Raw genomic sequence first — 142,262 nt, forward strand, 5'->3', positions numbered from 1 at the left:
TATACACACAGTCACTGCACTTTACGGTATATCCTGTGAAGCGCTTTGAGACGTCGCGAAGACGTGATGAGGCGCTGCGTCAAATGCGAGGACTATTTTTCTTCTCATTATTAATTGGGGTTGAGATCAGCCATGACCTTATAAAAGGGCGGAACAGGCTCGAGGGGCTGAATGGCCGTACTCCCGTTCCTATGGCCCGAAGATGGTGAAGGAGGGGGCGACGAGGCAGAGGGATTGATGATGATTATAGCTCAAATCCTTCAATGTTGCTTCTCCCAGACCACCCCTTCCCCCCCCCACAACCCCACCCCACCCCCCGCCCCCACTCCAACCCTCAACATCTGACATAAACCAGTTGTTGGGAAGGTGAGTGTTTTCCTGTTGGCTTCCTGCTGTCGGACAGACATCTGCTTGTCTTGTCACTTTCCACTTCATAAATCTTCACGAGGTAAAGGACCTGGAGCCTGTGTTTATAAACGCATCACCTCCACACTTGGTTTCCGCTTTTTAACCCGAGCGGCATTAACCCCTTTCGCTGACTCAGTCCGGCTTTTACCCCTCGCACAAGGATAGGGTCCCAGAGCCAGACAAGCGCTCTGGGACCCTACCCTGGGTGAGGGGGGGGGCGCTATGTAAACGCAAGTCGTTGTTGTTGTTGTTTGAGATTGGATGGAATTACAATCCTTGCATTTCACGTAGCGCCTCATCGCGTCGTCGAGACGTCTCAAAGCGCTTCCACGCCAGTTTCGCCGCGTGTGTTTTGTAGGCGAACACGGCAGCCAATTTGCGCACGGCAAGTTGGAGGTGCCGTACCTTTCGGATGTTAACCCGAGGTCTCGTCTCTGCCTGTTCAGGAGGATGTTAAAGGGTCCCACGGCGCTATTCGAAAAGGGTTAGGGAGCTTTTGTATCCCGGTGTCCTGGCAGCGTTACAGTATGTTCTGTGAAGGGCTTTGAGGCGTGATAAGATGCTTTGTCAATTGCAAGGATTAGTATTTATTTAGTTATTTAGTTATTTAGTTATTTAGTTATTTAGTTATTTAGTTATTTAGTTATTTAGTTATTTAGTTATTTAGTTATTTATTTATTTATTTATTTAGTTATTTATTTAGTTATTTAGTGATTTAGTTATTTAGTTATTTATTTATTATTATATACGCTTACTATCCATAAAAGCGTACTATCCATCCGTGGAAACTCTACTGCAAGTGAGCGAGGAGTAAACTGTGAAGCGCTCTGAGACTCCGTCCGGCGTGGAGGGCGCTATATAATCCAAGTTGTTGTTGTTGTTGTTGCTGTTGTAAACGTGTGGGACAGGCTTCCTCGCGAGACGGACGATGGAAGCAGAAAAAGTCGATTCTTTCAAGCGCAAACGAGATAGATTTCTGCTCGGAATTAGTATCTGGGGGACACAGTAATATAGCGTATTGTGCGAAGCGCTTTGAGAACGTCTCGATGACGTGATAAGGCGCTGTATCAAATGCAAGGATTATTAATATTATTATTGCTGTTGTAGTCTGGGACACGGCATGTCGAGCGACCTGCCAGGACGGTGGAAGGCTAACTTGGTCTTCTTTCGCCTGGCAAATTCTTATGTTTCCTACAACATAATAAAGGTTCAGGCCAGCGTACAGCAATGCATTGATTGGAAGTGACACTGAGTTCTCTGGTGTAATCCTTGCTGCTTGGGAGAGTCCGTGTAATGGGCAGATGGAAGTTTCACGCTGGTTTGATTCTTGCTCTGTCACCCTGGAATCTCTAACCCACAGTCGCTTAGCAACAAAAACACTGACCGCCTAGGAAATGGGGGGTGGGGGTGGAGGGTGGGGTGGGGGGGGTGGTTGTGGGTGGGTGGGTGCTGGGGCCAGCTGCGTCTCTCTTGCTAATGGAGGGCTGGATGTGGGGATGTAGAGTAGCTCCAATTGATTTGATATCTGACTGTATCCAGCGACACGGCTTTTGTTCAATTGGGTGTGGATCCAATCGCAGATCGTAATCCCTTAAAACCCAAAGGTTTTTGCAACTCCTGTTGTACATAGCCATTGGATCCAATAACATCTCCGAACTGAGTCTCTCTCTCCCCCTTTCTCTCTCGCTCTCTCTCTTTCTCTCTCTCTATAGAGGACGTTTTGCTAAGCACGATAAAGAGATTAAGTTTGCTCAAAGCTATGGTCGTTCGACAGATACAGTATACGATTAAAACCCATAATGGGACAACTGCTGTGCCTTTTCCTATCGTGCGTCCACACAATGAGTCGTCTTATGGAGCATGTAGATGGAGCATTAGAATGGGGGGGTGGGGGGGGAGAGAGAAAGAAGTCAGAGTCCCCAAGGGCCTAAGGGTAAATGCATCACTCTGTCAACAGCTTGGGACGCTTAATAAATTCTCCACGTTCAAGTGGTTAAGTAAGGGCTTCCATCCCTCTCTCACTCCCAGCACTCTGCCCCAATCTGCACCTAAAGGGGAGGCTTCTCGTCGTAAAACAAGGAGACTTTCCACCTTGTTAAATAATCTTCTGACCTGCACTCTATTGCTTGGAGGACAAAATATACAAGCGTCTAGTAACATTTACTGCTGGTCAGGTTCTCGCAAGCCCCACCGTAGTGAACTGGTGTGCACATAATAATAATAATATTAACAATAATAATAATCCTCGCATTTGATATTGCGCCTTATCATGCTGTTGAGACGCCTCAAAGCGCTTCACAGGTTATACTGTAAAATGCATCTTGTGGGCGAAACCCAGCAGCCAATTGCGCACAGCAGGTCCCACAAACAATCGTGGATCGAGTGACTACGTTTTTTTTTAAAAAAAATTTTTCGAGGGATTATTATCCTGGGAAAGCAATCCACCAATCGACTAACAACTGGGTTCCTACTTAATGTTAGGTAAACAGAGGCAGGTGGAGTAAGGAAACTGCCTGGGAAACAATACAAACATTGTTCGGTTTATATTGGGGAAAACCCTGGTGTGGCTTTATTTACGCTTTAATCCAACAGCTCGTTTCATTCTGTGTCGAATACAGACCCTCTCGCGGAACAAAACTCTTAGTAAATCCAATGCAGATTGACGTTTGGAAAGTGCAACTGTGACGGCCTGGTTCTTGTCTGTCGCTGTTAAATGTTTTTGGGTGGAGGATTTTTTGAGGTTAGTTGCCCAACGTGAACTCTGTTTGGAGAAGAGCCAGTGTTGTGGCCTGGAACAATATTAACTTAAGAAATGCCAGGAAATCGATTTAAACGGATGATGCAGTCGCCCGCCTGCTTGTTGCAAATTGGATTTGACAGATGCTTTCCATCACATGAGGTTGAGTTCCAAGGAACAGCTACCGCTTGTGTTAACCTATAGAACCTGCAACAGGTAGGAATGGTTTTACAACAGCAATAATAATAATATTAATAATAACAAAAGTGGTCCATGGGAAATAACTAGTGCCCTCTGGAGACTTGTTCTGGAGTGGAGTCTTGTAGCTCAGTGGTGAGAACACTCGCCTCGCAAGCGAGAGGACCCGGGTTCGATTCCCAGCCAAGGCGGAACCTCAGGCCAGTTTCCTTGCTCCACACGCCTCTGTTTACCTGGTGGTAAGTAGGAACCTGGTCGTTAGTCGCTCGGCGGATTGCTAACCTGGGTGAATAATCCCACACACAAAACAAAAATTGGTCACTCAATCCACGACTGTTTGTGGGGGACGCTGCCGTGCGCAATTGGCTGCCGCGTTTCGCCCACAAAATATGCAGTCAATTCACTGTACAGTATATCCTCTGAAGCGCTTTGAGACGTCTCAATGACCCGATAAGGCGCTGTATCAAATGCAAGGATTATTATTGGTAGTAATTATTATGATTAGTGTCAGGGGGACGATAGATACCCCCGACAGAAAGAAAATAGGAATTAAACAGGCAGGAGAAGGGGAGGGAGGGGGAGAGGGAGGAAAAAAAATTGGTAGGGAAAAGAAAATGTGAACCAAGGTATTTTTTTCCCTTAAACTATTCCACATTGTATATGCCCTCAACACACTTACGTGCGGTAACAAAATATTTCTGAGTACATTTCCTTCCAGGTGTCCTTTAATGCAGGCTGCCTTACAGCACTGTTGTTTCAGGGCTGGCAGGATCAAGGTCCTAGAAAGGAATTTCTTTGGCCTTCCCCCCCCCCCCCCCCCCCAACTTCTCTCCATTTATTTTCGCACCAGAGAGAAAAAAAAACCCCACAAAGAGAAGTGGGAACAAAGAGAACCGCAGGCAGAGACCAAACCCAACTTTTATAAAGCTAACCGGTGGAAAGTCAAACCTCGATGCGTTGCGTTTATTTTCTGTCCAAATTTTGTGAACGCGCACACGGCCGCGCAAAATTAGGTATGTAAAGCGCCTTTGGCGTCTGGAGGATGTCCCGAGGCACTGAGCAGCCGGGAATCGGAGCCCGAGCGTGGGGTTGGGAGGGGGCAGAGCCGGGATGAGGGAGGGCAGAGGGGTTCGGAGGGCGGCTGAAGGTCCGATGGAAAAGGAGTCGTGCCTTGAAGGGGGCCAAGGGAAGGAGCGAGGCCAAGGGATTGGGAGATGGGAGTTCCAAAGGCCGGACATCAGAAGCCAAGGAACGCCACTTCTGTTTGTTTTGGAGTTTCTCCTGGTAGTTCCCCAAAACGAAACAATCAGTCGCTCGCTTCCGAGGCCGTTTGTGGGACCTCGATCGCTGCGAGCAAATTGGCTGCAGGATTCATCTGCACGACACACAGTCACTGCACTTTAGAGTAAATTCACAGCCACTACACTTTACAGTCGCTACATTTTAGTTTCGCCCACGAAATATGCAGTCAGAACCATCCTACATTATATCCTGTGAAGCGCTTTGAGACGTCTCGACGACGTGATGAGGCGCTATATCAAATGCAAGGATTATTATTATTATAAATCCCGTGAAGCGCTCTGTTTAAATGTGAGGATTATTCTTATTATAATAACTCTTGTGGGCTGAAACATCTTATAAAAACTGATGAAAAATGGTTGACCGCCAGTTTACCACGGCTTCGCTCGCTCGCTCGCTCGATCTAAACCATCTGTTTCAGAAACTGTTTTCAGACCAGGGTTACAGATGGCTCCCCTCAAATTGATTCTAAAGTACGTTTCACACTGTTTTCTTGCTGCTCTGTTTTTACACACAACTGCCTTGTGGTTTGCTCCCACCGTAAAATAAGGGTCACTTTGATTCCCTTTCCACCCAGAAATTTAGGAACTGGGTCTTGGCGTGCGTCTCATGAGTTGGCACGGTCACGATTTTCTACAGCCGGAGGGAATGATTGAGACAACACGGGACCACAGTAATTACCCGACATTCTGCCTACGGAGACCTTTGCTGGTGCCAGCTTCATCACTGGAACTCACTGTTCCGACGGCAATTGTGACTGAATTGCAATCAGAATAATAAATAATAACTTATAATCCTTGCATTCGACTGAGCGCCATATCCCGATTTAGAGAACGCCTGAAAGCGCTTCACGGAATATACTGTGAAGCGAATTCACTGTGTAGTTTGCGGGCGAAAAGCGGCAGCCGATTGCGCACGGCAGCGTCCCACAAACAGTCGTGGATTGAGTGACCGAATTATTATTTAGAAAACATTTTTTTGAAGGGATTATAAACCCCGGGAAAGCAATCTGCTGATCAGCTAACAAACCAGGTTGCTAGTGGAGCGAGGAAACTTGCCTAAAGTTACGCCTTTCCCGGGAATCGAACCCGGGTCCTATTGCTTGTGAGGGGAGCGCTCTAACCAATATGCTCTACATGGCAGATATCACCTCTACCGGATTGAAACGCCTTCTTCACAGACTCCTTCGCGAAGATGTTTTTTTGACTGTACTCTGGGACAGTTTTGGAGTTGGTGACTCTCGATTGCGTGTTGGAGCTTTCTTGTGTTGACCTCCCGCTGGGGGTTTGGCAGGAGCTCAAGAAAAGAAGAGCCAAAGTTCAGTTGGGGGGAAGTGGAGACATTCCTGCAATTGATTTTCGCTCTATGAGCGCCTCTGCCTTCACCATCAGCAACATCCGTCTTTGACAGCCTGGCGTCTCTATCGTGACAACGTCCAAAAATCTTCATTTATGTAAATTTATGTAAAATGTGGGCAGCCAATTTACACACAGCCAACGTCCCACAAACAGCCACGGAGTGAGTGTGACCCATTTTATCTGGGGGTGGTGGGGGTGGGGTGGGGGAGGGTGTGGAATTGTTGGCAGGGACAGTGGGAGAGAGAAACTCCCTTCTCTTTTTGAATAGCGCCACGGGATCTTTAACGTCCACCTGAACAAGCAGACGGGACCTCAACTTGGCGCTCATTCAACGAACGATCTTGGTTGCTTTAGAGTCCTGGAAGGTGGGCTTGAGTTCAGCACAGACAGACGGGATGAATATCTGCCATCTGGAGCTCTAATTGTAATTTAGTTATAGAGGGCACAATAGCACGTTGCGTGATCAGTCTCCGAGCGCAGTTTCAAAGAGTTGGCGGTGACGTGTTTGGGATTTGCTATTCACAAATCCTTTTTGCTTAGACTCCCAGTGGCATTGACTGGCCAGTGTCCAAGATGAGATAGGACATCAGGATAGGAACTCTCAACAGGCACATCCCCCTGAGGTGTGTTGAGTTAAGAGAATTGGTTGACGTCCAATAATAATAGTAATATAATGATAATAATCCTTGCATTGACGGGAGGGTGGGGTGGGGGGGGGGGAGTGTGGGGGTCAGGGCCAGGTGGAATTTGGGAGCTACCTCGAAACATAACTTTTTAACTTTCATTTAAATGAAAATAAGAATCACACAGAGTTTGTTTGCTCGAAGTTCCAGTATAAACAAACCCCCTGTATCCCATCCCCAAGATCTATGACCCTTCTCGGCTAAAGGATGGCGTGCGATCGATGGAGAATCTTTCTGGGATTCCAGTTCTCTCGTGAGTCTGGTAAAGGCACTCTCCCCTTCCTCCCACTCTCTTACCCTCCCCCACTCCCCCCTCCTCTCTCCCGCTCCATATAATTTCCAGTTTTAGTGTCGGGCCAAGAGGGTCCTGTCCCCACAGATTTCCGTGCAGACGTGTAGTCAATAAATCCGCCTCCTGAGAGTGCGCTGCATAATCTGGTTGCTGTGATAAGCAGACGGAACGGAACAGAAAGACAGTAAATAATTGATGGAGCATAACACTTCACAGGTTTCCTTTGCTTGTTTTCATCAAGCTGACGTGGGCAATACCATACGCTGGAGAGCCGGGAGGGATGGCACAGGTCAGCCTGGCTCAGTCGCCAGCACTCTCTACCCACCTCCCCACCCCATCACAAAGTTGTGGGTTCGAGCCCCACACACGGCCTCGAACAGTGGAGTCTTGTAGCTTAGCCTCGCCTCGCGAGCGAGCGAGAGGAACCGGGTTCGATTCCCGGGCGGGTCAGGGAGAAACAGTAGTCAAGTTTCCTTACTCCACACGCACACACACACACACGCTTCTGTTTAACCCAGCAGTAAGTAGGAACCTGGTTGTTAGTCGATTGGCGGATCGCTTTTCCGGGATTAATAATCCCTTCCAAAAATTCATAAGTAATAATGTGGTCACTCAATCCACGACTGTTTGTGGGACGCTGCTGTGCGCAATTGGCTGCTGCGTTTTGGCCACAAAATACATACAGTCAATTCACTTTACAGTACAGGATATTCTGTGAAGCGCAGTCCATCGGATGAGGTCCCGTCAAGACAGACGTTAAAGATTTCGGCTCACCGTTCGAAAAGAGGAGAGAGTTTCTCTCGCTATCCTTGGCTGACAATCCTTCACAGTAATTGGCCATTCACCGCAATTGGGTGCTTTGCTGTCCCCGTGTTTGTCTGCAAAGTACAATCAGGACACATGACAGCAATTACCGTGAAGTGCTTTGAGGCATTTGGACCTTATAGGCAGCATAAAGAGGAAGCTTTTTCCTCTCTTCATTTTATTGTTGGCGTGAACTCATCTGTGGATCAAACCGAAGGAACGCTGTCTCTTTAAATGTAGGTTGACGTGTGCGCGGGTTTGTACACTGATTAACACCAGGCTTCGCACACACTCACACACACACACACACACGCAAACACACACACACACGCACGCACACACAAAAAGGCTTTACTTCCATTGAGATGCAGACATCTCTGGCCTTCAGCCATTTTGGCATCTACCCGATCCATTGCTATATTATACTGTATCTTTGCCCAGATTTAGCAAGGAGAACTCTGGCCTCTCAGTAACGCTACATATAATAATAATAATAACAAGCCTTGCATTTGATATGGCGCCCTATCACGCTGTCGAGACGTCTCAAAGCCCTTCATAGGATGTACTGTAAAGCGGATTCACTGTGTATTTTGTGGACGAATGCGGCAGCAAAGCAGTGTCCCACAAACAGCCAAGTGCTTCCAGAAAGAACTGTATTTTTATTAACCGAGCAATGCTTTTTGCGTAACCTTTGCTGTTCCCGGGTTCCTGGCCAACAATTCCCCCCCAAATAAAAAAAAATTAATCACTCGCTCCGTGGCTGTTTGTGGGAAATTGCAGCATCCAGTTTTGCGCACAGCAGTGTCCCACAAACAGCTATCATTGTGTATTCTCTCGCCGCCCCCCGCGCTCCTTGCTCACTGTGTGCCAACCCTTCAGTATTATGACATACATATTAATGAGGACCAGAGGCTTACTTTAATCAAGAAGATTTTAGAAAGTCCTTCTGTCAGGAACGTGACCTATTGTTTCACGTCGACGGAGTTGTTGTACGAATGGGTTGTGGTGTTGAGTTGCGTTCGGGCTGCGTTGAGTTGCGTTTGAGTTGTGTTGTGTTCTCCCCCTTTCCGTCTCGTCCCCACCTCTCTGTCTACCTTACAGTCCCGCCTTAAAAACCTACCTCTTTCGACAGTGCCTCTGGTCGCCTCCCACTTCCCATGTCTAGTTCCGGAGAGTAGCAGGCGCAGGTTTGCAAGAGCCGAGGCTTAGGGGACCCCAGAGTTCCAGAGCGTACAACGGGTTTAACTGCTGGAGATAAGCGCTGTCCTGCAAGCTTCCCACCGGTTGTTGAGGTGGTTCTACCTCTCATTGGTATTCCTCCCAAAAACGCTCCATTCCTGGCTGAGAGGGTGGGGGAGTGGACCCCATGATGGGGTAGACCTGAGCTGTTGGGTTCACTCTCACAAGCCAGTAGCTTTACGCTCATTGGTTGCAGTAGTGTCTTTAGCTCAAAATAAAATGAAATGCGAGGCTAATGCATTTTAGGTAACGCAACTTTATGTCAACGGCGACAGCTACAACTGTCATAGCGTGTGATACATCCCCCTTCAAGTAAGATAACATCTCAGAGCACTTTACAAGGATAAGGTCAACCTCTGTGAAAGGCAGGAGACTCTCACACAATGATGGCAGGGTTTGTGCGAGATCAGGTTTCTGCATTGTGACTTGTTGTATAACAATAATAATAATATTTAATTATAATCCTCGCATGTGACATAGCGCCTCATCACGTTAAGACGTCGCAAAGCGCTTTGCAGAATATACTGTAAATAATAATAATAATCCTTACATTTGATATAGCGCTTTTCACGTCTTCTAGAAGTCTCAAAGCGCTTCACAGAATAGACTGTAAAGTGAATTGACCGTATATTTTGTGGGTTAAACACGGCAGCCAACTGTTTGCAGCAACTGAAGGGATTATTACCCTCGGAAAGCGATCCACTGATCGACTAACAACCGGGTTCTTACTTACTGCTAGGTAAACAGAGGCGTGTGCGTGGAGTAAGGAAACTTGCGTACGGTTTTGCCCTGCCTCGGGAATCGAACCCGGGTCCTCTCTCTTGTGAAGCGAGCGCTCTAACCACTGAGCTGCGGGACTCCAGCTGGTATCACTTTTAAGCACTCCAACCGGTCTGCAGAATTCCTCGCTTTCCAATTCAGCCGCAGGATCTTGCGCTACTCCTTGCTGCGGGGGTAGGAAACGAGAACAGATAGCCGTAGTCTGTAGCTGTCATATCTTCCGGACAGCCGTCACACCAACCAGGTGTTCGTTCCTCTTGAGGTGAGTGATGTCTATCATACAGGTGGATCTGCCAGGTCTGGTTTGTTTGACAAGTTCTTGATGAATAATTCACAGCATTTTTTTTTGGGGGGGGCGGGGGGGGGGTGGTTCAAGTCATTGAGTTTGGGCGAGGTGGTTAAATGGGAGTTGAGGGTTAAAAAGAGCGAAAGTTGTGATCGGGGTCTGAAAGGGGGGAGGGTGGCGGTGGGGGGTGTTCAGGAAAGCTGACGAGATGAGGATCGCAAATAAGGGAGTTTACTGTATTTAAGAATAAATAATCCTTGCATTTGAACACGGCGCCTTTTCATGTTGTCGAGATGCCCTCAACGGGTTTCACGGGATTTACGGTGAATTGGTGTGCGCGAGCGAGCGAGCGAGCGTGCTGTGGGCATTTACTTTCTCCTGTTGATGCATTTTATCTAAATGTTGCCTTTTAAGGAAAAAAAAAACCCTCAAATACAAGCTCGAAGCATCTGCCGTTGGCGTTTATCACAGGGGCATCCTTTCCTGAACAAGTCTAGTGTGACTCGATGCCGACAATGGTAAAAGCAAAATAGCGCCCCCCACAGGTACGCAGTGACACCGACGTGCAAACCCCAACAGGCACGGATTGTGCTGAGGCTTAGATACGCTACATGTAATAATAATAATCCTTGCATTTGATGTAGCACCTTATCACGGCTTCCAGGCATCTCAAAGCGCTTCACGGGATATACTGTTAAAATCAGTTTAAACCAGCGTGGGGTAGACCGTCTGGTAAGACAGTAGTAAGACTGGAGTCCTGTAGCTCAGTGGTTAAAGCACTCGCTTTGCAAGAGAGAGACCTGAGTTCAATTCCAGGCAGAGGGCCAAACCTTGGGCAAGTTTCCTTACTCCACACAGAGCCTAATAATAATCCCTCCAAAAACCCAAAACAATAATAAATTGGTCATTTTCAATCCACGACTGTTTGTGGGACATTGCTGTGCGCAATTGGCTGCCGCGTTCGCCCACAAATATACAGTCAATTCACTTTACACTGCGTTCTGTGGAGCGCTTTGGGACGTCCTCCCGACGTGAAAAGCGCTATATCAAATGCGAGGATTATTATTATTATTCTGGGGAGCCAGTGAGTGATAGCTTCCTGGATTTCAGCTCAGTGAAGAATGTCCACGACCCGACCCGACCCAACCCGCAGCTTGTGAACCTTTTTTCCATTGTTATTGATGAACTCTCACCTCTTCGACACCCACTCCAGGCTGACAGCAGCCTCCTTTGTTCAGCCTCTTTTTTTTATATCAAGAACAGCACAGCATCCTCCTCTGACCCGGGCAGGTGGCTGAGGGACTTCCAAATTTTACCAGCGGTCTTGAACGCGGCTTGGGTTGCGATGGGGAAGCACGTTTGCACTCTGCGTCCTTGTAAAGGTTATTCCAGTTTTCACGTGAGTTGCAAAACAACAGGTGCTATCAGACGTGCTTAATATTACAGAACAAAATACAGACAAGTGATAAGGATGGACGTGAGGATGGACGTGAGCTCCGGTTGTGGGTGGCTCAAAGCCTCTTTTTTTTTTCTCTCTCTCTCCTTAGTTGCAGTTGTTGAGCGAGTATAAACTCTTCCCACGTCAGGACTTCCAACTCGTACAGTCCAGGCTGATGTTCCGGTGCATTGCTGGTGGGGGGAGTGTTGCATTGTCGGAGGTGCCCTCCTTCGGGTTAGACCGAGTTCCCGTCTCCCTGTTCAGACGGACGTTAAAGATCTCGTGCCATTGTTGGAAAAGAGAAGCGAGTTTCTCCGAAAAATATTGGTCCTTGACTTCATGGTTGTTTGCAGGACACGTCTGCCTACAAGATACACAGTCACTGCACTCCACAGTGGATCCACAGCGAAGCGCTTAGAGACGTCCTCCCAATGTGAAAGGCGACGTACTGAATGCAAGGATTTCTCTGATGGTTGTATTCCCTCTGTTCCTCTGTGAGACGCTGAAAGGGCAATTTCGAGTCAACGCGCACACATCACCTGAAGTGAAAGGTTCCTTCGAACTCTTTAACCATCGACAAATCTCTAACGATGGCAAAAACTCTGCCAGCTGCGACAGATATCTGTGGGGGAGCCCGATGATATCACTTATCTTTCCTGAGGCTGATAAAATGCGAGTGAGTGACACGTCTGCGTGCCTTCTCCCCCTTTGTACTAATTAGCCGTGCCTTTGAGCGGCTGGATGTGGCACCTTCGTTGTGAGCCCAGCAGTAGCTCCGTCAGTCACCGTCAACAAAGCCACAGGCTCGTCCTAATTAACAGCATCCGCTTGCTTTGCATTTGTCTTCCATTAGTTCAGCCTCACAACTGCTCTCTCTCCAGTCACCTTTGTCCTCGTGCATTGTACGGGGGAATCTCATTATTATCTTATCTTTCGCGGTGACCTGACAGATGTTCCGATGCCCTTGGCTATCGAGCGTTCCCTGAATTCGTTCTGTCAGCGCAGCAGTCAACGATTTCTCCTCTGACTCCTTGGCGCATTTGGTCGAGGCTCCGATCTCTCTCTCTCTCTTTATCGTACAAGCATAGAATCTTACAGCGCGGAAGGGGGCTATTCGGCCCATCGTGCCTGTGCTGGCTCTTTGAAAGAGCTACCAACTAGCCCCACTCGCCCCGCTCTTACCCCAACTAGCCCCACTCCCCCTGCTCTTACCCCAACTAGTCCCACTCCCGCCGCTCTTACCCCATAGCCCCTGCAAATGTTTTCTTTTTGAGGCAATTCCCTCTAATTCCAATTCCCTTTTGAAAGCTGCTCGTCAGTTCTGAAACCTTTAAACTCAATTCCGTTCTCCTCTCACCTTTTTTCAAAGTAAAGCACTTCGAGACGTTAGACTCCGTGAAAGGCACTGCGTATGCGAGCAGGTTGTTATCGTTCAGGAATCCGGTGTGAAAACCGACACGTTTTAGACTCGTCTGATTCCTGAAGCGGACCTCCGCTCGCGGTTGACTTCATTTCTTTTTAACCGGGGGGTGCAATCTACAAAACTATTATTATTCTTAAATCATTAAATGAGTAGTTTTCAATTATTAATTATTATTAAATTGGTGTGTGTGTGTGTTTGTGTGTGTGTCCCGGGTCCCCAACCCACCCTCGCAAGCGGTTTTGCCTGGAGTCCAAATTATGGCTCTGAAATTGACGAGCTGTTTTCACGTCAGTTTCGTCTCTTGGATCAGTGTCTCTTCGCGTTTCCAGATGAGTATTTTCGAGCCCCAGCCTGTCGCCTCCAGGTTTGTGTATGTCGTTATTCGAAGTAATATACTGCCTTGCACACCACCCGTGCGCCACGCAAGTCTGCACAACCTTCCTTTCCTCAGGCATTATCCTCGCTTGTTTTCCCATGGTTTCCAACATTAATATCCCCCTTCATGACTACAAGAAGCTCACACAATGTCAGGCCACCTTATTATCCAGTCTTACAACTTGTGAAATTCCAGAGGCTCCTACTAGTGTTTTGGGGAAATTTGTTTTTAAACGAGGAAAACTCCACCCAATAATTATCTAGCGTCCCTCGTGATATCAACAGATTATTATGTATCCAGATATAATTTTGTTTTTTGTTTCTGGTTAATTGTTTCTATGTTCTCAACCCACCCCATTGTCAACCTGAGGGGAGGATGAGCGGAGGATGAGGTGTGTAACGTGATAAGGTATCAAGGTGGTTCAGTCGGTAGCACTCTCACCTTGGAATCAGAAGGTTGTGGGTTCAAGCCCCACGTCGGGACTTTGAACCCACACTGTCTAGAGTGATGGTACAGCGCTGCAATATTGTCAAAGGTGCCATAAAGATGAGACTTTAAACCGAGGTCCCATCTGTACTTGTTCAAGTGGACATTAAAGATCCCACGGCACTATTAGAAGAGCAAATGGATTTTCTTCCCGGTGTCCTGACCAACAATCCCCCAGATAAAATTAGTCATTAACTTTATGAATGCCTGCAGGGCATTGCTGTCCACAAATTGGCTGCCGCGTTGGCCTACAAGATCCACAGTCACCACACTTCACAGTCAAATCACGTGAAACACTTTGTGACGTCTCGACGACTGTGTCTAACCAGCAATATAAAGTGTTTTGAAACGCCCTCCTGGCGTGAAAGGTGCTGTATACGCATGTAAATTGAATTGTGTTGAGTTTTCTGGCATTTCTGTGTTGAGCTCAAGAGTTTGAGCACTTTTCTAAGGTGTAAAAGAAAGATTTGGGAGTCAGTGAGTGGAGATCTCCAAAGTGCGAAAGTTAGCTCACTGAACTTTTAACACCTTGAGATTAAATGACTTAATAAGCACTTAGCAGCCTGTTTGCTCTTGTGCTTATTTTGCCCGAGGAATGAGAAACCGCTGGTAGACAGACTAGACTGTCACAGGCTGGGCGGGTGCTCCTCAGGGTAGCTCAGCCAGATCCGATGGCTGGGATTCCGACAGCTTTGTGTTCGGAGAAAAACATATGACTCGACTAACTCACTCCCTTGTTTTGTTTCTGAAAGGAGTCGGGTTCTAATCAATAATTTATGGAGCCCCCCCCACCCCATAGTGTAGTGGTTAGGCAAGTTTCCTTAACCCTCACACCTATGTTTACCTGCATTAAGTAGGAACCCGGTGGTTAGTCGATTGGCGGATGCCATTCTGGGGGTAGTAATCCCTCAAAAAAAATTTGGGTCGCTCAATCCACGACTGGGATACCGCTGTGCGCAATTGGCAGCCGTGTTTCGCCCACAAAATACACAGTCAATCCACTATAATATATTTTGAGAAGCGCTTTGAGACGTCTCAACAACACGATAAGGCGCGATATCAAATGCAAGGATTATTATTCATTTATATTATAATCTCCAGTAAAGCAATGAGGTGACCGGCAATGGGCTTTGTTTACGTCAAGTAATACGTAAAAATGTTACGTTGCGCCAACAACATCAATAATTGATGTTGTTGGCAATAATAATTCTTCCGATCCATTAACCATCGCAAGGGAACTGGGGGGTGGGGGCAAAAATTGCCCTACTGTGTGCCCAGAGAATAGCGTTTAGCAAAGTTCCACTGGGTTTATTTAGCCTGAAGATTGTTAATAACGATGGAACGATATATTGATGTTGAATCGGATTGCGTGTCACATGCAATTAGCAGTGTGCCCTTGATCTACTATCTTCTGACAGTCTGTTGTCCTGAAACCACACAGATGTTTTCAGGTGTTAAACATTATAATACCCTGAATTAGGCCGGGTGGTTGAGCACAGGTGATGTTTAAACAAGGCCCTCCGAAAAATCTCATGGGGCTTGTGGCTTGATGCCTGTTCTTCCTCTAATGGGTTCAATCAAAACGTTTGCCAATGATGATGAGCGTTTAATTGGTGTCAGCTCGCGTAAACAGCGAAAGAGCAACACGGCCGCTAATTGCACTTACGAGACAGTAAACCGAGCTCCCGGTCTGCGCCTGTTTAGGTGGACTTTGCGGCCCTATTTGAAAAAGATAAGGGAGTTTCTCTTTCCCGGTGTCCTGGCCAGCAATCTCCCCACAAATAAAATTGATCACTCCCTTCGTGGCCGTTGGTGGGACGTTGCTGTGCTGTGGGCTGCCGCGTTCGTCCACAAATACACAGTCACTACAGTAAAATCGAGGTAAAATCTTGCGAAGCGCTTTGAGACATCTTGACAATGTGATAAGGCCCTGTACCAAATGCAAGGATCGTTATTATTATTATTAGTTGTTGTTTGTTGTTGTTGTGAGAGCCCTGCGCTGTCATTAGATGGCTGCCCCTTAACGGGAACCTCTCCACCAAGTAGGTACTGTAGCTAACAAGAGAGGGATGACAATGACAACAATCATATCTAATGATTTATTGTCAGTTTGACCGAGGATTTGGATACCGAGCGATCAATTATTTCATTCGCCACCATTAGACACTAGAGGCCAATTGTAACACCCTCTGGTCCACCTCTCCGGTGAGTTTTGCCCACAAAATACACAGCCAATCCACTTTGCAATCTATTCAGTGAAGTGCTTCGACAGATTGGAATCTACTATTAGACCAATACATACAACCCATTTCACAATGTTTATAAAAGTATTGCTAACTATGTATGCTTATATTTTGCCAATTCTTCTCGCCTCTGCTTGCCAGCATATATCAAACGCAAGGATTATTATTATTATTAATATTATTATCAGCAGCAGACATAGAGCAGACCAGAGGATTGCAGCTGGGAACCCTCCCTGTTCTGTGTGACTCGGCTCCTTGCTGGTCAAACCCGCTGAGATAGCAGGACAGCTGCAGCCCCACGTTTAATCTAAAACATCATCAGTGTTTCCACATCTGTAAAAGTAGGACTGCAAGTTAAAAAAAAGAACAATTTCACTGAAACCTGATGCGTTTAAGTGTTTTCTCCTCGGGGACCCCTCATTAAGCGGAAATAGATACTGTCCTGATGTTATCTATTGTTCCTTCCTGCCGGTTGTAATATTGGGCTAATAAATTATAATTTATACCAAAATGGCTGAACTGTGATTAAACCAAAGGGAAAGAAAGGACATTGCAATTTGTGAAGTGAGCTGAAAACAGCCCGGAGTCTGTGTCTATTTTAATTTGCTTGCCCGCATTGGCAGTGTCATGTTTTTCCTTTTCCGTTCCATACAATTCCTCTCCAGAGACCTGTAACTGCTCACGGTTTTGGACTCAAGATAAAAATGATAATCCTTGCATTTGATACAGCGCCTTATCACAGCTTCGAGCCGTCTCAAAGCGCTTCACAGAACATAATCTAAAGTGAATTGACTGCATATTTTGTGGGCGATAGCAGGACAGTGTTGGCGGGTGAGATATCAAGTAACTGCGAACCCAAACGAAAGAAACGGAGTCAAATGCTGTGCAAGGAGAGGGGAGGAAAAGGGAGGAGAAATTGGCAAAAATAAAAAAACATACGCAGCTATCGATCCTTTCAAACATTGTAAAATATGTTATGTTGGTCTAATAATAGATTCCATTTAATCATCTTACCAGTGAGTGCCACCTCCTGGTCAAACCCTGTGCACACAGAGTGTGTTTGCTTGGTTGTTCAATTAACTCTTTCCGACAGAAAGCCTTGGCTTTTGCCAACTTGTGCCTCATACTTTCCAGAATTAGGTAAGCAGAATGCGTCCCTCCAGGAAGAGAGCGCGAGAGAGTGCGCGTTCTATTCCAACGATCCCTAATTCCAACAATCCCTAACCCTAATCCAACAACCTATCTCTGGGATTTCCACGTGTGGTGGGATGTGCTGAATTCTCAGTTTGGTTTGGACGGTGAAGGGTTTCCGCATGTGTCAGATACCCGGCTGACCCCAAAAAAATGTTCCCTCCCGAAGGCCGTCAACTCCACTTACGTTTCGTTTTCTTGCAAAAAGAACTTCACAGTCACTACACTTGGTGAAAAAGTGAACAATGCTTTCTCCTCAGTTAAATGGCTCTGCAAACACAACACCGGGGATGAATGGTATCTTGTTCTGGAGGTCTGAAATTGCACCCAGTCTCTACCTTGTAGAGTGGAGTCCTGTAGCTCAGTGGTTAGACCGCTCGCTTTGCAAGTGAGAGACCTGAGTTCAATCCCAGGCAGAGGGCCAAACCTCGGGCAAGTTTCCTTACTCCACACAGAGCCTAATAATAATCCCTCCAAAACCAAAAACAATAATAAATTGGTCATTTTCAATCTACGACTGTTTGTGGGACATTGCTGTGCACAATTGGCTGCCGCGTTCGCCCACAAATATACAGTCAATTCACTTTACAGTATATTCTGTGAAGCTCTTTGGGATGTCTAGAAGACGTGAAAAGCGCTATATCAAATGCAAGGATTATTATTATTATTATTTATTATTGTAAAAGCATTTCATCTTCAGATTACTGAGTTTACTGTGAAGAAAACTCTTAAAGTCAGTCTCAATTTGGAAGTCATTCCTAGTTTGCACGTTACATCGGTTTCCTGTCCAACTGCTTATGTCTTATCGATCAAGGTCCAATTTAAATACCGTAAATTCAAATGTATTTATAAAAAAAACCTTGTCATTAAAAATCAAAAAAAAAGTTAAGTTTGTCGTTTTTACAGGATATACTGTAAGGATTGAAGACGCCAAAATGATTATTCTTCCTGATGAAAGTCAGTCAGCAATTTCCAATTTAGTGGGTAAAAAAAACATCTTCCTTCCACCTCTATCACAGCTGGCAAGAGACAAAAGGCACAGGGGTCAGCTCAGGGCTATCCAGCATCATAACTTTTACAATGATAATGACATTTTGGACATTTATCAGACATACAATCTGGATTGCGGCAGTCAATTATGAAAAAGTTCTTAAAACTTGGGGAGCTTTCTGTGAATCAGTAGTACAGTATATATAAAATAACCCTTGAATTCGATGCAGCACCTTATCACGTCGTTGAGATGTCTCAAAACGCTTCAGGGCATTTACCGCGAAGTACAGTGACCGTGTATTTGAACGCGGCAGCCAATTTGCGCACGGCAAATCCTTCGAGTATTCCAAACACGGCTGAAATCTTTTAATATGTATTTAGATTTAGGTTCGCCCTCCAAAAATACACAGTCAATTCACTTGCAGCGCATTCTGCGAAGCACTTCGAGACGTCTCAACGACACGATAAGGCGCAGGTGCGAGTATTATTATTAATATAAATTATTATTATTACCATTATTATAAACCGAATTTTTTTTTTTTTAGCTGAGCCGGGCGTCCGACACACGCGGAAACCCATCGCCGTGCTTAAGAGTCTCCAAACCAAGATGGGAATCCCCTGCCTCCCCACCCACCCACACACCCACCCACACACCCACACATGGACATCATCACAGCGATGGATGTGTTGGAATGGAAAAGTATTTTTGCATCACTGGTCCAAAGCCCTGTGGGCGCAGTTGCAGGCAGCGCCCGGTAGGGAGGAGTCTGGCGCTGCAGCGAGCGCCGGCGGGTGGGAGGGTGAGCGGCCAAGTGGGTGGGTGCCATCTTGCCGCGCGCGGTGCGGCTCTTCGGTGTCGGGCGCCCTGTGACCCGCGTTCCCCGGGGAGACGGACGGCAGTTGAAGGCCTTGAGAGCGGCGCCGGGACGTCTTCCCGCTCTCTCTCTCTCTCTCCCCTCCTCCCTCCCTCCCCTCCCTCAGGGCTCAAGGTACCTCAGGTACCGGCATTGAGGCCGCAGGCGGCACAGCGGCGGCTGCTGCTGCGGCGGCTTCTCAGGACACCGACACCGGCGGCGGACGGCAGCAGCAGCAGCCACGGGAGGAGGAGGAGGAGGAAGAAGAAGAGGCCGAATGCGGAGAGACGCGGCGCTGCCGAGGGAGGATCAGCGAGCAGCCACCGGCCCGCGGGCCGCGGCCGACGTGAGTACAACCCGCGGCTGTCTTGCCTGCGTCCGGCCCGCGGGCCGCGGCCGACGCGAACGAGCGGTCGGTGACACTGTCCGGCCCGCGGGCCGCAACCGACGCGAGGGCAAAGGCTTTTCTTTCGGTTGGACTCCGTTGCCCGGGCGGTGGTGATGCGGTGGAGGTCAGTTAGTTCTCCTCGCAGTAGCCCGGTGTCCCCACCCCCCCCCCCCAGCCTCTGCCCTCCCCCCCCCAGCCTCTGCCCTCCCCCCACTCTCCGACCCCTGCCCCCCCCACTCTCCGACCCCTGCCCCCACCCCCACTCTCCGACCCCTGCCCCCCCCCCACTCTCCGACCCCTGCCCCCACCCCCACTCTCCGACCCCTGCCCCACCCCCACTCTCCAACCCCTGCCCCCCCACTCTCCAATCCCTGCCCCCCCCACTCTCCAACCCCTGCCCCCCCCACTCTCCAACCCCTGCCCCCCCCTACTCTCCAACCCCTGCCCCCCTACTCTCCAACCCCTGCCCCCCCCACTCCTTGCTAAACCCCTCTGCATTGCAACCTCTCCGCCAATTTCCAGAAACTCTCCTAAAAACATTGGATTATGCTTTCAGTCACCTTCCTCTTCACCAACCCCCCCCCCCCCCCCCCACCCCCCACATCTTGCTCAGCGATCCCTGCCTAGTACTTTGCGTTATGAAAGGTGCGTTTTGTACAACTTGATGCGTAAGTGCAAGTTGTATGGCACTCTCCGACAGATACAGAATGCAGAACTGACCCTTGATGTAGTAAATGTTCACCCTCTTGTGCCTGATGTCAGACAGGTGAGGTGGACTGTCTGGGCTCCAGACGTCTCCACGATCGCTGATAGTGCTGATGTGTAATGCTTGTTTATAATGGGAATGATCTCTCTGTGTCATATCTTGCCCCACCTTGAATGGTAATCCTGAGCGTGATTGCAGTACTTGATTACGAGACACGGTTTGCCCTTATTAAGAATTATCTTTTAAAAATAACTAATTTCAGACAGCAGTTGGTAGATTTGAGCGTTCAGCAGCTCTGGGACTCAACGTTACAGAGTTCTGTGTGTATTGTCTAGTGTTAATTGCCGCATATAGTTCACAATAATATTTTGAAGCGATATTATGAGAATTGAGTGGCTTGAAAGGTGCCAACTAGGCTTGTTTGATTTGGTTTTGGACAAGACTATAGAGTGCATTTACTGTACATTTCCTAAACCTGTGAGGACTATTGCCAACTTGTGAGGCATTCCTGCCTATCCCTATATGAAGGGATAGCCTATAGCACGCTACGTTTTGTTGGGTACTCAACATTTGTTGCCTTAAGCTTGGATTACTACTCAAGTTGCAATGTAAGGCAAGAATTTATGATGATGAACATACATTTAAATCATGGACAAATGTGATGGACATACAAAACGAGAGATTATGTTCTGACATTCAGATGCTCAGGTGGCAGCACATTTGCCAACTTTTGGTACTAAATGTTTTGTTGCATTACTGAACCATGCTGCTGGCACTATGTAGTGTTGCGAATTGCAATTTGTTGGCTTGTCCAATACAGCTTTCTGAGGCTATGGAAGAATTTTATTTTCCAAAGATCTATTTCATCTATGAAACTGAAGTGTTCTGCGCTTGACTGTCCATTTTTGTGGTTGTTAAATACATTTTCATTAATTCTCCACATACCCGATTCGAATCACAGGCAAATGCATCGACTTGTGTGTGCATTTGGCTATGTACAGTGATTGAAATTTGTGTTTCTAAGAATTTAGCAACTTATTGAGTTCTAACCCAAAAAGTTGCTGCATTTTTTAAACAAATCTATCATTTGCTTCCTCATCAAAATTATATTTTCCCATGTTCTGCCTTAGTCTTGAAGTCAATCACTTCAACAATGTGATTTTTTTAAACAAAGTACCAATGCTGTTTTTTTTTAAAAAATTCTGCCATTAATTTAATTTTTTGTTGCCGGAAACTTTTTGAAGTTCAGTGGAAAAGTCATATCAGATGATGGGTCACATCCTGATAAATCTTTGTGGCGAAAATTAAACATGCATTGGTGCATTTATTTGTGTGTTTTGAAGTGTGTTTCTATCTGATACAGTGCTTCATTCGAACAGCATAACAAATGTTGGAAATGTTGATCTAAGATTCTGATGGATGTGTGAGAAGGGGATGAACTAGTATTGCGTGGTCATGAAATTCACTTCAACATAGTGCAAACTCCACACAGCAGACTGTGGGAAAGGAGAAGACTGGCAGAGATTCAAGCGAGGAGATTGAAAACAGATTATATTTAGGTTAAAATGTTATGACAGCACATTATCTTACTGACTGGTCCAAGGCCTCAATGCTGAGGAGTTAGTAATGAGCGAATGGACGAGGGGTTGTCTCTGGCTTGTACTGATTCTGTTTCCTCTGCATCAGTTTTGGCCTCCACTGCACACATCACACATTGGCTGTTATTGTACAATAGCATCACAACAGTAATTCTCAGTGTTAGCAAGTTAAGCTAAGTTACCAAACTTGACCGAAGTCTAAGATGTGTACGTACCATAGGACTTGAGGCCATAAAGTGCTGAAACCGAAAGCTCCCCTTATTACGGTGCTTAAGTCTTAAAATCTCTTCATTTCAGAAAATGTACCGCAAATTAAGGTTACGTTGCGTACATTCAATTTTATTTTTGTGAAAAGCGGCAGAAACCCGCTGAAGCCATTCCGTCAGCTTTTACAAGACGCATATTTTGAAAGCTCTGCAGAAGGCTAAATATGGAATATGTCAAATGCTCATGTTTGACAGTTTTACGTAATTCCCTTTCTCCCAGTTTTTCACTGTGAGGGGAGCATCACAATCACATTCAATGCTACCTTCACACATCCAAGTATGCACATTTCCAGCACATTTCCAACGGGGGCGACTGGATAATACTGAGAACTGTTTTTTCAAGTCCCCACAAGTTTGTAATGACGAGGCTGGACTATACTATAACTGGTTTCTTCAGATTGAACTTTTAACTCCTCAGATTCAATCTTTATTCCCCCCCCCTCCCCCCACTCACCATTGCTTTAACACTTCCAATCATAGGCAGTAGGATCACAGACTGCATCTGTTACTCCATTTACTCTCCCATTCTTTTTCAACAGGTGGGCAGTATCCTAAATGTTCTCGTATTACTTTGATTGGGTCGCTCGCTCATTTTAGGGATGGTTTTAAAAGCCTTTAAATTGTTTTGAGACAGATGGGAAATGGTGCAGCCAGTTGACCACATTTTTTAGTTCAGAGTAGAAAGTTTTATAGTCCTCTGTGTCCATTTGCACATTGACATGTGCCTTATCTCACGCAGTTGCCCCCTGAAGTGACCTTCCCGCACCAGCCCACAAAGCCTGATCGATTTGACTGTGTCTCTGGGATTGACCTCTTGCTATTTACCATCCCAGTCGTACACTTAACATTGTGCTAATGTTCTGTGATCTTCCCTCTCTCACTCCACTGTTGTTTTTCCGACCTCTTTTGCTGGAAACCGAGGAGTGATTTTGTTTGGCCTAAGATGAATTGACTTCATATAGAGTGATCAACAGATGTTTGAAGATCAACTTCAGAGAAGCCCCTTGACCTTCAGGAGTGAAGCACATTAACTATTTCTTCCAGCTTTTGTTGATACTCCCACCAAAAAATGGAAGGTCACCTCCTGCTTAATTCTGTACTGTTCCAGGGCTGAAGTGTTCATTGCAGCCGTATTTGTTTATTGCAGTGGTAACTAATGGAAGCTGAGAAATATAGAACGCTTTAACATTAACAGTGAGATTGATGTAAGCTGCTGTCTTCATTTCTCGTCACAGTGAGGCAGCCCTCGGCTGTTTTACTCGGCTACAGATCCCCAGATATGTAGAGAGGACCAACGTATATAAGTATCTTCACACATTACTCCTGAGTGTCTGCTTTGACAGGCAAGTTGGATACTGTATTAATTTCAGAGCATCTCTGGAAGATGATTTCTCCAAGATGACATAAAACCTCAACGGGGAAGGTAAATTTTTGCATTGAGAATGTGCAACAGGAATTCAATGGAAAATACATTTGAGTCCTCTGTCTTGTGTTACACCACATTGTTAGCTGTTTTCAGGAGTCTCTTTAGATTTTTTTCAAGAAAAATTGAAAGAACTTAATGGCTTCATTCTGTCGGGATTTGCCACAGCAGAAGATGAACCGTGCTCTGTGATATTTGCTATATTGGGCCTCAAGTGACAGTGAATGAATTGGCTGGGTGCATTGGTGATGTGTTTATATGGCTGTCCTATTGTTGCCACTCTATCGCTAAATGTACTGGCCTTCGCTTGTCAGTCTAGTGTTGTGGTGGTGGCTCAGCATTATTTTCTCTTTGTGTAAGAGGTCAATTTGAAGCGTTGGTAGCAGAACCACAACCAGATTTGATGCTGAAGCGATGCAGATAATGGGTCAAAGTTTTAAATCTGCTTCTAAAATATTACAGTTTCTCCATCCGTAGCTCAAAGAAATGCATGATTTATATATTTATAAAATGTGCGGAGAGTAGTTGGAAGCCCATATAATTAGCAGACAAAATAGATGGTGTGACCAGAATTGCCATAGTTTTATAATTGCTTAAGGTTTATATCATCATTTATGATGGTCATGTTCTAGTTTTTTATATACAGGGAGAATGCACTTAAGTATTTTGGAACAGTATTGTATCATATAGCAAGCATTAGTCCAACAGAGTATACAAATTCAGGCTTGATAACAAATGCATTAATGTTAACACTATAGTGTGTGTTAGGCACTGTCAAGAATGGTGTGTTTATAAATGTAGTAATAAGGGGAATACAGGAGAGCGATGAGCTCTCTCTGTAGGCCTTGAGTGCAATATAAAAGTCTTCAGTGATGCTCCCTCACCAGATTGTTGCAGAAATGAGCTGAAGTGTGAGCGCTGACTTTGTTTTTGAGCATCCTGATACTTCAGCTCGGTGGAGGGGGAAGGAAAAGGGTATTTGTTAATGGAATTCTGTCGGAAACACTCGAGCAAGCTGTTCTTTGTAGGTGTTAATAACACTGAGCCACATGATGTGGAACTTTAATAGAAGCCTCTCGCAATGTGAACATTGCAGTTCTAATGTAACTTGTCTAAAACAACGTTTCTACCATAGAAATTAGGTCAGCAGATTTAATTACGCAATGTAATTATCTTTTAATAAGAGTTTTTAATCTAAGATTCATGTGTATATATCATAAAACACTGAAGAGTTTGACAGCACTGTACTAAAAGCAGAGGAGAAAGTATATTGAAACTTGTAGCTTGGTGGAACAAGGTAATTCTCCAGGTAATTGGTTTTGAGGTATTTTATTCAGATACAAAGTGTTAAGTGCTACTGAAGGAGGGGAGTTTACAATCGTATTCAGAAGACATGTTAGTGTTGTAAATCTATTTAGTGTACATCGTAGTCCGAAAGTTGGTATGCAGCCCACTTATCTGGTCTCTGTATGGAGCACTTTACTTATTAGTTATTAGAATTACTGACTTACCTGGAATGATCAAAGGAAAATGCACGAACCAGTACAAGTGTTAAACACATACATGAAAAAAACAACCAAGCCGAGAAAGTAATCGAGAACGAACGGTTTGTGTCTGACTCGTGAACCAGACTTTCAGCCTCTTGTGAAATTGTTCTGTGAATCAATGCGACCAGGATTATTTAATTGCTGTCTAGCACATATAAATGTGGTTATTTGAATTGGGAATTTTTAAAAAAAATCTAAGGGTGTGATTTACTGACTTCACTGCCCACAGAATCATTTAACACATTTGACAGTCAAAAATGATGATGCAAGCATTCCTGAAAATAACTTCTAATGTCTAGCAGCAGCTCACCGGGTCCAGAATTTAATAAAAGACCATCCAGGTTCCAGCGGGAGCCAAGTGTCCTAGAAATAAATAGAATATCTTGAAAGTGATGGTGAGTTTTACATTGACATTCCTAATTTTCTGAGAATTGTCTCTCCGGGAAGAAATGCTCCATATAGTATTTGTATACTACAGACCATGAGTGGGAGCTACTGCATGTAGTAAATGTGCAGTACTCGAATTGTGTGGGAGAGAGAATGAGGTCTTCAGTACGGTTCCTTACTCCACACGCCTCTGTTTACCTAGCAGTAAGTAGGAACCCAGTTGTTAGACAATTGACGGATCGCTTTTCCGGGGGTAATAATTCCTTCAAAAATATAATGATAAATTGATCACTTCAATCCACGACTGTTTGTGGGATGCCGCTGTGCGCATTTGGCTGCCGTGTTTCGCCAACAAAATATACAGTCAATTCACTTTACAATATATTCTGTGAAACGTTTTGAGATGTCTCAAAGACGTGATAAAGCGCTGTATCAAATGCAAGGATTATTATTATTATCTGTGCTTTGGTGGTACTGTGTCTATGGGGATGGGAAGAAAGAGGTGATTGTGTGACTAGTAGCTGTCCATTGGGATGTAGGAAATTTGATTACCTTGATATATTTTGGGAAAATAAGGATCTGAATTAATAATAATAATCCTTGCATTTGACATAGCGCCTTATCACGTCTTCGTCTCAAAGCGCTTCACAGAATAAACTGTAAGGTAAATTGACTGTATATTTTGTGGGCGAAAAGCGGCAGCCAATTGCGCACAGCAGTGTAAAAAGGGACACTATTAAAGGGATATGCGAATATTTTATAAATCTTATCAGCAGCCTTTTTTAATAACGGGCACACCACAATATTTTACAATCCATACAGAAATCTTTTATTGAAGTAAGAACTGGTATTTAGTACGTCTCCTTTGGGAGCGAAGATTAATATCGCTGCCTGCTGCTGATATTAACATCACTTCCCAGAAATTGATTGTGGTCTTTACACACATCTCGGGTTTGGAATAATTGAAACTGGCTTTTGTACAAATATTTGATTATTGATTAACAATTAACCTTTCTTGGTTTAATAACTTTGAGGCTCTTCAGACATTCACTGCAGGTTATCTATAGGTATTCGATGGTGCAATAATTAAACCATTGCTATTCCTGTATTTACTCCTTTGCCTTTATTTATTTATTGGGCCTTTCTCCTCTAAGTGTATGCCCGTAATTCTTTAGAGATTTCGTCTCTTGGTTTATTATCTGACTGTTTCTGTGTCATCTGTAGTCTTCCTCGATCAGTAACCTCTTTCAGTTTATCTGAGTCCCAGATTCAGTATCCTATATTCTTCATTCACTGTTTTAATATAGACTTTGTATGTGGAAAGACATTCCAGTGAATTTATCTTCTGCGAGCATGTTTCATTACATTTAGACCCTTTATTTGCCCAATATATCAGTGACCAGAAGAGTGAAAGATGGGAGTCTTAGGGGAAGGGATATCCAACAAGCAGGTATGTATATAATAATCCTTGCATTTGATTTAGCGTCTTATCACTTCTTCGAGATGCCTCAAGACGTACGTAATGCCGATAGGAATATTACTTTGAATCCTCCTTTGCATGGAACTATAATATAAGTTGTGTAACTGACAAATATATGTTTCACCAATTTTCCCACCACCTCTTGTCAAGGCGAAAGCTTCTACTGTTGTAATGTTCCACAGGCACTGGGTTGGGTACTCCATTTATTCAAGCTGGCTCACATAATTCATGTTGAGTCTTGATGTCGATACTGAGGAGGCATTGAAGTTGAGTCTGATCTTGCCCTCGCCCCAAACTCAACTCGCATACCTTCCAGCAGGGGCTGACTAAATAACTGTCAGAATTGGGAACCTTGGCTGATCTTCTCCACCCCTCCCCCAAACCAAGGGAGTCAGAGGCCAGATGCAGTGTCTCAATTGCCGCCTCAGTATATTTTGTCGGATCTTCTTGAATTGAAAGAGCTAAAGTTGAGAAATCTGCCCCTGGAGATATTTTTTTTTCCCCCTGTGAAAATAATTAGTGTGTTTCAGGCTCGCTCTTTGCTTTGGTTGAAGGCAGACTCCATAAAGCTAATAAATCTGTGTGGGAATCGAGTTTAACTCTTGACCCCAGTAAGAGTATCACAAAAAGTTCATGGTCACCAGCCAAGCTGCATCAAAGAGAAGCCGTGCATAATGGGAGTGCTGGGTTACCAAGGTAATCCAGGCACTCTTAATGAAGATTTAACTGAGACTGGAGTTTGTTATGTATGATAGTGGGTGTCTGGAGCTTGGTGAAGTCGTTCGTCATTGCTGAGCATGTACTGGGAACCGCAAAGAGTGGGTGTATATGTCATCTCTCCAGGTTGAGTTAGTGTGCTTACTGGAATAGACCTGTATTTTCCTATGCGATCTGTTGACCCTGATGGTTGGCTTATACTTGAGGTGAACTCCATGAGGATACACTGCCATTGCGTTCCTGTTCATTTCTGTGTGAACCGTGTGCGTTGGTAGTCAAGATCACTAATAACCTAGTTTACACAATATAACAATTGTCTCTTAACTTCCAATCAGTGACATCTCGTGAAGCACTTTGATGTTTATTTTTACTTGACGCGTTGTATAAATAGAAATGTATTATTTATCGTTGGAATAACATTTTGAACAGCAAAAAGGTTTGGTGTTTTGGGAACTCCATTATTTTGTCCTTCAAACCTGAATTTCGTGCAGATTCTGCTGAGATGGCTGGGCACTATTTTAAAGCTCATTTAAGGTTATATTTTAGACACCTGACATTCTTTCAGGCACCTTGTATTAAGCCTTTATTTGGAATACGTTACTCATTGCTGTGGAGGCAGCAATTAAGCAACCAGTCAGTCAATACTCCACCAATATGGGAAGCAATGGCAGAGGCATCATAAGATCTTATGTCGTCTAAAAATGGTGCAACTGGCTTTCCAAGGAACAATAATAATAATAATAATCCTTGCATTTGATATAGCGCCTTATCAAGTGTGTGAAAAAGCTTTTAGCAATAGATAAACTATTCTATTCCACTCAATTGAATAAGTACCAATATATTTTGGGTTTCATTAATGAAAAGTAACTCTTTCTGCACCTGTTGTATTTGCCTACAAAATACAGTCACTACACTTTACTGTACATCCTTTGAAGTGCTTTAAGATCCTATTGATATATCAAATGTATTGTTATATTGTTTGCAATAGATAGACCAACTATGACTGCATTCTTTTCATGGGAGTTTACCGGATTTTATCAGATTTATAAGGAAGTTTTCTGTAAACTGTTCTCTAGTCAACCACAGAAAGCTTGCATCTACTTGTACGTATTCTTGACGCCAACAGAATTACTCAGCTGTGAGTACAGAATATTTCTCAGTCGAGAAACTGAGGAACAGGCACAGATTTCTCACACCCTGTTCAATGCAATGGGAGATCAGACTTGACTAATGTGTATATTGTCCAGAGTGTAAATCCAGAACTTTATGCGAACTACTTAAATGAGTTGTTAGAATGATCTGTGGAATGATAGGTTGTGTCCCAGTGATAGGTTTTTTCTCTGGGATTCTGCAGGCAGTTTGTCAATCTTAAGATACTTTGAAGAGGTACAGAATAGAAGTCACCTCTCCACAAGGCGGGAAGTGCAGAAATGGAGATTTACCCTGGCTTCTTGTAACCTAGTGGTCAGTTATACGGGAGCATTAGAAAATGCTTGCTCCTCTCTTCAGGCTGGGCTCTAGTGTTGGTATAGAGAGAACAATATCTTCAGTGAGAATGAGCAGTAGCATTTCAATAAACCTGACTAAAGATTGTTTCGCCCAAAGATGCAATCAATCCACTTTACAATATATCCTGTGAAGCCCTTTGAACTGTCTCAACGCCGTGATAATGTGCTATATCAAATGCAAGGATTATTATTATTATTATCTCTTGAATAACCTAATCCATTCATGCTACGGAACTCTAAGAAAGTGTTAAGTTCACCAGACCTCTGTCCCTTATAGATACACACTCAGATGAAAGATAAGTCACTTGCCAAAGCATTCCTTTGAACAATTTGTAACCTGCTTTCTCCATCCATGGAGATGGTGTATAGCAAAAACAATAAGTTGAGTGTTGTTAACAAGTTGATAATTAGTTGTATCATTTCTAGTGTTATCAGTCAGTTACATCGATTCAACTAATATTTCCATGTATATTTAGAAACGATTATTTTGTCTTTTGCCCTATTTTGGTTTTTTTATTTTTGAAATTGGCATCTCATCCTTCTGCCCCCACTTCAATATTTTCCTTGTTTTATTACATAACCTTGGATCCTTGCTGTTTTTCAGCTCCTTCATTGCTCCCACTATCTGTTGCCTGGTTATTTCTGATGTGTTGACATCTGCAATAACTCTCTGTTGGACGATGTCCAACTCTGGTAAACAAAACTCCACCAGATGCAGACCATGACTTAAAGAGTTCTTTAAGATGTTCACCTCCTGTCTCTTGCACGTCTCCATCTTGCGATGCTTATCCCTAATCAAATTAATTGGCTTTAGGGATGTGCTTCCTGTGTCGGTTTCTTTCTTTGGTTGATAAGAGTTTGAGATTTGCGATATGTCCGAGCCCCATTTTATACCGTCACAAATAACTCGTGCTGCTGTTGAGTGCATGTACAGCTACGATGTCAATTATTCTATTATTTACTATAGGAATTTTGCATCTCAGGTTAACGGTCCATTTTTAGCAGATTTGTCACCTTGACAACTACAAAAATTTACCATCAAAAGGAATTTGGAAACCTAAATCAGAGCAACACATCAGCCAAGATGTAAAGTACCGAACACCTTGATATGAGAGACCAACATCCAGTTAGCAGCAAGGTCTACTCCGACAGAAATAGCAGCAACAGGAATCACTTCAAATCCCATACTCTCTTCCCCCCCCAAAATGTAAGCTGTTTGTGGTGGTGGTGCCCACCACATTGGAGTTGCAGGGGAAGAGGCTTCTTTCATTTTAAAAAATTACATTTTGGTTTGGGAGTAAGAGTCGATGACTGCTTTTCACAGTTGCTTACAGTCGCAAGCAAGTTTGTTTTGAGCAGATTTTGTTGCCTTTGGGCTAGAAAGGAACCGGGCCTGAACAAGGAGGTGTAAAAACCACACTTGCAGCATTGGGTGTCTGTGTAAATCGTGTCATAAGCCACGTGAGACACAGCAGATAACATGACTCACGATTGAGTTAGCGTTATCTCGCGAGTGGAAATATTCACCTTATGTCATTGCTGGCCGTGATTTATTCCGCCTTAATGCACTGCTCGGTTCAGAGCTGACAGCGTGCAGACCAGGAGGTTGTGATAGCTTATCTTAGTTGGAGCACTGCATCTCACTTCAGCTCACATCACTGAGTTAGAAATCATTCTGGAGTTCTCTCTCCAGATCACTCTCCAGTTAGAAGGTGTGTGGGTGTGGGATTAGGTTTCACTGTGATATCCTATCAAAATGTATGGATGACTAATAGTTGAGTTACTGGAGGGCACCTATGGAACCGTACCCAGCAGAAGAATGGCATCAAAACCCTTTTAGGAGAAAAGGACAGGATTTGTACCTAGAAAAAAAAATTCCCCCCACAAAATATAATAATAGATAACTACCAAACAGGACTGGGAAAAAATTACGTAATCAACGGAAGATTTGTAAAGCGTAGAACCATTTGAAAGTTCGCATTAATTGCCATTTAGTAATATAATGATCTGTTGGAATGTACATTGTCCCGAAGTCAGTACGTGAATATTTCTCCTTATTCCAAATAGCTTTTAGGTGTTTGTTCATTGAAAGTGTTTCGGCGCTTTAATAAATGTAAATATACAAGATCTTTGCCCTTTCCTTCACCTCTCATTTCTAAATTGCAAAACAGAACACAAAGAATCTTAAACCCGTTCCAAAAGAGTGTCAGTTGTACTAATTGGAAGTTCTTCCTAATCTTCCTTCTAAATTTAACTTTTGCATTTATTTTGAGTCTCCTGTTTATGTTATTTTAAATTCTTCAGTTTGGCATTGCGTAATTGTGTGGGCAGTTTATTTGCCTCACTGCTCTGAAAACACCGATATCTTTGCTGGCACCTGCGGTTGCGATTGTATTTGATGATCAGCACGTAAAAGAATGTTGGATTGGAAAGCCCAACTGCAGAAATCACTCAATTCTATCAGGTCTTTCTGGCACTTCAGTACTAAACACTTCTCTCAGTATTCCTTTGAGGAATTGGTGCACACAAACCTATTCAGTCAAACTTGTAATTTTCCAATCCACTGCTTGAAGCAAGATCATTCGCTTTGCACCCTCTACCCTACCACTAATCCGTCCATCCTTCTTTCTCCCAATATTAACCAGCTTCTTCGGTCATTTATTTAATCAGACTTCCTTTCGGGCTTTAAGCGATTTCCCCTCATTAACTCTGGTTTCATGTCTAAACGGGGTAGGCATGAGAACAGCCCCGGTGGTGTGTGTCGTGCATGGATCAGTAAATGCTGACATGCGACCTCAACGTAAAAAAGCTTTATCAGATTTGGACAAGATTTGATCTGTAACCCGTTCGTCTTATCAGCCTCTGGGTTCCGTTACGAAATTGACTTGCTGGAAATTGATTTCGAGTCTGACCGTGCAACTAAACCCTGAGTCTATTAGTATCAATTTGTCACCTCTGTAAAGCAACCACTTGTTGGATCTTCTCCATATTAATGGGAATGGACCAATTTCCTCATTAGATCCTCCTGTCCTTCTGATAATTGAAATCGTTCATGCTACAAACAAATGTAAACGCTGTTATATATAGAGCTCTTTTGCTGTTCTGCTGTTGCTTTACCTGCCACTGGGAACACTTTGTATTCTACCAACACAGCACTATTGTATAATCAATGTGCTTTAAGTTCTTGACAACTTCATAGCAATTCATGTTTTGTGCCTATAAGCACTTAACGGTTCAGACTGGGTGCTGATGTAGGCAGAATCATATCTTTGATCAGGGCAAGTGGCTAATTTTCAAATGGTTTCTGTGTAATTCCATCGGATAGGCTGTTGTGAACGTATCGAATGCAATGCCCGCTTTTAGGGAACAGAACTCGTTCGTACGAGTGAGTAAGAGTCAAAAGTTTCAGTGAAGTTTGAAGAGTATTTTCTCTTATCTTTTGTGAAGTTTAAGAGCATTTGGGCATTGATTCTGACACAGCTGCAAGAATGCATTTGAGAACAGATTGATGATAGCTCCCTCTGTCATTATTCGATGCTTCCACCAAAGAAGAGTGATTGAGATCAAGAGCTAAAACACTCGAGGACCTCTGGTGTACACTCCACACGTTTTGTCTACCCCTCTCTCCCCCAATTGTTCCCGCACTGTCCCGTTGTACCGAGCTTTTCTGGATGAATTCCTATCTTTCTTCAAAGCAAGGAGGGTAGTTAGAGGTTAATGTCATTGATGCTTTTAGCAAGGCACTGTTCAATTAATCAATTCCTGAAAATGAAGTTCAGTGCTCCAATTGAGGGGTTCAAATGATGCCTGTCCTGTGTTGAGGGAGAAAAGGCTTGAAAGGATTCTACCCTCCTCGTGCCGAGATTGCCTTTAACTCCTTCTTGGGTGCAGTACGTCTCTGTTCATTTTTGGATAACAAAGAAAATGTACTCCTACAGATGTGAGTGACACAACCCAGAAAGTTATGAAAACTGGCTTACAAAGGACTCCAGAATCCTTTGACTCTAAAGCGACGTTGCAAGGTTGCTTTCTTTGTCAGTAGATTGCAGTGATCTTTGTTTTGTTGCATTCTGATTTCTCGCTGATACTGTACATAGCGTGATCCATGAAGATACTACCAAAGCTCACCGACAGCGAAGCTACCAAATTCCTGAGTATTTGGAGATTTGTTATTTTCTTGGGGATGGAGAGGGGGAAGAGAAGGAATATTGTAGGGTTTTGTTTGAACTGTAAATTCAGTGTCCTTGTCTAGAATAATCTGTGGTGATATTAACAGCTTCAAGATGGAAAGTAAATTCTCTGCTCTGTTCTTTTTCCTCAGGTTAAAGGCACAAGTGGTTGATGATGCCTTGAGTTTGTTTATCATGACGCCAAGCAGAGGCATCTTGGACTGAGACTGGGAACTTATCCCACTAATGGCCAGGACTGGGTAAGAATAAAGAGCGGCGCCTGGAAATCCTAAACTTATTTCTCATCTGTCATCGGCTTTCAATGATCTGTTCAGAAATGAGTGATTGGCAACCACACATCTCTGCATGCAAATTTTGATATGAATTCCAATAGAAGTTATGCCCAGAACTCTGTTAGCAGGTTTTTAAAAAATATGATTTAACATATCAAGATTTTAAAACTGGAGGCCCCTGGCCTGGCAGAGAACCTTTTTAAAGGATCATATCTGTGGTGGATCCAGAATCGATTCACACTGCAGTGGAGGGGAATTAGTGTGCTCCTGAAAGCATCTCTTCAAGGTGGCCTGAGCTGCCAGAGTCCATTTACTTCCACATCACACCGCTCAGCACCTATTGATCACTGTGTAAAGCACAGTATAAAGTGGATAATAGGTTGAGATCTTTAAAAGCGTTTTTCTTGTTTGTCAGGGAAATTACATTTTAATACAAATGCAGTAGATCAATTTGGATAATTCCTTAAAATCTTAATCCATTCTAAACCCTCACTAGATTTGGAACGAATCTGCCCTACAATTGCAGTGTCCAGGGTTTCAAAGGTTAATTTTGTTTTCTATTAAAGCGAGGATTAGATGGCCGGGTTAGTGCTCGAGAGCTGAACTGCATGAGCGTTAATTACTTTTTGTCTTATTTAGAGATCAGCCGGTCTGCTGAAGCCATGGGGAGTTGCTGGAGCTGTCTGGATAAAGATATAATCCCAGACAACCACCCAACCAAATTTAAGGTAACATTTCACCTGCAGTGACCTATAGCAACTACTATTGTCAAGAAACAAAAGAGCACATGTATTCACACTTGCTTTTAAATAAGGTATTGGGTGTACATCGGAAACAAATGGAAGCTTTCTGAATGTAGTTGGAAGTGCAAATGCCGACCTGATAAAGCGCAATATAAATGCAAGGAAGGATTACTATTAATAATTGCATATACCTGCAGAAGTCTCCAATCTCTTTCTCTTTCCTCTTCCTCCCCTCGCCCCCCCCTCCCCTCCTGTTTGATGGTTGTATTTAATGTATATACTATGCATACCTTGAAATTCTTCTCCCTCTCTTTCTCACTCTCTCTCTTTCTCTGTATCTCCGCCCTCCAGGTGACCAATGTAGACGATGATGGTAACGAGCTGGGCTCCGGGATCATGGAACTGACCAACTCTGAGCTGATTTTGCACACCAGGAAGCGCGACGCAGTGAGGTGGCCGTACCTTTGCCTGCGGCGTTATGGTTACGACTCCAACCTCTTCTCATTTGAAAGCGGAAGAAGATGCCTGACTGGGCAAGGTGAGCTTGAGAACATCTCTCGTGTCTTGCTTCTGACTGATTTGGCCCGGAGCAATTCATCACTCTTGAGTTTCAGTGGCTTCCTGGCCAAGAGAGTTGCAAAGCGGTTCTGGTACTGGTTTAAGCGCTCCGGGACGCTACCCCACGTGAAGGGCGCTGTATAAATGCAAGTTGTTGTCGTAATGATAATTAGAATAAGCTTTTTTTTAAAAAAAAAATTCCACTTAAGTATTTGTCCTTGCTGGTTCTTGGCAGCCTTTGTTTACCAGTCATTGTAGAAGGCACGTGATTACTATCGTCCGTGTAAGATCCCGATTAAAATTAGTTAGAGATAATTTTAAACTGATTTCTACCATGCCATGGCTTGTAACTAACTGGCTGTAACTGTGATCCGGACTCCTCCTATTCAGATGAGTGAAGATTAAATTCATCAAGTGGCCTTTTGCTGACCCGAGTTGCAGAGTTTAGAAGCTTACTGGTGCCATCTAATGGTAAACTCTAGATACATGAGCTGTATCTGCTTGTTCAGAGGTTAATTGTCCAAGAAAGTTTCTTTGACGAATGGAATCTTTAAAGGGCTTTTGCCCACCATCTACTGCTTGAGGTAGGAACTGCAGGAAAACTGTGACCTGTTTACATGTCTTAGTCAATGTGAGATGTTTTTAAAAGTAGCATTCACTTTATAGACCTATTTCTTTACGCGGCCGACTGGATAGGTGTTAGCACTTGATAATGACTAGGGGAGGGAAACCTATCTCTCATTAAGGATCATTAAAACACCCTAGATTAGCGAGGGGAAAATCAAACAGGGTTCTGATACTGGGTCGTGCTCCTTAAGTGAAAGGCATTATATCAAATGCAGGGATTTGGGTGGATTCCTCGCCAACTGAGGAGAGACGGGCGCTGCTCAGGGAGGGATGCCGAGTCGACGGGTGAGAGGAGAGGTGGCATCTCACTGAACTCCTACTATTATCAGTAGTAGGAGTTCAGTGAGATGCCAGGAGTAATTAATTCCTTAATAACTTTATTAATTAGTTACCTGCAATTATTTTACAGGAATTTTTGCCTTCAAGTGTGCACGGGCAGAGGAAATCTTTAACCTTCTCCAGGAGATCATGCAGTGTAATAGTATTAATGTGGTTGAAGAGCCCATGATGATATCAAGAAACACTCATCCAACAGAACTTGATTTACCGAGGACACCTCAGACTCCAACTAGTAAGTTTTGTTTGGCGGGTTTGTGTGTGCGGGTGGGGAGGTAGATAACAGGCTAGGCTTTTGGAGAGCAAGTTGTGCTGTATTTATGTTGCATTAACTGTCTTGCTAAGAACTAAGTACTGTTCTTTTATAAAACTAATCTAGTACAACAGAGTTTTATTTCTAAAGGCAGAACTGTGTTTCTTTGTAGGCTTGTGGTAAAATAGTTAGGTTCGTTCTTTTCATTTGTTGGGCATACTTGCATGAAGTAAAGTACATTTGGTCAGTTTTTCTCCAGTGGGAAAAATTAGCGGGTGGAATAAAGATAGAAGGCTATTTGTGTGTGCTTATCTTTTGACAGCCCTCGGCCTCCAGTGCCTTATCTATGGAGCCTAAGATCCAAATAGCTGTACAATTATGCTTCCAACTGGTTGAATTATTCAAGCGGAGGGGAAACTGACCAAGTACTTTGTACTTTATTTCACGCAATTGCGAATCCTCACAAAATTACACTGCTGCTAATCCTGAAGGACGAACTGCTAATGCGGGAGAAGGAATATGCAGAGATTTTGGAGTGTGTTTGCTGTGTGACTGTGCTGGTCAATTTGCCAACATGAAAGCTGGGTACAGATGCTCTTTTTTTTGTGTTTAACTTTCAGCCCCAGGGTTTGGCGTGCCTGGATTCCCAAACGGGTTCCCTTGTTACCCTCCACTGGGAGACGGCTCATCTCACCCGTCGACTCGGCATCCCTCCGTGGGCAGTGCCCGCCTCTCCTCGGTTGGCGAGGAATCCACCCACCCTCTCATTGGAGGAGCTGACGATCAGGTGGGTGCGTTTTCGGGCGAATTTAGAGCTGTAGAAACTTGTGGCAGAAAGGAGGAGGCCGTTAGGCCATCGTTTTTTGTTCGTTTAAATTGTGGGTTGAAAGTTCCACCAGGTCGGAAGCGCCAGAACAAATCCAGCAGTCCAACCAGAAGTGCGTGCAAGGCCCTTTCAAAATGTAACTCGCTAAGCCACTTAGTATTGTTGTCGCACTGTTTTCGCCCACAAAATGCGGTCGATCCACTTTTCAGTACATTCTGTAAAACGCTTTTGAGACGTCTCAACGACGTGATAAGGCGCTATATCAAACGCAAGGATTATTGTTAATCTTATTATTTTGCCCCAAAAAAGCATCCTGAATTCCAGAGCTGTACATCTTCGTAGTAATCAAAGCTTCCATCCAGTGGGCTTTGCACAATCCTAGTTAGAAACAATTCAGTAATTTTTTTTAATATATAGATAAGAGTGCAAAAAGTCTGAACCTTACAGTGACCCTAACCAAGTGCCTTCGTTACCCACCCTCTGACCCTGCAGATTCACACGTACGTGAACACTTCCAACGTCGACGAGGACCGGAAGAGAAGACCCTGCGTTCACAGCCTGCAGGAGCCGAGGCCGACCATTTCCGAAATGATCCGGAGTCACAGCAACCATTGTCCCGTGGCTGAGGAGCGGGCGCCTCAGGTCTTCCTGCAGCAGGGGGACATGAAGTTTGTCCTGGGCCCGACCCCTGTTCAAAGGCGGTTGATGGAGCGCGAGAGGATCGAGATACCGATGGACCACAACGATTTCAGCGGCGGCGCGCTGAGCTTCGTGGAGCGAGATGCCAGGTACGAGGGGGATGATCACCGTGAGGCTAACGCCTTCAGCAAGATGACCTACGAGAATGTCAACGGCTTACTGGCGTCTGCCGGCACCGGGCTGCGACGGGGGCGTCTCAAGCTGGTGGGGGACAGCCAGAACATCAACAACTGTGCTCACAGGAAGACAGCCATGCTGAACTACGAAAACCTGCCCTCTCTGCCTCCTGTGTGGGAATGCCAGTCACAGAGGCGGGAGGAGGAGGAGGAGGAGGAAGAGGAGGAAGACTGGAGGGAACAGACGACCCCTCCGCAGAACGGTTACCACAATAACTTTGACCCGTTGCGCAACTATGTCAATACTGAGAATGTAACTCTCCAGCCCGGTTTACACAAGGTGGATTTCACGCGGCGACGGGATTGCACCCCGAACGTCTTCAGCTTTGACTTCAAGCGGCCCTGCCCCGAGCAACGGCAGCTGAACTACATCCAAGTGGAGCTGGAGGGCGGGAGTGACTCTGACAACCCCCAGACGCCCAAAATACCCAGCACTCCAGTCCCGCCAACACCGACACGGAGGACTGAATTTTACGCTGTGATAGACCTTAAAAAGACAGCTGCTATGTCCAGTTTGCAAAAAGCACTACCAAGGGATGACGGGACGTCGAGAAAGACGAGGCACAACAGTACAGATCTGCCGTTGTAAGCTTCAAACATTTTTCTCTTGTCTCTCTTGCCTTGCACTCTGCTTTTAGGGTACTTGTGAGTGAAGTTCATTTCAAAGCTTCTCATGGAGTCTACGCATTGCATTTTCCCCCTCTTCCCCCCCACACACAACTTTCCCCCCTTGCTTAAGTTGCTGATTTGCCCTGGTATAACTTGCACGGTCCTGTCATAAGCTTTCCGTCAACTTTTCAAGCGGCTAATCTTCGCCTGGGTAGAGGTTGGCAGCTCATTTAAGTGTGGCGTGCAACGTTCCTGCTGGTGGGGGTGGGGGGTTGATAATCCCTTCAAAAAATAAATTATAAAAATTATAGTCACTCAATCCACGACTGTTTGTGGAACGCTGCTGTCTCATGTTTCGCCCACAAAACATAGTCAATTCACTTTACGGTGCATTCTGTGAAGCTGCTTTGAGGTGTCTCGAAGACGTATCCAATGCAAGGATTATTATTCATGTTATTAAATATTTTAAGGGACTAAAGTAGACGAGTTGAAAGTCGCACTTGTTTATAAATTTCTCTCTCTCTTTGTTTCAGCTCTTCATTTGTTGGGACCCACTGCTAGCCATACTTGCCATTCAAAAAAAAATCTCGACAGAAAGTGTTCTTCTGAAGTGTCAAACATGGGTACATTTTCCTCTTTAACAAAGTGAAACTTTGCCTTTATTTAAAGAGACAGCCTCTGCCTGAAGGGTCTGCATAAGCAAGTATTTCACTACATTTCAAACATTCCCATCCCTCCTCAATGCCCAGCTACGTTCCTGTCCCTGGGCGTTCTGTGAAATTCAGCAGATGCCAGCCCTCGGGGGAAACAGATGCTGCCCCTTTGGTTTAAAGTGTCAGGAAGCTTGTTTTAAAGTGTTTAGTGACAGTCATTACTATGCATCAGTCAAGCATTGTTTTACTGTTGTCTCGTTGTGGGAAATGTTAACATTAAAAAAAAATTACGGGCTAAATTTACAGCAACAATGCTGGCAGAACGTAAGGATGTTTTGCTACAAATTCCAAATACCGCCTCTGCTCATTGAAACTCTTCTGCTTTAGTTACCAGCAGGCGGGCGTTGAGAATGAAACCAATATACACGGCAGCTTAGTGTGCATGAAATGTGACCAGGATTCTGATGTGCTACCTCCTTGCGGACATATTACAAATTTAAACGACTTGAAAGGCTGGAGTGGTACGAATTCCACGCTAGCAGTAGTAACAGTCTCATGTGCATCTTTCTGGTGATGATTCTCTTAAACTGTACGAATTTGGCTTTAAATTGATATTTCAAGTGGACAAAATATTGTGTTGAATTAATACACGTTCGTGCCAAGACCCACAGCAAAGTTGTCGACCTTAAACCAGTCGCCAGCATGTCTGTTGGGTCCGAAAACGGAAACGGCAGAAGATTCTAACGTGCTGCTGAGTTCCACTAATGCAATTAATCCGGTCGCCAGTCTCAACTCCATCTAGTATTTTGTAAAAATGCATGTTTACCCTTCTATTGAATGCAGGAAATAATTTCCGATCTACACAAAAGCAGAACGGTTTCGTTTGACTGACCCTTTTTTTTTTGCAATTTATACCGAACATCCTTAATGCAATTTCTTGTTCTGTAATCAGCTCTTGACATTTTCAGGATTATAAAACATTAAAAATGTGCCAAAAAAAAAGTGCCAACCCTCCATGCATGGATATAGTGTTTAACAGAATTTCAGGCTTTTTAGTGTTTTTGTTTACACTGAGACTTGCTCACTTTTTCTGATTCTTTAATCGTTAAAAGTTAGTTACTCGTTTGTTGTACTTTTGCCTGTAAAGCTCGTATTTTATACATGTATATTTAAAACCAACCATTCCTTTCTTTTTGTGTCTGTACGTCGCCATTTACTGTAATAACGGGGGTGGGCGGGGAAGAAACAAAAGTCGCCAGGTTCCAAGGTTGTTCTGTGTAGTTGGAAATTACCTCTTTGTCATTTGCCAACTGGAATAAGATGGTAATTTGCAAGCAAGGACACGTGGCCTTTGTTATCCGTGTATCCGTCGTTTCCATGATGTGTAGTTTTACCATTGCTCTTAAGGGAGTTTTGCCCTTTTCAACCAAATTCGAACTACGCCAGTTCTGTGTGCCATGCCTTTAACTCTTCATTCCTTCATTCAGTCATTCGGCCAAATTAACTGGCTTTACAGTATTACTTATTGTGTGTACTCACCAGGATGAGATTTAACAGCTAGAGAATGGAACTTTCTTCCACTTTGTACCCTCTTTTGCACAAATAGATCAGGCCTGGCTCTTCTTATTGTAGTGCTCTGATAATACAACTCAGCTCAGTCTGTGGTGTATTTATTCCTGTCAGCCCATTCCAGTCCTCTGAAGACTTTCTTGCTTTGCGTTAGCTGAAGATTCTGAATAATACCAGATTGTTTTGGGGGAGGGAGGGGGTGGGTGCTGTATTCGACTCAACTCCCTGGAATGCTAGAATTCCTTCCTAAATGGAGACGAGTGGGATTTGAGCCCAGATGTCTTAAGGGTGAGCAAGCTGTGCTCTCGTGCTGTGATACTCTGTTCCACTGACTGCAGGAGAGTTCACAGTTGGAATAATACTCGGATTTACACTCTAATCCTAGTCGCTCAAGTACAGGCTCGCTCCCTCAACTGCTGGAGCCCGCAGGCCTTTTTCCAATACTTTTAATAGGGTTTGTTACTGAAGAAATGAATCTGTTCTGTAACTTGCTATTCATCGAATGCCAACAGCTCTGTGACCCACCAAGTGTCCAGATCAGTACAAACCGATTAACACCAAAAGCTAACGTGGAAAGTTCTTGTGCATCTCCTGATCCTAACTCGTTTTTGCTTCGAATGTAACTTCAGCCTTAAACACGTTTTTTTATTTTAAAAAAAAAACGCACGCACAATTGCTGTGCTGCGCAGGTGGAATGCTGTTTGTTCAGCAGGGCAAGGTATCCGTGTCTGAAGTCGTTTTGCATCGATTTAAACACCTTTTGTTCCGATCATTCAGAAGTGCGCCTTTGCCCCCTTTGTTAAAGACAAACTCTTACCTCTGTTGTCCATCAGGAGCTGGGAGAGTGGATTAAAAGGTTATGTTTACAGATTAGCGCTGCAGGTTCTTTTACAGCTCAAGTGCCTAATGTTGCCATTCAGATTGGCCGGTAGCCAATGAGTTGTTTGAAAGGGGGAGCGGAGAGGGATGGGGAGAGAAACAGATGTTTGTTGGAAAGAGGGAGACTTTAGGGGTGGAGCGCTACCATTGCCAAGACTAACGAATGCCAAGAGTCAAAAGATTACACACATGGTTGGAGTTCAAAAGGCTTTGCCTGATTCAACCTGCGAAGTCCAGAGGTGAGAAGCAAGTGCCTTATCACTGTTAGCAAGATGTCTAGACGGAACCAAGAGTTTTAGCTGCTGTTGCGTTTAGTCCATTTTTTTTCCTTTTTTTTCGCTCTTACCTTTTATCTCTCTCTACTCTAGGGACCAAATGGTTCATGAAATTCGGTACCTTGCCAAGAAGTAGTTTGATCATTATCGTGGGTGTGTGGAAGTGGAAGGTGGTTCCATTCTTTAAGACTGATTCGCCTATGTTTTGTTTTTGCAAAAAAAAAGTTTACGGAAGTATTTTTCTTTTTGTGCGTCTGTTAAAGGGCTTTGTACGATTTCGATTACGTCGCCGCTATTGACCGGTAGCGGTGATGTCTAGAGGCTGACAGGCAGAGCCTGCGATCGGTCGCTAAAGCAAATGTGTAGATTTCAGTGTACAGTCTCTCCAGTTTCAGTGGGGAAATTTCCCGTCGACTCGTGTCGTCCACTCTTTCACAAATACAAACTGCAAGCAGGTTTCAGGCCATCATTCCAGCCGTCCAACGGTATTCATCCCCCCGTGCATGTGCTGATCTGCTGACCATTTCTGTAGCTCTGTGTGTGCTGCACTGCACGCAGGTACTTGCTTAGATGTTCTTGAATGCTGTTACCTTTTCTGCTGTAGATTGTCTTGCTTTTTTGTGAGCCTTGCCTAGGTACGGAAGGAAGTCAGGTAATCGTGGAATTTTCTGAATGCCCTCGGGATTTGATGCACCCCGGGAAATGTAAAATGCTGATGTGTAGCCGTTTGGATAAATTATACAGTTTTAAAAAAAAAATGGGTCAACTTGTTTTTGGTCGACCTTATCAAGCTATAAAACTTTTTTTTTTGAGGTGTGGGGGATGGAGAGCGAGTAAAGGAGTTCAAATGGAACTTAAATTCTAGATGGGAAATGCTATCCTTTATCAGAAAGGCGGCTTGTAAGGTCCAGTTGGACACTTCGCTGTCTGATACTGGATGCAAGAGTATCAAGACCCTTCAACTTGCTCTGAATGTGAACTGTGTGGGTATTTCCTAACCGGATACCTTAATAAGAACCTTCCATTAACTGTGAGTAGGTCACGCTGACCCATGGGAAGATTGCTCCGATCGGAGAAGTGTTTCTGTAGGTTAAGGAATCTTGTTAAAGACAAATTAGACTATTTTCCTTCCTCCCTCCCTCTCCCCTTTTGATTTCAAGTGTGTGAATACATTTCCCGTTCATGTGATAAAAACCGGTGGCCATTCATAAATTCCGAGATTCTCTGGATTTTCCTTGTATTTTCTTCGCTGTGATGTCCATGAGTTTTGTTGGTGGTTGTTTTTAACCCTTTCAACACCCCCCCTTTCCCCCCCCCCCACACACTGTTCTCACACATTTGTGTTCCATCAATTTACAAAGGAAGGATTGCATTACCCCTGGTCCAGACCCATCCATTAGTGCCATAGATTAAATATAACAATAATGATGATAATAATAATATCCTCCTCTCCTGAAGGCACTGACTCCTGCTGGGGAAATGTTTGACAAATATCCTCTGATATCTCGCCTAAAGTGGGCATTCTTCACCAGGGCAGTGAGACACTAATAGACTATCCAACTATGAACTCAGCCAACTTTTCCCGACCCACATTCCACAAGCGCACCCTTTAACAGCAGGGGCCACTGAATCCGATGAGTTGGATGTGCTGGCTGGATAACCGGTTAAATTACCACCTCTCTCCCTCCTCTCCCTCTTTTCCTCACGCCTCCAAAAACCCAGTTTGCTGAAGCCAATTGTAGCAACTCCTATTTGCAGTCCAGCTGAACACCACAGACTGCGATTCAATCCCTGTAGCCATTGGCGTGCATGGCAAGTGCTGTAGCTGGCAGTGCCTTTACCCGCTCGGCTACTGGGAGAGATTGTTAAACCAGTTAACTCGTATATTTTTTTATCGTTTCGTAATCACAGTCCAGGTGCCATTTTACTTTTGTCTCTGTATTCATTTGTATATTTCTTTTTATCTTAAATGCCGGTACGACCTGCACTATGAAAACTGTCCGTGATGCTGGTATCTTAAGAGGACCATTCGGTACTTGTATTGAAAACTTTGGTACTTCTATATAAAAAGAAACGTCTTTTATCGCGCGCACATACACACACACACACACACACACAATTGCTGTTCTAATCCACGTGGGCAAAGAAGGGTTAAATACAACCGGCTGCCTTGTTTTCATTGAGTGAACTGTAGGTACTCTAAAAGCAAACTAATTGTATTGTAATTTCAGTAAAAAGTAATTGTAGTCTGATTCTGAATATTTATGAATTTATTGAAGTGACTACACTAAAAAAAAAAGCAATCCCAGTGAGGGATGTACAATAAGTTGAATGTTTCTGTTTTATGGAAATCAGGTTATGTTTATAAATGCATTGTACTATACTGTATTGCAAATGCTCTGTTCAAACTAGCATCATTTCATACTTTGTTTATATACTGAATGGAAATGTATGAAATATAACAGTTTAAATGTTGTAAGACCAATTCTGTATCATACTTTATTGGCCTCTGAAAAATGGCATATAGAATAAAAAGAAAATGACCAAAATACTGTTTTAATTTGCTTGTTTCCGCCCCCCCCCCCCTCAGAAAAACACCCATGTTTGAATTATGCTTAACCCTACATACAAATTAGATCCCTTTTGAGGGTGGGGGGGGATGAACTGGATCTAATGAAACTCGCGTCACAAAGCTGGGCAAGTCTGCAATGAATCAAATCATTATCGGTTTCATCTATGAAACTTGGGTGTGCCCTAACCCTGAGAGCCGAAGGCTAGGATGAATCCATGCTCGACGAGTACAGTACCTAACAAACTAGAATTGTCTGCATGTGTTGCAACATGAGTTGCCAGTCGTCATTTCTCTAATTTGTGAGAAAAACAACTGATCATGTTTTGACAATTTCCCCCCCAAAAAAAACCCCCACAGCCCTCAGCTTGCAGTTCCTGCTACGTTCAGTGCTGTGTCTCTTCACGAGCATCGCCTTATCGCCTTTAACAACCACCACCACAACAACTTGCACTTATATAGCGCCTTCCACGCAGGGTAACGACTCCCGAGCGCTTAAACTGCTAACCCTTCGACTTCTAACAATAACGCCAACCAGTTGTATTTGTACAGCTCCTTTCACGTCGGGAGGACATCCCAAGATGCTGGACAGTGAAGGGTTTGCGCCTGAGAGGTTTGCACGTGAGTGTCGCAACGCGGTTTTACATGGCGGTAACATTGCGGTGTGTATTTTGTACAAGAGTTTCTCAAACGCGGGGCTCCTTTAAAGCACCGTCAGAAAGGCGGCTTGAGGGTGAAAGCCCTTTACCCACAAGATGTTGAAGTGATTCATCTGTCTCACACACACACACAACACACTGTGTGACTAAACATCAGCTGAGCTTCGCATCGCATCACATCCACATGTCTGCAATGAGTCAGCAGGCGGGCAGTGGTTTAAGTGGTAGAAAGATGGGTAGAAGGTGAGTGCTCATGCTTTTCCTCAGTTTAACGTGTGAATCGGCAGCTAAAATGACAGATCACGCCATTATTTGCGGAGAGTTTCTTCTGATCGCTTGCGTTGCTTGCATTGCACAAAGCTACACACACGCACGCAGCCTGGCTGCCTGGGTTAAACTTGAGGATTTCCCTCTTTACCACGCAACCAGCCCAGCCAGTGCTTAAGACATGTTCCACCCTGTCTGTGTCAGCAACCAGCTGTCTGTTGGGAAACACCTCGTTGCTATGTGAGACGGAGCCGTGTGAATTCTCGCTAGGCTGACTCGGGACCTTTGCTCGTGAGAAGAGTTTTGATCCTGCACAGCACAGGACAGCGTCTGTGCACTCCTGATGAGTTCTGGTGCTCTCGGAACGGAACGGAGCTGCGCAAAGTAGGGCTGAGCATTTGCCTGCAGTCACGTCTTGTTATTAATAGTGCCTGGGCTTGGGCAGTGAGCCAGGCTGAGAGCAATCGCTCAGGAAGTCATTGCTTTCATCCTTACGGCCTATTATTGTGCCTTCCCTGCTACATCTGGGTAAGCAGGCGTTTTATGAATGTCCTCTCTCTCTCTCTCTCTCAATCTGTCTCTCCCTCTGGGATGTATTTCTCTTCGAGAGTTGCGAGCGATGGTTTCCGTGGTACGCGTCATCGCGAAATATCGGTCCCTTCGCTTCGCACGGGTTGCGTGGCCCACAGCTAAAGCGCGGGTCCCGCGGTTGGCGCACGCACCTTTCTTTTGCGCTGAGGCTACAGGCGGTTTGGGCAACTTTGTGTGACTGTTCGACGCTGGGTGTGTCAGCCTGGCTCCAGTGGGCAGCACTCTCGCCCTCGAATCAGAGGGTGGCGGGTTCAAGCCATGTTCAAGAGTCTTCTCAAAGCTGTTAGCAGGACATCGGTACTCACGAATCAGCTGCAACTTCCTGAATAATTTAAAGATGACTCTGGTTTTTGCCACGCAATTGAATGGCTGCGCGACCAATAATCGCCAAATAACTTATCGATCAGCCGCGGTCAATCAAACGATTCTCTTGAATAGATATAGGGAAGGATGCAAAGCAGGGAGAGATTACGAGGCTGTGATGGAATCCAATGGAGGGTTTCGCTGCAGTCGGGAGGTTTGAGAGTAAGGTTGTGGAGGTTGGGAGAAGCCTTAAATCACTGCGGAGGATTATTCATAGGGGGAATAATGTTTCTGAGAAGGAATGTGATTCTTATCGGGGGAGTGTTGAGAGGGATTTTTGTTGTTGTCTCCCAAGAGTGCAATGACCCTTGAAAGGTAAATAAATATATCAGAATATTCATCCGTTCCCCTTATCTTTCCCCCGTTTCAATGTCCTAACCTGGCCGTCTTCTCTCTTTCCCCCGTTTCCTTCACGCCCCTCCCCAATCTCCGCAGTCTGATAGCAGTGACGCCTTACAACTTTCCGCCCACAAAATACACAGTCACTACACTTTACAGTATATCCTGTGAAGCGCTTTGAGACGTCTCGATGACGCGATAAGGCGCTGTATCAAAAAATGCAAAGGATTATTATGATTACGTTAATGCCCGATTTATCTCTGCCCCTTTTTTTCCCCCCCCCTCCCTATTTGTTTTCCTCCACTGGCCTCGCAGTGAACCTTGGGACTGGCTCCCTGCTCACATTTTCGATCATCCTGTTGCTGTTCGTCCCATAAGAGTTAAAAATCCGAACGTGTGTCTTACAAGATCCCCACGTGGGCATGTACAAGGCAGAAGACCTGAAAATAATCATCCTCGGCTCGATCGGGTAAGTGTGAAATACGTTTCTGTGGAGCGTTTGAGACGTCTTCCCCTACTCAAAAAGAAAAGGCAGTTTCTCTCTCCCAGTGTCCCACCGCCCCCCAAATAAAACTCATTCACTTCACGGCTGTGCGTGATTGGCCTTCCACATTCGTCCACAAATACACAGTCGCTTCACTTGGCAGTAAACCCCGTGAAGCGCTTTGGGACGTCCTCCCAACGCGAAAGGCGCTACATCGAATGTGAGGATTATTTATTTATTTATGTCTGTCTGTCTTTAATCAATTAGTCAAATAAGTAATGGAAGTTGGGACCTTCTGCCGTACTCCCTCTTTGTCCACCGTCAAATCACATCTAAAGACCTTCCTCTTTGACGGTCACCTCCTCTCCCTTCCTGACTCAGTGTCATGCTCCGCCACTACTTGGGGGGTGGGGGGGTGTGCTGTGCAAACGCAAGCTGACGCTGTTGTTGTCGAGCGACTCTGTGGTTCCTGATTTCTTTGACGCAGTGTGGGCAAGACCTCGCTGCTGACCCAGTACGTGAAGAACACGTTCACGGAGGACTATCGTACCACGCTGGGAGCAAGCATCCTCACCAAGCAGATCACAGTGGACGACAAAGCGGTCAAACTGCAGGTCAGAAATGTTCGCGCTAACCCGCCCCAGCTGCGGGATCTCTTCCCTCTCTTTGATCAGCACAGAGACACGCGGGTGAACCCTCCGCAAGTTATTTTAGCAGAGCTCTGCGGTGTCCCGATGTACTAGAATTCGGCGTCAATCACAGAGTGACCGCGGCTTGAATTGCCGCGAGAGCTAAACAATCACACGGTAAACTTCTGATAACTCGATGCTCCAAGGGAAGGCGGCCCCTAGCGACGAGTTAACGGGTTCCAGAGCCTCGGGGCTGAGAGGCTGAAGGCCCGGCCACCGATGGTCGGGCGGTTGGGGCGGGGGATGTGGAGCAGACCGGAGCCAGAGGAACGGAGGGTACGGGCAGGTAAGTAGGGGAATAGTAGGTCGGAGAGGTAGGAGGGAGCGAGGCCGTGAATGGCCTTGTAGGTGAGGGTGAGGATCTTGAATTCAGATAGCGGTTTGAGAAGTCGCGATGAAGGCGCCGTGTCAACTAGCAAGGATTATTACTTGCGTTTACACTTCCTTTTTCGTGCGGCGTGTGTGTGTCTGTTTTTTAAAACGGGGCGAGAGGGTGCGTTTATTTTAAAGGTCGTGGCACGGGAACCATGTTAGTATTTTTTTGGGTTTGACGCAGATCTGGGACACTGGAGGCCAGGAACGCTTCAGGGCACTGGTATCCTCTTTCTTCAAAGGCTCGGATGGCTGTATGCTGGCGTTCGATGTCACCGACACGGACTCCTTTTACGCTCTGGAGGACTGGAGGCAAGAGATCCTGAGCCAAACGCGTCCAGGACCCCAGCAGTTCCCGTTCGTAGTCTTAGGCAACAAAATCGACTTGACGAGCAGACAGGTAAGCAGAGGGGGATGTGAGACAGTTAATCTTGTTCTCCTAGGAATGCGTCTCACTCTCGCTTCCCCCCCTCCCAGCCCTGGAGCCCGTGTGCCACATTCACACTGACATCGGGCGCCAACAACGCCACTGCTGCGGAAACGAGACACGAGAAATGTCCTCTCTCGTCACTTTGCGGAATATTTTTAAAGGCTATTTATTTCTCCTGCCTCAGCTTTCCTTTAGTTTCTTTGTGCGCGTGTGTTATTGCGTTATTACCTTCTCCCTCATATTCCTGCTCAGGCTGCAGCTCATTGACCTCCTCCCTTCTTATCCCCCCACCCTCCCCCACCCCCATCTCCCTCACTTCCCACATCTCACCCTCACCCTCAGGTAAACTTATTTGCAGCGCCTCTTCCTGCTCTTCTTGAAGTTACCACTGGGCGTCGCACTCCTCCCAACTCTTGCCTTCCTTTCTCCTCTCCCACGTGTTCCCACGCAACGCTTCTGCCCTGTCGCTTGCTCACGTTAAAAGAACAGGACCTTGCACTTAAATAGTCCCGGACCACCGTCCGTAGAAAGGTTCAACTCCGTCACGTCTGATCGATTCGTGGAGTCCTGCAGCTCAGCGGTTAGCGCACTCGCCTCGCAAGCGAGAGGACCCGGGTTTGGTTCCCAGACAGAGCGAAATGTTGGGCAAGTTTCCTTACTCCACACGCCTCTGTTTACCCAGCAGTAACTGGGAACCCGGTCGTTAGTCGATTGGCGGATCGCTTTCCCGGGGGTAATAAACCCTTCAAAATAAAACAATAATAATAATTTAGTCACTCAATCCACGACTGTTTGTGGGACGCAATTGGCTGCTGCGTTTCGCCCACAAACTAACTATATACAGTCAATTCACTGCACGGTATATTCTGTGAAGCGCTTTGAGACGTCTCTTAAGACGTGATGAGGCGCTAAATCAAGTGCAAGGATTATTACTACTATTATTATTCCTAATTGACAAAAATACAACATTTCTAAATCAATTCTTTAACACCAAAATAGCTCATATGATGTCCCAAAGTTCACAAGGTTGGTTCAGCTGCAGAAAGCCCTTTGGGCCATCTGATCTCATCTTTCCAGAACACCCACCCTAACTTCCTCTTATCACAGCATCAAGTCGCTTTTTAAATGAGTCCCAGTGTCCTCAGCCACCTTTGCTGGTCACTTGTTCCAATTATTAATCACCCTCTGGGTAAAGAAAAACTTCCTCGTGTCTGTCGCGGAATTTCCCTTTGCAATGCGAGACCTCTTGTTTATAACAATCCTTGCATTTTATATTTGGCGTCTTCACAGCGCTTCACAGAATATACTGTAAAGTGAATTGACTGTGCATTTTGTGAGCAAAGCGTGGCAGTCAATCGCGCACAGCAGCGTCCCACAAACAGTCGTGGCCAAATTATTACTATTATTATTATTTTTTTGCAGTGTTTTGAGGAAGGCGAAAGACCACAATAACAAGTACAACTTGATTTTTAGACAGCACCCAACACGTAGGGTAGATTCTCAGAGACCTTGACAGTCACCAAGCCCGAAGGCAGGCTAATTGGAATGAACTGATTGCTCTTTCAAACCACGATGACCCGAATCGNTTTTTTCCTCTGCGCTGTAACTTACTACGGTTCCATTTTTTTTTGCGGTGTTTCAATGTGATGATGATAATAATAATAATAATCTAATAATAATCCTTGGGTTCGATACAGCGCCTTATCACGTCGTCGAAACATCTCAAAAGCGTTTCAAGGAATATACCGTGAAGTGAATTGACTGCGTGTGTTTTGTGGGTGAAACGCGGCAATAGAACTTGTGCACAGTATAAAAACGACAGTCTCTCTGTTAGATGCCCTGTTGTGACTGTTTCTCTCTCTGCCACAGGTCTCCAGCGCTCAGGCTGAAGATTGGTGCCAAGACAAAAACATCCCCTACTTTGAGGTTAGCGCAAAGTGCAACGTCAATGTGGACCAAGCTTTCCGGCGTCTGGTGCGAGATGCTTTGTTACAGGTAAACGCTGAGGTTATTTTGGGCACCCCCACCCCCCACCCCCTCCCCTCCCAGTGTCTCTGGACTCCAACGCTCCAGTTAAAATCGGTCCTTCACTTTGTTGAGGTGTGTGGGACAATGGCTGTTGGGTTCATCTTCAAGTACACTCTACAGAGAGCGAAGAGGGTCTGAAACTTTTTGACGTGAAAAAGCCCTGAATCCAACGGAAGGATTTTTTATAACCCAATGAATCAGAAGCTGCGTTTGCCAGCGGAATCCACGTAATATAATAGTAATAATAATAAAGATCCCTGCATTTGACCTCGCCGCCTCATCACGTCTTCGAGACGTCTCAAAGCGCTTCTCAAACGGATTAGACTGTCAAGTGAGTCGACTGCGTATTTTGTGGGTGTAACCCAGTAATGGGAAGGAAAGTTTCTTTTCAAAGAATTCTGAACCCAACACATTGCCAGGCTGATTACGCCGTGCTTCTAGGTACAGAAGCACCTGTTCGAACCAGCATTGCACATCCTGTACTCAGTGTCCTGAGCCCCAACATTGCAGCTTCACTATAGCACTCTGACAGATCGCTACGAGGTATTGCACTGCTTCACTAACCCTCTCCGGAGCATCTTAAACGTGCGAATTGTAAACGAATGGAGAATTATCCACGTTTGCACTGTGTGTCTTCAAGAAGTTATCTACCTGACTGGAGCAGGGGAGTGAGTAGGGAGGGTTAGTGTTAGCAGCTTGTGTTCCTGGAAATCCCTGGCTTCTGAAAGTACAGCGTTATTTAAAGCACGAGGTCAGGGTTTGTTCAAGCAATGTGAGGGGTGGGTGGGAGGTGGTGGGGTTGGGTGGGGGGCGAACTGGGGGGAGGAAAGGTGCTTTCAAGAGAGACTTAGAAACATAGGAACAGGCTTAGGCCATTCAGCCCCTCGAGCCTGTTCCACCATTCTATAAGATCATAGCTGATCTGTACCTCAAGATCAATTACCCGCCCTTGTCCCATATCCCTTGACACCCTGACCTAACAAATAGCCATCCACCTCAGTCTTGAAGGTGTAAGGGATCCAGCATCCACGTTTTGGAGGGTGGGTGTGGGGGGGTGTGGGAGAGTTCCAGTGTGCTAGTGAAACCGATGGCGTAAGCAAGGGCCCGGTGCGTTCTGTGCACCTTAGGATGGCCAGAGCTCAGAGACTTACTCCAGTGCCTCAAAGCTCTCAGGTTTGAGAGCCCCCTCTATTAAGCAACAAAAACAACAACAAGTTGCATTTGTAGAGCGCCTTTCACGTCAGGAGGACGTCCCAACAAACTGGGCAAACAAAAATCAGCCAGTGGTTCCAATTAACGTCCCACTTCGTATAATAATAATAACAATAATAACCCTTGCATTTGCTCTTGCGTCTCATCACGGTCATTGAGATGTCTCAAAGCTCTTCGCGGGATATACTGCGAAGGGAATTTGACTGTGCGTTTTGTGGGTGAAGCCAATTCCCTGGCACAAGGTCAGCTTTGGCTCGAAGGAGAAAGAGAAGTGAGGGAGGAGATAAGAAAGTGCCAGCGGTGATTGATCTGGGCGAAGTTGTGGGCTGTGCTCCAGCTAGTATCAATGGGTAAACACATTGGCTGAAACCATTCCCGAGCTGAGAAGGGCCTGGTGTACATACGTGTGTGTGTGTGTGTGTGTGTATGATACCAGTGTGGGAGCCGTTATGTTTACTGACCAGTAACTAAAACAGACCTGAGCAGCAACTGCCTTTTTGACTCGATTGTGTCATATTTTCCCCTGTCTATTTAATGACTATTTGCAATTTTTGAGATTTCCCTTTGTGAATCAGAGCTTTCTAAAAAAAAAAACAAGATAAAATAATAGGGATTCGTATAAATAACCCCGAACTCTGCCTGACCCGTACGTCGCTCCGAGCGCCCGCCGATGTTCGCTGGGAGACTCTCTTTATCTCGGCTGCAAATTTCGAAAAGTTTTTAACGGCGTCGAAACGTCAATCCCTGTGGACGTGAGGCCCCGAGCGTTTCGTCCGTTCGGGCGTTCCGTCCCCTTTAACCCTGAGCCCGCTCGATTCTGCTTGTGGAACGCTGTGTGTCTGTGGTGTTATATTATTAATAATAATAATAATACGAATAATCCTTGCATTTGATATCGCGTCTCGTGGCGTCTTCGTGTCGTCCTCAAAGAGCTTCGTAGAATATACTGTAAAGTGATTTGACTGTACGTAGTGTGTGTGCGCGTGTGCGTGTACGTGTGCTGTGTATGATATGGTGTGATGTGTAAATGGCTTGTGTGTACATACGTGTGTGCCCGGTAAGCCCAGATAGAAGCATAACCAGGGGTACCGTCTACTTTCACCTGGAGAATCAAGTCCCATTACCTTGTCCTTGCAAACCATGTATTGAGAGGCTACCAAACACTTGCGGATACTCCAGGGTGTGGAAAAATTGGAATTAAAAGATCTGCCGTGATTAATACAGTAACACTGTCGGAACAGGCTCGACTGGCTGAATGGCCCCCTCCTATTCCTATATTAATAACAATAATAATATTGCTATTTTATAAGCTCAGGCGTTGACCTATCTTTCTCTTTCAGAGGCCGACGCCTTTAAAAGTTTCTTTTTATTTCGGATTTCCAATACTTTCTTACTATCATCATCACTTCTTTTTTTTTTCTCTCTCTCTCCCCTCCTCCTCCCCACCCCCTCCCTCGCTCCCTCCCTCCTTCCCTCCCTCCCACTCCCTTCTCCACAGGATTCAGAAGCCAAAGATTATTACTTGACTGACTCCGTGACCCTACGACACAACCAAACACCAGACAAACGCAGCTGCGATTGCTGATTGTGCGTGGGGATTATTGTTTTGCTTACGTAAATCTCTCCCCCCTCACCCCCCCACCTTTTTTTTCGGAGGAGTGGGTGGGGGAATGGATGTGATACAAGAGTCATTTGGTGTCAGGGAACCAAAATCATCAACAAACAGCAGCAAATTGCTGGGGAAGAGACCAGGGTTGCCTGGATATATTGGGGCTTGGTGGAGGGAAATGGGAAATCATATGTCAATAATAATAATAATAATAATAATAATCCTTGCAATTGATACAGTGGGTTTCGCCCACAATACACACGCAGTCAATACACTTTAAAGAATATCCTGTGAAGCGCTTTGAGGCGTCTCGAAGACGTGATAAGGCGCTGTGTCAATGCAAGGATTATTATTGGATTATTATTATTGCCGTCTCCTCCCCCAAAACTGCGGAAACTGCTGCTTCAAAAGTGGAGGTGACGTTTTCTTTTGCAGTCGTGACCCATTTCTCGGGGTGGGTGGGTGGGGTGGGGGGGGAGTTTTAAACAGCGGGGAGGGCGGTGTGGGGTAGACAACAATAACGACAACAAGTAAGGTTTGCATAGCGCCTTTCGCGTCAGGAGGACGTCCCAAGGCGCTAAACACCCCGACGAGACCCTCTAAGCGGTTTGAGAGGACGGTCACTGGACGAAACGAGGGGGTAATTCCCGCACGCAGTCCGCACCGGCCTTTAGTTTGGTTTTTAATAAGAATTAGCTTTTTGAGACGAGTTCCAAGCGAACGCTCCAAGGCTGATCAACGCAATGCAACACGAAGAGCTCCGAGGTAAAGGGTGTGCAGTTCCAATTAGCATCTTGTGAGGTGGAGCTCTCTCTTGATCCAGTTACAGCTATTGTTCGGGGCTGGTGCGTTCTTGTCATACGATATTTATTTATTTGAAATAGTTTACGAGACAGTAATCGGATGTGCTGTAACTAAAGGCAATGTTGTGTGTGTGGGGGTGTGTGTGCATGTGTGTGTGTGAGGGGGGGGGGGTGGTCTGGGTTGGTGTGGGGGGGGGGGATGGGGAGATGGAGGGGCAGTAAAGAAAAAGAAATAAACTGGTTTGATTTATCCGCTCTGGCAGTGCTTTCTACCATGTCCCAGGACCGGTTTTCGGAGTTGTTGAACGTAACCTGCACTGTGTGTGGTGTCAGTTACCTGGCTATTCGACGTGCAATGAAATGAGTAGCTCCAGGAGAAAATGGGAACACAACATCTGAGGAGACTTCTAAGGCGTTTCCTTCCGCCACTCCCCACTACCTCACCCACCGCCTCCCCCACCCCTACCCCCCCCCCCCCAAGCTCTACACCCTCCACCGTCCCACCACCACCAGAGCCCTGAGAGTTGGTGCCAAGTGTTCGTGTTTGGCCTCGATTTATTCTCACCATGTTTGGCGTCGTGGTTTACCTGTGGCGCAAAAAAAAAAAGAGCGGGGTGGGGGTGGGGGGGGGGGCGGGTGGGGGGTGGGAGAGAGAGAGGGAGAGAGAGAGGGGAAAAACAGAAAAAAAAGGTGATTTTCCTCTTAGAGGTCAACTGCTATTGCTATCATTTTCGGGAGATTAAAAATAGAATGAAGTGACCAGGAACGAGGGAGCTTTTTTCATGTACACGTTAGATAGGCGGTCAATAGATGGTTCACCTAGAAAATATTCAATGGCAACAACAGCTTGTGTTTGCTTGCCATTCACGAATAGCGTCTCGGAACGCTAGTCATTGCGCTTTACAGTAATTCCCGTGAAGTGCTTTGAGATGTCCTCCTTCGAGACACGAAATGCAAGGGTTATTATTATATTATTATATTATTGATGGCTGTATCCAAGGCTTCCAGTGGTTAGCAGTGAGGATGGGGGCGGGTGCCTGAGCCTCAACACTAATTGACGAAGTGTTGTGGAAAGTAATTCTTCGTTGGCAGTGCCGAGTGTTTCTTGTTTTGTGGGTAAACAAGTTCTTTACCAACGCTCAGACCACTCTGAGTCACGCTTCCTCCTCACCCCCATCCCCCACCCCACACCCCCCCACCCACCACCACCAAACACACACACACACACACACGTACTCGCACACCATCATCCCACAGGCAGGCACAGCCCATGCTGTTTGAGGTCATGACATTCATTTGTACTTAAAACCAGTGTCAATATTTTCCATTGAAATAAATGCTCCATTTCATTCAGCTCCCAAATTAACTTAAACAGAAGAAGCTGCTGCCTAAACAATATTCCACAATGACGAGCTATTATGAAAGTCATTTGTTGAGCAAAATGTATGCAAAGTTATATTTTTTTCTCTCTTGGAGCACGGTTATGATATTTACTTTGACTGGGGGGAGGTACAGCCAGCCATAGAAATGTGCATTTGCAGCACAGCAGTAGGTTGTGTGGTAGAGCCGCCAAAATAATAATATTAATAATAATAATCATAATAATACTCCTTGCATTAGTGCCTCATCACGGCGTTGAGACGTCTCAAAGCACTTCACAGGATATGCTGTGTATATGTCAATGTTTATTTATTAAATATTGTTAAATGTATTTGTTAAATCTTAAATGATTAACAATGCAGCAAAGTGCTTTGAGGCACTCCCCTGACGTGAAAGGTGCTGCGTCAAACACACGAGACATTTTTTTCCAAAGTCAATTCTTGGCACAAAATTATGAATGAAATGTCGACGTGTTTTGTCATCAAAACTGATACTGGTTTTTTTTTAAAAAAAATGATCTTTAAAAATAAACTTTTCTAAAAACCTGCTCCTTTCGCCCAAGTCTCTTCCCTTCACAGTGACGGGCTTGGCTGCCTGTGTTAGATCCTGTCCGTCTGTCTGTCTGTCTGACTGTGTGTGTCTGACTGTGTGTGTCTGTCTGTCTGTGTGTGCATGTGTGTATATGGGTCTGTCTGTCTGTCTGTGTGAGTGTGTCTGTCTGTCTGTGTGAGTGAGTCTGTCTGTCTGTCTGTCTGTCTGCCTGTGTCTTCTGTGTTTGTGTCTGTCTGTCTGACTCCTACGGAGATTCCCCAAGTACAGGAATTATCTGTACATCTTAGATAAAAGGTCTTCTTACCAACTTGCCTTGTTCCCATTTCTATTTGCAATCCAGTGTCCATAACCTTGAAGCGTTCATACCCGTGAAGTCCCCGTAGTGTAGTGGATAGCGAGCTCGCCTCTCAAGCGAGAGGACCTGGGTCTGATTCCCGGGCTGGTCAGGGCGAAACCTTAGGCACGTTTCCTTACACCACACCTTTCTATTTACTCAGCAGTAAGTAGGAACCCGGATGGCGGTTCGCTTTTCTGGGTGTAATAATCCCCTCAAAAATGCAATTAAATAAAAAATAATTTGGCCACGACTGTTTACGGGACACTGCTGTGCGCAATGTTCTTTGTTTTCTTTATTTAACAAAAGATAAAGAAATGGAGAGGAGTAAAGACATGCTGCACAATTGGGAAATTCCAAGCCTGTCTCTTGATCTCATTGAAGTCCCTGGTCAAACAGAGCGGGACAACACCATTGGGAGAACACAACCAATTCCTGCCTCTGTGAGTCCTGTGACTGTTGTGACTTGTATCGTTCAGCTGATTTGATGAGTGACACTGAGTCCAATTCTTCTTGTCACACGGACTATTAGCGGAGTTTATATTAATTGCGGTTCAAAGTCTCATGGTCCACCCATGTTTATCCCATTAGACTCATTCGTTATAATGTTCCGAGCACGCAACTTTCTAAACGCTGTGAGATAAGACGCCTGAACGCGTGTTGTCTAATCAAGGGCACATCTCAGCCCAAACCCTTAACTCACTTCGTGCTCTTGCTATCTACCGGTTATATTGTGTATGCATTTTTCAGCAAAAGTTTAGGCTCTGTAAAAATTCCAAATTACTTTGTCACGGTCCAGGTTCTTTGTAGGGCTCATGATATTAGTTCAAAAGGTAGTGAGCAGTTTGCCACATCAGTATTTTACCAGTAAACAGTTTCACCAGTAAACAGGTTTGCTCTACATTGCAAGGAAAGTCTAGACCTGGCATTAAACTGCCCTCCTTCTTGCTCTCACTCTCTCTATCTCCCTATCTCTCTATCTCGCTCCAACCTTTGTTGAACCTTCCCATCCACTGATCTCGCAAGAACTCAAGGGCATAAATAACCCAAAGGATTCGAGAGAAGTTCTGATAATCTATGGTTGGCCCAATTGACCTCATCCTTCCAGGAAGCCAATCCGACTCAACAACAACAACTTGCATTTACATGGCGCCCTTCAAGCGGGTTAGTGTCCCGGACAGCTTAAAAAAAAAAGCTATTTTTAAAAAAAAAATACTTAACGGTGTTGAATAATTTAGTGCCCATGATAAGATTTACTCTTTCCATTACAGCATCGAACCATTAAATGAGTCAAGTGTCCTGGGATCCGACACCCTAAGTGATAACCTCTTCCAGCTGTTAATTTCTCTCTGCGTACGGAAACATTTCCTGGCGTCTATCGTAAAATCGATTTCCACAAACCCCAAACTTTGGCGTATCCGAAACTATGTTCACTCTGAATTCTTTTCACGCGCCCTAAATTATTCAATAACATTAAGTATTTTATTAAATATAAAAAAACATGAAAGATCATTTGGGTTGGATCACGGGACCTGTTTCAATCTTACACATCAGCCCAAAGCTACAGCAATGCTTCCCAGGTAACTTCTGTAAGAAAGCAGTCTTGGAATTTAAAATGATTCCCAAATTAACTAAAATTGTTCTTTAATTGTCTTTTTGCTCCTAATCTATGCAGATATTCCAACCATCTGAGATCTCTGATGTTTCCCCCACCCGCTGCCCTTCCTTGTGTTTTGAGTTTCTTCACTTGTGTTGTTCCCCTTGTTTACTACTATCGGAGATGTTTTGTCAGCAAAGGTTGAGGGGAATAAAAATTCCACCCTTTGTTCTCGCAACTTGCTTCCTTGACAAGTTTTCCACTCTTTTCATGTGACGTCTCCACCGGTGTTTCGAAGAGGAGAAATAAATCTTCTCCACCTTTTACCTTGATGGGAGCGAAACTGAAGATTGTGCAACTTTTGGGGAAAACCATGGTAAGCAATGCCAAGTCTTTGTTTCAATGAAACTGATCAAACGCACAAACTGGGTAAAATATTTAGTGATTAATAACACTAATGCTTGCGTTTGATCGAGCTCCTTATCAAGACGTCTCAAAGCGCTTCACAGAATATTACTGTGAAGTGCATTGACCGTGTATTTTGTGGCCGAAATCTTACTTCGCCCACTGAAAGAAAGGACAAGTCTGGGTTGCTAAGAGATCTCAGTGTTGTTCAACCCTCTCTGCTAGACTCGTGGCTGCTTTAAGTTTGCAGCTAAATGCTATTTGCAATCCCTCGTAGTCAAAGACTGGTGGCCGTGTTATGAATGTTTTATCAAAATATTGATGCTTTGCTTATCATAAAATACAGAGTGCCCTAATGGTTATCAATAAACAGAGGCGGGTGGGTCATGGGCAATGATATAAATAACTCCCCTCTCCCCCGCCTCCCTTGTTAGTTTCCATACGGAGTGAAGAAAACGACACAACATTGAAATGGAACCGTGAAAAATGATTGAGTTCATCGCCTACTTTTTAGGGTTTCAGTCATATCCGCTTCGCATTGCAGTAAGTGTTGTAGTTAGAATTCTGATTGAACCCTAACCTCAACGGCAGACTCCACACTGACGTGGAAGCCAGCGAAAGCTATGCCATTCATTGTGTCCTCGATGTTGACAATTCGACAGGTGAAAGTAACCGCAGGAAATTGATCGACAATAACACTGCGAGCAAGAGCTGATGTGAATGCTACACTTTTCAGGAAGCATCCACTGTGCAACTCCACTTGAAAGATCACACATGACAAAACACACTCACACACAACTATCATTTTACATATTTTGGGTCAAGTGAGTGTTGTATCTGAAATAACAAGCCCACCTAATGCTGGTAAAATCCAGTTACTCATCAATAAACCCAAACCCCAAACAATTCCAGTCTACCTTGGCTTTCCAAATTGTGTTTGGGTCTCCATTGCCTGGTTCAGCTTTCCTAGGTACAGTGGAGAGAGAGACAGCAGATTAGTAGCGAAAATTGCAGATTCCCTCTTTGACTTACAAGCCAGCGTTCAGCCAACAAGAGAATATTGTCATTGGCAACGACCAACAACACACTGGGTAACCGGTGATTGATCACCGGTCCTTGCAGATCGTAGAGATGTTGTGAGAGATGAGGCAACTTTCAAAAAGCAGTTCATTTCTACTAGTGGTGATGATTTCCGTTCCTAGAAGTACTTATACATCTATGAGCCATCACATCAGCTCCTGTAAATCCATTACCCATCGGTAACTCGAGCAGTTTGCACCCTTTTCCTGTAACGTCCACAGTAGCGAGCTGGAGTGAGCTGGTGTTGTCCCGGCTAATGTATTTTCCCCTGAGTCGCTATCAATCCCGATGAAGTTAATGTGATACGAAGCATCGTTGAGAAATATGATCCAAAGTGCAAACTGATGCAGAAGGATGGTTTGATAGGAGTCCAAACTCGCATCTAACCCATCAATGTCTATTTATTGCTTGCTGAGTTCAAGGATTGCACATTTTCAAATGAATCACGGACTATATTGCCACTAACGATAGATTAATGAGAAATACATAGCATGTCCTTTTACACTTTCACCCTCAATCTCTTCCCGTACTCCAGATAAGGGCTCTGGGTGACAATGTTATGTGGTTGTGTGTGCTCTGTACGCATACCAAAGAAGCCACACTTTAGAAGGTCCATTGCCAAATCAGAAAATGCCGTGGAACTTGGACTCCCAGTGTAGAGCACCTTGAGACATTCTCCTGATATGCATAACAACAACAAATGACATTTACACAGTGCGGTTCACATCGGGAGGACATCCCAATGCGCTGGATTTGGACCCGAGCTGGGGGCGACGTTAGGATCAGGAGGGGTGGAGGGCAGGGAGGGTAGTGGTAGCTGGGTGACCGAAGGCTCGGTCGAAGAGGAGGGTCTTGAGACGAGCCTTGAAGTAGGCCAGGGATGGGAGCGAGGCGAAGGGACTGTGGGATGGAGCTCCAAAGTGTATATAAATTAGTAAATGATCTTTTTTCCTCTTTAACCTCTTCCTCGATGTAAGAAAATGTTCTTTAATAATTGTCCTTTCATTTGACCCAGCGCCTAACCACAACATTGAAACATCTCAACGTTTACTGCTAAGTGCGATGACTGTGTATTTTAGGGTAAATGCGACAGCCAATTTGCGCACAGCAATGTCCCACAAAACAGCCAGGAGGTGACTGACCAAATTACCGGATGGATTATTGGCCAGAACACCAGGAGAAACATCCTTTTTTTTCCGGACAGTGTCATCGATAGCCATAGATAATGTAGAAATGCTTTCTTTTGAAACCTTAACTACAATGGCAAAGCCTATGGGATAGTTTTCATATTTTTGAATTCCATAGAAGGAATTCTTACATCCGGAAAAGCAATCGGCCAGGTTCCTACTTACTGCTAGGTAAACCGAGGCATGTGGAAACTTGCCCAAGGTTTCGCCCTGCCCGGGAATCAAACCCAGGTCTCTCGCTTGCGAGGCAAGTGCTCTAACCCCTGAGCTACAGGAGTAAGGTGCTCTCAATAGAGAAAAATGGGTCAAATATTGGCAAAGCTTTACCCATGTCTTGTTGGCATTGCCAATTAATGAGAAGTCTGAACTTTGGTCCCTCATTTCATCTGAAGGTGAAACTTGGTAGGAAGGTTATTAAGTGTGGAGAGCCTGGAAAAGAATTGACTGGCGCTCAAATTTGTGTTCTCTTTAATGGGAGGCGGTTGCTCTATCGCAAGCGTATCGATTAATCTACCTCAAAGAAGTCCAACAGGTGAAACTGATAGGGGAATAATTCCGACAAGGAGAGAAGTTCAGAAACAAATGAACTTTGGTCCGAATCAAAGTTTGAAGACCAAAGGGAGACGAATGGCACAAATCCTCGCCCACGAAACCAACAGAGGAGTGTACTGAAAAATATTGACATGTTGATCTCAATCTCAAGGCGCCTTCATCCATCCTGGGTAACAATAAATACAGCTGGAGCAAAGGACACAATAAGCTAAACAAGTAGAGAAGGTTAACCACTCCCTTTCGGAAAGGATAAGGTGAAGGAGGAAAATCAAAGCACCTACATTGTGACCTTAACATTTTCATTAACATTTTGCCGGATTGACAGGTCGCTATCCAGGGGCAATAATTCCCCCCTCCCAACCCATTGCCCCCTTCCCCACCCCCCGAAAAAAATATATGGTTACTCAATCCACCACTGTTTGCGGGGCACTGCTGTGTTTCACCCACAGAATACACAGGTCGATCCACTTTCCAATGTATTCAACGATGCGATAAGGAGCTATGTCGAATGCAAGGAATATTATTATTATTATTGCTAAACTATTAATTTCTTCTTTCTTTTCCTCTCAGAGCTTCCACAATTAGCATTTGGGGTCAACAGCACCGGATGATGTTGAACAGACCCAGGGACTGTATAAACCTTTCATTTTGATTTGAAATTTTAGAAAAGGAAAGAGAACACTCACACTTACTGCTCATCGGTGCCTTTGCAGGTGAAGCACGGTCAGGTGTAGTGACTGTTCTTGGAAGGTACGTGTCATCTCTGAAATCGTTTTGCTAACCTAAGCTGGTAAATAACTTACTAAACCGTCGTCTGATGGAGCGATCGAGAATAAGAAGTGAAAAAAGAGTGAAAAGGTTGTTTTCACAGCAGGGGCAGAGCAAAAAAAAACCACAGAAGACCTTACCTGGTTTAACTTGTCAGATATTGGTCAGAACATACCTAGAATGCTTTGCGCAGTTGTGTTGACAATCTAAGGAGAGGTATTATTGGCCTGGAGGCAGGACAGCCACTGAGTTAATTACTGTAATTTAAGCAAGTTAGGCTTGTTCTCTTTGGAAATGGCAAGACCTCCAGGCGAGTTTACAGATGTCTTTCAGGATTAAAAAAAAAGTGATCCAATCCAATCGTTCCAGGTGGCTTGCACTGCGATTAATCCTTGTCTAGGAACTTTTAGATTGACATTCATCAATTGTTCAGGTCAAACAATGTTCCCAATGCAGGAAACAGCTCAACACACACGCACACACACACTCCTTGTTATTATTCTGTAATCAGAATAGTCCTTTAATTCCAATAAATATGCTTGTCATATCAACAGTCGTTTACAGATCCACTTATGGCTATAAACACAGACACGCACGCGGACACACAAGTCTTTCAGATTGGACAATAGTGCAATGTCGACACCATCAATATTGCAGCTAGATGGATCTGTTTGTGGTCACAATATTGTTTTGAAAGGTCTAGGTGGAACGGCCTTCTGTTTAACCTGGGCTAAAAGATGGCGATATATTTCTGATTGACCCAGGACGCAAACAATTCCGAATTTTCTGTTTGTTTGTATAAACCGCTTATCTCTCTTGATGAGGCGGATTTCTCAAGTCTAAAGAATTGTCTTTGCCCATTTATCGCATTGTGTGACCGAAAGCTAAGCAAGGATGGACTGAACAAAGTTTTTTTTTTTGAATGTATCCACTGTAAGTATCATGGCTCATTCACTTCACGGCTGGTTGTGGAACGCTCCTGTGTGAAAATCGGCTACCGCCAACACAGTCATTCCATTTTACAGTATATCCCGTGGAGTGCTTTGGGACGTCCTCCTGACTTGAAAGGCGCTGCACTAAATGCAAGGATTATTATTGATTATTATAATTCCCTGAAGTCTCTTTTTCTCATTTTGCATCGCCTTAGATTGTCGCCGACAGCTATTTTTCCGGCTAACATCCCATTTTCCTGTTCAGAGTCTCATCCGCATCAGAAACGTATTCGATTTCAAGGTCAGAAATTGACCCAGTGGATAATAAGGAGAATAAAACATTGAATAAAACAAAGGAATTGGAGCTAGAGCTGGGAATCATAAGTCTATCAAATCCAAATGGGAAGCAGGTCCAGACCTTAATGAGAAACAGAGGAGGGAGCGAGATAGAAATGGCGTTATAACACCAATTTAAGACAGGCACACCTCTATTTATTTATGTGTGCAATATATATAGATGCATTACAATGGGTTTAGCGTATTCTTTATATTGGTTTGGGTTTGGAAAGCAGCCATCAGTCACTAAATTTAGACTTGGAACATATTTTTTTCGTCAACTCACAGTTTTCTAAACACCTCCGTCAGGGGTTGATAAGTATTTTAATTTCCCTGAACTTTTATAACGTTTGCGGGTTGGAGGAGGAGGGGATGGAGGACAGAAAATAAATTGACAAATAGAACCAGGGAGCGTTACAGACAGATACAGGTTATTCGACCCCAACCACGCACATCTGTGCTGATGTTTTTCTTCACAAGAGCTGTCTGGGTCATCCCACTCTCCTGCTCTCTCTCCCCTCTACCTCGGACCCTTTAGAGCGAAAAGCAGAGTGCCGAAAAGAGCGATGCATTTCAGCATTTAACATAGACAAAGACAACAGGTGTCTCTAAATGTGTGTTGTGCATTAGAATGTCCAATCCTCCCTATACAGCAACAACAATTTGCATTCATACAGAGCCCTTCACGTTGGGTGATATCTCGGAGCGCTTTACAGGGATGGGGTTGGACACTGAGCGAGGGAGGAAGGGGAGGGGTAGATGGTCAACAAGTGCAGACCTCACTACTAAGGTCCCTGAGGGGTGAGGAGAAGAGTAGCTTCGGGGGAAAACCTGTTGAGCCATGAGTCTGACCAAGGAGGAACCTTTCTTGGCCAAACCGTACAGCATGGAAGGAGGCCATTTGGGCCATCGTGCCTGTGCCAGTTCTTTGAAAGAGGCTACCCAACTCATCCCATTCCCCACCTCTTACCTCATCAGCTAACCAGCCTCCAGTGAATAACTGGCACGGGAGTAGCATGGAACCAGGCACGTTTTGTGGGACGGCTAACCCGTCCTCCTGGCTTGTCTCCCTCGCGCCAGAACTCAGCTAATTTACTACCGGGATTTTCTTATATTTTGTCCAGGGTCCAAATTTCATCCAGCTACCGCATTTTACAACGCGAGAGCTCTGGGAATCAGTGCTGACATGCGCCCATCAGATTACAGCGCGTCAATAGGGAGGCTGGCAGGTTTACACACCCACAGGCAAGCTTGGCGATTGGGATGTCTTCTAGCTATTCGGTGGCCGAGTGCACGGGTGAGCGGGTGAGCGGGCGGCCAGGTTATTGGTTGCCGCTGGTCAGGAAGCCCCAGTCGGTGAATTGGACTCCGTTGGATTTCCCTGAAGGCTACCGTGTTTCTTCTCAACAGCAGAACTCCGTGACGCTATCCTATCAAGCAAGTTTCCTTGCTCCGCACAAGCCTCTGCTTACCTAGCAGTAAGTAGCAACCCAGTTGTTAGTTGATTGCTTAGCGGATCGCTTTAATAATAATAATAATAATAATCCCTCCCACCTGCCCCCCCAAAAATTGTGGTTTCTCAATCCGTGACTGTGCGCAATTGGCTCCCACATTTTGACCACAAAGTATGCAGTTTACAATACATTCTGTGAAGCACTTTGAGACATCTTGAAGACATGATAAGGCGCTGTATCAAATGCAAGGATTGTTATTATTATTATTGTTATTTATCCTGTGTGAACCACACACAGTATAAAAGCAAATAGTTATTGTTGCAAGTGAAAAGGCAGGATTTCAATCTGCTAAAGTACGTGTGTATTCTAAGATGCCTTTTCTTTTGCTTCCTTTAACTTGACCTCTTTTTCGATAGAAAAGAATATATATTATAGAGCAAAGCTCACCGGCGTCCAGTGAATAAATGACTGGCGCAGGAGTAGAAGAACCAGGATAATTGATTTGTTTATCCGAGCCAGAATTGTGATACTCTTAAATGACTGGTGATAATAAAGGAATGGAATGCATTTAGAAATACCGCAATTTCTTTTGGACCCCATAATCTTCAAAGATCCAGCAAAGTAATTTATAAAATTGCAACCTTTCCGCTGCTGGTAAGGTGCAGTTTGTGAAATCAAAAGCTTTCATCAAGTCCCGTTCCTACAAAAGGAACTTAAATACAAGGTCAAGGAAGGTAAGGTCAAGAGTAATTACTCATCCCGGCGATTGTTTTGGCTTTGCACCCCTTTTTGCCAGTGCAGCTCAACGCATAATCATCATTTAAATAAAATTAGCAAATCATTTTCAAATCAGAGTCTAAGCAACACTGTGTGTCATTGCACCTGATGAGTCATCACTCTATTTAAGCAGTCACTTCCAGCCTATTCGGCTCATTACACTCAGAGGTAATACACGCAGGTTTGTAACACCTGATAGAGCTGAGTAACCCAGCACTGTGCCCTCCGTGCGTTGAAGGTAATAGATCCCTTGTTCTTTTTTTGGGTGGGTGGGTGGGTGGTGGTGGTGAAATTATCCGTATGTATAGCTCTGTCACTAATTTGCAAAAAGAAAATCAATCCGTCTCTTTTTGTTAAAGTACTTAACTGTTCTTGGAAAGATTGACATCGGCTGTCGGGGAAGGAAAACGACAGTTTGAAGAAATCAGAACTCTCGTTCGATTCCTAGGTCGAATTAGTTTCACCTACACGTGTGGATTTTAGGCTTGTGATCTTCCCGATTGAGCGCAAGTTGTGTTGATAGTTTTTTATTTACTGTTTTACGCTGAATGGATCAGTTGTTTCTGGAAACTTTAGGAGTATATGTTTTGTATGTTTGTTTTCTCTAATACAATAGTTAACCGTTTGGAAGTCTTGGTTGAAACTGTTTGTTTTTCACTCCTTTGGCTAACCCCTTCCCTTTCACCCAAGAATGTTCTTTCAAGAATGGTATTTCTCTCTGTAAAGTCTGTAGTTTGCTAAACGTGTGGTTTCCATTGAGTATTTAATCTCACAGCAGTGCCTGATTCCTGCTGTAAGGAGGGGCAGGGAAGAAAGGGGAGTTACCCAGTCAAGGCAAGCCAATTTCTCGTAGGAGGAAGAGAAAATGAGCACCCATGATGTCTCAGAGCCAACGTAGGATGATACAACAGCAGTAATTTTAGGCTGGGACACTTCACCTGAACTTGCTCTTACTTCCAGAAATTTTTGCTCGAGGAGTTAAGTGAGTCGTTGTGGTTTCTGGTCAGCCTGGTGTCTGACACATGCAGAAACCCATCACCCGCGCTTACGCATATCCAAACCAGACCAAGAATTACCATGTTACTAATTGGGACCGTGGGCCAATTTCATCCAGTCCCGGTTTTTCAGACTGGATTTGAGAGTTTTCCAAATTCTCGCCGTGAGCTTAAATTTCAAGACCTTAAGGCCGAGACTGTGAAGGATTTCGGATCTCTGGTGGCTGCCTCACAGCACGGGAACACTGCTGACCCTTTAACATTGGATTCCGCAACCTTGTGACCCCGTTCGGGAAGCTTCCCCCGTGTTTGGGTCGGGTTGTTCGTTTACTAGCTATAACCACGGGAATACTGGCTCGCTTCCTGCTCCTCGCGCATTTCAGACGAGGGCTTTGGCTCGTAGAGTCAACAGGGGTCGAGTGGGAAGCGGTGACGAGTCCAAGGTAGAGAAGCCGGCCTGTCATTGCCTGTAGTGGCTTGGCATCAGCCTGCTGGTGGATGTCGGCATTTGTTGTGCCTTAATCCTTGCATTCGATATATACAGCGCCTTATCACGTCGTTGGGACGTCTCAAAGCGCTTCACAGGATACACTGTAAAGTGAATTGACTGTGTATTTTGTGGGCGAAACGTGGCAGCCGGTCGCACACAGCCAGTTGTCTTACTCAGACAAAGCGACTTGGGACTTACTCCCGACGTGAAAGGCGCTATACACATGTGATATGTTGTTGTTGTCGTTAAAGACAGATCGATTGACTCCTTTAAATGGGCTGGAGGGATAGATATCTGGCTCCGATCAGGACTGAGGCGGAGACACCAGGGTCCAATGTCTAGCTGGGAGGCCACCGGAAAATTCCTCACGGTCTCGGCCTTAAGATCTTGCATCTTGAAATTTAAGGTCACACCGAATATTTGGAAAATTTTCGAACTTTCTCCAATTTTCTTGATGTGTGAAACTGTGGAAAATGAAATGTTTTCCACAATCCTGCACGATTTTATCACATAGAGTGATACAGACCGCTTGGCCCAACTAGTCCGTGCCGGTGCTATAGTATATACTGTAGTTTAAGTACAGTTTGGGACTTGGCAAGTAAACTCGACTGCCAGGATGCTGGAAGGCAAACTGGATGGACCTCGGTCTTCTTTCGTCCAGCAATTCTTGTGTTCTTACATACGTATAGTCGACATGAATCCCTTCTCCCTCACATATCTTGCACACAGGAGTGACCCACAAACAGTGGTGGGTTGAGTGACCAAATTATTATTATGATGATTATTATTATTTTGAGGGTATTATTACCCACAGAAAAATCCGCCATTCGGATTACTCGGAGGGAAAAGGTTCTCCTCCGAGGATTTCAGTCCTTGAAGGAGAGAACTTCCCTTCTCCTCTTGTTTTGCCGGTGTTTTGCTAAGATCAGCTGCTTCTCTTTTCCCTCAGTTACTCTAAACCCATTCCATTGTACAACCATCGTTCACAATACAGATGTTCTCAAAGTCATTCTGTTCGCCTGGAGAATAAAGCTGACAATGCAATCTTCTCAAATATTTCAGGAGAATTATATGATAACAGTCATATATTATCATCATTAATAGCTCGTGACCCGGAGCACTTTGAACGAATGATTAACATCCCAATTGACTAAAGACAGATTGATTGATTGATTGATTGATTGATTCCTTTAAAAGGGCTGGAGGGTTTATCTAGTTACGATCAGACCAGGATTAAGAGGTTGACACCTGAGTCCAAAGTGTATTCGCATTCGCGAATTGGACATCGATCGCGTTGGAATCTTTTTTCCAGGAAAGCAATCCGCCAATTGATTAACGACCTGGTTTCTACTTGCTGCTAGCTAAACAACAACAACAACAACAACAACTTGGATTTATGTAGAGCCCTCCACCCTGGACGGCGTCTCAGAGCGCTTCACAGTAACGGATCCCGGGACCGAGTCGGGGGGAGGGGGAGGAAGGTGACCAAAGGCGCAGTCGAAAAGAAAGGTCTTCAGCAGAGACCTGAAAATAGGAAGGGAGGGAGCGAGACGAAGGGAGTGAGGAAGGAAGTTCCAGAACCTCGGGAACTCAAACAGAGCTGAGATCACTGCAGGAATCGCGATCCCAAACAGACTGTTTCGGGAACTTTCCTTTTCCACTTTCCAACCTTTTCGGGGGGAGGTCAAACTTTTATGCCTTCTTCGCAGCTTAAGAAATCGCCCTACCCTGGGTGGAGGGCACGATATAAGTGCAAGTTGTTGCACTTTGTTGCTGTATATTCTGTGAAGTGCTTTGAGACGTCTCTATGACTTAATAAGGCTCTATATCAAATGTAATTATTATTATTATTATTATTACTATAACCCCACCCGCCCCCACCCCTCTCGCATCCCTTTAATTGCTTCTGGAGAAAACTCCAACACACTGAAAATCATTAATAAGTGGTTAAGGCCGTGGCATAATTAGATATTCCTGTGTGCGGTTTCTGATTTGCTGAAACATCAATACCTGGGTTTATCAAATACAACAGCAGATAGAACCAGCCCCAGTAAAGGAGGGACTGTGTTTCAGCGCAGACAGAATTCCTCCTCCAGTTCAGGTGGGACTTATGGAAGTATTACTAACATTACACTGAGCTGGAGAATCAGGTAGGTAGGTTCTTCTCTGCAGCTTTCTCACCTGCCCTTTTATTTTCCCCCTTTTCTTCCCATAACATTATCAAATGCAAGCATTATTATTAGGACTTGTTAAGAAGTTTTGGTTCCATCCTGCAAAGACCCGGTGACCGCCAAGTGCTGTAAGAGCGCACGCTTTCACAGCACCTCACTCCATCACGGTCTCTTGTGCAAACATCTCTCCTGCTCACTTTTCTTTCCTTCTCTAAACGCCGGGGGTTAAACTGTTCAGAGTTCTGAATAGTCTGCAGCTGGTGGAGGAAAGAGTTGGGAAGTCCAGCGAGCAGGGAGGTAGCGTAGTCAAGCCTGGATGTAATGAAAGTGTGGATGAGGGGAAGGCAGAACAGGTCGTGGTACGGATGTGGGGTTTAAAAGATAGTTGAGGGTCAAACAGAACGCCAAGTTTCCGTACTAGCTCGGTGAGGTGGAGAGTACATCTGTGTATAGTGATGCTGTCAGCGCTTGTGGTGAGGAGGCACCGACGGGAGCCAAACAGGAAAGCCTCGGTCTTGTCGACGTTCAACTGGAGAAAGCTAACTCTCATTGATGTCTGACAGACAATGCTTCAGGATAGCACGGGTTCTGGAGTTGAAGGTAGAGGCAGAGAGATAGAGTTGGGTGTCATCCGCGTATGTGTGGAAGTTAACTCCCTGATATCCCCGAGCGGGAGCAAGTAAATATTAAAGAGGAGGGGATAAGGGCAGAGCCCTGAGGAACGCCACACATGACGGTACGAGGCTGGAGGAGATGCCATTAGTGTATACAAAGTGGAGATAAAGGGAAAGGTAAGAGTGAAATATATCAGGCAAAGACAGATCAGTGAAGGTGGAGCTGGGAGGAAAGGCAGTGGAGAAGAATTGAATGGAGTCCTGTAACTCAGTGGTTAGAGCACTCGCCTTGCAAGCGAGAGACCTGGGCTCAGTTCCAGGCAGAGGGCGAAACCTTGGGCAAGTTTCTTTACTCCACACGCCTAATAATAATCCCTCCAAAACAAAACAATAATAAATTGGTCATTTTCAATCCACGACTGTCTGTGGGACACACTGCTGTGCGCAATTGGCTCCCGCGCTTCGCCCACAAATATACGTCAATTCACTTTACAACATATTCAGTGAAGCGCTTTGAGACTTCGAGAAGATGTGAAAAGCACTATATCAAATGCAAGGATTATTATTATATTATTATTATAATAGTCGATAGTGTCGAAGGTGGCAGAGAGATCGAGGAGACAGAGAGAGCCCTGGTTACAGGTGGACAGAGTGTCATTTGTAACTTTGACCAGGGGTAGCACAGAAGGCCAGTCAGTCTGAGCAAAGACTGTGGGTAGCACAGAAACCAGATTGGAGAGGTTCACACAGGGAGTGGCGGGAGTGGAAGGAGCGAAGCTGGGAAGCAGCGACTCATTCCAGGACCTTGGAGAGAAAAGAAAGGTTGGAGATGGGGCGATCATTTGAGAACAACGACGGGTCAAGGAAAGGTTGTTTGAGGGTGGGGGTGATGGCGTCTGTTTTTAAGGGAGTGCATACAGTGCCAGTGGATAGACAGAGGTTGACAATGTCTGTTGGTTGGAGAGCAAGGAGGGGGAGCTGGGAAGGTAAGGAGAAAGGTAGCGATGGGATCAAAGGAGCAGGTGGTGGGCTTCATTTGGCAAATGGTGGAGGTGATGGGAGGGGGCAAGAGTAGCCGAAAGGGAGTTGTGGAGGAGAGTGACTGAGGAGGTAAGGTTGTTAAGGGAGGGGGCAGGAGTTCAGATGTCTCAAGGACGGTGGAGAGAGAGTGAGGGGCTAATTTTTCCAAGAAATATTTAGTGAAGGAGCATTAACAATTGGAATAATAATCAGAATAAAACAATGCAAGGCCAGTCAGTCTGAGCAGAATTCGAAGCCTTGTGCTGTCAGTCAACGATATTCGTGACTTCTGGTAAAATTGTATGCAAATTATTTTTATTAGTTGAGAAATGATTCGATTAAAATCTGTTGTTTTTTTTAAGAAAGTGTTTTTTTTTTTGGTCCCAAGGACAAATTTGTTTTTCTCTTACAAATCTACAGCTGTAGTTTGCATCCAATGGAGTCAGCTGAACCAGTGTAGAACTGCAGTCTCTCTGAGCGAGGTTTCAAACTGTTGCAACCGAACATCTCTGCTTTTACCTCGTACAAGGTCCATCTTAAGATCTAAAGCTTTGACCACTTTTCGATGTGCTTTTTCAAGTGCAGTTAAGCACTGTGACATCTCGATAACCCGATAATAATAATAATAATAAGATAAGACGCTATGATCAAATGCAAGGATTATTAGTATGTTATTGTGATTATTATTTGGGACGTCCTCCCAATTCGAAAGGTCCTGTATAAATGTAAATCTGTATTGGATTGAAATTCTATTTCCTTGAACTACTTTCAACACTTGCAGAGTTTAGAGAAAAAAGGAACAATGTGAATTCTTGTTATTGCTTTAAATCCTGGTTGCGGTTAGAGTTTTGACTAGAATTGTTGTTGGCCAATTGCGGGATTTCCACAACTCACAAAAGGTGCAGTCAACTGAAATCTCTACTTGCTCCTAAACGATACTCGTGAAGAAATTTCACCTGGGTCTAAAATCTCCTCTATTCCTGTTAGCATCTTGGTGCGTGACTATTTGGCAGATTGTTCAATTTCGTTTTGACTTTGAAGCCCTTTTCTCCGTTTAGTTCCTGAAGGGCACTCGCGGGAAGAAACTGCCTTCAGAACTCGAGGCTGCCCGCACGCTTGCGACGTCACAAATCGCAGAACGCTTCGAAAGGCAGCGTTGCGAGAGCAAATCTAGATCCAGGTGGAATTTCACCCCCGCTTTATACGCGCCTCGAATTCGAGTTCGAGGCCATCTAGTAGCCGGGCCCAATGTAAATCTCTTCATCACCTTGTGGAGTCCCGTAGAGTGTCGGTCAGAGCGCTCGCCTCGCAAGCGAGAGGACCTGGGTTCGATTCCTGGGCAGGGCGAAACCTCGGGCAGGTTTTGTGGCTCCATATACGCACGCCTCTGTTTACCCGGCAGTAAGTAGGGAACCGTTGCTCTAAATAATTTCCTTAATATTCAGTTAAAGGGAGCCCAAGTGTAATTGTTCCTCGCGTGCATGCTTTTTTACCCACGCTTTACACAACTCGCAGAATAGATTCCGTGTGCGGCATTCACAGTCGCACCTTCACATTGAGCTAAAAGGAGTTAGGGCTTATTGAGTTATTCTTACGTATTTACTCCCTGTTAAAATGCTTAACTCCCGCTTGCATAATAAAACCTGGACACACGTATTGATTCAGGGTTAAAATCCATTCAAGAAGCAGGGATGTGGAAGCAAGACACAGAGGAAGGGTTTTGAGAAGAGTTATTTGGGAGAAATAAAAAAGCATATTGCGCAAATTGAGGGACTCGGAGCAGGCAAAACCCTGGTATTCTCTTTTAAGGCGTGTTGTAGGAAAAATGTTCTTCATTCACTGTTTGGCAGCTGTAATATTTCAGAGATTTTTGACATCGGGAGTGTCTGATAAATAGAGGGCCCACACACACACACACACACTTGCTCTTTAAGATTCTGAAGGGAATAGATAATGGAGACCATGAGAAGCTGTTTTATCTTGTACTGAACAGCAGAACCAGAGGGCACGGCCTGCCATTGAATGGGGAGTAAATTCAGACCAAATCTGCGGAAACACTACTTCAGTGAGCGAGTAGTAAACTTGTGGAACAGGCTCTCGAGGGAGACAGATGGTGGAAGCAGAAAATGTTGTTTGTTTCAAGAACAGATGAGATAGATAGATTTCTGCTAGAAAAGTGTAAGGGACGGAGTGGGATGAAACTGAGTGGTCATTCAGAGAGATGGGGCAGGCACGACGGACTGAAGTTGTCCAATGTCACTAGAGATGGCGCTGTTGCTGCCACCGAAGGGGGTCTGGTTCCTGTCAATGGAGGCATTGGCGCCAAGCAACAACACAGTACAAGGCTGAAGGGTCGTGTACCCTCCCACTGTCTCCCTGCGCTCTGGCTGCATCTCGGCTCTCCCTCCCTCCCTCCCTCCCACTACGTGTCAATGTGCCTTCACCGTAGGCAACACATGCGACAACTTGCATTCACACAGCGTCTCGGAGAGCTTAGCAGTGTTGGAGCCTGATGCCGAGCTGAGTGGGGGTACGTGGTTGGGAGGGGGGCGGGTGGAGGTAGGTGACCGTTAGCATGGTCTTCAGTCGTGATCTAAAAGAGGGGAAAGTCGCAGGATGTAGGGGGCAAGGCGGAGGGATAGAGAGAGAGAGAGAGAGAGAGAATTCCAAAGCTTCGAAGTGTTTGCGAGCTTCCCCCCCACCTAGAGCTTGCAGACGGTCTGAGGGCATAAAGTCCCAACTTGTAGCACGGAAACAGCCGATGTCCCCCTCTCGGCCAGACAGGAACGGGTCTGAGCAGCGCTTTGGCTTGGTCGGGTTTTGAAGTACTGTGCTGTGTAAACATGCTATTAATTACAACTTTACAAGGAGGGACAAAGGGACTAAGGTGCACCTGTTGATGAAGTGCGTGCTATTGGTCGCTGTGTGTGCTGAAATCTAATAATTATGATGCTGGAGGTAATCACAATAGTTAAGCTGTCCTTTGTTCTGTGGTAACATAACCAGCTCCATTCGGGGTCCAAATGCAGAAGCTTGGTAAATCAACTCCCAGCCCGTAAAATAAAGGATAATGAGGGCTAGTGAGTGAGTGATAAAGCGGTAATCCGAACGACAGGGTCAGATCATGTCACAGCTCCGCCGAACAAAGCTGAGGTTCATCGTTTGCGAGACTGAGATTACGTTACTGAGCTCAGGACTCACAAAGTTATTTGTTGGATATGAATAATATGTACAATTGCGCATTGTCTCGTGGGATTCTTTGTTCGTATAAAGGCCAGGGACGTGGCGGCACATTTCTGTCGACCTTATCCCTCTGAGACATCTTGTGAAAAGATTGTAGGGTTTTTTTTTGTCCTCAGCCCGATTGGCATAAGGTTCGAGGGCAGTGTTGGTGCTGGTGAGGAGGGACGGAGGGAGGGAGGGTGGTGGGAGCGAGGGTTGGGGGGTGTGGGTGGGGGGGAATATACAGTCACAAGGACAAATTGCTGACATATTTGACCTCCCGCTGTGTGCTACTTGTGTCTGGGGATCGAACTTTGGAAGCACCAGAGAATGTCGCCCGTCCAGTTAGATTTCCCATACCCTACAGCACACTCACAGCAATTAGCGAGGCTCCGGGTCAACACTGGAATGAAACGACTGGAAACAAGTCACGGGAGTGTTAGACGACACCATTGCAGAGGAAAGTGTCCACACTGACTAACAGTGTCCAGACATTTGGCATCGATGTTCCATCCAGACGTTTTGGATGGTCATTCTACTCTTAGAATCATAGCATCGTAGGATTCTACAGCACAGAAGGAGGCCATTCGGCCCATCGTGTCCGTGCCAGCTGTTTGAAAGAGCTGTTCAAATCAGTCCAACTTCCTCGCGCTCTCCCCATAGCCCTGCAAATTTGTCCTCCGCAAATATCTATCTATTGATGGTGAATTGTAACGTAACTTGACAGAGGTGACTAGATAGCTGATTTTTCTAACCGTGTGTAAAACGGACCGTCTCCTCCGGTTGGGACATGTGGGGTCGAGGGATTTTTGAAGTCAACTTCACACAGAAGATCACACGTTTCCCAATTTACTCTGAAGCCAACATGGGCCACAGGCAGGCGGGGGGGGGGAACTGAGATATTGAAACAGCTCCTCTTTGTGTCTGGATTCCATCAGTTTTGATGCAATTGGCAGTGCGTTCCACTGTCCTTCAGTTGTGGGGAGCTGTCTGACTTTGATCCCAGACATTGGTAGGCAGGGCAGTTGCATAAGTTGATCCAGAGAGCATCTCGATCCTTGGAAAAGGGTCTATTAAACCCAAGCTCCTCACACCATCAGGCAGAGAAAGAAGTATGTTGATTATGTCGGACAGAAGTTGAACGTGTATTTGACCTTGTGAGGTAGTGGCTCTGGTATGTCAGGCTATTTGTGCAGTGAGTGACAGAATGAAATCCACACTTTGCGTTTCAGCCGGCACAGCAAAGCACAGCACTCAATCCACAGTAAATAGTTCAATAGTTTTATTGTGAGGAGCTGAACACAGTGCAGTGTGCTCTACCCCGGAGAAGACAAGACAGTCACAGTGTCAAGAAGCTTAAACATTATTTCTTGTTGTGACGCTGCTAGACTAGACCAGACACTGGTTGAAGCAAAAAGCCTAAGAGGCAGCAGCTTCATTCAATTTGCCCCAAAACACAGTCAATTCACTTTACAGTGTATCCTGTGAAGCACTTTGAGATGTCTCAACGACGTATCAAATGCAAGGATTTCTCTAAGTAGACAGGACTTGCTTGTTACTGGGTAGGTAGAAAGGTCAGCACTGTATTGGATAAGGTTCGATGTCCAAATGACTCTCTGTATGAAGAAATATTCAACCTCTCTCCCCATGAGTGTTTGGTTTTAATCATTGTTCTGCAGAGCTCTGTTTAACGCCGGCTAATTTAGAGCAGACTTGGGAGTGAGCCGAGGATGCTTTCCTTGCTCAGTACCAGACCAATACCAGTTAATAACTTAATAACTTAGGGGAAATTTCTTATGGAATTCTTTGCGAAGGAAACTGAAAGCTAATTACACTGACTAATGGGGAAACTCCACTTCGTAGAGTGCTAGCGATGGATTATCGGTAGGAGATCCCACTCAGATCCCTATTATTTTTTTAAAAATAGACCTCTCTTTGAAATCGCCACAACCTTTCCCACCATCCAGGAGATCGGAAAGGTGGTACATGGGATTCTGCGTAACCTGAAAGTTAGCAGCTCGGAGTGTGTGTGTGTGTGTGTGTGGGGAGAGAGAAATCACAGGTGTATGCAACACACCAAGGTTCCATGATTTGTTAATTGTCAATTAACGCTATCTCTGGGAGTCTGGCTGCTTCCCAATCCTTTGGGTCGATTGGAAGTCCGATCATGTCACGTCCAAGGCTGTTTAGGAGACAGACACAGTATTGATGCTTGCTTGTGCTTAGGTTATTGACAGGGAGTCTGTGGACAGCTAAGGGCTGAATGGCCTACTCCTGTTTCCATGTTCCTATATATATATAGTGAAGTGCTCCTATTCAGCTCTCAACATTGGAACTGGTTTGTGTTTAGGAGTTTTACCCACTTCCCATCTCAGTGTGGAGACAACAATGACAGAACCATAGAATTTTACAGCGCAAAAGGAGGTCATTCAGCCCAACATGGCTATTCCGACTCTCTGAAAGATCTCTCCATTTACTCCCATTCCCCTACCCTTTCCTCCACACCCTTTTTGCATTTTTTACTCCTTCAAAATATTTTTCTCATTCCCTTTTGAAAGTCATTACAGAGTCTGGTTCAACAACCTCTCTGTCTGAAATACTATCTAACCTCGCCCGCCCCACGTCCTTTTGGTAATAATAATGAAAATAATAATCCTTGCATTTGATATAGCGCTTTTCACGTCGGGAGGACGTCCCAAAGCGCTTCACAGAACACACTGTAAAGTGAATTGACTGTATATTTGTGGGCGAACGCGGCAGCCGATTGTGCACAGCAATGTCCCACAAACAGTAATATGGATTGAAAATGACCAATTTATTATTGTACTGTCTTTTTGGAGGGATTATTATTAGGCTCCGTGTGGAGTAAGGAAACTTGCCCAAGGTTTAATGACCTTAAATTAGTCCGTACTCTTCACCGCTCTTTGTGGGACGTGTGCGTTGATTCGGCTGTGTTGGCTCACGAGGTGTGCGGTCACGGTAAATCCTGAGAAGCTCTTTGAGACAACCTCCTGACGTGAAAGGCGCTGTATCAAATTCAAGGGGGATTATGAACACAATTATTATTATTAATGCTGTATTATTTGTGGCACCCTCTAGTGTCAGACCGAATAACATCAGTCAGTTTAGCACAGACAAAGGGACTGAGCCTGGGGACCTTGCAATAAGCAATGCCCTTAGCCACTGAGCCGCACAAGAATGTTCTTCACACATATTTACCTTTTTCTCGCTGTCGAATGGTTTCAGTGTTGGGTTTTCCATTAACTTTGGATGAGGGTTTAGGGGGGTGGCTCAGGCAACACTTAGTTAGTGCATTTCGGCTGCTGTTTGGTATTTAGACCATGCCCCAGACAACTCCGGTGACCTTAGCTAAAATGCAACCTCCTCCCTGTATCCCGAACGCTCTGGGTTTTATCTAGCATTTCTCTCTCTGCCTGCCAACCTCAGTTTCAAAACGCTTCGCACAATATATAGTCTGGCGAAGGGCTTCGAGACTGTCTCAACGACGTGATAAGCAGCTTTATCGAACGCGAGGATTATTATTATTATTATTATTATTATTATTATTATTATTAAATGACAGCGACTCGTGAACAAAAGGTTAGAACTTACCTTCCGATCTATTTGAATAGTTTTAAAAACATTTCTTTTTTTTTTTTAAATGAGGCAAAGCAGGCTGCCCTTTTCCGGGGAAACAAAATAGGTTGTTTTGCCTGAAAAAAAAACACCCTAATGAAGTAGTCTTGGCACTGCGCTTTACAGTGAAGCAAAATATGTCCTTGAATATTGTTACTGGAAACACTTTTAACTGCAGGGGGACTGAGGCAATAGGATATTGACACAGATGTGAAAGTTTATTGCTCACTCAATTTCATCAGAACATAACGAGATCTTGGGCTGAGGGAAGACCACTATTTTTTTCTTCTCAATCTGCCCCAGTTTCTCAATCCATTAGTACACTTCTCAAGCTCCTTAACCCTTCTCACTACTTAACCCAATTATTGTCCTCCGAGGTTTCACCAGGTATCCGAGGGGTTTCTAAAACGAGATCTTAGCAAAGCTTTCGCGTTGTAAATTTAGGCTCAGGGTTTTGAGATTCGGAAACACTTTCGCTCTTATTCTTTCAATCCCCCTCACCCCACCTCTCTTGCTCTCTCTCTCTCTCCCTCCCTCCTGCCCCACCGCTCGCTCTCTTGTTTTTTCTTCCCATCGCACAAGGGATGGAAAAGGCGGAGGAAGCAAAGAGAACGAGACCGAATAAAAAGAGCATTTAGCAAGACGTGAAACAAGAAAGCAAAGAGGGAGCAAAGAGAAAAATTAGATTCCGCACAATGATCGGGGATTAAGAAGGGGTTTAACACTATTGAGGATGGTATAAATCCTTCCAGTAGCCCCCCAAATCAAACCCACCACCACGTCAGTAGTCACCGGGGCTGCCACTGTCAACAAAACAGCACGTGACACCACTGAAGCTGAACAGCTCAGCAAAACGACAAAGTAATGGGTTTGTTCCCAGGGGACGACCTTATTTTATTGAAAGGTAATATTCATCACCATTTCCCAGCTTCGGAGTAGACCCCTTCAATTTTGGCACCGCGGCATAAGGAGGGCACGGCTTTGCAGGCCTATAAACTGATGCTTGCGTGCAAACCGCTGGCTTATTTTCATTGCCCCAAACCATGTCTGGGTGGCACAGAAAAGCTCGGTGCATGACAAGGTTTTCACAGCAACTTCACAGGGGTATCAAAGCTCTGTTAAGCGCATTACACCTTAGCTGCAAACTGCACCTGCTTGATTCACATCCATCTCTTATCTAATTACTTTGATAAGAATATTTATGCGTCTGCTTATCGCAGGAAGTAGATACACATAAATAAATCCATGTAAACACTTGCAGTCAACTCCAGTTTTTTTTTAGCATTGTCTATTGCAGGGAGGGTGATCAGTGTCAAGAAGTGTGGATGGATTTGAGTAACAATTAGACAAACTGGGGCTCTACAGTCTTCAGTAAGGACACATCTCTGAGCTGGACCTCAGCAAAGGGTGTGCTGGGTTATAAATAGGATTCAGAAGATAATGCATTTATTAGAACAATACTTTTGGTTGTGCAAGAGCAAGAGAAAACGGGTTCAGAGTTGCAAAGGTCAATTCAGAATAGACATCCGGAAATATTTCTCTACCCAGACGTTAAAACTATTGTAACAGGTTCCCAAGATAGGTGATTGAGACCAGGACCCTGGGCTTCATTTAAAAAACAGCTTGATGCTGCGATGGGAAGGTTGTAGGGTGAGTATTCTTGAGGAAAGAGATCAGATGAGCTCCATACAAACCAATGATAATAATAATCCTTGCATTTGATACAGCGCCTCATCATTCTTCGGGACGTCTCAAAGCGCCTCACAGAACGCACTGTAAAGCGAATTGACTGTGCATTTTGTGGGCAAGACGTATTTCTTGTCATCGTAATGAAAATGGTGTAATATTTGCTCAATTACCTCTGTGGGCCGGGGCATCTGTATGAGGACCTTTCCCAGGAGATAGAGTGGGTGAGGGGCGACCACTTCGCTTCGAAAAGCAACACAATGCCCCCAACTTGTGGTTATCCAACGCAATTTCTGGATCAACTCGAAGTGCTTGACAAAATACCATAGATCTGAACCGAATGGTGCTACGTGGGTGAAACGCAGCAGCCAAAATTCGCCAGCGACTCGGAGGACGAAAGCGATTATAAATCGGGGGAAGAAGTAAATGCAAGAGAGAAGAGGGGGCTAAATGAAAGAAAGAGTTAACGCGAAGTCGGGGATGCAGAGAGACGTTTACAAAAGCCATGTAGCTGCTTTTTTTTCCGGCCAGTTTCAAGGCCTTTTCCACCAAATTGCTTGAGGGGTGATCGAATAAAGCTAAATCATCTTCAAACTAAAGTCAAACACTTTGCAGTCAGTCTGCATAAGCCAAAGGGTTACTGATTCCAAAGGGCAAACAGCGCCGCTGTTAATTACTAGGAGAGCAGTTTGAGTCACTGTTACTAACAGGAATACCTCTTTATTAGCTGCAAAAGTCTGGGGGCAAGAAAAAGGACATTAAAATACGACTTACTGTAAGTGACTGTAAGGGAGAAAAGCCAAAGTGGGTGGACAATGAGTTCCAGTGTACTTAGCTTCTGAATTGCCTGCGAAAAATCACCAGTGAAGGTAAGAACACACCCGATGGTGTGTGAACTTAAGGGAGAAAAAGCAATTGTCTGTCTCACTCTACAAATTTGTTCCGTGGAGATTAAGACGTTGATCGAGCAAATTGGCTTCCACTTCCATCTTCACCGCTGCTTCCAGTGATGATGAAAATGGAGAAGAGTTTGGGAAACCTATTGGCTGTATTTGCCCCCTCATTCCCTCTCCGCTCTACCCCCTCCCCCAACTCCAAAGTAATCTGGGATGTCTTTGCGACGTGAAGGGCTCTACACAAGAATAATTTGTTGTTGTCGTTGTTTCTGCCTCCAACTTCACCACGAAAATGGACCAGCCCAGAGTTGAGAGCACCCCCACCCCATCTACCAAAACCTAACCCCCCCCATCGTTACTTTTCCCTCCAGAACCTAAGGCGGGGCAAAATGCAAATCCGCACGCGGTATATCGTTGACCGAGCTGCGTACTCGGTCCCGGAATTCGACGATGAGTACCAGAAGAAGATCCGAAGCTACCCCCACTCGGAGAAAGCCCGCAAACTGTTCCGGTAAAAAAACAAACTCCGATTGATATTCTTTTCTCTCTCTGTGTGAGAACGGGTTGACTGGATTGAGGTTCCGACGAGTTGCTTTTCATCCGGTTCCCGTTATTGAGTCATTCCGGGTCTCCGTCCACTTGAGAGGGGGGAGGGAGGGAGGGAGGGAGGGAGGGAGGAGTGGGATTATTCCTTCCTTGGCTCCCGATAAGCCCAACGAGCCAAAGCCCTGATGGTGAGGTTGATGTTAGCTCAACAAGCGGCGGGAAGCTTGCAACTGTCGTGTAAAAGCTATTGATGATTCATACTTCAACTACGAAGCGGGACTCATATTTCCACCGTCCCCTCCTGCTCCCACCCAACATTTTCTTGGGGTGGGGGTGGGGGGGTTGTGGCGGGGGCTGCGTCAGCTTGCGAGTTTCTCTCTCTCTCTCTCTCCCGCCCGGTGTCCTGGCCGACAATCCCTCCGAATAAAATCGCTTGCTCGCTCCACAGCTGTTTGTGGAGTCACTGCTGTGCATGAACTGGCTGCCCCCCTCCCCCCCAAATACACAGTCACTACACTTTACGGTATATCCTGTGACACGCTTTGAGACAACGTCCCACGTGATACCGCGCGCTACCAAACCAGGGATTATTAATAACGGCATTAATTACCACCGGTTCCTCCACCAGTAGTTCGTAAGGGATTCTGCCCTTGCCCCCACCCCCCACCCCCCACCCCACCATGTTCTTAAGGGGTTCGTCGTTGGCCAGATGACGTGAACTTTGCTCTCGACTCGATTTTGTTCCAGATGTTCTACCGCGCGACTCAAGTCCGTCGTGCTGCAGCTCTTGCCTTTCCTGGCCTGGCTTCCCAAGTACAACATCAAGAAGAACCTGGTGGTGGACGTCATCAGCGGCATTAGCGGTGGCACCATCCAGGTGCCCCAAGGTAGGGAAACCTTCTGGTCCGCGCTCCGTCGCAAGGGACAGTCGGGGGGTGGGGGGTTTCTCTCCCGCTGGCGGCAAACAGCACGTGATGAATTTTTTATTTTTTGGAGAGATCCTAAACCGTGCTCGAAAGGTATCTGAACCAGACTGAAATTTCCACGTGTGTGGTAATAATAATAATAAGTAATAATAATAGTTAATAACAATCCTTACATTTCAGTGTGGTGCTTTTCAAGCACAACGCCCCAAAGCGCTTCACGGGGAAACACCGTGTGCTTTGCGTGACGCCACGCGCACGGGTAAATCACCACGGGCCTCTCGTTCGAAGCAGCGGGGGGACGAAATTTTGAGGGGTGTCAATCCGTTTGAGGCGATAATTAACACACGGTGCTTAATCCCTGGTTAAGTGCGATGGCTGTGGCTTCTGATTTCTGCCAAGGCCGTGTCTCGCTCGCTGATCAGACGTGCTTTTTATTTTAACAGGAATGGCATTCGCTCTCCTTGCCAGCCTGCCACCGGTTAATGGGCTGTATTCGTCCTTCTTCCCGCTTATCGTATACTTTTTCCTAGGAACCACACACCACATGGTCCCAGGTTGGTCTCCATTTNCCCCCCCCCCGCCATCGTTTCATTCTCAATCTGCTTTTAAGAACGATTAATCCTCGCATTCGATACGTCGCTCTGTCCGTCATCAAAGCGCTTCACGGCATTCGCTGCGACGTGGAATGACTGTGTGTTTTGTAGGCGAACGCAAAGTAGGTTCCTCTCATTGGCCCAACAATAATAATAATAATAATAATAATAATAATAATAGCAATGATAATAATCCTCGCATTTGATGCAGCGCCTTATCACGTCTTCAAGACGTCTCAAAGGGTATTCTGTAAAGTGTAATGACTGCTATTTTGTGGGCGAAACGCAGCGGCGGTGAAATTATTATTATTTTTTTCTTAGTTATTGTCATAATGTCTTCCTTCCAGGTACTTTTGCGGTGCTGAGTATTATAGTGGGCAGCGTATGTCAGTCCTTGGTTCCAGATTCCGAATTCCAATACTTCAACGAAACCCTGAATCAGACTGTCACAGACACCGAAGGGCTATATGATGCCCGGATGAAGATATCAGGAACTCTGGCGTGTTTAACAGGTGTCATCCAGGTAAAGTGCTTGGCCACACCTCAAATGGTCGTATATTATCAAATTAATAATAGTAATTTGGTCGCTCCGTCCGCGACTGTTTGCGGGGGACGCTGCTGTGTGCAATTGGCTGCCGCGTTTCGCCTGCAAAAACATCCAAGTCGATTCACTTTACAGTTACATTCCTGTGAAGCGCTTTGAGACGTCTCGACGATGTGCCGAGGCTCTTTATCAACTGCAAGGATTATCATCATCATTCTTACGGTAAAGCGCCCACGTGGAATAATCCGGTCTGACCTCTCTCGTCACTTGGCAGATCTCTTTGGGGTTCGTACAGTTTGGTTTCATCTCCATTTACCTCTCCGAGTCCTTCATCAGAGGCTTCATGACGGCGGCTGGGCTACAGATCTTGATTTCAGTGTTAAAATACATCTTCGACCTGCAGATCTACCCGTACAGCGGTGTCCTGGCCATAATCTACGTAAGTAACGGTCTTTGCTTTGATTGTTAACGGTGTGAATTCGTGTGATTCGCTTTGGGCCACAAGTTTTCGGGCTCCCTCGTTCAAGCTGCGTCTCAAGACCCACCTCTCTGACCGCTCTTTCGGTCATCTTGAGCCTTGGGACGTGCTTACGACGTGAGTAAGTGTATTTTTCTTTATTAATCCGTGCCTTTTTTTTTCTTTCCTTCTCTCTCCTTGAACCAGACCTTCATCGATATCTGCAAAGGCCTCCCGCAAACCAACGTGACGTCTCTGATATTCGCCCTGATCAGCTGCGTGGTGCTCTTCTTCGTAAAGGAGATGAACGTCAGGTTCAAACACAAGCTTCCCTTCCCCATCCCCACAGAAATCTTCGTAGTAAGTGCAGCTGCTGTTGACTCTTAAGTCGCTCGTGACGACGGACAATTACTGTAATTACTTGTCAGGACCTCAAGTCCTAGACTGGACTTGCACTCCAGTGCTATGTGGGGGAGCATTGCGTTGTCGGAGGTGCCGTCCTTCGGATGAGACGTTAAACCGATGACCCGTCTGTGCCTGCGCCTGGTCAGGTGGACGTTAAAGATCCCGTGGCGCTATTGTGAAAAGGGAAGGGATTTCCTCTCTCGGTGTCCTGGCCGACAATCCCTACACAAATAAGATTGGACAATCCTCTTCACCTTATGAATCACCTTTAAGATGTTTTTGAAATTCCACTTGGTCTTAAACCCTTTAAGTCTTCCATTTTTAACGTCACTTAGAATTGGGGAAAATCGGTTTGGTCTTAATCTTGGAAACCAGTATTGCTCGAAGACCTGCGGGAAAGACTCTCTTCCGAATGAAGAGTTTTCCGGGGGTCTTAAATTTTAGTGGAAAAATGATCTCGCGGACTGAGGGCTGGAGGGAGGGCCGAAACTCGGACATGTGAACGATCAATCTCCTTCGGGAATGGACAAAAGAAAATGTTGGGACTGAGGAACGATCTTCTCTTCGATGCGCCAGGATTTCGAACTCAATAACGTTTCCTTTCTGTTTCCAGGTCATTATTGCTACTGCAATCTCAGGGTGTCTGAACTTCCCAGAAAAATATGACATCAGTGTGGTTGGACACATTCCTCTGGGGTGAGTGAGGTCAGGGCGCGGGAGCCATTTTCTCCAGCATTTGAGCGTTCACGATCGTTTTGCCTACGAATACACAGTCACTACACTTCACAGTCAATCGCGGGGGGAGCTGAAGAGGGTTGTGGGGGAGGGGGGGGCGCGCGGAGTGGATGGGATGAGAGGCATCAAGAAGGAGGTGCCGTCCTTTGGATGAGACGTTAAAACCGTGGTCCCTTCTGCGCCTGTTCAGGTGATCGTCACAGATCCTGCGGCGCTATTCACGTAAGAGTAGAAAGTTTCTCTCCCGGTGTTCCTGGTTGACAATCTCCCGGATAAAACCGGTCACTCACCTCACTCCTGTTTTGTGGGACGTCGCTGTGTGCAAATCGGCTGCGGCACTGGCCTAGAATAAATACACGGTGAATCCTGACCAGCGCATTGACGTGATAATAAGGCGCCGTGTCAAATGCAAGGACTATTATTATTGTTATTGTGTTTGAGTCAGCCAATGGCTCAGCGCTGACATCTCTTTTCCGTCTCTTTTCTGGCAGGTTACCCGCTCCGACCCTCCCGCAGGTCGGCTTCTGGTCAAACATGATCGGATCGGCCTTCTCCCTGGCCATCGTTGGTTACGTCATCAACCTGGCCATGGGGAGGACCCTGTCCGCCAAACACGGCTACGATATCAGCGCCAACCAGGTACGCGGTTGCCAGCGGGCAAGCTCTCGACAGGGAGACCCCAATTTGGTCCTTGTGGAGGCCTGTAGCTCAGTGTTTGGAGCACTGGCCTCGCAAGCGAGAGACCTGGGTTCGATTCCCGGGCAGGGCGAAACGTTGGTCAAGTTTCCTTCCTCCGCACGACTCTGTTTACCTAACAGTAAGTAGGAACGCGGTTGGTAGTCGATTGGCGAATCGTTTTTCCGGTGGGGGGTAATAATTCCTTCAAAAAAATACTACTACTAATATTAATTTGGTCGCTTAATCCACGACGGTTTGTGGGGACGCTGCTGTGCGCAATTAGCTGCTGCGTTTCGCCCACAATATACAACTTATCCACTTTACAATATACCCTGTGAAGCGCTTTGAGGCGTCTCAAGGACGTGATAAGGCGCAGTATCGAATGAGAGGATTGTTATTACTATTATTATTATTATTAATGGTTTTCCCCTGCTCCTCGGTATTCCAGGAAATGTTGGCTCTGGGCTGCAGCAACCTCTTTGGCGGGTTCTTCAACATCCACGTTATCTGCTGCGCTCTGTCAGTTACGTTGGCTGTGGAAGGGAGTGGTGGAACCTCGCAGGTAACGTGTGACTGATCGCACGCCGCTTCAATCAGGTTACTCATCCCTCAGGCGCTCACGGCTGAAGACTAGGGCGCAGCTGGAATGTTTGATAGGCGCTTCCCCTGGGGAGTGGAGGAGGAGGAGGAGGAGGAGGAGGGAAGGGGAGGATAACGGGAGAAACAACAGGATCTTAAAGATTTCTATTCCAGAACTTAAACAAAGTTCTGTACACGTAAACCGCTGCTGTGTAAATGTCAATTACCCTACACCCCCCCTCCTCCCTCCCCTCAAACCAGGCAATCGCACCAACTTGCACCTCCAGATATCACTATTTTGGTCAATAGTAGACTGATAATGGAACACCATTGAACGCAATCCAGAAATAATGGTGTTTTGTAGGTGTTTTCTTAGGTATTGAATTGGGTTTTTAGGTATTGAATGCATTCCGTCCCAACAATCCATCTCTGGGAATCTCCGCTTGTGGGTGGGACGCCTGGAATTCTCGGTTTGGTTTGGATGCTCCTAAGCAACAGCGATGGGCTTCCACGTGTGTCAGACACCCGGCTGACTGACCCCCACACCCAAAAAAATATATAAATTAAATAGATATTCACCAATTAGTCAGCAGTGAATCACAGATGTCTTAACACAGGATTTCTGGTTAGTTAGGCCTTCGTTGCTTGTGTACAAATTGGTCTGGGAAGATTAAGACCACACACATGTATTGGCAATATATTGATCAGATCCTTTTAAAGGTCACCCACCGGCGGTAACGGGTTACAAAGTGAAACTCCTCTGCGTGTCGGTGGATGAACTGAATGAAGTGCCGTCTCTCTCGTTTGCAGATAGCGAGTCTGTGTGTAATGATCCTCGTATTTGTGGTGCTCATGGTTCTTGGAGTTTACCTGCTTCCTCTCCCTAAGGTAAGAGCCCAGACACATCTATTCACCCGTACAACAACTTAGTGCAAAGAGCCTGTCTTGATCGGTCATGCAACACAATACAAAATTACATTTGTCCAGCGCCTTTCACGTCGCGAGGACGTCCCAAGACTCTGGACAGTCAGGGATTTGGACCCGAGCTGCGGGTAACTGGGGCAAAGGAGGTTAGGAGGGTGACCGAAGGCGCGGTCGAAGAAAAGGGTCTCGAGACTTGCCTTGAAGAAGGCAGGCAAGTGGGGCGCGAGTGGAAAGGAGTTGGGGAGAGGGGCATGTTCTTAATGGAGCTGTGAAACATTCAACGATGGGAGGAGAGAGAGAGAGAGAGTCTCCAGTGAAGGAAAGGAGCTCCTCAAAGTCCTCATACCAACCTGTTACAAAACAGACTCACTCCGTCCATCTCATGGAAGATGTGACACAGAACATGGCGACGGATTACTATCTACCACGAAAATGATGGCGCTCACACACTCACACGTACGCACTCACATACATACGCACACACGCGCGCACACACACACGCGCGCACACACACGCGCACACACTGATCCTCTGGATGTCTAAATACAGTGAAACAACTTGTACTGAACACAACGAACCACTTCTAATTGCAATTATCATCGTGAATTATTGCTTTTGTTTTCCGGTAAATCTCGCAGTGAACAGTTGTGCTGCTTTTTCCTCTCCTCTCCTCTCGCCCCCCCACCCACCCACGCCCCACCCCCTCCCCCCCCGACACATCTCTCCTTCCCTCCCCCCATTTCTAGTCCGTGTTGGGGCGCTCATAGCCGTCAACCTGAAAAACACCTTGATGCAGATGACAGATCCTTACTACCTGTGGAAGAAAAGCAAGCTGGACTGCGTGAGTAAGGCTTCGCAAACATGTTAGCTGCATCGCTCCGAGACACTACCCCCCCACCCCCCACCCTCCCCCACCGCGTGAAGGGCTCTGTGTAAATGCAAGTTGTTGCTGTCGTCGCTGTAGCACCAGTAAAGCTCCCCTGCCGCAGAAGGAAAGTGAACCCAGTCGCTAGCCCTCTCGCTCCTCACTCTCACGTGGGTTCGAGCCCCCACGTCAGGACTTTGAGCTCACGCACTCAAAGCGCTTCACATGGGATATGCTGTAAGGTGGAGTGACTGTGTATTTTGTGGGCGAAAGGTGGCGTACGTTGGGCGTCCGGGCTGCCTTTCACGTTGGGACGTCCTCCCGACGTGAAGTGAACGACGCTATACAAACGTAATTTGTTGTTGTTGTTGTGTGTGTGTGTGTGTGCGGGGGGTGGGGGGAGTGAGGGGGTAGGGGTCTGGGGAGTGGGGGGTGGGGGGAAGAGAGGCCAAACCATTCACAAAAGCAGAGAAAAAAAAAACCCCACATGACCGAGCGCCAGCAGAGAGCAGCGTCTCCGGCTCGGGAACGTTTGTCTATTTTGACCCGATGTCAGGGGAGCAGCTGTTTAGCGTAACACGTCAGCGTTTGTCCACTTATTCCGAACGAGCCACGTAACGCCTTTGCGGCGAAAAGAGCCTGCCCGGCTCCAGCCAAAGCCGAACATCTTTCCCGTTGTTCCCGCAGTGTGTGTGGCTGGTGAGCTTCTTCTCCGCATTTCTCCTGGGCCTGCCTTACGGGGTGGCTGTGGGCGTCGGATTCTCGGCGCTGGTGGTGGTTTTCCAGACGCAGTTGTGAGTACCGTTGTTTCGGGCTCAATAATAATAATTAATAAGAAGAATGATGACAATAATGATGATAATAATAATCCATTCACGTTTTCAAGACTGAGGTGGACAGCTATTTGTCAGGTCAGGGTATTAAGGGATATGGGGCAAGGGGGGGGGGGGTAATCGGAGTTGAGGTACAGATCACCCATGATCTTATAGAATGGCGGAACAGGCTCCAGGGGCTGAATGACCTCCTCCTGTTTCTGTAATAACCCTTGCATTTGATACAGCGCCTTATCACGCCGTTCAGACGTCTCAAAGCGCTTCACAAGGTATACGTAAAGTGGCGTTAGGTGTGTATTTTGCGGGCAAGACGCAGCAGCAAGAGTTTGGCGTGAACATTCACTCGCACTCGGAGACGTTCATTGAGCTCTTTTTTAGCGCAAAGGCCGGTTCTGTATTCATTTTCTTTCGAACCCGTAGAAATCTTATGGCACAGAAGAAATTACGTACGTAGATAGGGGAGGGAGGAATCGGACGTTTTAGAAGAGCGTTCCATTCAGTCCCATTTACCTATCTTCCCCCCACCCCTTATCCCCGAAACACAACACAGAGAAAGAATAAAATTGGGTTAACTGTAATATGTATAGAGAGAGAAGAGAGAGAGAGAAAAAGATGGAGAGACACATAGAGATAAAGAGAATAGAGAGATCCAAAGAAACAGAAAGAGAAACAATGAGAGACAAAGAGAAATGCATAAAGAGAGATAAAGAGAGCGATAAAGAGAGAGCGATAAAGAGAGAGAAATGTAGAGAGAGAGAGAAAGAGATGAATGAAGAGAGATACAGAGAGAGATTGCTCCTCGGGTACATAGGTTTCTGACCACTCGGTGACCCAGTGTTACTGAAGGAGATGGAATTAACGGTTTAATACATAAGTAAACCGGCTTTCATGTTCCATAAAAACAAACTTCAAATGAGACTTCAGAGGCTGTGGGAATCCTGGCCACTTCGCTGGTGGCTTTCGTTCCCCCGCCTCCTCATCCCTTCGGCCTCTCAGAACTTGTTGCTGGGATGACTTCTCACCAAAACAGGCGTTTCTTTTTTGGGGATCGGGCTGTTTTTTATTTTTCGAACCAGCTCTTTGATTCACTTACAGTAAGAGTTTGAATTAAAAACAAATATCACCAGTCAGCCAAAGCGAATTCAGAGGCGTTTGAAAGGATTCCTTTTCAGGATAAAACAAGGTCTATCACGTCTCGAAAACGTGATAAGGCGCTATACCAAATGCAAGGATTATTATTATTATTATTATTATTATCCCTGTTCCAGTCGATTTTCCTATTCGCTATTTACTTAACTTGTGAACAATCGCAGGAAAACTGTACTTGTTAGAAATAGACTGTATTGGGAAGCCACGCGCGTGTGTGTGAGTGTGTGTGTCTGGGAGGTGGAGGGTAGGAGATAAGTTAAGGAAGTTACATCCTGTACGTAAATAGGGAGGGAGGAATATCGTTATTTGAAAAATCGTGGGATGGGGGGGGGTTGTGGTGTGGTGTGATGGGGGGGGGGGGGTGCGGTGGTGTGGGGAGGAGGGATGGGTGGGTGAACAGGAAAACCTAATTCGGGAGCTTTGGGCTGGCTTTGTGACGGATTGACGGAGTAACCGTCTTCAACCGCGCCTTCAGCTCCCCTCTCGACTCTCTACCCCCTCCTCGCCCCCTCCCTTCCCTCTCCACACCCTGACCATTTCCCCCACTGCTCGGGTCCCGACCCAACTGTCCAGCGCCTTGGGATGTCCTCCCGACGTGAAAGGCGCTCTATAAATGCAACCTTGTTGTTGTTGTTGTTGTAAGGTTATTAACTTCCTCCTCCTCGCCCCAGTTATTACAGTGAAGGTGTTTATCTCTGAGCCAGACGCTCAGACAACCACACTGACTGTGTCTGTCTGTATCGTTCTGTCTGTATTGCTCGGCTGCTTTTAGCTGCTCTCTGGAACTCCCCCCAACCCCCCCCCCCCCCCCCCACTCTGGTTGTCTTTAATTACCTAATACCTCTTTGACAGTACTTGCGGTCACCTCCCCCCTTCTCCCCCCCACCTTCTCCCCCCCCCCCCCACCACCCCACCCCCAAGTCAATCCCTAGCTTCGCTTCCCCTTTCCCCCCCCCCACCGCCGCTAACAAACTGAAGTGATCTCTTAGTCTCTCAAAGCCGCAAAGCTTCTTAACAACAACACTGCAGCGTCATCCCTATTGTGCTCCACATTTGTTCCAACGCCGTAAAGCCACACGCACATACGTGCAGACTCACAAACACACACCCGCGCACGTACACAAACACACGTGCATCTACAAGTGTAACACGCACCACCTGAACGTGGGCACAGACACAAATCACGCAGGTAAACACACGCAAACTCACGCACGCGCAGACAAATACAGTAGACTCCGAATAACTCAACCCTGGATTAATTTATCGCTACCGTTTAAGTCATCGTGCTGTCAATAACCCGGCCACATTTATTTATGTATTTATACATCTGCCTAACTCGCCACTCCTGATAACTCGTCACCGAGTCCTTTTCCCTTCGGAGTGATGAGTTATCAGGATTTATAATAATAATAATAATAATCCTTGCATTTGATATAGCGCTTTTCACATCTTCTAGGAATATACTGTAAGGTGAATTGACTGTATATTTGTGGGCGAACGCGGCAGCCAATTGCGCACAGCAATGTCCCACAAACAGTCGTAGATTGAAAATGACCAATTTATTATTGTTTTTGGTTTTGGAGGGATTATTATTAGGCTCTGTGTGGAGTAAGGAAACTTGCCCAAGGTTTCGCCCTCTGCCTGGAATTGAACTCAGGTCTCTCGCTTGCAAAGCGAGTGTCTAACCACTGAGCTACAGGACTTTATTGTATAAGCAGAAGGTGGGATTGTGTTGCTGATCTGGTTAACGTAAAGCACACAGGGGAGAATCCCTCTTTCCTGACCTCTCTCTCTCTCTCTCTCTCTCCCTTTCACCCGTTTTTTCCAGTCGGAACGGCTCTCTGATTGCACAAGTTGGCGACAGCAACATTTACAAAAACCCCAAGGTCTATGAAAAGGTAAGATCGTTATTCAAGAGAAAGAGAGGAACAACGAAGAAGAAAGAGTGGCATCCGCATTTATGGTGTCTCATTCTCACGGTGAAACACCTCAAGGAACTTCACAAGGAGCTCTGTTCCCTTTCGGTTTGAGGGGCGGGGTGGGGGGGTAAAGAGCTCCAAGACGTGACTCTGAGAGAAGGCCTTATGTGTAAAGGCAAGTTGTTGTTGACGTGTTGTTAACCTTGCGTTCCTCTTCCAGGCAAAAGAAATCAGTGGAATAAAGATAGTGACTTACTGTTCTCCGCTGTACTTTGCAAACGTGGACATTTTCAGACAGAAAGTCATTAAAAAGGTAAAATGACCTCCTTTATGTTTCAATGCATAAATCTGCTGCAGTTCACATATAAACAAAATTTGCCGGTAGACTGCAGCGCCAACCTTTCACGTTCACGTTACTCTGTAAGCCAAGGCTTTGGGGGACTCCAGAGTGTGCTTTGGGGTAACTGTTGGAGTCCAACCAACTAAAGCTGCGTAGCTTGCCGTTGAGAGCATTGGCTGGCAAGCTTTCCCGCTGCTTGCCCAGCTCGGACCGTTCGGGCTTTGTCTTACGGGATTAAGGCGCTGATCTAGAAGAGTTCTTGACCCTAGTGACTGGGCTGCCCTTCAAGGTCCTGAATTTCCTAACAGACCTGCACACACACGCACATGCATATACCCTACATGTACTAATCCACCCACCAAACATACCACACACTTTAGTGACTCACATTTCACCCTCCAAAGAACCTCAGCACTTGCCAGGGTACTTTCTGAGATGAGCAAGCAAAGTGCCCTCCTGCCGAGGGTTTAATGAGGAAATGTTCTTGTTACAGTCAGGAATTGACCCCGTGAAGATTTTGCTGGCCAAGAAAAAGTACCTCAAGGAAGCGAAGAAGGAGGAGCAAGAGGTTAATGGCCGGAAACCGAATAATCATTTCAACAAGGTTTGTGAGATTGTCAACACAAAATTCCAGACTTGCCCACAGCAAAGAGCAGAAAATTCCCAATTTAGCAACTGTTGGCATGAGTGACGTATGAGGTCACTTTCAACATCTTAGGCAATTTGGGCTGAGGTGGTTTTAACCTTAAGTTTCAAAAAACTTCCTTTCCTCACCCACTCACATGCACACCCATTCCACTCCTAACTTTCTCACACTTCCGATAAAGTTGGTCAATCACTTTGTTGGCTGTGCTCCACGTAAAGACTGAATGGAAGAATTTTCCACCCTCTTGTGTGATCTTGCATTCCACGAAATTAGTCTTACGAAGACCAAATAGAATTTTGTGCCTCTATATTCCTGCTGCTGGAGGAGGATAATAATAATAATAATAATAATAATAATAATAATAATAATGGTCCTTACATTTGACATAGCTCCCGGACGAGGAGAAACCTTAGCCAATTTTCCTTACTCCACACACACGCCTCTGTTTACTTAGCAGTAAGTAGGAACCCGCTTGTTAGTCGATTGGCGGCGGATCGCTTTCTGGGGGTAATAATCTCTTCAAAAAAAATAATAATAATAATAATTTGGTCACCTCAATCCACAACTGTTTGTGGGACACTACTGTGCGCAATTGGCTGCCACGTTTGGCTCACAAAATACATAGTCGATCCACTTTACCGTACGTTCTGTGAAGCGCTTTGAGACGTCTCAATGACGTGATAAGACGCTGTATCAAATTCAAGGATCAGTAGTGTTAGTATTGTTAAAGCCAGCTCTTTCTTAACCAGTTTTTTTCTGTCTATACAGCAAGTGTCCATGCAGGAGCTGGTGAAAGAGGTGGAAGCAGATGCATCCATGGACTGTAATAACAATGGAGGGTCTGAGAACCCCAGAATATCCTACATTACAGTCAACGCACCCAATGGGTTAAACGAGCACACACAGAAGTCCTCTGTACGGCTGCAAGGCTCTGAGGATCCGCTCCAGATGGCACCTCCCATCATTGACGTTCACACTCTGATCCTGGACCTGAGCGGAGTGTGTTTTGTGGATCTCATGGGCATCAAAGTGCTGGGGAAGGCAAGGCGGTCAATTTAAATCTCAATCTACCATAGGAGAAATAACCCTATATACAGAGGAGAAAGGAAGAGACATGAGCTGAAAGACAGACAGGCAACAAGAAAGGACAACAAGAATAAATTACATTTGCATAGTGCCTTTCATGTCGGAAGGACATCCCAAAACTCTGAGACCATCACACACAGCCAGTCACACACAGGGAGACACACAGGGAGACACACACACACACACACACGTGGAGAGACAGGGAGATAAACACGGAGACACACACACACACACACAAGGAAACACACACGTGGAGAGACAGGGAGATAAACACGGAGACACACCCACACACAGGGTAACACACACACGCACGTGGACTCGTCAGATCATCCATGTCAAGTTCATGTGTTTTTTTTCCAGAATCTAATCTGCTTCTTTCGTGTTGTTTCTTTGTGCAGATGTGCTCGAACTTTAAGAAGATTGGTGTGAATATTTACCTGGCGAGCGTGCAAGGTGAGTTCCTCTTTCTTTGATCATATTAACACTGCAGAACTGACGAGGAACGTTAGTTAAACCACTGGTGAAATAATACGTGGCTACTTGGTTATAAGGCGCTATATCAAATGCAAGGATTGTTATTATTATTATTATTAATAACTCAATGGCGGAGAGAGGGCTACCGACTGATCCCCCGTTTAAATGTCCTTCTTTAAACATTCAAAGAATGTGTTTTTTTACCCCCCCCCCACCCCCCAACTCCACCATCTGTGGCCCCCGCTCAGCTGGCTCCGGCCTCCTGTTTGTCCCTCGTTCCCTCTGCTTCATCATCGGTGGCCGTGCCTTCAGCCACTATGCCCCGAAGCGCTGGTACTCTCTCCCTCAATTGCTCCGCCAGCCTTGCCCCCTCCCTCCCCACCTTAAAATCCTGCCTAAAGACCTTCCTTTTTAATCGTCGCTGTTTCTTGCCACTGCAGCTCAAGTGTATGAGGACATCGAGATCGGCGGGATGTTTGACGAGGGGGGGCTGGATCGCAGCTGTCTGTTCCTCTCTGTGCACGATGCCGTCCTCTACGCGATGGTGAAGGCGAACGAAGGGGAACAGGAAACAGGCAACGACAAGGTAAAAGCAAACCGTTCCGATCCTACTTCCTACTTCAGAGAGCATAAAAAATGCTGGACAAGAAAAACAGACCAAGGTCCATCTAGTTCGCATGCACATATGTCCTGAACAGCCTATGTCCTACATCCCATAATGTTATTTCCTAGAAGAAAACTCATCTAATCTGCGTTTGAAGGAATCAACATTTCCTGCTTCAACCGTCTCTCTAGAGAAGGTGTTGTTTTTGGGTAGAGAGAGGATATATTATGCCTTTCACCTGAACAAATAAAATGTAATAACTATTTTGTAAGGAAATTACCCAAATGACCCGGATTTGAGAAGATTAACCGCCCAAGACACAAAATGCCGAGGAGGCAAATCCCACCCAGGTCTGGGTTTATCTTATTATTTCTGTAGCGTTTTAGGATTTGGCAGACGAGGTTCAATTCACTCTTAACTTTGAAGTCAAGTTTCCTTTGAGAAACTTGTTAGAAGTTCTCTCAGAAGAACTTGCAGAAAAGGGGCTTTGAACTTTTAAGGGAATGTTGAACAAAAGCGTTGGAAGAGGAGAAAGGGAGGGAGGGAGGGAGGGAGGGAGGGGGGAGGTGACCGCCCCCCTAAGCACGATCGATCGAAAAGGAAAGTCTTTAGGCAGGATTGGAAAGTGGGGAGGGAGTTGGGGGGGGCAAGTGTGAGACAGATTTGCAGACCTGTAGCGGTGGCTGGACACAGGATAGCATTCATTGCTACGTGTCGCAGGTTTATCGACTGGTTCGATCCACGTGACGCACGCAAGGTGAATGAAAAGCGCAAGTAAAGTCCACAACGCTTTGTCTGATCTTCCCAGTCAGTTCCCGGTCAGTTATCCCCACTAAAAATCTGCCATTTTTTTTCCTTCCCTCTCTCTCTCTCTCTCTCTGCCTGACATCCTACAGGCTCCTGGTACCACTGAGATCTTCATGAACGACGAGGTATCGAGCGAAGAAAATAACGATGATCAAGATTTGGAACAGGTGAGGTGCACTGGAGGTGTTTGTGTGGCCCTGATCTGAATCAATGTTCCCTGAATGTACAGAGAAAGCCAGTGGTACCTTCCTCCATATTCCCCATTCATTGCATTTTGTCAAGCAAAGGGGCAGTGAAAATCTGTCTCTCCCCCACCCCCACCCTCTCTCCCCCACCCCCACCCTCTCCCTCCCCCCGCACCCCCACAAAAGGCTGTAGATGTTGATCAATTACATTTTTCTAGACTGAGATGGATTGATTATTGATAGTCAGGCTATCAAGGGATATGGGGCAAAGGCAGGTAATTGGGAGTTGAGGTACAGATCAGCCATGATCTCATAGAATGGCGGAACAGGCTCGAATGGCTGAATGGCCTCCTTCTGTTCCTATGTTCCCATCCCCGCTGTCTCTGCGTAGCTCCATTCGTTGCACAGCCGCAGACACACAAAGTCTTATACACATACACAATAATCACACACATGCACGCGCGCGCGCTCACACAGACACACACAGACAATACACACATACAATACGCACACACACACACATGCACACAGCCAATACACACATACAATACGCGCACACACACAAACACACGCACACAGACAATACACACGTACAATACGCACACACACACAGACAATACATACGTACAATATGCACACACACACACACACACCAGACAATACACACATACAAAACCCACGCACACACACATGCACAACAGAGACACAAACAAATCTAAATATACACACTCAGACACACACACACACACACACACACAGACATAATACACATCTCAGGAGATAACAATAGCTTTTGGCACCTGTGGTTAAATAGGGAAATGGGCCAATATGTTTTTTAATTAAGCCACGGAATACGATTTCCTGCTCCAGGGGGAGCCTGGCTGACTTAGCGAGGCGTCAGTTTCAAATTTAAGGCAGGTCGACCGCAAGCCTTTCCAACCCAAATATCGCTCGGAGCCAAATCTGGACCGTTTGAAGGATCCGTGGCCCCTTTATACACACCGAGACCTGCCAGTGTAGAAACGGGCGACTGGCAAAACAATGAGGTTCACGTCCCACACTCCTCTGGTTCAAGCCGCACTTAACGCGACCGGCATCTCTTCGTCTCTGCAAACGTTTCTTTCCTTCCGCCCTCACCCACCCCTACCCCCACCACCACCTGGTCACCTGTGGGGTACCCCAAGGCTCCATCCTCGACCCCCTTCTTTTCCTTATTTGCCTGCTTCCTCCCGTCTCAAAGCGCTTCACAGGATTTTGCTCGAAAGTGTGTGACTCTCTCATACTCACCCTCTCTCTCTCGCCTTTGCGTAGGTCATGTTTGGGACAATGTTTGACCACAACGTGGGTGACCACACGGCTTTATGAACGGATTCCGAGGGACCAAAGATGCCGAGGAACAATTGCTTTGCATCGCGGAGCCACACGAGAGCTTTAGGAACAAACCAAAAAAAAAACACAACCGCATGGGAAAGCGTATTGGGAAACGATGTGTTACCGGGGTCTGAGCCCCCCCCATCCGCTCACTCCGACCGCAGGCTTCCTCCAGAACCGGTTTCTAACCGGAGTCGATTCTGAGGCAGACTGATGACCGCTGGTGTCGGGGTTCTGCCCTCGTTTACACTGCGGGGCGCAGTCCAACCCAATCCGGCGGCAAAAGGGGCAAGTAACCGAATCGCGAATGAATGAAATAATCAATCAATCAATCAGTCAACCAACCAACCAATCACTTGATCTATCAATCAATCAATGACGGTGCGCATTGCACTGCACATGCACGGACGCGCGTGTATGGGACGTGCACCAAAGCTCATGCACAAGCGTGCGTGGCCCGCACATACGCATGCCGATCGCTTGCGCAGTGCGCGCGGTTGTTTTCCGAGTCACGACTCAATTCCCTCTCCTCCTCCCTCTAAGTGGCCGTAGGCTTTCCCCCCACCCCCACAAATAACAGTGCCGTGATCGCATCACCAGCCTATCATGGTGGGGGCGTTGGGGGAGGGGGATCGTGCTGAGCGTGGAACCCCCTCCCAAGCAGAGAACCATCTCCGCCACCACCCACCGCCCCGTTCCCCCCCTCCCAACCCCCACTCCCCCCCCCCCCACCTCCCTCCCACCTCCCAGAGCACAACCTCCCTGCCTTGTTCCCATTGCACCTCGTTCCTCTGAAGGCAATCTAGCACAACATTTTGCAATGTGAAAAGGGCCAGCGATGTGCGCGGACGGGATTTGTTAGTTAAAAGTTGCGTTTTTTTCTTATTTTTTAAAAAAAATAGATGGTTTATATGTTTTTCTTACACAAATCAAGAGCATTGAAATGATTTCCTCTCTGTCTAATTTAACGCACGTAAAAGTACACACTATTACACTAATAGTGTGTGTTTTTCGTGTGTATATATATATATATATAAAAGAATGTTCCCACACATTCCTCTCGCTCTCTCCCTCCTCTTCGCTCCCCAAACAAACTGTTCCCTTCTCCCCTCCGCCCACCCACCCACCCACCCACCCACCCAACGCCCCCTGTCCCATTGCTGTTAGCCTCCCTCTTCTCTCTGTGGGAGAGCCAGACCTAGAACTTTGTGGTGGGTTAGTGGGGAGTGTTCAGGAAGATTAGGAAGTTGTCTGACTCCTGACCTACAGTCTTGCCAAAGAGAGAGACCGAAGTCAACGCATTTGACCTCAAAATGCACACAGCAGTAACTTCACTTGCATTTCACACAGCGCCTTATCACGTCATTGATACTGTCGAGTGAGTTGTCTGTGCGTTTTGTGGGCGAAAGTAAATCCTGTGGAAAGTGAATTCACGGTAAATCCCACAAAGTTCTCTGGGACGTGAAAGGCGTTGTATCAAACGTACAGATTATTACTGGACTGTGGACTTTGCTGTCGTAGGCAGCGGGTGGTGGTGGGGGAGGGTGGTTGGGGTGGGGAGCTGAATAGTCAACCGGCTTTAAGGTGGGGGACAGCCTCTGTGCCAACTTTAAGGATGGCCACCATATCCTCACCACATAGGCTGAGGTCCACCACAGTGTGGGGTCAGCCGTCTTTAAGGCTGGCACAGTGACTGTCCGGTGAGGAGGGAGGGAGGGAGTGGGGGGAAGAAGCCATCTATCTCCAAGTCACCTTCTGTTAACAAGCAATCAACTAACCCGACCATATCTCTGAAGAAGATGTCTGCCTGACCAGTGCTGCCCAGCATTGTTTACTAACGGGAAAGTCTATCAATGGTGGCAGTATGGCATTTAATATTTCCCCCCTCCCCACCACTACATGCACACACACAGACACACACACACTCCGCTCCTAAGGGTGTTGACTCACAAGGGGGCGAGCAGTAAAATCACTCTTCCAAGTGTCCGTTCTTCCTGTGTAAGTCTAGATATTGGGTGTCACAGAGCTTCGTGAGTAGAGCAAACGGGAGGTATCGCTGGCAAATCTGATCTTGTCCTCGCTTAACCAAGAACCCCCACCAATCCCTCCCCCTCCACCATCACTATCACCACCACCATATCCATAAAGACTGGAACATGATCACAAGTGAAACCCTGGATAATTTCCCCCCAAAACCCCAACCCCAACCTGAACCCCACCCCCTAAAGCCTCCAAGCCCAAAGGCACCAATGTTGAGCCTCGGTTAAAACAAGCTCGTACGGTGTAAGAGAGGGTTTGGAAGAAAGGGGCATTTTCAGTCCATGTGATCTCAACCTTCCAGAATGCCTTAACACCTTTACTGTCCTTATTGCCCATTGCAGAGAATACAGCACAGGCCACATCACAAACCAGGGATCTTCCAATTCTGAGACTCCAGCATCTGACCGAGCAGTCTGTTCACCTAGTGAGCGTTCAGGGAGCCTGTTTTATAGGCAGATCGTACACACATCTATATATAAATATATATCTATATCAAAAATTTTAAAAATTGGTATAAGAAATGGGGTTGACGGTGGAACACTTTGCGTTCCAAGAAGCAGGTTTTAACTTATTCTTTCTGGTGAACCAAAGCTCATTTTTTTCTCAAGACTCACCGAGGCGTGTTCTGCACTCTCCCGTACTGGGGTGTCGTATTATGGGTGGTGTGTAAAACCACGTGCAAGCAACCGGTCTGAAAGTCCTTATAACGAACGACAAAAAATCAACGGCTGTGTGTTTCAGGGCAGAGGCGAACATCAGGCTCGTGTGTGCGTGTGCGTGTGTGCGTGTGCGTGTGCGTGTGGTGTGCGTGGGTGGGTGGGAGAGACTGAACCCGATTCCTGACTGAGCCATTCACCTGCAATTTGCCTTAAGTCAGAGAAATGCATCGAATGCGGTTCCTGAATGCACGTTGTACAGACAATTACAGGAACTGGGCAGGTTTTTTTGTTTTTTTTTTCACTTTCAGATACAAAATATATAATAACGTAATAAATTAATGGGTTTGTGTTTTGCACTCCAGCACGAAATACGGGCTGTTGTTATTTATCTGATGAATGCTAATGTATGGCAATGATATATTAATAAATATAATATATTATCACTTTCTCAGTTGCCTCATTCTTTCACGCAATTCTGACCGAAGAGGAAAGTCTTCGGGCACGATCTGAACAAGGGGAAAGGAGAAGAGGGGCAAGGCGGAGGGATTGAGGGAGTGAGTTCCAAAGTTTCGGGGCGTAGTGGCTGAAAGCACATTCAGTTCAAGGATTATTTATTGTGAGATAGCCCCCAGGATTGGGGGAGAGGGTGGGGGGGGGGGGGGGGTGGAGGGGTAATGAGGAGTTGAAGATAGGAGAGGGAAGGAAGAGTTGTGGGTGGAGAGAGAAGGAGGGAACGAGTTGGAGAGTCTGTGTAACTGGAAATGAGAGAAAAGGTCAAGTGAAGGAAAATGGGCAGCAATCGCAGACAAACAGAAGGGAACGGCAAGGAGAATGAGGGGAATAAACAGGAGGATGGAAAAGCCAAGGAACTAACTCTCTCTCTCTCTCTCTCTCTCTCTTTCTTTCTTTTGCTCTCACTTACATTGGAAAAACAGGTTGGAAAACCATCAAAGTACGAGAGTGAAAAATGTGTTTGCTGGAAAAATAGGACAGCGACGGGATGAGGGAACATCATGTCACTGGAGCATGATCTGCTTCCTTCACAGTAACACGGACAGGGGCAGAGACGTAAACAGCAAATGGATATTATGTGCGAAGGCATAAATTTGCGTGACAGCCTCTTAACCACCAGCTAACAGCCTGGATTAATAAAAGATAAACAAAAGGATAAGAGAGGCAGCAACGTTTCATGTAGGTCGTGGAGAGTTTCCAGCAGAGGGAGAATCACAGCCTCCTAGGGTGTAGCTCCAGACAAGCTTCTCTGGCGTTGGGGGTTACCGCCGAGGTTTTGAAACACTCCGAAACTCTGGAACCCTCTCCCTCTATCCCTCGGCCTTGCCCACTGCCTTCTCCATCTTCGAGTCGCGCCTGAAGACCTTCCTGTTCGACCGGGCCTGCGGTCACCTCCCCCCCACCCCCCCCACCCCCCCCCCCCGGCTCTGCGTCGTGCAGGTGGTTGTTTAAAAGCTTGAGTTGCAACCCGTAAAGGATCGGACCTCAATGAGATGGTTGCGCAAGAGGGTGACTGAGTTGAATCAGGAATTGTTTTCCTCGCAAATCTTTTCACCCTTCCAAGCTTAATAAATAACGCGAGCGCAGGAAAAACGTTAAGAGAGGGCTAACGGCTCGGACGTGGCCACGTTTGGGCGGTAAAGTCTGAGGCAATTGGAATTAATTCGTCCACAAAACACACAGCCACTGACTGCAGTTCACAAATATATCCTGTGAAGCACTTCGGAATGCCCACCTGGACGTGAAAGGCGTTGTGATCAAAATGCAGGGATCATTATTATTAATAACAATATTATTATTACTATTATTGTGATTATTCCACTGCTGGGAAAATTTGGAGATAATTATAGAATCTCCAGGATGTGAGAAAAATAAAGTGTTTTATTTCCAGCGTTGGCAGTGTACAGGTTACCCTCAGCACAGGTTTCTCCTCCTGTGACTCGTTTATGGCTGTAGTTATTCAGTACCAGGTCTGACCTGCAGTTAACCGCTTACTATTTGATGTACTGCGGTGAACACTTTTTTGCATGATTTCCCTCCTGTTCATCTTTTAACCAGACTTTCCAACCGGAGCTGACATTACCGTCCACACACCGTCCCTCGCCCACCCCCCCACCCTCTCCCACCCCCCACCCCCACACCCAATAATTTGACCCCAATAATAATAATCCTTACAATTGATGCAGAGCCTTATCACGTCTTCGAGACATCTCAAAGCGCTTCACAGGAACACACTGTAAAGCGAATTGAGTGTGCATTCGGTGGGCGAGGAATTAACAAGGTTTGAGTGAGACTAGAGCTTAGCGGAAGCAGAGCAGAGACTCGGTGTGTAATAAACCTCACCCCAAGCAGCGAACACTGAGCCAATTGCCACCTTGAGTCGACACTGTGACCAATTTCAGGGTGCGATAACCAAGCAAACCCGCTTAACACACAGGGTTACAGGTGGTTAACCCTAACGGGTAGAGTGGGAAGGGTTGCCAGACAGTGCTGCATGGTTTTAGCCAGTTAGACTCCAACAGTTACCCCGAATGTGTTGCCAACCTGCGCCTAATGCTCTCCGGAATTAAGCAAGCCGGGTGCATCCCCACAGTGAGAGAGTGCGCGTTCCATTCCGTGACACATTTCCAATGTGTTTGGGATCCTCTTAAGCGCTGCGATGGGGTTCCACGATACCCGGCTGACCAAAAAAAAACATTTAATATGGCTTTTGCAAAGTCTGAGTTACGTCAAACTTGCATAGAATATAAACTCTTGAACTGGACTTTGACAGCTGTACGATTTAGACGGTTACACAATTTATACGTCCCAGTGCCTTGGGACATCCTCCTGATTTGAAAGTCACTCTACGGATGCAATGTCGTTGTTGTTGTTGTTGTTGTTGTTGCTGTTGTTGTTGTTGTTATACAGATCTGACTTATTGTGAGTTTCACTGTAGTTTGCGCACACAGTGACTCTCGGGAAGGAAGGTGTTAAATGTGCAACCATTCGAAGTCTAATGACGTATAAACTCGCTATCTTTTAAAAACAAAAGTTTTCCCCAGAGCAAAGAAGAAGACAAGTTTCCTGCAATTCGGATTAACCCACACATGGCACCTAATTGATACCTTCTGTCTCATGCGTTGCCAATAATGTGAATAATAATCCCCTCACTTCAAACTGGGACGGGCTGTGCCGCTTCAAGGTGTTGAGAGCGCTTTGTGGAATGTGTTTCTGCTAGAAAAACAATCTGGTTCTTCTGGAGTTTTTTTTCTTGGTGTTTCTGTGTGTGTGTGGGTGTGTGTGAGAGAGAGAGAGAGAAAACACTCTCGTTGGAGGTGAAAAAGCTGATTCCCAAACAGCGACCTCACAGTGTGGGAAGTTGATGCAATCTACATCTGGAAGAAATGAACATCTGGCCATCTGGCCGGGCAGAAAAGCATCAATAAATACTTCTCCGATGCGGCTGGAATGCAGAGAACTTGTGACATTTCGCGAGAAAAATGCAAACTTGCGTCTGTCAAAAGTTACGCCAGTTGTTTGAACAGCATGTTGTGTCCAGAGGTGAGCAGTCACTGGAGGAACCGGAGGAGAGAGAAACCCAGCTTCCAAATGACTGTTCTGAGTCACTTACTTATGACCTCTTCTGTGTAAACTGAAGGAACACATTCGTCCGTTGTGTATCCTGTTTGTGTGAAGCATAAATCGACAAATACAAGTGCTATGCGCTGTTTCAACGATGTCAGAAGACGCTGTATCAAACCCAAGGCTTATTTTTATTATTTTTCGGGTTGTTTTTAAAACGCGCGGCGAAACCATGTTTATTTCATCTAAAAGAATAAACCGACACAGAATCTGAGTACTGTGGGTTCATGATCCCTTGATACCGTCTCGACCGACACTCCAGTGCAGGGTTGGGGGAAGCGCTACTTTGCCGGAGGCACCGTCCTTCGGATGAGGTGTAAGACCCGGGTTCCGTCTGCCCATTCAGGCGGACGTTAAAGATCCCGTGGCGCTGGTTGGGGGATCGTTGGACGGGTATCCTGTCCGACAATCCCCCGAATAAATAAAATTGATCACTCGCTCCGTGGCTGTTTGTGGGCCATTGTCCTGCGCAAATTGGCTGCAGGATTTTGCCCGTGACATACACTACTTTACAGCATATCCTGTGAAGCGCTTTGAGACGTCTCAACGATGTGGTAAGGCGCTGTATCAAATACAAGGATGTTTATTATTATTAAAGCGCTCTGGGACACTACCTTGGGTGAGGGGCACTGTATAACTGCAAGTTATTATTAGTTATTATTATACCGTGTACACAAATAGTATCTGGCACACGTCCATTTATTGTAGGTTTTAACAGCGGACTTTCACGTGCTCTGAGGACATTGGGGAAGTGTGTGGGTGCCATGTAAACATCAAGTCACTGAACCCCAACTTCAGTTTCTATTGACTTCTATGAACCTTAGCTAATACCCCTCCCCATTGCCCCTCCACACACACACCACACACACACAGAGATGTAGTAGGAACAAGCATGGGAGGGTCGAGTGTACCAAGTTTTTTTTAAAATGACAACCAAACGAAACAAAATACACAGTATATATATATATATATATATATTTTAGAAAATACATCAATGTTTTTGTCCACTTCACTTTTGCCTTCCAAACCAACGGTGTCATTTTTACGGAACTCTGTGATACCTGGAAAATTCCAGTCGAAACCTCAGCCACGGGTCAGATGAATGAACTTCCCAGCTGTGCAAACTTTGCATCCTGTCTGTGTGTCAGTCTATGTGTGTGTGTGTGTCTGTGCGCGAAAAAAATAAATGCCCGAGTAAAAACGTCAGGGAATTTCATAAACATTCCTAATATATGTGTGTGTGTGTGTGTGTTTGTATATTAAAAAAAATGCAAAGTGATGTGGTGTAATTTTAGGAGTCTGATCTTGCGAAAAAAAAACAACCGCAGGCAATGCCACTAATGGTTCGCAGGTTTTTCTTTTAGCGGGTTTGATTTAATAAGCACTCGCCCGTCATATTGAAGCGATTCAACTGCCGTGGTTTACTGACTGCCGTCACCTCTGTCCTGGTATAAATAGGTGGCCGTAAGCCCGACTGATGCTCACAGCAACCTGAAGCAGGTTCAGCAAAGCTGCAAGCGGTCTAAGGAAACTTTCAAGTGGAGACGACTTGGAGACAACTGTTGGAAGGTAATGCTTGCATCGTTAGCACTGAATCGATTGGCGCTCAATCTCCGAACTGTTCTGGGTCCTCAGTCACCAAACACTCTGTAAAAAGGCTGTGATGAATGGACCAATGCCAGTTAAATTTGGGTACAATCTACCTACAATATGTAGCATTATATGTGTATTATTATATATGTACAATATACTGTATGTTTAACATACATGTACAATATATTACCCGAATGTGACCTGATCGTAAAGCGATCGATGCTGTTTGACCCAACAGGTCCCCAGTTTGAACTGTTGTGGTTTATAACCAGCGTTATTGATCTGGTAGTATCATTACAAGTGCTCCTAATTCGGAGGTTATCTGAGCTCAATAATTCGGTCGCTCGATCCACGACTGTTTGTGGGACGCTGCTGTGCGCAATTGGCTGCCTGCGTTTCGCCCACAAAATACTCAATCCGTTCACTGTATATTCTGTGAAGCGCTTTGAGACGTCTCGACGACGTGATGAGGCACTGTATCAAATGCAAATATTATCATAGTGCAGTGTTGGAGGATAGGGGTATGAGCAGCAATGATGTTCTTTAGTCTTGAAAAGAGATGTATCAGAAGGGACTTTATGGAGGTATTCAAGATGCTAAAAGGGATTGAGAAAGTAAACTCAGAAGAGTACGTTTTGATATGACGTGAGGACCGAACAAAAGGACAAGAGTAGAGCATATTTTCTGAGGACGATGTTATTTCAACAGCTACGGGTTTGAGCAAAACTGGGAGCAAGACTCCCTTTCTGTAAAGATTAATCAGCGAGCAAGGGGACGGGGGTGGGGACAGGAGAAAGGGAGACGGGGTTAGATCGCTCAATTCTGAGCGAGCTATGATATTGTTTTCAGGACGAAAGCGGTCCTATGGCTAGGTGAAATTTGGGGGTTTCAGCTGTAACTGGTATATATATCCTTGTCGGACTTCCTATCGACCGTTCAGAAAACGATGGGCTTCGATCATAACAAGTACCTTTTCCAGCCGGACCCGACACAATGAGTTAAACATGGTCAACCACAATATTACTGGCGCAGGTCCCAACCCCTTCTCCTTTCCCCCAGCCTCGTGAGCTTGGCTGAATTTGTGCATTGCTGGGTTAGGCAAACCGCATAAACACACACAACGCCTGCGCTCTCTCACCCACGTCCGAGAGCTCCACACTGCCGCCGTTGACAATAACAATCGTGGGGCTGAGACGTCTCAAAGCGCTTCGCAGGATACACAGTCCGGTGAATTGCGCGACCGCTTTGCGGGTGAAACGCGGCAGCCAATTGCGCACTGCGGTCTTTCCGTGAGCAGTCGCGGATTGAGTGACCCAATTTTTGGGGGGACTGTGGGACCATAGGATGCAGGACACCTGGTCATCCCCTTTTTGAACACTTCTGGGGACTGCGATTGAAGGGAAGTGGTGGGGGTGCAATGGTGGGGGTGGGGGGGGTGTAGATTCAGAACAAATCTGTGGAAACTTCAGTGAGTGAGCAGCAAACGTATGGAACAGGCTCCTGAGGGAGACGGGACAGTGGAAGCAGAAAGAACAAGTGAGATAAATTTCCAGGAGGGCGGAGGGCGAACTGGATGGACCTCGTTCTCCTTTCGCCCGGCAAATTCTTACCTTATGTTCTTTCAGGGACCGGCCAAACACAGCCGTGGTTGCGATGGATTGGCGGGTACCTCCGAGGAGACACGGAAGCCTCGTGAACTGGGCGTTTATCCTCTGGGGCATCTCCAGCTGCCCGCTCTGCCTGGGCGACCCGCGACCGACGAGGGTGGAACCGCCGCTCGGCCGAGACGTCCCGTTCGTCGCCGTGTGGAATGCGCCCTCGGAGCTCTGCACCAGGAGATTCGGCCTGACCTTCGACCTGGCCCACTTCCCCATGGTGTCCACCACCCGGACGGTTCCGGAGCAGCAGGACACCAGGATCTTCTACAGCCGGGCGCTGGGCAACTACCCTCACTACCACGAGTTCACGGGGCAGGAGTTCCACGGCGGCGTGCCCCAGCAAAGCTCCGTGCGGGAGCATCTGAGGAAAGCCGAGAGGGACATCGAGCAGCTCATCCCGTCGAACCGGTCGCGAGGCTTGGCCGTCATTGACTGGGAGAGCTGGAGGCCCTCGTGGCACAGGAACTGGCACCACAAGCTCATCTACCAGCGACACTCGGTCGAGCTTGTTCAGCAGAGGGACCTGTCGCTGACCCCGGTCGAGGCCTCCCGCATCGCCAAGGTCGAATTCGAGGAGGCGGCCAAGGAGTTTCTGACCGAGTCGCTGAGGCTGGGCAAACGAATGAGGCCGAACCAGCTGTGGGGCTTTTACCTGTTCCCCGACTGTTACAACTACGATCACAAGAAGAGAAATAGGACCTACACCGGGAGGTGCCCGGGGCGGGCCCAGGCACGGAACGATGACCTGCTGTGGCTGTGGGAGGAGAGCACGGCCCTCTACCCCAGCATCTACCTGTCCAGGCTGCTGAGGTCCTCGCGCAAAGCCCGGCTGTTTGTGCGCCATCGGGTCCAGGAAGCCATGAGGGTGGGTGCGCTCCCCAAACGGCAACACGCCCTCCCCGTGTACCCTTACACCAGGGTCGTGCACCACGATGCCACCAATGAGACGCTGGCGGAGGTAAGGGCGAGATCGTGGTCATCAGAAAAAGCGGGACTAATTATTACGATGTGGCGACTTATCACGCCCGCCGAGACGTCTCGAGGCGCTCCACGAAGCCGGTTGTTGGAACTGTTCTGGCGGACGGTAAAGATCCCGCGACACGAGCTGCTCGCGATGAGACCTCGTTCCGGGAACCATGAACATTGTCAGCCCGAACAATAAGCCCCATCATCCTTCTAAAGGGCTGCTTCCGAGGGTTGAACGCTGCCCGTAATAATAACTATTGCGTTTGACGCAGCGCCTCGCCATGTCGTTGAGACGTCTCAAAGCCCTTCACGGGATTTTACCGTCACTCGTAGGTGATCGTAGAACCGTAGTCATTCTACAGCGCAAAAAGGAGGCCGTTTGGCGCAACACGTCTGCACTGGCTCTCACGGCAAGTTTTGGGGAACGAGAGTGACACGTATTTTTCTCTCCTCAGGTTGACCTTGTGAATACCATCGGTGAAAGTGCGGCACTCGGCTCAGCGGGGATCGTAGTTTGGGAGAGCTCTTACTCCTTTATCGACGTAAGTTTTTTCGCGACGCCATTTTCCTCGCGGCCACCGTTTGCAATGAGTGAGCTTCCAACGTATGGTAAACTCGTCGCTCCCAAGGGAAAGGGGTTCGGCGACGGGTTATCAGGAGCGGCGATTTAGCTATATGTTATACACGTGAACAAATGCGTCCGGGATATCGGCAACGCGATGACTTGAGAGCGATAGTAACAAGTTAAGCCAGGGCTCAAGTTATCAAGTAGTTCATTGCAGTAATAATAATAATATTAATAATAATACGTTGCATTTGAAGATAGCGCCTTATCACGTCGGTGAGATGTCTCGAAGCGGTTCACAAAATATACTGTGAAGTGAATTGACTGTGTATTGTTTTGCGATACTCGGCAATAACCGTCGTACGTCATGGAGACAATCTCTCTGATTTGGGACGTCCTCCTGGACGTGAAAGGCGCTGTGCAAATGTAATTGGTTGTCGTTGTTGTTGTTGTTGCTGCTGCTGCTGCTGCTGCAGAGGGACTCCTGCGCCATGTGGGAGAGCTACGTTAACCAGACGTTGAGCCCGTACGTCTTGAACGTGACCCAGGCCGCAAGGCTGTGCAGCCGGGCGCTGTGTAAGAACAAGGGCAGATGCGTGAGGAAGGACTGGAGAGCGAGCGATTACCTGCACCTGAACCCCACCAGCTTCCGACTCCGTCGCAAGAGGAACGGAAAACTCTCGGCCGTCGGCAAAGCCTCGCCCGAAGACCTGCGGTTCATGTCGGAGAGATTCACTTGCCAGTGTTACGCCGGGAAGGACTGTGCGCCCTCCGTAACCAGCTCAACATCAGTCGCCACTTCGCCAAAGCCATTCCGTTGAGCTGTTCCCCGATCGGCTCACGACCGACAACCGTAAATATAATACATAGCAATAGTAATCTGGTCGGCCGTTGCTCGGCTGTTTGTGGGTCTCTGCCGTGCACAACCGGCTGCCGCGTTTCGCCCACAAAGTACACAGTCGCTCCACTTTACCGCATATTCCTGTGAAGTGCTTTGAGACGTCTCGACGACGTTATAAAGCGCTGGATCAAATGCGAGGATTATTATTATTATTATTATTATTATTATCGCAGCGCGGGTCTCAAGCATGTCGCTGTGCACGGTTTGGAATCATCAGGTCCGAGACCTTCAGGTTTTATTGTTGACATTTTTTTTTTGGGTGGGGGCAGTGGTTGGTTAGTGGTTAGTTTGGTTCGGTGTTGGTCGGAGGGTTAGGTTACAGGGTTTGCGGTCAGTTGGTTTGGTTTGTGGGTGGTTGGTTTGGTTGGCTGGAGAGTTGGCTCATTACGCTGACGGTGGTAATCTTTCAACGGGCACTGCGAGCAAAGCACCCTGTCGATTCCAGGCTCTAATCCCAGAGCGTGGACCTGTGCGCGGGACGTGGCCCATCACGTCTCCGGGGTCCGATATGACGGTTGAGTCAGAGAAAACGTCGGTTGCTTTGCTTCGCTGCCGGAGGAGATGGCTCGGCGGACCAGGCCGCGAGACCAGAGCAGCGGGAAATACAAATGAAGTTGTAACGTGAGAGCAAACGGATAAACACGGTAGTGTTGAGTTGTTACCAGGCCAGTTTCATGTCTGACCACAGCCACGCCCTTGCACCCCCCCGCCCCCCCCCACACCCCACCCCGCCCCACCCCACTCCACCCCCATCACAAGAGTCCCATTCCGTGTTAAGCTCTCCGACACGGGCGCTACAATAAACGCAAGTTGTTGTTTATACGTCTGCACCTTCCAATGCTGGCGATGCCCAAATGCATCTGTTGTTTTACCGTCTTATGCCCCTACAGCCTTCCATGTGGGTGTCGGGTCTGTGCGTGTACCCGTGCGTGTGCGTTTGCGTGTGCTGTTATACGTCGTGACTTCCCGGCACAAGAGCGAGTGTAAGGCTCAGACACCGCACCGTGGATTGGCACTTCATCTCAGGGATAGACTGCATCTCACCGCTGTTACAATTGCGCCCTCATCCCGTCCGGCTGTGGAGCTGCGATTCCCATCGGCCCTTAACCCCTTCCCTTCTCCCGGTTTTGAAAGCTACCAGTTTCCAGCGAGTCTGAGCTATTTATTGTCACTTTACCGACACCCAATATCTGTACTGTATCATCGGTTAGATCTCTGAGCACTTTCCCCTGCACGTCAATGTTAACCGTTACGATACTGCTCCAGTGCCGATAGAGGGTTCGTTGCGCAACTAATTTATTTTGTTAATTTATCTCCGAAGAATTGTATTTTTGACTACTTTTTGCTACAAAGGTTANTTTTTATTGAAAAAGTGGCGTGCGTCACGGTGATATCGAACACGTTTGCATAATTGTCTGTACTTCTTTTTTAACGTAGCGGCAAATAAAATCGTTTCTCAAACACTCCCGTTGCTTTCGACGTGTTTCTGTTTCTCAGAACCTGCAGTTAATTCACTTTACCGTTGATTCCGCAAAGCGCTTTGAGGCGTCTCAGCGACGTGATTGTAAGGCGCTACGTCAAAGGCAAGGATGATTATGAATATGAAGTAAACTAGTTCCATTGCTACAATAATAAAAAATAATAATCCGTGCATTTCATGTCTTCGAGACGTCTCAAAGCGCTTCGCAGAATTTACTGTGACGTTATGCATATTTGTGGGTGAAACGTGGAAGCCAATTGCGCGCAGCGGTGTTCCACACAACAGATTGAAGTGACCGAATTATTATTTCTTTATTTTTTTCTTGAGGGATTATTATCAGGCGTGTGGAGTAAGGAAACTTGCCCGAGGTTTCGCCCCCCGCCGGGAATCGAACCCAGGTCTCTCGCTTGCGAGGCGAGAGCGCTAACCGCTGAGCTCCAGCACTCCCCATCGCTACGTGAAATACAAAATAAACTAACGTGGAGTCCTGTAGCTCAGTGGTTAGAGCACTCGCTTTGCAAGCGTGAGACCTGAGTTCAATTCCAGGCAGAGGGCGAAACCTCGGGCAAGTTTCCTTACTCCACACAGAGCCTAATAATAATCCTCCAAAACCCAAAACAATAATAAATTGGTCATTTTCAATCCACGACTGTTTGTGGGACATTGCTGTGCGCAATTGGCTGCCGCGTTCGCCCACAAATATACAGTCAATTCACTTTACAGTGTGTTCTGTGAAGCGCTTTGGGACGTCCTCCCGACGTGAAAAGCGCTATATCAAATGCAAGGATTATTATTATTATTTAACGCGTCGCTACGTGCAAATTGGCTGCCACCTTCGGCTACAAATCACGACCCGTTTCAGTGAACCGCTTTGAGACGCCTCTCCCGGCGTGAAAGGTTGCCTCGAGGATGCGATAGTGAAGTGGTTCTGGATTCTCGATTAAATCGACGAAGCGAATAATAACATGAAGTCTTGCTCTTCCCGTGGAGATGCTGCTGCCCTTTTAAGCAAATTAATTCCTGGTGATCTGGGTAATAGCGTCCAATGACCCATAGGTGTTCCTACAGCACAGCGAGTGCAACACTTGCCGTGAGTGAAAAACGCTTTATAGCGGATGGTTAGGAAATCTCTGAGGCGAACCGTCGTCCTGAAAGCCAGGAGTTTGCTCAATACTCGCCTTTCTCGATTCGGTTTGATCCCATTGCAAAATTCCTATCGCAAATCCCAGTGCGTGCGCGCGCGTGTGTGTGTGTGTGCGTGTGCGCGCGGGTTCGCGGGTGTGGCTGACGTTCCCTGTGTCTTAAAAACAAACCGCGCGTGACTCGACGCTACCATTTCAGGGGAGAAGGGGGAAAAAGTTGTTCCGTTGGTTTACTTATTTGGGTTGCAACCACTGGTTATCTGTTTCGAATCCAAGCTCCAAGGTCATGGATTAAGCATAAACACATACTGGGGTTGTGTCAACGTTCATAGCTACAGGGTTTATTTTCAAACTTTTTTTTTGACTTGGCACTAATCCTCTTTGACTAAACTTTCCGAGCCTCTCACATCTCTATAAACCGTCCTGGTTTAACCCTCGCCTTTAATCACTTTGAAATAATAATAATAATAATAATAATAATAATAATAACAATAATAATAATCCATGCGATGCAGCTCCCGATCATGACGCCGAGACGTCTCTAAGAGCTTCACGGGATTTTTACGCTTCGAGACGTCCTCCACGGCGTGAACTGTACGGAACGTGAGACGATTTGTGGACAAGAACGTAAGCAACCCCGAGACGACCCCAAAAAAAAGGTCCGAGGTCCATCCAGTTCTCCTTCCACCTTCGTGCCGGGTCGCGGGCGCCTTTGTACCTCTTGAATCCCACAGTGTAACGAGAGAAAGCTATCCGATCTGCGCTCGGAGGAATCGACGTTTCCTGCTTCGAACCGTCTCTCTCTCCCCCCAACATCAGGATTCAGAGCCAGAAATGCGGTGCGTGGAACTCCCAATAGTTCGGAGCGCGTTGGTGTGTGTCCGCGTGCGTGCGTGTGTGTGTGTGTGTGTCTCTGTGTGTGTGTCCGCATGTCTGCGTGCGTGTGTCTGACCACAATAAGACTACATTATCCAGCAGGCTTTCTTCCCGTGACTGACTTGAGCCACCTGTAGGTATCGGTAGGAAGCAGCGTTACATTAGTACCTCCTCTCTCTCTCTCTCTCTCTCTCGCTCGCTGCTAACCCCCACCCTCCTCGCTAGGTCACCTTCACCCTCCGAGCTTACCTGTATCCTCGCTCGTTACCTGTCTCCTTCCTGGTATCCTTCTCTCTCTCTCTCTCCCTCTCTCTCGTGAACCTTCACGCTCCCTGGTTTACCTTTCCCACTCGCTGGTTGTCTCAGGTTACCTCCCACCCCCACTCCCACCTGTGCTGGTTACCTGTGTGGAGGGTGCGGTGAGCGCAATGCATGTTCCCGGGTGGCTGAGGATTGTCTTTCTGGCCGTCTCGTTGCTGTGCTGTGCGCTGTTGCTCAGGACGCTGTCAGCGGGGGGTGGGCGGAAGGTAGACCGGCTCCGGGCAGCCTCGGCTGCGGACTTCACCCCCGGGGAGAACGAGAGGCTTCTCTCCAACCTGCGAGCAGCCGTGCAGATACCCACCGTCTCTCTCGCCCGCGCCCAGCCCGACACGGCGGCCATGGAGGCATTCAGGGACTATCTCCCACAAGGTATGCCTCTTCCTGATGCTGTATGGTGCACAGTTTGCTGTCGGTCGTCCTCTTTCCCCTCCCTCCCTCCCTCCCTCCCTCCCACCCTCCCTCCCTCCCTCCCACCCCCAAATCCTTCATCATAATAATATTCCTTGCGTTACATATAGACGTCTCAAAGCGTATTTCGTGGGCAATTGCGCACAGCAGCGTCCCACAAACAGTCGTGGATTGAGATACCAAATTATTATCTATTTATTTATTCATTTATTTATTTTTGTACGGGAATAAACCTACCCCCCCCCCCCCACAGCGATCCGCCAATCGACTACCAACCGTGCTCCTACTTACCGTTAGGGGTGAACACAGGCGCGTGGGGTAAGGAAACGTCCCAAGGCGCTGGGCAATCGGTGTGTCAGAGGGTCAGGATCGGGGAGGGTGAGGGGCAAGCGGTGGGGGAGAATAGGAGGGTAACGGTCGAAGAGGATCACATCATCATGTCTCATAAAATACACAGCCAATTCACTCTACGGTATATCCTGTGAAGCGCTTTGAGACGTCTCGAAGACACGATAAAGCGCTGTATCAAATGCGAGGATTATTATTAATATTAATTATTATTATTAATTATTATTATCTACAATATCTGATCCAATCAGTGCTTTAGGCAGCGAGTCCCACAATCTCTGAACCTCAAGCAAACGCTCCCCTTCGTTTCTCCGCAGCCTTTCCCGGCGTCTTCTCCTCGGACCTGGTGAGGCACGAGATCATCGCCAACTACAGCCACTTGTTCACCGTGCGGGGGTCAGACCCCGGGCTCCGGCCGTACATCCTGACCGCCCACCTGGATGTGGTTCCCGTGGCGGAGGAAAAATGGGACTTCCCGCCGTTTTCCGGGGAAGAGAGTGACGGCTATTTGTACGGACGCGGCACTTTGGACGACAAAGCATCGGCTGTGGTGAGGTTTCACTAAGCCCTTTAAAACACGGAGTTCCAGCCCACTCACTTGCCTGAGAGGAGAAACTAGTTCCCTTTTAGCTTTCAGCACAAAATGGTTCAGGTTATTAATAATAATAATAATAATAATTTGTTCACTCAATCTGTGACTGTTTTGGCGGGTCGCTGCCGTGCGCAATTGGCTGCCGAGTTTCTCCCACAAAACGCACAGTCAAATTGGCTCTGCAGTATATTCTGCGAAGCGCTTCGGGGCGTCTCGAAGACGTGATGAGGCGCTGTATCGGACGCAAGGATTATCACCAAGTTGGCGGCCTGCCGAAAGTTTCCAGCTAAGGCAGCGGAGAGCTTAAAACATTCATTTAATCCTTGATGAATTCCACGCGGTCCTGATAGATATGTAAAGGGGATCCGAAGTTCAGCGTGTTCTTAAACGAGACGATAAATTCTTGTTTGATGACATGATTCCTTTCGTGGCCTCAGATTAAGATGTTATCTCTCCGCAAATATTTTTTTCCCCCACCGCTGTTGAATTGAAGCTTGGATTGCAGTTAACCATAATAGTGCGCTGGCCTTGATGTGGTGCAGTGCTGTTGCATATCAGTAATGTTTTCCCAGTCTACCCGAGCCATCTGCGACTTGGATCCAAATCAAGCTGAGGTCTTGTCAGAGTCTCAATCAGATAAGCCGGGAGAAGTGAGCAATGATTGCAACTGGAAATAATATATATGATTCTTGGAAAAAATACTCTTCAACGAGCCTCGTCGCTGTTTCTCAAAGTTTAACTTTCGGGAAACAAAAGGCCGTTTAAAAAAAAGTATAATAATTAATAATAATCGTATTTTGATACAACGCCTTTCATGTCAGGAGGATATTTCATGTTAAAGCGCTTCACGGGATTTATCCTAAAGTGCGGTGACTGTGTTTTCTCGACGCATACCTCGTCCTTAAAATGTCATCTTGCCAGGTCTCGGAATTGCTTTGTAATTTCTTGAGCTGAGTGCGTGTGTTTGTGTACACAGTGCTGTGAAGTCTTTTAACAGAGAAAAAGCAGGTTTCTCTTTTTTTCACACACTGCGCCGTTTACGACAACAGCAGCAGCTTGCATTCACGGAGCGCCCGTCACACGGGAATCACGCCTCAGAGCGCGTAGGAGATTGAAATCGAAGCGTGTTCACACTGAGCCTGTCACCATCCGTCGAGTGCATGAAAGTTCCTGACGCTGAGTGGCGTTCAGTGTATCGGGTGGAAGTTTAACTCAAGTCGCCGAGCGATTCTTCCGTTCTTGTGTTCGTGCTTTCAACGGGCAACTAAACTACGCGCTCTGGGACGCTATCCTGTGCGAGGGACGCTATATAAATCCGAGTTGTTGTTGTCGTAAACTGACTGCTGATTGTAACCGGCAAGTAGGGCAAGATGGGAAGGGAAAGGGATGAAGTGTGGGCGGATCAAGGCTGGAAAAAGCCGTGGAAACCAGAGCGATCCCTGTGACCTTCTCTCAATCATTCCCTGTTTTTCTCTCTTGTCAGGGAATACTTCAAGCTCTGGAGTTCCTCCTGAACAGAGGCTACGTCCCTCGCAGGGCTTTCTACGTTGCGATTGGACATGACGAGGAGGTAACTGAAGCCAAGAGCTCGCTCAATAAACCTCCTGGTGAGGTGCCGGGGGAACGAGAAATTCTAACGAGTTATAAAACAATGATCTTCACGTTTGACGTTGCGCCTTATCGTTGTGGAGTCGTGTAGTGTTGTGGTTAGAGCACTCTCCTCGCAAGCGAGAGGAGCCAAACGCGACAACACAACAACAACAATAATAACCCTTGCATTTGATATAGCGCTTTTCACGTCTTCTCGACGTCTCAAAGCGCTTCACAGAATAGACTGTAAAGTGAATTGACCGTATATTTGTGGGCGAAACGCGGCAGCCAATTGCTCACAGCAGCGTCCCCACAAACAGTCGTGGATTGAAGTGACCACTTTATCATTAGTTTTTTTTGAGAGATTATTATCAGGCGTGTGGAGTGAGGAAACTTGCCCAAGGTTTCGTCCTGAGCTGCCGGGGATCGAACCCAGGGCTTTCGCTTGCAAAGCGAGTGCTCTAACCCACTGAGCTACAGGACTCCACCGTAGCTCAGTGGTTAGAGCAATCTCCAGATAAGTTGGTCATTAACTTCAGGGCCAGGTGTGTCCCATAATGTCTCACAAACAGCCATTGAGTGAGTGAGGGAGGGAGGGAGTGATTTTATTTGGGGGATTGTTGGCCAGGTGTAGTGACTGTTGTGTTTTGTTGAGCAACACAAAAAAAGAGAGGAGCGAGTGTGATTGCGTGCTTGTGACCCCTCGAAGACGACGTGATAAAGTCTTTGCGTTCCGATTGAATCCACAGGTCGGTGGTGATAACGGAGCCAGGAATATCGCTGCTACGCTGGAGTCCAGAGGTGTGAAACTCTCCTTCCTCCTGGATGAAGGTTCAGTGATTTTGGACCACATTATCCCGGGCCTGAAGAAACCTGTTGCAGTGTGAGTAACCAATGATATAATGATTATAACGATATAATAATCCCCGCTGGTTCTGTTTCAAGACCTACCTCTTCGACCGCTCCTAGGGGACCACTTCCCCTCCCCCTCCCCCCCCCCACACCCCTTCTCTCTCGCTCGGCACCCAGTCCCGCCACTGTGAAGCGCTCCGAGATGATATCCTGCCTGATAGCGCTGTGCAATTGTCGTCATTCTCACAAGTGTGGGTCTTGTGACTCCTCCAGGGCCCCTATTCTCACCCACACTAAACCCCGCGCTCCCCCCCCCTCTCCCCCCATTACCCCAGTCCTCGCCAGGCTCCACTCGCTCCCCATCGCACAACGGAACGATTTCAAGATCCTCTCACTGGTCTGCAAACCCCTTCACGACCCGGTTACTCCCCACTCCATTCTCCGTCGCCTCCGCCCGGCGGGCTCTGGCCTCCTGCTCGTCCCTCATCCCCTCCGCCGCGCCATTCAGCCACTGCACCCTAAAGCTATGGAACTCGCTCCCCCAATCCCACCGCCTCGCCCTCTCCTTCCCCTCTTTTAGATTCACGACTGAAGACCTTCTTCTCCGACCGTGCTTACGGTCACCTCCTCCCTCGGCTCGGAGTCGGGCTCCGTTACTGTTAAGCGCTCCGAGATGCTGCGCTGCGTGAGGGCCGCTGTGTGAATGCAAGCTGCTGTTGTTGTTGTAGCATCGCTGTGACTGAGAAGGGACAAGCGTTGTTCAGCCTGAAAGTCAACACACAGACCGGCCATTCCTCCATGCCTATGAGGGAGTCCAGCATTGGCATTCTGGCCTCCGCTGTCTCCAGGTAAGTGTGTGAAAACATCCCCGTTTCGCCCTCCAGAGTTATAGTGAACCCACTGTTGTCCAACCCTCCATCCCTCCTGATCCCAATCCTCAGCTTGGGTCTAAATCCCTGACTGTCCAGCGCCTTGGGGACGTCCTCCCAACCTCGAGAGGCTCTATACACGTGCATTCAATGCGGGGAGAGGAGGGGGGCGAGAGGGTGAGTAAAAACGTGACCGTTTTATTCTTGTTTTGCTTTAGATTGGAAAAGAAGCCGATGCCAAGGATGTTTGGCCTGGGGCCAGAGCTGGCTATGTTTGAGCAATTAGGCCCCGAGGTAAGAATTTTTTGGGTGGGGGCGAGTTGGTGAGGGGGTCAGCCAAGTGTCTGACACAAGCAAAAATCCATCACCGGGCTTAAGTGTATCCAAACCAAGCTGAGAATTCCATGCCTCCCAACTACACGTGGGAATCCCCGAGTTAGATAGATTGTTGGAATGCAACATGCTCTCTCTCACTCACCCCCTGGTGGAACGCATCCTGCTTATCTAACTCCGGAAAATATTATGGGAAGGTTGGCAGGAGCCAAGGCTTGGGAGGGAGCCCAGAGTGCGCTTTGGGGTAAGTGCTGGAGTCTAACCATCGCTTACATTGTTATCGCTGTCTGGCGAGCTTTCCCCACAGTGATATCAAAGGCAAGCTATGCTGTTTTAGCTCTAAGAATGGTTGGTTGGAAGACAGTGATCAGTGAGACTATCTTCAGCTAATGGAGTTTACATCATATTTAGTCGGGCTCTTGTTTTTTTTTCAACGATAAAGGAATGTGTGCCATCAGGATGCCACGTTCACCTCCAAATCCACAGTCACTCTACTTCACAGCGATCCCTGTGAAGCACTTTGAGACGTCATCCCGACACGACATGAAAGGCGCTGTCTACCAAATGCAAAGATTGTTAGAATTTGCTTACCTGTCTTTCTAATTCTACAGCATAAACGTTTCTTTACCCAGAGGGAAATCAGCAACAGGAACAGGTTTCCAGGAAGGGTAGTTAAGGCCAGGAGACTGAACTTGTACTTTTCCAGCCTTTTCGATCGTGCTTACGGTCACCTCCCCCACCCTCCCTGTCGCCCTGGTTCCGGGTCAGAACCCAGCACCCTCAAGCGCTCCGGGGCGCTACCCCACGTAAAAAGTTCCATATAAATGTAAGTTGTTGTTGAGCTCATTGAGAAAGAAACAGCTAGTCGCTGTGATGGGAGGACAGTAGGAGATCAGATAAGGACGACCTTGTTTGCGGTTTAAAGCGCTTGGGCTAAATCCTTATTCAAAGTATTTTATGAATTTTATTATTTCATTAACGTTTCATTCCTTATTTTTGTTCCGCAGATGTCTTTTCCCCTGAATATCATCATGGCCAACCTGTGGTTATTTGCCCCAATCATCAGCAGGTAGGAAATGCAGAAACCAAAACAATAGAAGGACTGAATAATTCGGTAACAATCCTTCCATCTGATATGGCAAACGTGGCAGATAGTTTGCGCCTCGTAACGTCCTACAATCAGCCGTGAGCTGGGTGGCCCCCGGTCGGTAATGGTGAATGTTTTCTCTCTTCTGATAATAATCCTTTCATTTGACACAGCGCCTTATCACGTCTTCGAGACGTCTCAAAGCGCTTCGCAGAATACACTGTAAATAATTCGAGGGGCAGTGGTAAGAGTAGAGTTTATTGCATAAGATGAAACGTAAGGTTTAACAATCTAGTAATCAAATTATACTACACATAACAACACAATAACTTTACAACACATCTATGCGAGCAAAAGACTTGTCACACCTTGACAAACACTAGAGAGTTCACAGAACAATCGCGCAGCATCGCAGAGAGTGGCTCCTGTAACTCGACAGAAAAAAATCAGCTCTTAGCCCAGCACCTCACTCGTGCTGCTGACCACTACTCACTCCTCTTTCACCCTTAGTGGTCACTTTCTGACTGGTGGTAAATTCCCTCACCCCTGTAAGCTGCTTTGCAGAGAAAGAGAGATATGGACCACTTCTGGGCAGCCTTCCACAGCCTGGAGATTGGCGGGTTCTGAGCCTGTCGCCTTTTCTTTCTGTGGTCCATTGTTCTTACAGTTATGCTGAAGGACCCGATTGCTCGTTATCTCAGAGGAGTGAACCATCTTTCTAGGAAACTATGAAATGTAATCAGAAGCTAACCTCAGCCCGTCCAGCAAAACGACTTTTAACCGTTTAACCTTCTGGAACATTCGATTGCTGGGGTGACAGTTGGTATATTTCAACAGCCCGGGAATCGAACCCAGGTCCTCTCGCTTGTGAGGCGAGCGCTCTAAACAATAAGCTACGGGAGTCCACTACTGATGGGCATTTGACTCAGTTTTTCGTTCTTGTGGTCCCTCGGGCTCTGGTCAAACTTTGACCCTCACTCAAGCAACTAGGCAGAGAGCCTTTGACAGTTGAAACCCCCGTAAATTTTCTTTTCTAATAGGACATTGGAAAAGAATCCAAGTATGAATGCCTTAGTCCGGACCACCACTGCAGTGACTGAATTCCATGCGGGAATTAAGGTGAGGCGTAGAGGTCATGGCCTGCTGTTTCTCAGAGTGCTCACGTGTGGAAGGATACCAGTGCTAGATTCTGATTCAGAACGAATATTTTAGTCTCGTTCGGAGTCTCCCTCTTGCTCATTGCCCCGTTTCCTCTGTCAGACTTCAGTGACTCACATTTCTGTTGCTTCTTTTTGTGTTTCAGCCCAATGTGTTGCCTCCGACAGCAAACGCTACATTGAATTTCCGTATCCATCCAGCGCACTCTGTTCAAGGGGTAATGTGGATTTTATTATTAATAACAATAATAATTATCCTTACATTTAATATACACCGAGAGGACATCTCAAAGCGCTTTGCAGGCTACACTGCAAATGCAAGAATTGTAAAATAACTGCTGTCTTCACTGAAGGTGCCGTGTTCGGGGCTAATCCTTCCACTAACTTTCCTCCTCAGCTTATTGAGGAGATGCGGTACACCATCGATGACGATAGAGTGAAGATTGACCTTCTGTATGGCTTTGACCCACTTCCCACCAGCCCTCACGATGAGTTGGCCTTTGGGTATCAGATCATCAGGACCACTGTGGAGAATGTGTTCCCAGAGGTTTTTGTCATTCCAGGTATAGAAATACAGGGGCGGGAGGGGGGGCGGGGGCGGGGGGTTGGGGATGGGAGATGGTCACCGAAACTAAGGTGGGGTGGGCAGGAGGAGAGAGAGAGATGACCCAAAGCCTGGTCAAAGAGGTAAGTCTTAAGACGGGCTCCTATTTGCTTCGAAAGGTTTTCAAATTTTTTAATCTGCCTTGTAACCCCTCCCCAAAAAGTCGCGTGTTTGTTGTTGAAATTCTTTGAATTTCTGCCTTAATCTTCCACTGGCGATCTTGATCACGAGAGAGAGAGAGAGAGACTATGATTGCCTCTTCTTCGGTACAAAGAGGCTTTTTGTTCTTCTGTCATCCTTAAAGACAATGATCGTCATTCATCGCTAAGAAAAAAAAACACTGAGTTTGGGAAACATCACCTCCATCCACTGTAACCTGTGTTGGATACACGTCAAAAGTGCTGCTGTAACTAATTCTATTGCTTTCCGTTCCAGGTCTTTCCGTTGCAAACACAGATACTCGTCATTATCAGCACCTGACTGAAGGTTTGTATCGATTTGTCCCACTCTGGATTACTCAGGAAGACACCGGCAGGTAAAATAATAATAATAATTAATAATAATAATGTTAATTAATTAAGCCTTGCATTTGATATAGCGCCTTATCACAACATTGAGACGTCTCAAAGCGCTTCACAGAATATATCGAAAAGTGTGCATTTTGTGGGTGAAATCTGGCAGACAATCGCGCACAGCGGTGTCCCACAAACAGTCGTGGATTTGTGTGTCGGGAGTTTTTTTAAACTATAAATAAAGAGTTGAAGTAAAATCGGAAATGTGAATGAATTGTGGTTCAGACTGTTTTAGTCAACAGACCAGAAATAAGAGAGGGCAATTGTTACAGGACGTATAAAGCGGCAACACAAACCCTGGGAATGTGACCAGTGACCTTGTGTTAATCGCTCCCTCGATAAACGAGGCAGTGAGCAGAAAGGAAGGCCTCAGGAGGGCTTTGTCCTGTCGAGGCTCAGCCATGTTCTGTGGCGCAGCTCGGTCTTCGCATGGAATTTGGGGTCTTAGGATCGGGTGGATATACTGTATAATAATCCTTGCACTTGATACAGCGCCTCGTCGAGGCGACTCAAAGCGCTTCACAGAATGTCCTGTAAAGTGCAGCGACTGTGTATTTTGTGGGCGTAAACGCGGCGGCCAGTCGCACAAACACAGCAGCGTCCCACAGACAGCGGTGGATTGAGTCATCAAATGGTGGATAACGCGGGCAGCTTGGATAGCAACAAAAACAAGAGCGGCGACTTGTATTTAGGCGGGGTAGCGACACAGGGGGCCAGCGGGTAAACAGCTAACGCTTGCCCTACTCGGCGCTGCGTTCTTTCCGCAGGATTCACGGCCCGAATGAAAGGATATCCGTGAAGAACTACGAGGAAATCGTGCGGTTTTACTTCCACCTGATACAGAATTCTGACCTCAACCTGCGGCTTAATGTACACAGCAGCGGCCACGAGCTGTAGAGATCAGGACTGCGAACAGGAACTGGGTCAATGTTGTTGTTATAATCCAGATGTCTCTGAAACAGCTTCTTTGTTCTGTACCAACATCAACCAGACTCTTGATCTGAATTGTCCGGTCTGAATCGATTCTTACGTCCGTCCAGTACTTGGCGAGGACGGTTCTTTTGATGGAAAACCCCTTCAAACTTCCTTTCGAGAAGTTCCTAGAATTTGTCATTTTGTTTTTTGGATCATTTCTTTAATTTGTCAAAGAATATCAAATGCAGGAAACGACGCCAAACAACTGGATCCTGTTCCAAGATCTAATTAAAAGATTCTGATAAATCTCTGCGCTCGTTCCAGCACGAGAAGAGTTGCAGATGTAATGTGAGCACTAAATCCTTTCCGGGGAACGAGTGCTGGCAAAAGGAGCCGCAAGACACACGTCAAGGTTCAGCGGATAATTAAGAAGGTCTTCTGATTTATAATTACAGTGTGCGCGGGTGTTTGATTGTTTGTGTGTGTGATTTTGTGTTTGATTGTGTGTGTGTGTGTGTGTTGCAGTTGTTTAATGTCACGTCATGTTGTTTAATGTCTGTTGGCAGTTGCTTTTTCTTAAGATCAGAAATCGTCCGAGTGAAATGTTGCATTTTGTTCTGCGGCAGAAAGCGTTTTCCTTTTTTGTTTCGTCCAGAAACAATACCCGAAGCAATGTTTTTGAACAAAGTCCCATTTTGATTAAAAACTTCAAACCTTATGAGCCTTTTGAGTGACTTGGATTTGTTTCGGACTTGGCCTTTTCTCCGCGCAGTCTAACAAACACTGTTTAGACTTTTGTGTCTAGTCACACTGGCAGTTCCCTCTCATTAAATGAACAATTATGCCACAAGATTATCACTTGGCAGATTCCTTTGCTCACAGTATTGGAGAGAATGCTGTGCTTTCCTTGGCAACGAACACACAGTTTTGCTTGGGTACCGTTACAGAGCTGTTTGAATTGCTGGTGCTAGTGTACAAAAAACACCAATGCATGTTCCTTGTTTTGTTGAAAGGTTTATGGGGAACTTTTTGATCCAACTGTTTATCCCGAGGAACTAACATTTGGTTTGAAGCGCTGAAGTGTCTCATTTCAATGCAAGGTATTCAGCCCAAAGTATACAAAGAGATACCATGTTTGTCCAACAATCCTTGCATGTGATGCAGGGTCTTTCATGTCGGGAGGAACGTCTCAAAGCGCTGCACGGCGCTTCACGTAAAGGGTAGTGACTGCATTTTGTAGGCGATACGAGTGATGTGTGATCTGTATAGCGTTCAAGAGCAATTTGGAGTTGAGGTACAGATCAGCCATGACCTAATAAAATGGTGGAATAAATCCCTGAATCCGACAATTGGAACTCAGTACCATTTGGGTTTAAAAGCATTACAAACTGTTACCGTGTCAGTGACTTCTTTTTTTTTAAAAAAAAGCACTGTCATTTCCGAATTCCCAACTTTAGGTAGGATCTACTTATCACGTCGTTGAGACGTCTCAAAGCGCTTATGAAAGGTTGAGAAGCTTAGTCCGACATTCCCGGGATGGAAATGGAGCTGACTGCGTGCAATGATGGAAACGGTAACCAAAGAAGATTGATGCCAGTGACTGTGATTAAGGGCTCGGAGACACCACCCTGGGTGGAGGGCGCTATATAAGTGCATGTTGTTGTTGTTGTTGTTGACTGATGATATGGATCAGATGCTGGGCCTTTTGGGAGACATGTTCACGTGTCCTCGTGTTTTTGCCAAAGAGCCAAAAGAACTCGAAAGATGAAGCTGGTTGTAGTGCGGCAAGCTGTTCTGTTGATGCATATCTTTCCTCTTCCATCGTGCAGACCTCCCAAGTGCATGTACTCTGAGACAGGTTTTGATCTTGTCAAGAGCTGACTCTGAACTTTCCAAATACCAGTGGTGCAGAAGCTGATCCTTATTGCCCAGAGAAGATCAGCAAACAGTTTCGGGGACAGCTGTTGTTCAAAGGAGTGGTTTTGTGGCTCTCCAAACGTTTCGAAAGAGAGAGAAAGGAGGAGGAGGGTAAAGCGTATAGTGAGAAAACCAGTAAATACACAGCAAATATACAGTCACCAATCAATTAAATAGTACTTTAATAGAAGAGCGTACGCCCTCAAATGCTGCAGTAAATGCTTCTTGGCAGCCTATTAATCTATTTGTGGCCTTGGCCTGAAGCCAGGAACCACTAATTTTCGCTTTCAGCTGCCCACAAAATCATATATGGAGTAGACACTTTTGGCGAGTGTGTGCATAAGAACATAAGAACATAAGAATTAGGAGCAGGAGTAGGTCATTTGGCCCTTCGTGCCTGCTCCGCCATTCAATAAGATCATGACTGATCTTCTCACCTAACTCTGATCACCTGCCCTATCCCCATATCCCCTAATCCCTCTATTTTTCAAGAATCTATCAGTCTCAGCCTTGAAAATGTTCAAGGACTGACATCTACAGCCTTCTGGGGGAGTGAATTCCATAAATTCACTACCCTCTGAGTGAAGAAATGTTTCCTCAACTCTGTTCTAAAAGGCTGACCCTTAATTTTCAGACTGTGACCCCTGGTTATAGATTCTCCTCCCGGGGAAACAGACCCTCAGTGTCTACCTTATCAGCCCTTTAAGAATCTTATAAGTTTCAATAAGATCTCCCCTAATTCTTCTGTACTCTAGAGAATACAGCCCTCATTTATTCAGCCTCTCCTCATAGGTCAGTCCCCTCATCCCAGGAACTAACTGAGTGAATCTACTCTGCACCCCCTCGAGGGCAAGTATGTCCTTTTTAAATAAGGAGACCAAAACTGCACACAATACTCTGGTGCGGTCTCACCAAAGCCCTATACAGTTGCAGCGAGACTTCCCTACTCTTATATTCTAAACCTTTTGCAATGAACGCTAACTGCCGTTCGCCTTCTTAGCTGCTGCTGCACCTGCAAACTAACTTTCTGGGACTGGTGTACAAGGACACCCAAATCCCTTTGAATACTATCACTATCTAACTTCTCCCCTTCCAGAAAATAATCTGTTCTTTTATTCTTGCTCCCTAGGTGAATAATTTCACACTTGCTAACATTGAATTCCATCTGCCACCTACTTGCCCACTCCCCGAGCCTCTTCCTCTTTATATATTTATAAAAACTCTTGCAGTCTGTGTTTATGTTCTTCGCAAGTTTGGCCTCATATTCCATTTTCTCCCTCTTAATCATTTTTTTGGTTCTCCTTTGTTGATCCCTAAAGTTCTCCCAATCCTCGGGTTCACTACTCATCTTAGCTGTTTTATAGGCTTTTTCCTTTAACTTTATACTGTCCCTCACTGGTCCAGTGAGCCACGGTTGGGCCACCTTTCCCGTGGCATTCTTATTCCTCAAAGGAATATGTGCTCGTTGGGAATTTTGCACTATCTCCTTGAATGTCTGCCATTGCTGGTCTACCGTCAAATCTTTAAGGTTAGTCTCCCAGTTTATTCTGGCTAAATCCTCTCTCATACCAGCAAAGTTGGCTCGATTTAAATTGAAGACTTTTGCTTCAGACTTAACTACTTCCCTCTCTAACTTAACGCTAAATTCCATCATATTATGATCGCTTTGCCCGAGAGGAGCCTTAAGTTCCAGTTTGCTGATCAGCCCTGTTTCATTACACAAAACAAGGTCTAATATGGCTTGTTCCCTGGTCGGCTCCTCAGCATATTGATCTAGAAAATTATCTCTAATACATTCTATAAACTCCTCTTCTATGTTACCTTTCCCAATTTGGTTGTCCCAGTCTATGTGCAGGTTAAAATCACCCACAATTAGTGTCTTTCCTTTGCTACATGCTCCACTAATCTCTTGATTTATACCTTGAGCGATACTTTGACCACTGTTTGGGGGTCTATAAACTACTCCCACTATAGTTTTCTGCCCCTTGAAGTTACGTATCTCTACCCATACTGACTCTACATCTTGCTTTTCAGATTTAAAATCTTTCCTCTCTACTGTTTTTATCCCATCCTTTATTAGCAGGGCCACTCCCCCTCCTCGTTTACCACATCGCCTATCTTTCCTATATACCACGTAGCCGGGAATATTCAGTTCCCATCCCTGATCACCCTGTAACCATGTCTCGGTGATGGCTACCAGATCATACCGGTTTGTCTCTATTTGTGCAACTAATTCATCTATCTTGTTACGAATGCTTCGTGCATTCAGATATAGTGCCCTTAATTCTGACTTCCGGCTATTAACCCTATTCACCAGCACTCTATCACTGTACTTCCTTTCCCGGCTTGACACACTTTGCTCTTCTCCCTTGTTAATCTGCTCTCTTGCTTTTGTTGATCTCAAGTTTAACTGTGGTGGACTATACTTTACTATGTTTTTACCTCCCCCCCACCTTAGTAGTTTAAAGCCCTTTCTACCTCCCTATTTATTCGCGTAGCCAGGACATTTGTCCCAGCCCTATTTAGGTGGAGCCCATTCCTTTGGCATCGCAATCATAATAACTGTAACGTTCGCTGTTGATATAGCACCTTATCACGTCCTGGTGACTTTCACAGTAAAGTCTCGCAAAGTGGCTTCGAGAGCTTGCGAGGACGCAGTAAGGCGCGGCATCAAATTTTACTGATCTCTTTTATTTTCCGTGAGTGCCCAGGGCTGGAGGTGTCGGACGCTTTCCCACGTCAATGAAAATTGCACTGACATCAGACACTAATTACAAAACCACAAGGTTTAATTACACTCGGGATCCGATACAGAGGGAAGCACTAGTGTCAGAGAATTCAGGGATGATTTAGGCGTGTTCTGCTGAGGGAACGCCACCTTGTCACGCCACGGTCCAAATCCCTGACATCCTCCTGACGTGAGAGGCGCTGTACAATTCTAATTTGTTGTTGTCCGAGGTGCCATACTTTAATAGATGGATTATATGTGCATCCACCCCATACGTTGGTCAGTAAATCGACGCTCGGAGACCCTGTCCTGTGCGAAGGGCGCTTCATAAATACAAGATGTCGTTGTAAACAATGGTTGCGAAGCGATGACTTGTCTTGCTATGACGGACTCCACACCCTACACAGTATATTCTGTGAAGCGCTTTGAAACGTCTCAACAACACGATACGGCACTACAGCAAGTCCAAGGATTATTATCATTAGAATCTTCGGAGTCGTGTAGCGTATTGGTTAGAGCAATCGCCTCCCAAGGGAGTGGACCCTGGGTTTGGTTCCCGGGAAGGGCGAAACTATAGGCAAATTACCTTACTACATACACCTCTGTTTTCCGAGCAGTAAGTAAACCAGTTGGTTTGCATTTCTGGGCTAACAATCTCACTCAATCCACGACTGGTTGTGAGCGTCGCTACTGTGCGCAATTGGCTGCCGCGTTTCGCCCACAAAATACACCGTCAATCCGCTTTACAGCGCATCCTGTGAAATGCTTTGAGACTTCTCAACGACGTGATAAGCCGCTACATCAAATGCAAGGATTATTATTATTATTATACTTGTTAATATTGATACAACTGGCCCCATTATTTCACTGAGCAGTTCTATAAACTAGAGACGGAAACAAGAGGGGCTTTGTGTGTGTGTGTGTGTGCGTGTGTGCATGTGTGTAGCTGGACTGGTAGATGGAAACAATAGCAACCCATTTCCTTCTGAATGGTTGAACTGAGTATTACACGCAAATTACTGCACCGGGAAAGAGGAAAGGGGGTGGGGGAGAGGGAGGAGATATTTTTTCGAGAAAAGGGGCGAGTGGGGAGGGTGAAAAGAAAATAGCTTATTCAATTTCCCAACTCACTGCTGGTTGACACTCTGTAAACCCATCATGACTCACCTCTCTCTAGAGAGAGAAAAGAGCGCAAGAAAAGGAAATGGGTTTCTGTTGAGAAAATACAGCAACTCCCCGTAGCATCTCCTCCCTTGCAGCTGTGTGTTGGATGTGTGGGCTGTTCTCTGTGTGTCTGGCTCTCCTCCAGTGCTCAGGGCTGCTCTGGGCAGCTCCGGCCGCTGACAGATGCTCAGCAGAGATGAACAGAGCCAGAATAGTCAAGCTCACAGCCTTGCTCGTGCTGTGTGCCTTTGCTGTCTTTCTCGTCGCCTTGCTGATCAGGGCTCACACATTCCAGCCAGGCTCCTGGCAGCTCCGAGACTGCCTGCCAAACAACAGGACTCTCGCGGCTAATTTCACCCCAGAAGAGAGAGACGAGCTTTTATCTGTCTTTAAAGGAGCGATTCAGCTGCCTACAGTCTCCACCAGTTACAGCGAGCTCAACATTACAGCTTTGAAGAGTTTCACAGACTATCTGCCTAAAGGTATCTTTTTAATATGTACATATATATATATACATATACATTCATTTTATTCTTTGTTTTGCAAAAAAAATAAACGTTTGGGGGAGTTATCTCGAAAACTTAACCCTAACTAAACCCTTTCCCAGACTCTCTTAACGAACCCGTGTGACAATCAAATGTTTGTTCACTGGGGAATGGAATTTTTCCTCCTAACGTTTTTTGACTTGATAAATTGGATGTTGGTCCCAAAACATCCTGTGACTCGAAACTGTTCTGGCTCAAATGTTTTGCACCCTGAGCAAAATAAAGACACACCAAAATGGGAGCAGGAAGGGTTAAGTTTGGGAATTTTTAACTTTCAACAAAATAATTTTCTTTTAATTTCATTTAAAAATACAGTTCTGGCCACAGCTCATTTTTTTTTTTCAGTTTTGCCCCAAGAGGTTTTAACATTTAGGCTTTCTTATTGTCCTCATTCCAAATAATAATAATAATAATTTGGTAACTCAATCCACCACTGTTCGTGGGACACTGCTGTGCGCAATTAGCCCACAAAATACACAGTCTTTATATATTCTTTACAGTATATTCTGTGAAGCGCTTTGAGGCATCTCGAAGACACGATAAAGCACTGTATCAAATGCGAGGGTTATTATTATTTATTATTTATTATTATTAGAAAGACTCAATTTATAAGTGAACTTTACGGTCAATTCCTGACTATATGCTGTATTCGGATGATTTCTTTGTTGTTTCATAAGATCTTAGAATTCTTTCTCCAATTTCTTCTCCAGTCCATTAACAAACCGAATTGGTTTAATTAACGGTTGGTATTATGTGTTTTTGGTCAGCTGAGTGTCTGATCCACGCGGAAACCCACCACCGTGCTTAAAAGTACCTCGACCTTTCTGGCTGAGATCAAGTGTAATAACTTGCTTCACGTACCCATCGAGTCTTTGCGTTATGAAAAGGAATAGCCCTCTACCCTCTCTCATCATATAGTAATCATGGGTTTCTGCCACCCTTCACCAGCCAGTGGGAATAATCTTTCCCTCTTTGTTCCTCCGAACCCAGTATTACAGCAGCTTAAACTCAATTGATTAAATGAAATCAATTAAACTGATTTAAACCATTGAATGGTTTGTATATCACTCCTGATTCTGCACTGGTGATTTGCTCTCCTTGTCCGTACATTCCAGCGCTCTGAAACAGACGTTACTCTACGTGAAGGGCGACATATAAATGCAAGTCGTTGTTAGTGAATTTGTCCCCCAACATCGCACAGTCACTCAACTTTACAGTGAATCCTGTGAAGCACTTTTGAGACGTTCTCAAAATTAAACTATTATGATCCCGATATGTAATAGTGTCACATGAACATGACTCATGGGGCAAATTTGCTTTCACTGTTATTTACACACCGCTAATGAACTCACAAGGCTGATTCGAACCTCGTGTGCTACGCTTGCAGCTATGTACAGTAAATTGATCTGAACATAGGCATCTCCCAATCCCATGTTGTTAAGTGTTTGGCAGTGGTGCACGCACTGAGGGAAAATGAGTCACAGTTTGGTGGGGCCCCGTGAGAGTGATGCAGAGCGTGAGAATCTCGGCAGTCACCAGAATTTGTGATTATCAGTCCTTCGGTGACCTACATTGCAGTGTTAAAGTGAAGTGCAAAATGAAAATGATGAATTGCTTGTGGATTTCTTTTTATATAATAAACGTCTGTTTCCAAACGTGGCGTCGATCCACACTCAGCCCCGCGTCCACCAGTTTTTACAGCCTCGTGTGCTCTTTGGATGGTTTCAGTTCCTGTCTCGTTCATCCCAATTGAAGTGAGGGAACTCTGACTCTGCCGTCCCTACCGTCATCCTGATTGATTGCGAAATGGATCAGAGTCAATCGCAAAACCGTTTTGCCCACAAAGTACACAGTCACTCCACTTTACGGTATATTCTGCGGAGGGCTTTTAGACGTCTCAACGTTGTGATGAGGCTGTACGTCAAATGCAAGGACTATTATTGTTACTGCATTGGAAAATAGAAGAGAGTTTCTCTCCAAGTGTCCACACCCAGATAAAATAGGTCATTCACTTTGTGGCTGTCTGTGGGACGTTGCTGTGTTTAAATACACCCAAGATGCTTAAACACACAGCAGGGAGTTTAGAGTTAGTCATGGGAGAAATTACAATGAGAAGGTAAGTTACTCTGCTTCACCCTGTTACTGTTGCTTGCACAGCGTTCCTTAAGGCGATGCACCATTGATCAAGCTGCCCTGGTCAAGTCTGGTTTGAATTACTTGAAGGGAAAGGCAGCTTAAATAACTTTATGAAATATGAACAGGAATTGTTGTTTGCTTGAGGCCTGGACTTTTGCCCAGATCCTCTTCGAGGTCTAAGAGAGGATGTTCAGATCGCACGATCCTGTTGCGGAGACACAAGATCATTTCCCCTGGGGGGAGAGAGAGAGAGCAACATCTTTTATTTCTTAACGTAATTTATAAAGTACAGAATTTTCCCATAATTAAATCCCGGAACTCTCTACCCATTATCGCCAAAGGTACTGCGGGGATTTAAAGAGAAGGCCTCAGCCTCTCCTCTCCCTGCCCCACATTATCAGGACAACAAGAGTTGGGCAATAAATGCCAGGGTCAACCCCCCCCACCCCTGAGATGGTGACCCAGGCAGTTGATCTAACGTCTTATCACGTCGCAGAGACGTCTCAAAGTGCTTTACAAGATTCACTGTGTTAGTGGCAGTAAATAAGAAACACAACAACAACTAACAACAACAAAATTACATATATAGAGGGCCTTTCACGTCAGGAGGACGTCCCAAGGCGCTGAACAGTCGGGGGTCAGGACCTGAGCATGGGGGAGGGGTGGGGTAGGGGTGAGGGAAGGCAGAGAGGTGGGAGGGCAACTGAAGGCACGATTGAAGAGGAGGGTTTTGAGACCGGCCTTGAAGGAGGCGAGGGAGGAAGCGAGGTGAAGGGACCGTGGGATGGAGTTCCAGAGTGTGGGGGCAGAGAGGCTGAAAGCCCGGCCACCGATGGAAGGACAGGTCAGGCGGGAGACAAGGAGCAGGCCTGCTGAACGGAGGGAGCGGGCAGGTTGGTAGGGAGGGTTGCTAGTCGACTGGCAGCTTTCCTTTGGTAATAATCCCTTAAAAAACATAATAATAATGTGGTCGCTCAATCCACGACTGTTTGTGGGACACTGCTGTGCGTGATTGGCTGCCACCAAATATACAGTCACTTCACTTCACTTTACAGTATATCCTGTGAAGCACTTGGAGGAGTCTCGAAGACGTGATAAGGTGCTATATCAAATGCAAGGTTTATTATGATTATTATTAATTATTATCTACAATATCTGATCCAATCAGTGCTTTAGGCAGCGAGTCCCACAATCTCTGAACCTCAAGCAAACGCTCCCCTTCGTTTCTCCGCAGCCTTTCCCGGCGTATTCTCCTCGGACCTGGTGAGGCATGAGATCATCGCCAACTACAGCCACTTGTTCACCGTGCGGGGGTCAGACCCCGGGCTCCGGCCGTACATCCTGACCGCCCATCTGGACGTGGTTCCCGTGGCGGAGGAAGAATGGGACTTCCCGCCGTTTTCCGGGGAGGAGAGTGACGGCTATTTGTACGGACGTGGCACTTTGGACGACAAACAGTCTGTTGTGGTACGGCTTCCAGAACCTTCCTCGGCGGCCGGCCGGCCTGTGGGCGTGTGATCGGGTTCTTTGACCGCCCCCCCCTTCCCGTCCCATGTGAAGCATTTTTTCTTTCTGACTGACGGACTGACTGACTGACTGACCTCGCTGTTTCCCATTGTAATTCTCTCATGCGATGCTTTGTTTGGAGAATCAGAGGGTTCTCGAACATTCCTTACAGCGGAAAAAAAATGTACATAAAACTGCTGTGTCAGGAATGTGTTGAGGAAACAGTTGGCAAAGCCTCGTGAGCGATGACGCCAACCAGCTGGGTTTAATTGCTGTGCCATTGGAAACACCACTAGGATTGGCAATGAAAGTTGGCAATAATTCAACGACTTTCTATGGCAACGCAGTGCATTGTCCCACTGGGTATTGTTGGGTATCCGTAGACCGAGACAACTTGTTTAATTTGTTTTTTTTCACATGAAGTCTATAGGAATGCAAGTTAATTTTTTTGTGGTTTATGGTTATAAACAGTTAGTTCCTGCCAGTTACCAATTAGCCTGGAGTTAACGAGAAAATAGTCTTGTCCAATTTACAATGGAGTAGATGCTGAGATCGGTAAACTCAGCACAAGCCGGGATTCGAACTAACGATCTCCTGGTCCGTATGTTGTGTAGAACCGTGTCGGGTGTCAGTCTAACGGTGAAACTTTCTCTCCACGTTTTTTTTTCTCTCTCTCTCTCTTCCCACCAGGCAATACTCCAAGGCCTGGAGTTTCTTTTGAGAAGAGGCTACAGACCTCGTCGATCGTTCTACATCGGACTCGGACACGATGAAGAGGTAATCGCGACTGTTTGTGGGACACCGACTGCCGTGCGCAATTGGCTGCCGCGTTTCGACCACAAAAAGAATACACCGTCACTACACTTTCCAATATAATCTGTGAAGCGCTTTGAGACGTCACAACTGCATAATAACTCACACAGTAACATCAGGGTGAATTATGCTGAATTATCGTTCATATACGTGTATCCTCTCAAGGAGTCCCATAGCTTAGTGGTTAGTCCACTTATTATTATTATTAAATCCCGCAGTTAAGACCTGCAGCTATGAACGTGCACAGTCACTTACCCCTTGTACAAATCCTCCTCCCACAGCTCCTCGTAGATGTTGTAATGTAGACACTCGTGGAACGTGAAGGTGTCTTTGGTTTGACCCGTAGGTTGGAGGTTATAATGGAGCCAAGAGCATCGCTGCTGAACTGCAGTCCAGGGGAGTCAAGCCCTCCTTCCTGCTGGATGAAGGCTCCGTGATACTGGACGGGATCATCTCGGGGCTGCAGAAATCTGCCGCAGTGTGAGTAGCACAGCCCCAGACAGCCGCACAGTGAGCTAATGCTGTGTGTGTCTCAATTGCTTAGTCGCTTCATCCATTCTCCATAGACCATGGGGGAAAGCTTTGGTATATAGTGTGTGTGTATGTGTGTGTGTGTGTGTGAAAACACGTCAAGCACACACGTGCACTACATAGAGAGAGACATATACACACGCTGAGTATGTGTGTGTATGGTATGTACATTTGTATGTATATATGTGGTTCTCTCTCTATTTATACATAGAAGGACATTTCGCCCACAAAATATGCAGTCAACTCACTTTGCAGTACATTCTGTGAAGCGCTTTGAGACGTCTCGAAGATGTGAGAAGGCGCTGCATCAAATGCAAGGATTATTATTATTATATAAGCATTCTGAGGAGCAAACCTGCATGAGGGGCGCTATATATAAATGCAAGTTGTTGATGTACACACACACATACACACACACACACACACACACATTGCAACGACCTGCTATCAGCTACAGATAAACACTCAACAAAGTGACGGATGCAAAATATACCCCAGAGCTTCAATGGTGCAAAAAGGGCCTGACTCTCTGCCCTCTTATCCACTTAACAGCTACATCTCTCGCAGAAGCACCATAAACAACCTCACCGCAATGTCTATTTACAAAAAGGAAGCAAGGAGCCTTCCTGCTTTGCCCTGATCTTTCAGCCTGAACGCACTTAACTTAACACATCGAGATGCTTATAAATAGGGTTGTAACACAGAGGGCTTACAAACACAGACTAAAAATAGAACCTAGCATCATTGAAACTTGACATGCCTCAGAGTTTTGGTACATCTGACCAATAGTTCCTCCATAAACTATTCTCGGCTGCGAAGTGCTGTTGCGTTTATAAGGGCGTTACGTTACTGTTTTTGTTTTGGGGTCAGGCTACGATGCCTCCAAAAGGGCTTTACCAGCAGAATAAAGGAAGGAAACATGGCTGCAGTTTGGGTGGTTGTCAGGAAATGTTACGCCTTGCAAGTCACTGAATGGGAAAAGGAAACATCTATCTGAGTGTCAAATGTTCCCCAAGGTCGAAACAGCTCAGTTTCGAGTCTCCCAACCCATTTCGCTTTGACGTTTTCTCTCTTCCTATGCAACGACTGGACGATAAGTGCCTTCAGTTTCTGTTCAGGGTGAAGTGCGTGATCGAGCTGAGACTCGAGCAGAAGTAGCTTTAAGGATGCTATCATGCTGTTTGGGGGTGGAAATGTAGCAACAGCCGCCCGTGGTGTTGGCAGGGCAAGTTCCAAATCGATGCTGATAACCCGTGCAGTTTGGTCACGCGCCTCGTCACATCGGAAGGACGTCTCAAAGCGCTTCGCAGGATCTTGCCGTGAAAAGGAGTGACTGTGGTGTTTGTGGGCGAAACGCGGCAGCCCAATTGCGCACAGTGACGTCCCCACAAACAGCCATGAAATGAGTGACCAACTTCATTTGGGAGGTGGTGGGGGGGGGGAGGGGGGATGGTTCGCAAGGACACCGGGAGAGAGAGAGAAACTCTCTTCCATTTTTAAATAGAGTCTGAGCAACAACAGCTTGCACCCCCGCAGCCTGGGTGGCCAGATAGCAATGCGAAGCTTCTGTATAATCCTTGCATTTGATACAGCGCCTCATCACGTCCTTGAGACGTCTCAAAGCGCCTCACAGAACGTACTGCAAAGTGAACTGACTGTGTACTTTGTGGGCGAAACGTCTTTGAGACGTCCTCCCGAGGTGCAAAGCGGTGAATTGTTCCCTGTTCAAATGCGAGCTGTCTGATCCTCTCCAGCATAGCCACGTCCGAGAAGGGTTTCGCCACGATCAGCCTGAGCGTGACCACCACCACCGGCCATGCCTCCATCCCCCCCAGGGAGACCAGCATCGGAATCCTAGCCGAAGCCGTGTCCAGGTGAGCGAAAGAACGATCCCCTTCCCCTTCCCCCCACCCCTACTCCCACACACACACAAAACCACAGAGCCAACTTGCAGCCATTGCTTTTTTCCCCCCCTTCTCTAGACTGGAAAAGAACCCAATGCCTCGGATGTTTGGTCGAGGACCAGAGCGGGCAATGATTGAGCACCTCACTACTGAGGTACAGCCATTTACGAAGTGTTATTGAGATGTTCAGGGACGGAGATAACCCGGGATCTGTAGGACATTATTGTTTCGTTTGTGAGTGATATGTAACAACATACATCCCCAATGGAACCAAAGCCCTCGCTCTTGAAGCCCCAATTGGAGATACAGGAGATGGTGTTCAGCAATATATCCTTGATATTGTCTACACACTGAGTGTGATGCCATGAAGTCAAATTTTCACGTATCCAGGCTCACCTAATAGTTATTCAAATTGACGTTGTGTTGTCCATAGCAAATGGGTTTTGTCATGAAGACAGCAGGACCTTCTAATAATAATAATCCTGGCATTTGATACAGCGCCTTATTATGTCTTCGAGACGTCTCAAAGCGCTTCACAGAATTGTGGAGTCCTGTAGCTCAGTGGTTAGAGCACTCGCTTTGCAAGTGAGAGACCTGAGTTCAATTCCAGGCAGAGGGCGAAACCTTGGGCAAGTTTCCTTACTCCACACAGAGCCTAATAATAATCCCTCCAAAACCAAAAACAATAATAAATTGGTCATTTTCAATCTACGACTGTTTGTGGGACATTGCTGTACGCAATTGGCTGCTGCGTTCGCCCACAAGTATACAGTCAATTCACTTTACAGTGTGTTCTGTGAAGCGCTTTGGGACGTCCTCCCGACGTGAAAAGCGCTATATCAAATGCAAGGATTATTATTATTATTATAATATACCATAAAGTGAATTGACTGGAATTGGCAGCTCGGACCATTAATGGGTGCCTTTGATTGGAAGTGTGTCCGCACTTAAGGACTATTATTAACCCAGTAAAGAGTGGAAAGAGTTTTCAGCCGGGGAGGGGAGAGCAGGAGGCCAGGAAGCGAGACCCAGTTTGCGGTCGAATTAAAAACCAGACCGTATTAGGAACGAAAACTGACAGGCTGCAAGCTCGTTACTGGAAATGAGTCTGCGAGTGGGAAGCTGGTTAGTTGCATCCCACTGGGCTGTGCTGGGAGCCCGCTGACAATGTGTTAACAACTGACACTCGACAGCAGTCACAGCAAGATCCGCTTCAGTGACAGGAACCAGATGGTTCATGGACTGTTGCGTTACTTGACGTTGATTCGCATGGGACACTCGGGGTTGAATTTGTACCTCTTGCAACAAACCAACCAGTGATCAACCAGCCGTCACTTTGTGACAGTCCATTCAATACGTCAACACCCTTTGCATACTTATCAGACGTTTGCTGCCTAAGATGTGTTTCGAGTCTTTCTTTCTTCGTTACAATGATGACCTCTCACAATAACAACAACAGATGACGTTTACACGGCGCCTTTCACGTCGGGAGGACGTCCCAAGGCGCTGGACAGTCAGGGATTTGGACCTGCGCTGGGGTTTGGGATCAGGAGGGGTGGAGGGCAGGGAGGGTCGGGGTAGGAGGGTGACGGAAAGCGCGATCAAAGAGGAGGTCTTGAGACGGGACTTGTGGCCAGCTCATTCACACGTTCAACAAGAGCAACAATCCTAGAGTTTAGCAGAGGAGATTAAAGGGTGGTTTGATTGAGGTATTTAATATAATGAGTTGATTGTTCACTCCCTGGCTGTTTGCTATAGGCAAATTGGCTGTCGGACTTGCCCAAAATTGGCTGATCGCCATGTTCTCAGCCTTCAGGATGTAATCTCTGTTCCTTTTGTCTTTCAGATGACCTTCCCTATGAAATTTATCATGGCCAATCTGTGGTTGTTTTCCTCTTCAGTCGGCAGGTAGGAAACGACTGATGATTGCAATACCATAAATAACACTGTGCGGTACACTCCATATAATTGCATGGAGCAGGCGCCATGCAATTATACGGACTATTACCAGCAGTGCTTTGGTGGTGCCACCTTCCCATCCCTGCCTCTCTTTATACCTCCCGCTCCGTCTCTCTTCCCGCCGAACTAATTATACAGGTGGGAATGAAATTGACTGGAAATTCATGCAATTAAGCAGATTATGCAATTATCCGATTTGCATTTGAGTGGGGTGCAACACCATGCAAACAAATAGCGAATTTTCGAAATTGCTATGCAATTAAAGGAGTATCTGATATGCAATTGAGTGGAGTCAAGCTGCACAATATACATATCATATACATTTGTTTCTCAGTTGCCCTCTTGGTTGAGGTGAGACAAAGAGACAGAGACAAGGGCTGGAGCTAGGCTCTTGTGATAGTTAATAAAATCTTTTGCAAATTTGTCACCTTAATAATAGATATATGGAACAGAAACCAGCTACCAACAGCCTGGTGAGGACCACAACTACAGTGACCCAGTTTCACGCTGGGATTAAGGTAACGACAGCAACAAATTTCATTTACACAGCGCCTTTCACGTCGGGCGGACGTCCCAAGGCGCTGGACAGTCAGAGCTGGGGGTTGGGATCAGGAGGGGTGGAGGGCTGGTGACCAAATTATTATTGTCTTAATTTATTTCGAAAGACGAACGTTCCTATTTCTGATTTTCAATTTCTTCGTCTTTTCAGGATAACGTCAATCCACCTTCAGCCAGAGCCTTGGTGGATGTCCGTCTCCATCCAGCACACACACTAAAACAGGTCAGGCCTGATTGTGACTTACCTCTCAATTATCCTCTCATTTCAACTGAGCACAAACGCGAGCTGCTGGGTTGCCTGCAAAACACACAGTCACTTCATTTCACAGTAAATTCTGTGAAGCACTTTGAGACAATAAAGCGCCACAGCAAAGGATTTTTAATAGGCCGTTCCCCTCTGGTTCCCTTCAGCAGCCGCTGGCAGGAGCAACAAGTTGTTGTTGTTGTTGATGATGATGTTTTCTCTCCAGCTTCTCTCTCAGATTGATGCCACGGTAGCTGACACTCGGGTGAAGGTGGAAGTCATCAATTTCTCTCCCTCACCTCCCATGAGCTCTTACGACGAGACGTCCTTCGGGTATCAGCTCATCAGGACCACCGTGGTGGAAACCTTCCCAGACGTCGCCGTGGCTCCAGGTACTCGGAACGTTCTCCAAGGAGCGATGGATCTAAACACAGAGTTGAATGGGGTTATTTTGGTCTTGGCTTGGTTTTGGTCAGGGGATCTGACACCTGCAGGAACCCATCACCGTGCTGACGAGCATCTAAACCAGACTGACAGTTCCATATACGCACACCAACAACACATGAGATTTCCCCTGTGTCTGGAATAGAGGACGCACTCAATACACACACACACAACACATCACACTTATACACACACACACACACACACACACACGCGTCTGTTGACCAATGTTAACCCAACTTGCTGAAAGCTGTCATGTGATTGAGGGTCGTTGTATGACATTGAATTAACATTTAAAAACACATTTTGGTCGTCTTCTGATTACTTTATTCCCTCTTCCTCCTCTCCAGGCCTCTGCATCGGAATCACGGATTCCAGACACTACCAGAACCTGACCAAAGAGCTCTACAGGTTTTCACCCGCCAGGCTAAACCAGGAAGACTTGGCACGGTAAGATTCTTGTCTGGAACTATAAGGGAAGTGCTGTATTAAGCGGAAAAATAATTCTTATCATAATTCCTGTGGCATCCTATAGCTCAGTGGTTAAAGCACTCGCTTCACAAGCGAGAGAAACTGTTTTTGATTCCTGCGCAGGGCGAAACGTTGGGCAATTTCCTTACAGCGCACGCTTTACGTTGAGCAAGTTTCCTTACACTACACTGTTTACCAAACAGTAAGTAGGAACCCAGTTGTTAGTCGATTGGGTGATTGCTTTTCTGGGGGTAATGATCCCTCCAAAATAAAAACAAATAATAATAATTTGGTCACTCAAACCATGACCGTTTGTGGGACGCTGCTTTGCGCAATTGGCTGCCGTGTTTTGCCCACAAAATATACAGTGAATTCACTTTATAGTATATTTTGTGAAGCGCTTTGAGACGTCTCTAAGACGCGATAAGGCGCTATATCAAATGCAAGGATTATATATTATCATAGCACAGAAGGAACCAGAAACCAAACCCAGAATTGTTTTGGTTAAGATTGGACCACACAAGATGACTGGGTCAGAGTGTAAAGGGCAATTTGGGGGACAGGCAGTAGTCCTTTCCATGGAGGATAAACAAGAGTTCAAATAAGTGTAACAAGGAAAAATCCGGGCAGAGTTGCTCCTGGACTTGTCTAGCAGATGGCTCAAAGCTGCACTGTTGTACAAGAAGATCAAATGGGGTTCATTGGCATCTCCCGGGCAATCTTGTGATAGATGTATAATGTTTTGGGGTCAGCCAGAGGTTTGACGCATCCAGATTGAAGGCTTCGCATGTCCAGAAACCCAACACCATGCTTAAGAGCATCCAAGAGTATCCGTAATACTTTCTGAGGCTGTAAACGTGACTGGTGGAAGGAAATGTTGGTGAACTTGAGCGTGGTGGCTGCTGTACCTGCGTTAAACCACACGGTGGCGCCAAGTGACCAACGGTCCATTGCAGAAGTCCTGGTTTGGGAAGTCTTAGCTCGTTCCCATTTTTCCTCATTCCTGCGCCGTAGAACTCCGAGTGCTTACGATCCATTCCTCTACCTGCACCGCTCTTTCTCAGAGCGCCTCTTGAGTTATTTCCGTCGCCCTGACGTTCCGCCCAATGCCCAGCCAGCGCAGTTGCCGTCTAGATGCGTTGCCTTCAGCCTTCGCCTGGTTTAAGGGGTCCATTGTGCCAACGCCCACTGCTTTGTTTGCTCTTAATTTTTTGGGCCACTGACGTTGCCATCTCCCATCTCTGCGAATGTGGTCGATTTTATCATCTGGAGCTAATTGACACGCTAACCCTTCATCCGGGAAGCTGTGGATTCAAGCCTTATGTTGGGCCTTGAAGATCATAATTATCTCCATCCAACAGTCTCAATAGTTGGCCACAGTTTACAATAAACTTTGCACAATACAGTTTTTTTTTTACAATAAACTTCTGTGTTTTTTTTTAGGTGGATGGATGCCCAAATGGTGTCCATTTCATCACAAAATACGAGCGTTTAGACATTGGTTTAACTGAGCAAAGCGAGATTGAACTTCTGGTCAAATCTCTTAGTGCGATGAATAATTAAACGTTGAATGTAGGGCTGTGAGGCTATCATTCTGATCGATTTGTTTTTTTTTGTTGTTGTGCCTTTTGTCAGTGTCCCGTGGCCTCATTGGCCCAATGGATCGTTGCATCCATTGTTGACGTCAAAAGCTCAACAAGAATTTAACAATAATGATTTCGTCCACACGGTCAATCCACTTTAAAGTAAATCCTGTGAAGCGCCGCTTTGAAATGTCTCGTCGACGTGATAAGGCGCTAAATCAAATGCAAGGATTATAATTACTGTTATTTTTATTATAATTCCATTGCTCGCCTCTTCAGATTGGCTGTTGGAAAGCATCAAAAGATGGATGTATTACACTTTTTTTCGAATAACTTCTTTTTTATTTGCCTTCTTCCCTCTCTCTCTCTCTCTCTCTCGCTCGCAGGATTCACGGCCCGAACGAAAGGATTGCGGTGAAGAACTATGAAGAAATTGTGCAATTTTTCTTCCTGTTGATTCAGAACGCTGATTTCTGTTTCTTGAGCTCCGCTGACAGTATCTCTTTGGACATGTAGTCATGGGCACTCGTTCTAACTATCAAAGCGCCCAGTAAATAAAGTTGTGTGTGTGTTTTTTTTAACCTAATTTTACAGCTGATTTACTCTGCCCATATTCAGCTTTTTTAAAATATATTTCCCCTTGATGTTACTGGTTTTATATTGCTCGTCGACATGACTTATTTCAACCACAGTTTCCGTCAATGGGTTCCACATCCTCACCACTATCTCCTTGAAGAAGTTCCTCCTAAACTCTTTCTACTAGAAGTCAAAGCGTGCTTGCTTAGAGGGAGTCAGAGTCTGAGTCAGAAGCTTGTGGGTTCGAGCCCTAAAACATCAGCACGTGGCACATCCTCCCGATGTGAAAGGCGCTGTGCAAATGTAAATTTGCGCTGCATATAGTTTGGACTATAAGGTCTGTTGTCGGGCACTTCCGTTCAAGGCTGAAGAGCCTTAGCTCATCTGATTGTTCCTCATAGCTCGTCACTCTAGGGATGACTCTCGTCGCTCTCCTCCGCGACGCCTGACCACAATTTAAGCGCAACTGCGTTCGGATCCATTTTGACGGCCGCAGGAAGAGAATTGCCGGACTGTGTAACGGTGAAACTGAACCAGGGACCCAGAGACGTTTTGCAAGCGAGCACCAAGCGACGGCCGGGTTTAATAAGTTAGCGTTCCCAAACTGACACGCTGACCCCGAGAAAGACCGCTGAACTCTGATTAATCAGTGATTCCCATTGACATTCACGTGTTCCGGTTGTCGTGATGAAAACCGCAGGGTCTCGCATGGTGACCAGGGTGGTGTCGTCTTCCCCACCCCATGCCCCCACCCCCGCTCCGCCCCCCACCCCCCCCACCACCTCCAGGGGAAGCGGATGGATCTGAACTCTGAGGCTGACATTCATCTAACCTCTGAATCCTGAGGTTTCTTGCCAGCTTATGCCTTGACAACAACAACAACAATGACGACAACAAATTGCATTGATATATCCGGTGCACTGTACCGACGGCAAGGTTTATAACCTTGCATCTGATACAGTGTTTTATCACATCACTGAGACATCTCAAAGCGCTTCACAGGCTGTTACTGTCCCAAAGTGCTTCAGAAGTCACTGTTCAGAGTGTAGTGACTGTGTATTTGCAGGGAGGTTAGCCCCGCCCG

The 142,262-nt window shown here is 46.2% G+C and overlaps 6 protein-coding genes across 6 annotated transcripts; all 6 read left to right on the forward strand.

The window, feature by feature from the left end:
* The first annotated feature begins 33,444 nt into the window (after positions 1–33,444).
* Positions 33,445–38,374, forward strand: LOC103182476 (fibroblast growth factor receptor substrate 2). Its single transcript, XM_042342150.1, has 6 exons — positions 33,445–33,534; positions 34,207–34,295; positions 34,662–34,848; positions 35,905–36,066; positions 36,705–36,871; positions 37,403–38,374. Exons 2-6 carry the CDS (start codon positions 34,230–34,232, stop codon positions 38,372–38,374), a joined length of 1,554 nt encoding a protein of 517 aa, XP_042198084.1. The 5' UTR covers positions 33,445–33,534; positions 34,207–34,229.
* Positions 38,375–45,758: 7,384 nt separating this feature from the next.
* LOC103182554 (ras-related protein Rab-7b) lies at positions 45,759–53,358 on the forward strand. Its single transcript, XM_007899620.2, has 6 exons — positions 45,759–45,793; positions 46,874–47,027; positions 47,530–47,656; positions 48,288–48,503; positions 50,403–50,528; positions 53,272–53,358. The coding sequence occupies exons 2-6, from the start codon at positions 46,981–46,983 to the stop codon at positions 53,356–53,358; spliced, it is 603 nt and encodes a 200-aa protein (XP_007897811.1). The 5' UTR covers positions 45,759–45,793; positions 46,874–46,980.
* Positions 53,359–65,708: 12,350 nt separating this feature from the next.
* On the forward strand, positions 65,709–97,279 carry LOC103182477 (solute carrier family 26 member 9). Its single transcript, XM_042342244.1, has 21 exons — positions 65,709–65,777; positions 80,641–80,780; positions 81,563–81,702; positions 82,185–82,295; positions 82,682–82,857; positions 83,153–83,317; positions 83,543–83,695; positions 84,354–84,436; positions 84,967–85,114; positions 85,602–85,715; positions 86,543–86,648; positions 87,403–87,497; positions 88,209–88,315; positions 91,332–91,401; positions 91,643–91,735; positions 92,256–92,366; positions 93,177–93,449; positions 93,893–93,947; positions 94,409–94,554; positions 95,469–95,546; positions 96,876–97,279. The coding sequence occupies exons 2-21, from the start codon at positions 80,659–80,661 to the stop codon at positions 96,927–96,929; spliced, it is 2,400 nt and encodes a 799-aa protein (XP_042198178.1). The 5' UTR covers positions 65,709–65,777; positions 80,641–80,658; the 3' UTR covers positions 96,930–97,279.
* Positions 97,280–106,516: 9,237 nt separating this feature from the next.
* Positions 106,517–108,873, forward strand: LOC103182555 (hyaluronidase PH-20-like). The gene is made up of 3 exons (XM_007899621.2): positions 106,517–107,479; positions 107,943–108,029; positions 108,529–108,873. Exons 1-3 carry the CDS (start codon positions 106,517–106,519, stop codon positions 108,871–108,873), a joined length of 1,395 nt encoding a protein of 464 aa, XP_007897812.2.
* A 3,659-nt stretch (positions 108,874–112,532) lies between these two features.
* LOC103182478 (N-fatty-acyl-amino acid synthase/hydrolase PM20D1.2) lies at positions 112,533–122,817 on the forward strand. The gene is made up of 12 exons (XM_007899524.2): positions 112,533–113,141; positions 113,846–114,078; positions 115,604–115,690; positions 116,460–116,593; positions 117,291–117,410; positions 117,650–117,725; positions 118,772–118,833; positions 119,892–119,970; positions 120,155–120,226; positions 120,406–120,571; positions 121,048–121,147; positions 121,952–122,817. Exons 1-12 carry the CDS (start codon positions 112,880–112,882, stop codon positions 122,079–122,081), a joined length of 1,521 nt encoding a protein of 506 aa, XP_007897715.2. The 5' UTR covers positions 112,533–112,879; the 3' UTR covers positions 122,082–122,817.
* Positions 122,818–127,835: 5,018 nt separating this feature from the next.
* Positions 127,836–141,154, forward strand: LOC103182479 (probable carboxypeptidase PM20D1). Its single transcript, NM_001292616.1, is given in 12 exon segments — positions 127,836–128,390; positions 131,824–132,056; positions 132,786–132,872; positions 133,255–133,388; positions 135,194–135,313; positions 135,422–135,497; positions 137,190–137,251; positions 137,742–137,820; positions 138,012–138,083; positions 138,331–138,496; positions 138,899–138,998; positions 140,989–141,154. Coding segments are annotated over 12 exon segments (1,635 nt in total). The 5' UTR covers positions 127,836–128,014; the 3' UTR covers positions 141,119–141,154.
* The last annotated feature ends 1,108 nt before the right edge of the window (positions 141,155–142,262 follow it).

The sequence above is a fragment of the Callorhinchus milii genome, unplaced genomic scaffold, assembly GCF_018977255.1.
Source record: "Callorhinchus milii isolate IMCB2004 unplaced genomic scaffold, IMCB_Cmil_1.0 Scaffold19, whole genome shotgun sequence".
Classification (NCBI taxonomy): Eukaryota; Metazoa; Chordata; class Chondrichthyes; order Chimaeriformes; family Callorhinchidae; genus Callorhinchus; species Callorhinchus milii.

Excerpts from the sequence above, each read along its gene's own strand:
- LOC103182476 (XM_042342150.1), top strand. The coding sequence starts at position 34,230 with ATGGGGAGTTGCTGGAGCTGTCTGGATAAAGATATAATCCCAGACAAC. Across the intron at positions 34,296-34,661 it reads ACCACCCAACCAAATTTAAG|GTGACCAATGTAGACGATGA; the intron begins GTAACATTTCAC and ends TCCGCCCTCCAG. Across the intron at positions 34,849-35,904 it reads AAGATGCCTGACTGGGCAAG|GAATTTTTGCCTTCAAGTGT; the intron begins GTGAGCTTGAGA and ends ATTATTTTACAG.
- LOC103182555 (XM_007899621.2), top strand. The coding sequence starts at position 106,517 with ATGGATTGGCGGGTACCTCCGAGGAGACACGGAAGCCTCGTGAACTGG. Across the intron at positions 107,480-107,942 it reads CCAATGAGACGCTGGCGGAG|GTTGACCTTGTGAATACCAT; the intron begins GTAAGGGCGAGA and ends TTCTCTCCTCAG. Across the intron at positions 108,030-108,528 it reads GCTCTTACTCCTTTATCGAC|AGGGACTCCTGCGCCATGTG; the intron begins GTAAGTTTTTTC and ends CTGCTGCTGCAG.
- LOC103182478 (XM_007899524.2), top strand. The coding sequence starts at position 112,880 with ATGCATGTTCCCGGGTGGCTGAGGATTGTCTTTCTGGCCGTCTCGTTG. Across the intron at positions 117,726-118,771 it reads TTGAGCAATTAGGCCCCGAG|ATGTCTTTTCCCCTGAATAT; the intron begins GTAAGAATTTTT and ends TTTGTTCCGCAG. Across the intron at positions 120,227-120,405 it reads CAGCGCACTCTGTTCAAGGG|CTTATTGAGGAGATGCGGTA; the intron begins GTAATGTGGATT and ends TTTCCTCCTCAG.
- LOC103182477 (XM_042342244.1), top strand. The coding sequence starts at position 80,659 with ATGCAAATCCGCACGCGGTATATCGTTGACCGAGCTGCGTACTCGGTC. Across the intron at positions 80,781-81,562 it reads AAAGCCCGCAAACTGTTCCG|ATGTTCTACCGCGCGACTCA; the intron begins GTAAAAAAACAA and ends ATTTTGTTCCAG. Across the intron at positions 85,716-86,542 it reads GGAGTGGTGGAACCTCGCAG|ATAGCGAGTCTGTGTGTAAT; the intron begins GTAACGTGTGAC and ends TCTCGTTTGCAG.
- LOC103182554 (XM_007899620.2), top strand. The coding sequence starts at position 46,981 with ATGTACAAGGCAGAAGACCTGAAAATAATCATCCTCGGCTCGATCGG. Across the intron at positions 47,657-48,287 it reads ACAAAGCGGTCAAACTGCAG|ATCTGGGACACTGGAGGCCA; the intron begins GTCAGAAATGTT and ends GGTTTGACGCAG. Across the intron at positions 48,504-50,402 it reads TCGACTTGACGAGCAGACAG|GTCTCCAGCGCTCAGGCTGA; the intron begins GTAAGCAGAGGG and ends TCTCTGCCACAG.